General features: G+C 45.1%; 2 protein-coding genes across 5 annotated transcripts; one reads left to right on the forward strand and one right to left on the reverse strand.

The window, feature by feature from the left end:
* Nucleotides 1–15295: 15295 nt before the first annotated feature.
* SEC61B (SEC61 translocon subunit beta) lies at nt 15296–30916 on the reverse strand. The gene is made up of 4 exons (XM_073587679.1): nt 30761–30916; nt 28327–28424; nt 26795–26896; nt 15296–17397 (listed from the first exon to the last, which is right to left on the reverse strand). The coding sequence occupies exons 1-4, from the start codon at nt 30761–30763 to the stop codon at nt 17310–17312; spliced, it is 291 nt and encodes a 96-aa protein (XP_073443780.1). The 5' UTR covers nt 30764–30916; the 3' UTR covers nt 15296–17309.
* A 133-nt stretch (nt 30917–31049) lies between these two features.
* Nucleotides 31050–118069, forward strand: ALG2 (ALG2 alpha-1,3/1,6-mannosyltransferase). Of its 4 annotated transcripts, none has more exons than XM_073587676.1 (4): nt 31050–31208; nt 65671–65843; nt 74500–74830; nt 115739–118069. In XM_073587676.1, the coding sequence occupies exons 2-4, from the start codon at nt 65806–65808 to the stop codon at nt 116639–116641; spliced, it is 1272 nt and encodes a 423-aa protein (XP_073443777.1). In that variant the 5' UTR covers nt 31050–31208; nt 65671–65805; the 3' UTR covers nt 116642–118069. The 4 variants fall into 4 exon arrangements, with proteins under 4 accessions (XP_073443777.1, XP_073443778.1, XP_073443779.1 ...); XM_073587678.1 differs by lacking the exons at nt 31050–31208; nt 65671–65843 and adding an exon at nt 55884–55954 and having other exon boundaries at nt 115739–115919; nt 116043–118069; XM_073587677.1 differs by lacking the exon at nt 65671–65843 and having other exon boundaries at nt 31052–31208.
* The last annotated feature ends 26110 nt before the right edge of the window (nt 118070–144179 follow it).

Consider the following 144179-nt stretch of genomic DNA (forward strand, 5'->3'; position numbering starts at 1 on the left):
GCGCTTGTAGAGATCCTTAGCGTCGAATCCTCCTGGAGGGGCACTGGATAGTCCTGTTTTCTGGGTTAGAAGAGTAGCTGGAGTCAATAACAAGGGCTCCTCAGGGTCATTAGGAACTGGAACCAAGGGCCTTGCATTGATTATAGCTGCGGCTTCTGCCATGAAGGTGGTTAGACTTTCGTGGGTAAGTCTCGCTGCTCCTTCCTGAAGAAGAGTAGAGTCAAGAATTCTTCGTACTAGACCAATCATTCGTTCCCAAGATGCACCCATGTGTGAGGAGTGAGGTGGGTTGAATGACCAGGTGCAACTTTGGTCACTGAGGAACCTCTCGAGAGTCTTATGGTCTAGATTTGAGGGTATGCCCAATTCCTTCGCTGCACCAATGAAGTTGGTACCTCTGTCTGAAAGTATATGTTTGATAGGACCGCGGATGGAAATGAAATGTCTCAAAGCATTGATGAAGCTTGAGGTGTCAAGTGACTCAATGAGCTCTATGTGGATGGCTCTGATTGACAGAAAGGTAAACATGACGGCCCAACGTTTACTATTGGCTTATCCGCCTCTCGTGTGACAAGTAACAACTGACCAAGGTCCAAACACATTGAGATCAACGTTGGTAAAAGGAGGGCCTAGGCTGAGTCTATCTGCGGGTAGGTCAGCCATCTTTTGGATTTGAGTGGAACCACGAAGTTTACGGCAGGTAATATATTTGTAGAGGACACTACAGATGAGTTTCTTTGCACCGACAATCCACAGACCAGCAGTTCTGATGGCTCCTTCTGTGAATAGTCTTCCTTGGTGTTTGACCAGATTGTGGTAGTGTTGCACGATTAGGTAAGCAACATGACATTTTCCAGGAATGATAAGAGGGAATTTCTCCTCAAACTCTATTTTAGCTTCTTTGAGGTGACCTCCTACTCTCAGCAGGCCGATGTTGTCAATGAATGGGTCAAGTTTTCTCAATGAGCTGCTCGCACGCATTGAAGCTTTGTTAATGAGACATTGGATTTCCACAGAGTATGTTTCTCTCTGAACTGTAGAAATGATGTGGTTTCTGGAAGATTTCAAGTCGGAGGTAACATAGGTGTTTTTACAGAGATGCCAACATTTACATTTTTCTGTGTCACAAGCTCTTGTGGTCTTGAATGAGCGAGCTATGAGTCAGGCAGATAATGGCTTGAGTAAATGACTTCCAACTTGAAAATTTGTCAAATCCGTGGGATCCAAGCTGAATATCAGAAGTCATTGTATGAAGTGTGGACACCTGAGGGCAGATTTCAGCATCTGAGTCCTCTCCTACTAGTTCAAAAGGTGTTTGGACAACGTTCCTCAGTGTACAATAGTTTTGGTCCTGAGAGCCATGTTGTGCTCTCTAGTCGACTTGCGTCAACTGCTCTAGTTGCATGATCTGCAGGGTTTTGGTCCGTGGGAACAATGTCACTGTTTTGGATGAACTGATCTCCTAATTCGTAGCACTCTGTTGTTGACATAAACTTAGAATCGCCTGGTTTCATTGTGGATGTATCCCAGGACTACCTTGCTGTCTGAGTAGAACTTGGCTTGTGTCAGGTCGATATCCATCTCGGATGTAATGAACTCTGCAAAATTGACGGCTAAGACTGCAGCACAAAGTTCTAACCTTGGTATGGTGTGCTCTGGTTGTGGAGCAAGTTTGGCATTCTCCATGACGAATCCAATGTGGCTCTGATATTTGGAGTGCACAGTTTTGAGATAGGCAACAGCAGCAATTGCTTTGACAGAAGCATCTGCAAATACATACAGTCTTTGGCTCTGTATCTCTGTAGAAGGTACAGGGGTGTATGGCCTTGACATATTCAGGTCGGAAAGAGCTGCTAAAGATTTCTTCCATACTTCCCACTGGATTCTCTTGTCAGGTGGCAGAGGTGCATCCCAGTCAGAAGTCTCCCTGGTTAAGTCTCTTAGTATGGCTTTGCCTTGTATAGTAACAGGAGCTGCAAAACCTAAGGGATCGTACAGGCTGTTGATGGTAGACAGGACACCTCTGTGTGTGAAAGTCTTTTCTTCGTGGCTGACCTGAAAGGTAAAAGTGTCTGACCGTAGATTCCAGAGAAGCCCGAGGCTGCGTTGCATTGGTGTGGGGTCTGACCCCAGGTCTCTGAGACAGTTACACAAGTCTTGTGAAGGGAATGCTTTCATGAGTTCTTGGCTCTTTGAGGCTATTTTGTGAAGCCTGAGGTTAGAGCAAGCAAGCAAGCATCTCTTGGGCTCTCTTGAGAAGACTGATGACAGTCTCATTTGAAGGCATGGCTTTCAGACAGTCATCAACATAAAAGTCTTTTTCTATAAATTGTCTGACATCTGATACATATTCTGATTCTCCTTCTTGAACAGACCTTTTGAATCCATAGATGGTGACTGCATGAGAAGGACTATTGCCAAAGATGTGCACTCTCATGTGGTACTCTGACTTCTTTAGTAGGATCATTGTCTCTGTACCAGAAGAATCTTAGAAGTTCCTGTCTCTCTCGCTCACAAGGAAACAATGGAACATTTGCTGGATGTCAGCGATGAAGGCAATGGAATCCTTACGGAAGGGCATAAGTACTCCCACCAGTTTGTTATTGAGATCTGGTCCTGTCAGTAGAACATCATTCAGGGAGACATCATCAAACTTAGCACTGGAGTCGAACACCACTCTAATCTGGCCCGGTTTCTTAGGGTGGTATACTCCAAACATGGGTAGGAACCAGCATTCTTCAGAGTCTTTGAGAGCGGGATCTAGTTCTGCATGGCAGTTCTCAAATATCTTTGACATGAAGGAGAAGTGATCTCTCATCTCTGGCTTCTTTTGCAGATTATGTTTGAGAGAGGAGAAACATTTGCATGCCTGATCTCTGTTTGGTAGACGTGGTCTGTGGGTTCTGAAGGGGAGAGGTGGCACCCAGCTGTTGGGCTCATCTTTTACGAGCCCTTTGTCCATTACCTCTAAGAACAGCTTATCCTTCACCGACATTGCTATCTTGCTGTCTTGCTTAGTTCTCTGGAAGACTGTGCACCCCAGCTGATCCTCATAGCTTCCTGACACCATACTGCTGTCATGAGTAAAGTCTATTAAGTGATTGGGTAGTTGGATGCTGTGTGGTAGTTCTTTGACATGGAACTCGTTGTTGCAAGGTTGAAACAGAGATGGGCGCCCTTTCCCCAGTGTATTTGTTAGCATGCTTGTCACAGAAGATGGGGCGTGCATGTGTCCCAAGCATACGTTTCCTATTATAACCCATCCTAGGTCTAGCTTTTGGGCATAGAGAGCATTGTTGAGTCCATTGATATGACTTCTCACTTTATGAACCTGCAGGATATTTCTTCCCTACAGCAGTATTATCTGTGCCTGAGGGTCGACTTCCGGTATGAGGTGTGCTATGCATTTTAAGTGAGCATGGTGGATTGCCACATCTGGTGTAGGGATTTCAGACCTGTTGTCTGGGATCTGATCACACTCGATGATTGTAGGTAGTGGCAGACAGACAATATTGTCCGTCTAAGGACTCAATTTGGTAGTCAGTGGCTTTCCTGCCCACTGTTGTCACAGTACCTGCACATGTCTTTAATGAGTAAGGAGTGCTTGGTCCTTTAATGTTGAATAGGTCAAAGAAGGTTGATCTAGCCAGGGATCGATTACTTTGATCATCCAAGATAGCATACAGTCTCACAGCTTTGTCTCTATGGCCCTTTTGGGTACCCTCTGACGAGGCAAATTTTTGAACAAGACCTACTGTCTATTGTCCCTTTACATGCAAAACACAAGTCGCGGAGACACCATCACATGTTTCTCAACGCAAGCAATGACTAGCCAGGTCTTTCCCCGGGAAGGAACACTAATGGGAAGGGCAGTCTCCAATGAAGGAAACCACCTATGCCAAAACATGGTATCCATCCACAGACAGCTGTTTCGGGGTATTGCCTCTCATCAGTGTGGAGTAGGAAACTGGCTAGTAGGAGCAATGCCTAGTAAAAGACTGTGAAAAATGAGGATGAATGAACTCATGGAGATCAACATCCAACACTGCGGAGACACCATCACGTTTCTCAACGCTGTGATTCTAGAGCAATGCCCCATCCCTTATGGGAAATATGCAAAAACATGCAAAACACAAGCCGCGGAGACACCATCACATGTTTCTCAATGCAAGCAATGACTAGCCAGGTCTTTCCCCGGGAAGGGCAGTCTCCAATGAAGGAAACCACCTATGCCAAAACATGGTATCCATCCACAGACAGCTGTTTCGGGGTATTGCCTCTCATCAGTGTGGAGTAGGAAACTGGCTAGTAGGAGCAATGCCTAGTAAAAGACTGAAAAATGAGGATGAATGAACTCATGGAGATCAACATCCAACACTGCGGAGACACCATCACGTTTCTCAACGCTGTGATTCTAGAGCAATGCCCCATCCCTTATGGGAAATATGCAAAAACATGCAAAACACAAGCCGCGGAGACACCATCACATGTTTCTCAATGCAAGCAATGACTAGCCAGGTCTTTCCCCGGGAAGGGCAGTCTCCAATGAAGGAAACCACCTATGCCAAAACATGGTATCCATCCACAGACAGCTGTTTCGGGGTATTGCCCCTCATCAGTGTGGAGTAGGAAACTGGCTAGTAGGAGCAATGCCTAGTAAAAGAAGGTGAAAAATGAGGATGAATGAACTCATGGAGATCAACATCCAACACTGCGGAGACACCATCACGTTTCTCAACGCTGTGATTCTAGAGCAATGCCCCATCCCTTATGGGAAATATGCAAAAACATGCAAAACACAAGCCGCGGAGACACCATCACATGTTTCTCAATGCAAGCAATGACTAGCCAGGTCTTTCCCCGGGAAGGAACAACCACGGGAAGGGTAGTCTCCAATGAAGGAAACCACCTATGCCAAAACATGGTATCCATCCACAGACAGCTGTCCCTTTACAGACTTCAGTACATTATGAAGTGATCTCTGGCGTAGCTGCATCAGTGCTCTTTTCCTCCCCGCCATGCTCACTGTCAGCTGGCGTGTTTTGTGCTCTCCATGGAGCTGGGCCAGGGTGTAGGGCAGTGTTATGATCTGTGGTACCACATTCTGTGCATTTTACACTGACCTTACAATCCTTGGCGAGATGAGTGGTGGATGAGCAGCACTTGTAGCAGATGCCGTTCTCTTTCAGGAAGCTTTTGCGATCCGGCATAGATTTTCCTCTGAAGGCTCTGCATTTCAGGAGAGGATGAGGCTTCTGATGAAGCGGACACTGCTTGTCAGGTTCTCGTACCTTTGTCTCTGATTGAGCAGCCAGCAGACCTGTAATTGGAACTTGGAGAAGAAGCATAAGTCTTGTGCACTGCCACAGATGTTTTGCGTGGGTTTTCAGCTGGTGGTGGTGCGGCATATGACATTGTAAAGTCAAAGCTGGGATCATTTCTGATCGCCGCTTGTTCGTGTATAAAATCTACAAAAACAGAGAAGGGAGGGAATGAACACTGTTTGTATTTGTACGTGGAGCCACCTCTCCTGTAGATTGTAGGGCAATGTTTGGACTATAGGGTTAACACCTTTGGCTGTGTCGAGGTATGCAAGTCCTGGAAGGTCACCTTCACATTTGGCAACTAGAACCTCTTGTAGCAGGTCACCTAGCTCTGTAAGTTTTGGGAGACCTTTGTTAGATATTTTAGGAAAGTCATCGATTCTTTTGAATAAGGCTCTCTCTATTACCTCTGCAGAGCCGTAACACTCATTTAGCCTCTTCCAGATCTCTTTAAGGCCTATTTGAGGGTGGTATATATTAATGTCTCTGATCCTTACTGCGTGTTTGACTGACTCTTCTCCCAGGTATTTGACTAAGAGGTCTATCCCTTCCCTGTTTTTTAGCCCCAAGTCTCTAGTAACATTTTGGAAGGAAGCTTTCCAAGATCTGTAACCTTCAGCGTGGTCAGTGAATTTCATGAGTCGCTTGTCAACTAGATTACGTCGTGTGAAGATCCTAGCAAGTTCTGATGTGAACCGGTCGCCAGCAGAGTATACTAGTGATGGGTCACCCTGATAGTGATGTGAGGTGCGTTCATACCTGTTAGTATCCTCAGGGTGGCGCCAGCCAGTGTCATATTGCTTCGGTCTGACATGCGGTGTGTCAGCAAGGTGATTCACGTTGGTTTACCTGGAAAGGGGCAAGGAAGACAGGAGAGTTGCTTTGCTTCACGTTTTCCCGGAGTTGATGATGACTCTCACTCGTTTCACTGGATGTGTCGTGATCTTGGTTATAGTTTGGATCAGGACGTTCATTAACATATTGAGATGTGCGCTGTGGTGAATCTTGCAGCGGCAACTTCAGACTTGACGCACTGCTGCGACTCTGCAGCTCAGGGTTGTGTGCGGCTTCCAGTGCTTTTGCCTCTGCCAGTGCTGCAGCCGCTTCCTTTTTTGCAGTTAGGCTCTTTAAGGCAGCATCCACACGTGCCTTCTCTAACTGCGTCTTTCTCTCTTGCTCATCTCTTTCTATGCGTGACACTCTCTCTTGATCATCTCTTTCTATGTGTGACTTTCTCTCTTGATCAGCTCTTTCTATACGTGACTTTCTCTTTTGATCTTCTAGCGTGCTTTCTCTAGTTTAAGTTGCATCTCTTCTTCAGCAAACCTTGCTCGCATTTTGGCGGCCTCAGCATTTGCACGGGCAATGGTGACTGCGCTGCTAATGGATACAGTCTTTGAGAAGACGGATGTAGCAGATTTTATCCTGTGTGATTTGTGGAACATGGTGTCTTAGAGGGATGCTTGGCTGTGCAGAGATTGCTGTTAGTCTCTGTGTAGCCGGTGACTTGAATCTCACTAGATGGATTTCTGCAGCATCACTAGTTTCTGCAAACTGGATGAAGGGGTGTCTTTTCCCTGAATTGCACTAGCTGGATAGCGCTGTGTAACTGGCCTCTGCAGGATGGAAGGCTGTTCTCTCTGTATTCCCACTAGCTGGAGAGTCGGTGTTTTACTGTCATGTCCTCGCTAAATGAACGGGATTCATATAGCTTAACAAGCAGCTAAACCGCTATATCGGGGTCCAATAAGGGAGACTGTAGTTGAATCTGTGGTTTATTGAAAGTAGGTATATAGAGGTGTGGTAAAACTACAAACAGAAACAGATACATAGGATCAGTATTGGGTTCATGGAAATAGACAATATACATAACATACAAGCTGAACTACTAACTGAGCAGGGGGTGTAACTAAGCTACCTAGCTAATAAAAGACAGAAATCATATACAGAGAGGGTGATTACATACCACCAATGCTGACACATGGGGAGTAAAGCGATGAGGTGCTTCCAATATGCAGACTTGAAAGAAATGGCCGACTGAAGAGAGAAAGGGGGCTGGGATAGACCATGGTACCTTGCAAAGTTACCCAGAATACACTAGGAATTGGAGGGAAATGATACAGGAAATACAATGTATAACATCATGCAGTTATACCTTTTGGCCACTAGATGGAGCTGGAAACAATAAACATTAAAACGTGTGGTAAACTGAGCATTATACTGAATGTAATGGAAATGAACAGTTACGAGTCATTGATTGTGTCGGAGACAGGACAGGGGGATTCTGCTTTTTTAGCACTTAGGGGCCCTTTATATGGAATCTGCAAACTAGTCTAGGAAAATCTGCACTACAGGAGGCAAATAGCGCTCCGTGTCTTCCTAGTCACTCCGTATAGCAAAGGAGTACTGTACAGTCACATATGCGGTATTTCTACATTCAGCAGAAATTGACAAATTCTGTTGCCATTTTTATCCATTTCCTGGTGTGAAAATGTAAACCTTTGGACTAACACACATTTTTGGTGGTAAAAATGTGAACTATTTTTTCTTCACTGCCCAATGGTATAAAAGTTTGTGGAACACCTGTGGTGTCAATATAATCACTGCACCCCTAGATAAATTCATTGAGAGGTTTAATTGGTAAAATGGGGTCACTTATGGGGGGTTCTGGTACCTGAGGGGCTCTGCCAATGTGACATGGCACCCTGAAACAAGTGCAGCATAATCTGTAGTGTAATATGGAGCTACTTCCCATCTGAGCTTTGAACTGTGCCTAAAAAAGTTTTCAACAACATATGGGGTATCGGTGAACTCAGGAGAAATTGCACAACAAACTGTGGGTCCATTTTCTCCATTTCTCCTTGTAAAAATACAAAATTTTTAGCCAAAAAAGATTTTTCTGGGAAAAATTATTATTTTTTTAAATTTTCACAGCTTATGAAGCAACTGGGGGTTCAAGGTGCTCAATACACATCTACATAAGTTCCTTAATGGGTCTAGTTTCCAAAATGGTGTCATTTGTTGGGGGTTTCCATTGTTTAGGCACATCAGGGGCTCTTCAAATGCGACATGGCATACGCTAATTATTTCATCAAATTTTGCATTCAAAAAGTCAAATGGCGCTCCTTCCAAGCCCTGCCTCCAAACAGTAGTATTCCCCCACAAATGGGGTATCGGCATACTGAGGAGAAAAGGAACAACAAATTGTATGGAGCAATTTCTTTTGCTACCCTTATGAAAATGCAAAATATGAAGCTAAAAAGACTTATTTGGGAAAAATGTGTTTTTTTTTTATTTTCATGGCTTAAAGTTATAAGCTTCTGTGAAGCACCTGTGGGTTCAAGGTGCTCAATACACGTTTAGATAAGTTCCCTAAGGGGTTTCCACTGTTTAGGCATATCAGGGGCAAATTTTACATTCAAAAGTAAAATGGCACTCCTTCCCTTCTGATCCCTGCCCTGTGCCCAAACACTAGATTTCCCCCATACATGGGGCATTGGCATGCTCAGGAGAAATTGCACAACAAAATGTATTGTCATCCATTTTCTCCTGTAAGGCTAGTTTCACACTTGCTTTTTTTTGCAGCGCGTTTTTCCCGCAAAAAAACGCATTGAAAAAACGCATACAAAAGCATACAACTGCTGCGTTTTTTTCAAGCATTTTTATGAGCATGCATGAAAAAAACGCAGCGTTTTTATGCGTTTTTACCGCGTTTGCGTTTTTTTCCAACATTAGGTGGCCCCTCACACTAACCCAAACCATGACTTTACTAACCCTAACCATGACTTTACTAACCCTAACCCTTAACCAAACCATACCCTGATCCTAACCCTAACCCTGACCCTTAACCAAACCATACCCTGATCCTAACCTTAACCCTGATCCTAACCCTAACCCCCCTTAACTAACCCTAACTCTAACCCAAACCCCTAAATTCCATTGTCTAAACTAATGGTAAAAAAAAAAAAACGCATGTGCAAAAAAACGCATACATAAGCATGCCAATGCGCACATATGCTCACCATAGACTTATAATGGGTGTCTTGCTGTAAAAAAACGCATTGCGCGCGCATGCGTTTTTTTGAGGCAAGTCGGACGCTCAAAAAATGCAACAGGTTGCATTTTGTGCGCCCGAGCGCATACCGCAAAAAAACGCATGCGCGGTAAAACGCGTACAAACGCATGTGTATGCGCACATAAGCGCATCCCATGCAAAGTATAGGAAAAAAAAACCGCATGCGCTATTTAGCGCTAAAATACCGCGAAAAAAAACGCAAATGTGAAACCAGCCTTACCTTTGCAAAAGTAAAAAAAAAAAAAAAAAAATAATAGGTCTATAGAAAAATCTTTGAGAAAAAAGTAAATGTTTTTTTTTCCTTCCACATTAAAAAAATTAATGTGAAGCACCTGAAGGGTTAATAAACTTCTTGAATGTGGTTTTGAGTACCTTGAGGGGTATTTTTAGAGTGGTGTCATTTTTAGGTATTTTCTGTCATATAGATAGGCCTCTCAAAGTCACTTCAAATGTGAGGTGGTCCCTAAAAACATGGTTTTGTAAATTTTGTTGTAAAAATTAGAAATTACTGGTCAGCTTTTAACCCTTATAAGTTCCTAACAAAAAAAAATTATGTTTCCAAAATTGTGCTGATGTAAAGTAGAAATGTGGGAAATGTTATTCATTAACTATTTTGTGCGATATGACTCTCTGATTTAAGGGCATAAGAATGGTTTGAAAATTGCAAAATTTTAGCCATATTTCCATTTTTTTTAACAAATAAACGGAAGTCATATCAAAGAAATTACCACTATAACAAAGTACAATATGTCAAGAGAAAACAATCTCAGAATCACCTGGATTCGTTGAAGCATTCCAGAGTTATGACCTATAATGTGACAGTGGTCAGAATTGTAAAAATTGGCCTGGTCAGGAAAACAGTCTTCGAGGCGAAGGGAATAATGAACGCCCCTCCCTTAATTTCTCGCCAGATTTGGACTCTCACCATGAACATGTCTGTGCTGTGTTACAGAGATTTAGGGAGAACTCTTTGATAAATTAGAGAAATGTTTTTTCTGTTCAGGAAATTTCATTCTAGGGGTTTATCTTATCAGCAGAAGGGTTTAAGATAGACCCTGGGAAGGTGCAGGCCATAACTGATTGAGTTCAGCCTCATGATCTTAAAGGCCCCGTCTCACTAAGCAATCTCGGTAGCGAGATCGCTGCTGAGTCACAACTTTTGTGACATAACAGCGATCTCACCAGCGAGATCGCTATGTGTGACAGCGATCAGCGAGCGGCCTCCCTGCCGGTATCGCTGATCGCTGCAAGAAATCTCTGGACATTTCTTTTGTCGCTGGTCTCCCGCTGGCCAGCACGCATCGCTGTGTGTGACAGCGGGAGACCAGCGATCAGGTGTAAAAAATTAAAAAAAAAAAAAAAAAAAAATATAGTTATTCTCACCTTCCGACGTCGCGTTCAGCCATCCCGCCTCTCTCCACGCTCCGGTCCCAGTGAACCTTTGCACGAATGACCGCGAGACTTTGTTATCCCGCGAGACCGTGACATCTCGCGGTCATTCGTGCAAAGGATCACTGGGACCGGAGCGTGGAGAGAGGCGGGATGGCTGAACGCGACGTCGGAAGGTGAGAATAATATATTTTTTATTTTGATTCTATTTTTTACAGGATGGCCAGCGATGCCGGGCGCTCGGCATCGCTGGTGAAGCTGTCTGTGTGACAGCTCACCAGCGATCACATAGCGATTTACCAGCGATCCTGACACCTTCATATCGGTGTCGGGATCGCTGGTAAGTCGCTTAGTGTGACGGGGCCTTAACTCTTTTGCAGTGTTTTCTGGAAACCATTCATTATAGAGGTGGATGCTTTGGAAGTCCCAGTGGAAAAAGTTTTATTGCAGGGGCCCAAAACTCTGACTAACCTGCATCCATGTGGTTTTTTTTTTTTCTAAAACATTTTCGGCTGTGGAAAGAAATTATGATGTTGGGAATCGTGACATACTTACTGTAAAATTGACAGATGCGGTTCATCCAGTTACTGAGGTCACTAATCACAAGAATCTAACTTACATTGGATCAGCTAAAAGGTAAACTCCTAGACAGGTCAGATGGTCATTGTTTTTCTCTAGGTTTTAGTTTTCAATTACATTCAAGCCAGGGTCTAAGAATGTGAAAGCTGATGCATTATTATGTAGTCTCCTTTCGGTTTCTCCTCCAGAACCTCCATTATTCCTTAGGGTATTGTGTTTTCTATGGTCACCTCAGAATTGGAAGAAGAGATACGTGAAGTCCAGTCGTTGGCTCCTTTAGTTACTCCAGGGTCCAAATTATTTGTGCCTGCGTACCTAATATTGTGAGTGTTACAGGAATTTCATGATTTCGTCTTGAGTGGTCATCCTAGGGTTACTGCTACACAGAAAGCCATTGCTAGACTTTTTTGGTGACCATCCTTGCATAATATAAAGATTTTGTATCTATTTACATGATCTGAGGAGGCAAAATTGCAACTACAAGCATGCTTTGAATGCACGGACTGGGAGGTATTCCAGGAAACATGCTCGGGTCTGGATGAATGGGTTGATGCAGTGTCCTCATATATCCGTTTTTGTGAAGACACATTTATTCCATCCAAATCTGTCCACTTTCAGGGAAACAACAAGCCGTGGTTTACAAATAAAGTCAGGTTGATCCGTAAGAGAAAAGAGGCGGCTTATAAAGCAGGCGATATTACTGAATTCAAGAAACTTAGGAACTCGCTATCTAAAGAGATCAAGTTAGCCAAACACGAGTATGCAAACATTCTGGAGGAAAGGTTCTCATCAAAAGATACTAGATCTGCATGGAGAGGATTAAGAGAGGTCACCAATTATAAAAGCCACCCCACTATAGTGAACCCCAGCAGAAGTCTGGCAGCAGAGTTAAATGAATTCTACTGCAGATTTGAGGCAAGCTCTACACACAGTGGCTATTCATCTCTAAGCTCCTCAGTCTGTTCATATAAAGATCATTCATTGTGCAACACCCAAGTAGTGATCTCCGAGGCAGAGGTGTTACGCATCCTGAAGGGACTTAAGGTCAAAAAGGCACCTGGCCCTGATGGTGTATCTCCAATGTGTCTGAAAGTATGTGCTACCCAGCTTGCCCCTATACTGACAAATATATACAATGTGTCACTGAAAGAGTGCGTTGTACCTCAGTGTTGGAAAAGTTCCACAATTATCCCTGTCCCCAAGAAAGTGGGATCCTCTGAGTTGAACGACTATAGACCAGTAGCACTCACATCTGTAGCTATTAAAGTCTTCGAAAGAATTATGATGTCCCACCTGATAAAATTCACACAGAAGCTATGGGACCTGCTTCAGTTTGCCTATAAGGAGAATCGTTCGGCAAACAACACTGTCAATCTTGCACTGCAGTACATTTTGGATCATACAGATGAACTGCACTCATATGTCCGGATTCTTTTCATGGACTTTAGCTCAGCGTTCAATACCATTGATCCGAATTTACTTCATAAGAAAATGGTAGCTCTTGGAGTCCCTCTCAACTTATGCTTGTGGATTTATAACTTCCTGACAGCCAGGATACAGAGTGCAAAAGTTGGACCATTCACTTCAGACACCTTGGTCACAAACATCGGGGCACCTCAGGGGTGTGTTTTGTCCCCGTTACTGTTTTCTCTCTATACGAGTGATTGCATCTCTTCAGCAGACTCAGTAAAAATCTTGAAATTTGCCGATGATATGACACCGATTGGTCTCATCAGGGGAAATGCTGAAGACTTGTATCGGAGTGAGGTGAAAAGAATATGTGACTTGTATAAAGCCAATAATCTTGTACTCAACACTAAAAAAAACTGCTGATGGTTGTGGATTTTAGGAAAGATCAACATGAGATACTTCCAATCTACATCCATGACGAAGTGGTCCTTAGGGTCAGAGAGACCAAATTCCTTGGTGTTATCTCTCATGATCTTAAATGGGGGAAAAACGTGGATGCTGTTATAAGAAAAGCACAACAGAGGATGTTCTTCCTGCGTCAGCTGAAAAGATATGGTTTGTCTAAGAATCTGCTGGTCTTATTCTTTAATGCTGTCATCAGATCTGTGATTTGTTCCTCTCTGATAATCTGGTATGGGGGAGCCACTGCGCATGACAAACTCCGCTTACAAAGGACTTTCAGAACAGCAGAGAGAATTATAGGTTCCCCCCTGCCTAAAATCCAGGATCTCTATGATAAGAGTATTCGATCCCACGCATTGAAAATTTCATCCGATCCCTCTCACCCGGGACACTCCTCATTCCAACTACTCCCTTCAGGACGTCGCTTCAGAGTCCCCAAATGCAGCACCAACCACCATATGAACAGCTTCTATCCACTCTCTGTTCAACAATTAAATCGTCATGTGTAGACTATATACTGTATCTGTCTTGTTAGATGTTACTTGTTGTATCTGTTATGTATTATGTTGCCTCTTTGCCACAAAGAATTCCTTGTATATATGTAATATGTACTTGGCGATAATAAATTTGATTGTTTGATTTATGAAGTCTGCACATATGCCAAAGTCAGTCATAGCCAGCCGGCTGGGAAATTGGCTTCATTGCAAATTTCAGAAAGATCATTGACTCATTTGTCCATGGATTTCATCACAGATTTGCCTGTCTGGTGGGAAAGATGCTGTCTGGGTGGTAGTTGACAGATTGCAGAAACAAGCTCATTTTGTTCCTTTGTCAGGATTAGCTAATGCACAGACACTTTCCATGAGAGATTATCTAGTATACATATCAATCTGCTTATCACCCTGAAACCTGCAGTCAGACTTAAGCCCCTGTTATGACTGAGTCACCGTAGGAGGCAAAAACAGAAATGCTAGCTAAGTCCAGAAAACCAGAGAGGTTGGCAGCTATCGGATTGCAGACCCCTGAACCTATCAACACAACTAGCAGTAGCTGTGGGGGGGTTCCTACGATGCCCTAGACCCCTCGATCACAGCCGGAGGACTAAATAGCCTAAAGACAGAAAGGGAAATCTAAACTGCCCCAGAGCAGACCCCAAAGCAAAAGGCAGCCCCCCCACATATAATGACGGTGAAGAAGAACACTAACACAGACAGAAAGATAGACTGAGCAAAGACGGGGCCCAAGCTAACTAGATAGGAAAGGACAGGAAGGCTGCTGTCTGCAATCCGTGAAAAACCCGATGAAAATAAGAGCCAACAGACTTGACAGAGAAAAAGGCCCTGAAGACGCTAGGCTTCTAAAAGACTATGTCAGTTCTCAGGAATATTCTGAAGACAGAGCAACCGGCAAAAGGAGATTCAGCTCACCCCAGCAGGAAATGGCAGAATCCAGAAAAGCAGGGCAAACAAAAACAAAACACAAATGCTAAAAGGCACAGCAGAAAACTTGGCTTTAGAGGAGCAGGAATCAGACTGTTCTCCTAGAAGTCCACAGAGAAATCACCCGCAGGGCAGAAGGGCGTCGGCAGCCTTATATCCAGTCCGTGACTCCACTCAGCCAGTCATCATCATTAGGCTCAGGTGCCTGATAATCAGGCTCATTACCTTCCTTTACCAGAATAGGGAGTTCACCAGACCTCAGTGACGAAGGGGAAAATGAACTCACAACAAGCCCGTGTCTCACATAACGAGATCGTTAGCGAGATCGCTAAAGCGTCACCGATTTTGTGATGCAACAGCGATCTCGCCACGTGACACGTAGCGGTGGCCGCCCCCCCCCCCAGCGTGAGAGTGTATAAAGATGTCTTGACATTTCTGCAAGGGTGTGCAAGTTTGTAGAGTGGGGATTGTGCATCTGGGAAGATAATGTAAGTAGGTTATAGTCAGACGGGGAGAGGTGAGATAGGGAACAGAGGCGGGTGCAGATGACGTCCAGTGTGTGACCATCTTTCTGAGTGTAAAAAAGTGCAGAAAAATGGAACAGAAAACAACAAAAGTAGCACTTCAGCATATTTTATTTTTTGTTGCCTATGTCACGCAGCACTGGCTACTACTATAGAATAATGCAGAGGGTTTTGTGTATGCCCTGGGTACATCTGCTATAGTTGATGTACCATGGCCAAGTTGTTTGACATCTTGAGTCCTTATTTTCCTGTAATAGGTTTCCTCTAATGCAGACTACATTTCCTATGATTACAGTTATTAGAATACTCTTGGACCCATCTAATGGTTGCCCGTAACAGATCAACCTTCTGTCCTGAGATGTATTCTTCAGAGTTTCACCTAAGATGTCTTATTTAAACTGGAAATGAGCCAAAAAGAGCAACCAATCACAACAGGGCAGCTTTAATTTTTCAAGAGCAGGATAAAAAAAAAAAAAAATTAGGGGAAAAACTCCTGTCTCCACATATGGCATACCTTTATCTGCATAGAAGTGATATACAAGAGGACAGGTGGAAAGGAATCAGCTACCAGGAAGGAAGTCATAGTTCACAAAAAGTCAAACAGGTTTCCTGTATCCACATTAGAACAAGTACTGGACTGATTATCATACAGGAGATCACACATGACTCAATCTCCTGCAATGTAGTGGGGACTAAGGTATCAATGTAACTAAAGGTAGATTAAGTAAATTAAACAGCAAGAATATTGAAGGAGAGTAAGAATTATATGTGGTTAAAAAAAAAGGCTCTGGTCCATAGAATTTGTTTTCCCTCTTCAGACTACAAGCAAAAGCTGTTCTAGTAATTTGGCAATGGCCAATTTACAGACATGGATAACATGAAAATGTTGATTTTAAAGGCTATGAAGAGCTTCAGGGACATTTTTGACTACAATGCTTGTATACTGGGCCAAAAAAAAAAAAAAAAATGGCAGTTGGGATTCATTATCAACATTGCACAGACTGGATATTACAGGCTTTGTTTCCATGCACATTGCTGGCTGCAGAATAAGTTCAAAGGGGTATTCCCTTCTCCAAGATTCTATCTCAATATGTAGTAGGTGTGATAATACTACTATCAAAAGCCTCCAATTAGAAATATAGTACAGTTTGATTCGCTATGTCTCTTTCCTCATAAGCAGACACTACAGGACCTTAGGTATTCTTAGGTTACGACCACTGATGAAATGACAGTTAGCTAGTTGCTAGAGGTCGTACCCATGGATACCTGAGGTCCTGCAATGCCTGCACTTGAGGAGAAAGACATAACGAATCAGAAAAACTGTATACTTCTAATTGGAGGCATTGTTAATATTATTATTACTTGTACCACATATTGGGATAGGAGCTTTGGAGATAGGAATAGCCCTTTACCTCTTAGCTGTTTTTTCCCCAGAACTCCCTCAAGGTGATTTATGACCAAATAATAGTTGAGCAGTACTTTGATGTGTTGATAAAAAAAAATATAATAGAAGATCAGAAAAAGACAGATAAGTTAGAAACGTATCAGACTGGGTTGACTGACAGAATCCCGGTTAATTCATTCTGCGGGGACAGAAAGCCTATAAAATCTAAACTACTGAACTCGTTTTAATGAAATCCAAAAAATTATTTAGTTAACAAAATAAATGCATTTAAGAAAAAAAATGCTCAAAACCATCCATATCCTTTAACTGTTGTGAGGCTGTGTGCCCACGTTGCGTTTTTGTAAGCGTTTCCGCCGGATCAGACGCTGCAGAAACGCTTAAAAGAAGCTTCCTGTTAAATTTAATGCATTTTTGGCTTTTTGTGCCAATGCATGATTTTAAACGCTTAGCGGCTAAAAACGCAGCATGCTCATTATTTTCTGCATAGCTGCGCATTTTTAGCCATTGTGCAAAAATGCGCGGAAATAAAACACGTGGTTTCTGGGAAGGAGTCCAGTTTCCTAAGCGTTTAAAAACGCTAACGTGGGCACATAGCCTCAAAGATAAGATTCTGTCAAATATCAAAAGTTAGGTCTGCGATTAAATAGACTGTTTTCTGAAGTCCAAGCGATTTGGTCCAGTTATAGATTAGCTGTAAGCTCTTCATGAACGTGTGTATTTTCCCCAGATGTGCAGCATGAAGACTGATGCAATAAAGAGCAGGCTCATCACCAGAACTGGAACAGGTCCTCTATAACGAGAGAATAGGAAGGATAATCATTTATAAAGTAATAAGACTCACATGACACATGCAATTATTAGGTAGTCTCGTGAAAACAAGCATGTTTATATTTGAGCATATTACACAATTAAGCACTTAAGGACCAAGCCACTGCCACTCTGAACATTGTTTACGTTTAAAGGGGTTGTCTGCTCAAAACACTCTGTGTGGCTGTAGACTTATGAACCCTCCCAGCACATGCACTGTGTCATGCAGGGATTCACCAGTTTCAGACCTGGTAACGGAGGTTATGTATGACTTATACATACCCCCGGCCAGTGAAAGCAGCCTCACTCTCCATACACTTGTATGGAACAATGCCGCACCATCTAGTCTGCCCTACACACAGGCCGACTGCGTCACTAGACGGGGCGAGGCCTCTGCTCTATACAAGTGTATGGAGCAAGGCCGCGCTCACTGGCCGGGGTATGTATAACTCATCCCTATCCTGATATGCATTGTCCCCTCATCCCCAACCATGTCTGCATGGCTCCCCAACAAAAAAAACAAAAAAAAAAAAACCAAATAAACCATTAGGGTATGTGCACACGTTGCGGATTCTGCTGCGGATTTGGCCGTGCGGATCCGCAGCAAATTCTGCTGTGGTGTATAGTACCATTAACCCCTTAACCCCCAAGGTTGGTTTGCACGTTCATGACCAGGCCAATTTTTACAATTCTGACCACTGTCCCTTTATGAGGTAATAACTCTGAAACGCTTCCATGGATCCCGGTGACCGTGATTCTGACATTGTTTTCTCGTGACATATTGTACTTCATGTTAGCGGTAAAATTCAATTCAAATAACTTGCGTTTATTTGTGAAAAAAAAGGAAATTTGGCAAAAATGTTGCAATTTTCCAACTTTGAATTTTTATGCCCTTAAATCACAGAGATACGGCACACAAAAAAACTTGATAAGTAACATTTCCCACATGTTTACTTTACATCAGCACAATTTTGGAACCAAAATTTTTTTTTGTTAGGAAGTTATAAGGGTTAAAAATTGACCAGCGATTTCTCATTTTTGCAACACCATTTTATTTTTCCGGACCACATCACATTTGATGCCACTTTGAGGGGTCTATATGATAGAAAATACCCAAAAGTGACACCATTCTAAAAACTGCACCCCTTAAGGTGCTCAAAACCACATTCAAGAAGTTTATTAACCCTTTAGGTGCGTCACAGGAATTTTTTGAATATTTAAAAAAAAAAAAAACCAACATTTAACTTTTTTTTTTACAAAAAATACTTCAGGTTCAATTTTTTTTATTTTACCAAGGGTAACAGGAGAAATTGGAATGCAAAATTTATTGTGCAATTTGTCCTGAGTACGCTGACACCTGATATGTGGGGGGAATCACTGTTTTGGCGCATGGCTGAGCTCAGAAGGAAAAGAGCGCCGTTTTACTTTTTCAATGCAAAATTGGCTGGAATTCAGATCTGACGCCATGTTACGTTTGGAGAGCCCCTGATGTACCTAAACAGTGGAAACCCCCCACAAATGACCCCATTTTGGAAACTAGACCCCCTAAGGAACTTATCTAGAAGTGTGGTGAGAACTTTGAACCCACAAGGGCTTCACAGAAGTTTATAATGCCCGGGCATGAAAATAAAAAAAAAATCATATTTTCCACAAACATGATCAATTAGTCCCCAATTTTTTTATTTTCCCAAGGGTAACAGGAGAAATTCGACCCCAAAAGTTGTTGTCCATTTGGCCTGAGTACGCTGATACCCCATATGTGGGGGTAAAACACTGTTTGGGCGCATGGCAGAGCTTGGAAGGGAAGGACCACCATTTGACTTTTTCAACTGAGAATTGGCTGGAATTGAGATCAGACGCCATGTTGCATTTGGAGAGCACCTGATGTGCCCAAACAGTGGAAACCCCCAATTCTAACTCCAACCCTAACTCCAACACACCCCTAACCCTAATCTGAGCCCTAACCCTAATGGGAAAATGGAAATAAATACATTTTCTTTTAATTTTATTATTTTTCCCTAACTAAGGGGGTGAGGACGGGGGGGGTTTGATTTACTATTTATGGTGCGTTTTTATTTTTGCCAGCTGTCACACGCTAAAAGACGCTTTTTATTGTAAAAATAGTTTTTGCATCATCACATATTGAGAGCTGTAATTTTTCCGTATTTTGACCCACCGAGTCATGTGAGGTCTTATTTTTTGCGGGACGAGTTGACGTTTTTATTGGTACCATTTTCAGGCACGTGACATTTTATCGCTTTTTATTCCAATTTTTGGGACGCAGAATGAACAAAAACCAGCGTTTCATGAATTTCTTTTGGGGGGGTGCGTTTACACCGTTCCGCGTGCGATAAAATTGATAAAGCAGCTTTTTTCTTCGGGTCAGTAAGGTTACAGCATTACCTCATTTAGGTCGTTTTTTATGTTTTGTCGGTTTTATGCAATGAAAACTATTTTATATAAAAAATAAAATATTTTTGCATCGCTTTATTCTGCGAGCTATAACTTTTTTATTTTTTTGCTGATGCTGTATGGCGGCTCGTTTTTTGCGGCACAAGATGACGTTTTCAGCAGTACCATGGATATTTATATGCGTCTTTTTGATCGCGCGTTGTACTTTTTGTTTGGCGGTATGATAAATCATTTTTTGCTTCGTTTTTTATTTATTTTTTTAAGGGGTTCGCTAAAGGGGCTAACTAATGGGACAGCTTATAGGGCAGGTCATTACAGACGCAGCGATACCAAATGTGTGTACTTTTATAATTTTTTTTTTATTTCCAAAAAATGAATTTATTGGGGGAATATATTTTTTTTTTCTAATTTATTTGGCGATTTTTTTAACACTTTTTTTTTTAATAAACTTTATTACATTGTCCCAGGTGGGACATCACTGTCCTGTGACAGATCAGCAGGCTTCCTCGTGCTGCACATTGCGCTGCCGTGGGGGGCTCAGGGAAGCACGAAGGGAGCCCCCTCCCTGCCGATGCTTCCCTTTAACCCCCGGTACACTACTATCGTGTTTGATCGCGGTGTGCAAGGGGTTAACGTGTCGGGGGCGGTCCGTGACCGCCCATGACACATTGTGCCGGGTGTCAGCTGTGATAATCAGCTGACACCCGGCCGCGATCAGCGGCGCTCACCACGTGGGCGCCGCTGATCGCTATGACATACTATCCAGTCCCTGGGAATTGAGTCCCAGGGCACATGGACGGGATAGTACGTCATATGGGATTAAGGGGTTAAAATCAATGGAAAACCAAAAACGCTGTGCATATGCTGCGGATTTTTCCACGCAGGTTTGCTGCGGATTTGAATCCGCAGTATGTCAATTCGCTGTGCGGAATCAGCAGCATTTTTACACCTGCTCCATTATAGAAACCTGCAGAAAATCAGCAGTAAATCTGCACTAACTCCGCAGGTAAAATGCAGGTCATTATACCTGCAGATTTAGCAAAATCCGCACTAGGATCCTAAACGTGTGCATATATCATTATACTTACCTTCCTGCACTCCCTCGCAGCGTGTTCTTTTGGTGCCAGCAGCTGATTTATGCTTGTAAGCAGCACATGGCAGGGACGTCATGCACTGCTCACAAGCAGTGCACAGCTGCCGGAATACTTACAGCTCCCCACCCCAGAACCAAGTTCATGGCGGGCAGTGAGTATTCACCCCTTAACCGCCAGAGCTTTTTTCAATTTTACGTTTTCGTTTCCCGTTCTCCTTCCCAGAGACATAGCATTTTTTATTTTTCTGTCAACATGGCCATGTGAGGGCTTGATTTTTGCGAGACGAGTTGTACTTTTGAATGACACCATGGGTTTTACCAAGTCATTTACTAGAAAATGGGAACAAAATTCCAAGTGCGGTGAAACTGCAAAAAAAAGTGCAATCCCACACTTGTTTTTTGATTGGATTTTTTACTTGGTTCACTAAATGCTCAAACTACCCCGCCATTATGATTCTCCAGCTCATTACGAGTTCATAGACACCAAATATGCCTCGGTTCTTTATCTAAGTGGTGAAAAAAAATTGTGCCATTTTTCAATACACGTAGTGTCTCCATTTTTTGTGATCTCGGGTTGGGTGAGGGCTTGTTTTTTTTTTTTGAGTTCTTAGCTGATGTTTTTGATACCATTTTAGTGCAGATCTTTTGATCGCGTTTTAACCCCTTTCTGACATGAGACGTACTATCCCGTCCACAGTACCCGGGCCCCTATGACGGGATAGTACATCTAAGCGATCAGCGTCGCTCCCGGCACTGACAACCGACATTAACCCCTGGCACATTGCGATCAAACATGTACCGCAGTGTACTGGGGGCCTTCAGGGAGGCGGCTTCCTCAGTGCCTGCAGAGAGCAGGCAGTGAGGAAGCCTCTGCAGGCGCCAGTCAGATTACTGATCTGACAGAGTGCTGTGCAAACTGTCCGAGCAGCGATGTCCCCCCCCCCCCGGGACAATATAATAAAGTAAAAAAAAGTAAATATAATTTATAAAAAATCCCCAAATAAATAGAAAAAAAAAAAAAAACCCTAATAAAGTCATTTTGGAAATTAAAAAAAAAAAAAAAAAAAAAAAAAAAAAAAACACAAAAGTACACATTTAGTATCGCTGCGTCCGTAACGGCACGCTCTATAAAACTATTCCACTAGTTAACCCCTTTAGTGAACCCCTTAAAAAAGAAAAAAAAAAAAAACAGAAAAAAAACAATGCTTTATCATCATACCGCTGAACAAAGAGTGCAATAACGTGCGATCAAAAAGACGAATATAAATAACCATGGTACCACTGAAAACTTCATCTTGTCCCGCAAAAAATGAGCCACCACACAGCATCATCAGCGAAAAACTAAAGTTATAGCTCGCAGAATAAAGCGATGCAAAAATAATTTTTTCATATAAAAATTGTTTTCATTGCATAAAAGCACCAAAACAAAAAAAATGACAATTGAGGCATCGCTGTAATCATACAGACCCGAAGAATAAAACCGCTTTATCAATTTTACCACACGCATAACGGTGTAAACGCACCCCCCCAAAAGAAATTCATGAAATGCTGTTTTTTGTTCATTCTGCGTCCCAAAAATTGGAATAAAAAACAATCAAAAAATGTCACGTGCCCGAAAATGGTACCAATAAAAACGTCAACTCACCCCACAAAAAAATAAGACCTCACATGACTCTGTGGGTCAAAATATGGAAAAATTATAGCTCTCAAAATGTGGTGATGCAAAAACTATTTTTACAATAAAAAGCATCTTTTAGCGTATGACAGTTGCCAAAAATAAAAACCTGCCATAAATAGTAAATCAAACTCCCCTTTATCACCCCCTTAGGGAAAAATAATAAAATAAAAAAAATGTACCTTATATACTCGTGTAGAAGCCAAGATTTTCAGCCCATTTTTTTGGGATGAAAGTCCCCCTCTCGACTTATAGGCGAGCGCCGGGGATGTCAGAGACCATACTCACCCCCTCCTGGCACGTCTCTGAAGGCCCTGCTTCTCCAGCGATAGTCTTCTTCCTGCTTTCAGCGGTCACGTGGTACCGCTCATTAAACTCATGAATATGCGCATATTCAAGAGTGTAACAAGCGGTACCATGTGACCGCTGAACGCAGGAAGACGACGATCGCGTCGTGTCTTGGCGGCCGCGACGCACACAAACACGATACATGTAACTTTTTTTGTGCGTCTGCCATTTTCAACAGCGCATGCATGGCCGAAACTCCGCCCCCTCCTCCCCGGACATTACAATGGGGCAGCGGATGCGTTGAAAAACTGCATCCGCTGCCCCCGTTGTGCACAACTTTCACAGCGTGCGACGGTACGTCGCCCCGACGCAGGGCGACGGCCGTCGTACGACGCTAGTGTGAAAGTAGCCTAAGTCGTCTGCCTTTTGCCTCCAGGCCATCATAGATCCCGCTACCTTGATTAACTTAGCCTCCATAGGCGTAATGGTTTCCTCCACCTGGGACACTCGTCTCCACCTCTGTGATGCGCCCCCTCATGGTCTGCATATCATGACGGAGTCTCCCCACCTCAGTGTAGACATCCTCTATTTTCTCCATCAGAGATGTCCTAGTGAGGAATATAGCATGCATCAGCTGCTCAGATGCCTGCTTAAGGGTCATTTATTCCTGTTCGGTCCCCTCTCCACTCCCTGAGGGACGATTTTTACGCTCAGATTGTGAGGGGGCATTCCGTAGATAGCATGCACGCTCAGAAGGGTCAGGTCTGACAAATTCCTTCAATTTTTCTGCTGCCGTCGATCCTTTAGATCGATTCATGATTAAGAGCCGTGAAATACCCCGGTATAGCTGAAATTATACAGTCCAGAAATCTTCCCGTTGCAATTACATATACACAGCAGGGACCACGTTTATTAATTAGAGCCTGGTAGCAGAGTCTGTGTAGACGGAGAGAAAAGATCACCAAGGCTCCTATGGCAGGGGGGAGAGGGAGGGCTATCCTCTCTCAGAGACAGCAGCAATGGGAGGGGAGCAGGTTCCCCCACAGTAATGGCACCAGCAGGCCAGCAGTTCAGATAAGAGGGAGGAAATCATGCAGGGCCCTTCTTTCAGGGCACTCACCGAACTCCTCTCAGATCCTGTAGGATATAAGTCGCTGTCCCTGCGACGCTGCAGTGTTGGAAACTGGACGCCGCGTTCCCTCTGATAGAGCGCGCGTCCAAGATGGCCGCCGCTCCCCGCGGGTCCCGTCGTCCATCCCGGTCTTCCAAGTCTCCCGCTCACCGGAGCAGTCATGCGCCCCTCCTCGGAGCTCTCAGGGGGTCACAACACCAGCGGACACCAAGCGCCGCCAAGTCCAGAGCTGTATACAGGCGGTATGTACAGGATGTGTGAAGGATAAGCAGGAGCTCTAGCAGCGTGCGTCCTTCCCTCACCACTACATAGCCACGCCCCCCGTCAAGGTGATGGCATTATTGCCTGTGCAGGTACTGCAATTACCACCTGGGCCATACTAAGGAAATCCTGAAAACATGAAGCGTTGGTGGCTCTTGAGAACTGGAGTTGGGGAACACTGCTCTATGTTATAAACTTCTGTGAAGCACTTGGGGGTTCACACTTCTAGATAAGTTCCTTGGGAGGGGGGGGTCTAGTTTCCAAAATGGGGTCACTTGTGGAGGGTGTCCACAGATTAGGCACATCAGGGGCTCTTCAAAGGCAACATGACACCCGCAGACCATTCCATCAAAGTCTGCATTCTATAACGTCACTACTTCCCTTCCGAGCCCCGGCATGTGCCCATACAGTAGTTTTCTCCCACACATGGGATATCAGCGTACTCAGTACACATTGGACAACAACTTTTGGGGTCCAATTTCTCCTGTTACCCTTGTGAAAATAAAAAGATTGGGGACTAAAAGATCATGCTTGTGGAAAAAATATGATTTGTTTATTTTCACGCTCTGGTGTTATAAACCTTTGTGAAGCCACTTTTGGGTATTTTCTATCATATAGACCCCTCAAAGTGACTTCAAATGTGATGTGGGCTTTCCAAACGCGACATGGCATCCGATCTCAATTCCAGCCAAAAAAGTCAAATGGCGCTGCTTCCCTTCTGAGCTCTGCCATGCGCCCAAATACTGGTTTACCCCCACATGTGGGGTATCAGTGAACTCAGGACAAATTGCACAATAACTTTTGGGGTCCTGTTACCCTTGGGAAAATAAAAATTGGGGTTGAAAAGATCATTTTTGTGGAAAAAAATATGGATTTTTCAATTGTACGGCTGTACCTTATAAACTACTGTGAAGCCCTTGGGGGTTCAAAGTTCTCACCACACATCAAGATAAGTTCCTTGGGGGGGGGTCTAGTTTCCAAAATTGTGTAATTTGTAGGGGGGGGGGGGGGGGTTTCCTCTGTTTTCGCACTTCAGGAGCTTTCCAAACGTGACATGGCGTCCGATATGAATTTTAGCCAATTTTGCAGTGAAAAAGTCAAACAGCGCTCCTTCCCTTCTGCGCTCTGCCATGCACCGAAACAGTGGTTCCCCCCCACCTCACATATCAGGTATCAGCGTACTCAGGAGAAATTGCACACTAACTTTTGCAATCCAATTTCTCCTGTTACCCTGGGTAAAATGAAAAAATTGGACCTGAAGTACTTTTCTTGAAAAAAAGTTAAATGTTCATTTTTTTTAAACATTCAAAAAAGTCCTGTGAAGCACCTGAAGGGTTAATCTTCTTGAATGTGGTTTCGAGCACCTTGAGGGGTGCAGTTTTTAGAATGGCGTCACTTTTGGGTATTTTCTATCATATAGACCCCTCAAAGTGACTTCAAATGTGATGTGGTCCCGGTGTGCGTATTTCCGGTGCAATTGCCAGAAGCGCTTGTTAAATGCTGCTGCCAGAGTTTGACAGCGGCATTTAGCTGGTTAATAGCCATGAGTGGATCGCGATTCCACCTGCAGCTGTGGGGGCATATGTCAGCTGTTCAAAACTGTCTCAAACTAGGAACATAAGAATTTTGAAGATTATGGGCTACAACCCTTGCGGGAAAAGATGACGATTTCAGAGATACAATTTTTTATGTAAGACTTTTGATTTTTTTTCTTTCTCTTTTGTGTGTCAATATAATGAAAAAGTTAATTTGTTGGCATGTCTTTGACCTTTATGCTGTTCATTGTATGGGTTATGGTACAGATAGAACCTGGGTCATTCTTGCTTGATGTGCTGTCCGCAAACATGTATTTTTGTTTTTACATAAAAACAGTGTTTCAAGTGGAAAAATATTTTTCCGTTATTTTCACACCTAGGCCTCAAATCACAATAGCAACCACAGGCAATGTTAAATTGTGGAGTGCCAACATGCTTAAAGAGAGCCCCTCACTCAAGTAACTATCTAGATTTCGCCATCACTACTGACAAGAGTGTGGCCACAATCTGTGCCAATACCAATGATGGCCATTGCAGCAGAGGGCCAGCTTTGATACAGAGCTGCCATCTGCTCATGATGTGTGTGAGCTGCTGCCGCCATCTTTGCACTGTGTATGTACCGAGGGTTCCTGAAAGTCAGTCGCACCCCTCCTTCGGTCAGCTCTCTGCTGTTCTGAGGACGTCTTTAGGGCTCCAGTGCCCTGTAGGCTGCAGATCACAGCCTCATGAGCTACATACAGCCCTTGGGCCATGTATGAGACCCATGCATTACACAGTTCATAATAGGGGCATATTTATAAGATTTATTAATGTACAGGGGACTTTTTTTTTTTTTTTAAACATCCAATAGTGGAACTTCTGTTTTTTACTAGATCTACTGATTAAAGAGTTTGTGGGACAAACCCTTTAACGGTTCCATTTGTATAGCTTGCACACCAGTCGACAACTTGCCACTCATTTCAGCAAAGAAAACTAAACACTTACACTTTAAGACCTGGGGAGTCTTCAGTGTAGAATCTCCACATGCCCCCGGTGCCAGCAGATGTGGTCCGCCCTGCGCTCCTTGTTCCACTACTTGTAGTTTTCCTATTATAAATACAATATTAGAGATTAAAATAAATATGTAAAATACATATTTTAAAGGGAATCCATTACCTAAAAAAATGCTATTAACCTATAGATATGGGGTTAACCTGCAGGTTAAAGGGAACCTGTCAAGACCACTACCTACAATAAACCAGCATTTGCGTTAGCATTTATAAGTTGCTTTTCTTATGCAAATTAGTCATTTGACTAGTCCATGGGGCACTCTTTTCCTCACACTAGTCAGCCCTCTTTGCATTTTATCACACCCCTGCTGAAGTGACAACATGATTCTTCGCTAGCTCTCTGCAAACCTTGCACATGCACTTGGCTTTCTTCAGGCATGTCACTGCGCTTCTGTAGCCGGGAGTATGCATCCCAGCTTGACAGATGCACTGCACACGACCAAAAGTGCAGAAGATGTACGTGAGCAGAGTACTCTAGTGCAGTGGTCTCCAACCGTTCTGATGTCGCGAGCCACATCCAGCTCAGAGAGAGGGTCGCGAGCCACATCCAGCTCAGAGAGAGGGTCGCGAGCCACATCCAGCTCAGAGAGAGGGTCGCGAGCCACATCCAGCTCAGAGAGAGGGTCGCGAGCCACATCCAGCTCAGAGAGAGGGTCGCGAGCCACATCCAGCTCCCACAGTCCCTCACATTAGTAGCAACCAAAGCCCATATTATGGGTGTAATGACAGCCAAAGCTTTTCCACAGAAGCAGTATACCAAGATCCAAGGGTTCCCACAATCCCCCCCTTCAGTAATCTCCCATCAAGCACTCCCACCACACTGTCGGATCCAGCTTCAAGCACCTCCGACTGGTGGCATCATCCTGTCTCCAGCACACCATCCGTAAATTATCTCTAAACTACCAAGACATGTGCATCCAGATCTGCTCTTCTGTGCCAGACTACGCACAAAATTCACCATTTTGAGATGTGCTCTTCATAGCTCTTTGCTAGACCTGGAGCTAATGTACCAAGCTAGCAGACGGCCGCGAGCCACATGTGGCTCCGGAGCTACAGGTTGGGGATCCCTGAGGTAGAGCATCTCGGCTCCTTCAGAATGTTTCCCTACACAGCAGTGCTTCGTGGCGAGGACAATCATTTAAATACACCTTCCCACCTTCATGGATTCCATCTATCTGCACCCCTTTCTGGCTTTATGAAGCAGCAGCTGTCAAAGAAAGGGGTAGTGGGGGGTGGGAGACTAGAGAAACAAAGCAGGTGAGAAGGTGTATGTAAATGATTGGCTGTGACAAGATGCACCGAGCAGGACTTTGTTTGAACAATCATTCTATGCTGACAGAGTCCCTTTAAGGTATCAACATGATCACAGATATTCCAGCCGTTGGCACATAGAGATTAGTAACTAAAGGATATGTTAAGGAATAGCACCACTTTCCATGGTCAGAACAGCAAGCACCCGTTTCCTACCTCTGTCTCACAGTAGATCCTGCTGATCTTGGTGAAACGGCTTTACTTGGGGAGCGGCCAGCGGCGCCAACATTGGTAGAACTTGCTGCAGGACCAGGCTGAGGGAGATGAAAAGGTCAATGGGAGAGATTTACCAAGCTACATTTACCAGAAAAACTGTACTTCACGACTTTGCCAATAAAAGCTGTGCACAGTTTAACATGTGGCACAAAATAAACCATCTAATTAGATGGTGAAAATAGATTAGACAGTCTAAAATGCACCAGAATAATTAAATAGCATTCGCCACAGATATTTTTAGACTCTTCTGAAGTCGGTTTTGACAGCGCCCCATTCCCACCAGGGTATCTACTATGACATCCAGCTGACACCTGCTGATAATGGCAGCACACCATACATCTTTAGCGCTTTGTAGAACTCCTCACCCTCCCACATGGGTTCTGGGCGTCACTATCGGTGCACTTTTATTGTGAGATCAGTGGCCCAAAGTCTTTTAACCCTTTAAACCTACCAGTTACTTATTCAAATGGCGAAAATCGGCTGTTTGCCCACTTCAATGCCAATTTTGATGCCCAGAACCCATTTGGGCCAGGCTGGAGGGACCTGGATTTGATGCAGGCCATTACTATCTGTGTATTCCTAGTGTAAGTCATTTAACCCCTTAAAAACACCAGTTACTTATTCAAATGGCCAAAATCAACTGCCCACTTTGATGCCAGTTCTGACCCAGAACCCATTTGGGCCTGGCTGGAGAGACCTGGGTTTGATCCGGGGCATCACTATCCATGTATTCTTAGTGTAACATCAGTAGCACAAAGTCATTTAACCCCTTAAAAACACCACTTATTCATATGGCCAAAATCGACTGTCTGCCAATTTTGATAACAGTTCTGATGCCCAGAACCCATTTGGGCCAGGCTGAAGAGCCCTTGGTTTGATGCGAGGCATCACTAGCTATGTATTCTTAGTGTAACAGCAGTGGCACAAAGTCATTTAACTCTTTATGTAATGCTCTTTGGTGCCCACTTTGATGACCATTTTTGTGCCTTTTTATCTTTTTTGCAGCTGTTTTTAAGTGTATTTACATCAGGGCACCTCGCTGCATTGTATCGTATTATTGTGATGATTATTTTTTTTATGTTAAACCTATAAAAAAAAAAAACAGAAAAAAAATTGCTGAACAAGAAACTGACATAAGAAACCAACTTCCGCCTCATGAGGCCGCCTGTGCAGGGCATTTCCGTGCTGCAGGTCAGGCTGTGCACAGAGGACACACGATGCTTCGGGCACACAGCAGACCACTGCCAGTAGATTACCGCTAGACATGCTGCATGGCCTCTGAATGCGCCAGTCTCACGGGGGAGCGGGCACAGAGTCCGAGACCACTGCCAGTAGATTACCGCTAGACATGCTGCATGGCCTCTGAATGCGCCAGTCTCACGGGGGAGCGGGCAGAGTCCGAGACCACTGCCAGTAGATTACCGCTAGACATGCTGCATGGCCTCTGAATGCGCCAGTCTCACGGGGGAGCGGGCACAGAGTCCGAGCCCACTGCCAGTAGATTACCGCTAGACATGCTGCATGGCCTCTGAATGCGCCAGTCTCACGGGGGAGCGGGCAGAGTCCGAGACCACTGCCAGTAGATTACCGCTAGACATGCTGCATGGCCTCTGAATGCGCCAGTCTCACGGGGGAGCGGGCAGAGTCCGAGACCACTGCCAGTAGATTACCGCTAGACATGCTGCATGGCCTCTGAATGCGCCAGTCTCACGGGGGAGCGGGCAGAGTCCGAGACCACTGCCAGTAGATTACCGCTAGACATGCTGCATGGCCTCTGAATGCGCCAGTCTCACGGGGGAGCGGGCAGAGTCCGAGACCACTGCCAGTAGATTACCGCTAGACATGCTGCATGGCCTCTGAATGCGCCAGTCTCACGGGGGAGCGGGCACAGAGTCCGAGCCCACTGCCAGTAGATTACCGCTAGACATGCTGCATGGCCTCTGAATGCGCCAGTCTCACGGGGGAGCGGGCAGAGTCCGAGACCACTGCCAGTAGATTACCGCTAGACATGCTGCATGGCCTCTGAATGCGCCAGTCTCACGGGGGAGCGGGCAGAGTCCGAGACCACTGCCAGTAGATTACCGCTAGACATGCTGCATGGCCTCTGAATGCGCCAGTCTCACGGGGGAGCGGGCACAGAGTCCGAGCCCACTGCCAGTAGATTACCGCTAGACATGCTGCATGGCTTCTGAATGCGCCAGTCTCACGGGGGAGCGGGCAGAGTCCGAGACCACTGCCAGTAGATTACCGCTAGACATGCTGCATGGCCTCTGAATGCGCCAGTCTCACGGGGGAGCGGGCACAGAGTCCACTAACCACTGGCTCTCCAGAGAGGAGGTGGGCTAGCTGCCATCACCGCCCGTGGGCCACTCACCATTCTGCTGACGGGTCGTGGTCGCCGTTAACGTTCTCGAAAACCTTCCAAAATGAGCAGAGGCGTGACGTCCCCACTCCACTGATAGAGCCACGTTACCGGAAACCCAGCCGGCAGCCAGTCACCGCGCAGAGCGTCCACAATGCCACGCCCTGAATTTGCATACTTGTCAGTAGAGGTGACATTTCCTGCTAGATTTGTCTCTATCTCAGCAGCACACGTTGGCAGCGGCAGCCATTTTATCGAAGCTCTACTGTAACTACAGACATTGGGAAATACCTTCGGTAAAATGGCTAACAGATTGGCGACACATAACACGTGTGCACACTGGGAGTGTGTGCTACGGCTTCTTGGCACAGGACACGTCAGCGGTTGAACCTGTGCCTGACTGTGTGGGGGAGGGAGTCTGGACCCTCGCGCAGGCCATGGTGTGAGCGTTCCTGGGCATGTGAGTACCGGCAGACCGCTCCTTCCTCGGCTCTGGGCCGGTGTCACTGCTGGTGTGGCTACACATGGCGGAGGCCTCTGACACTAGAGGAACATGCCGTCCTCCTGCCCACCACCCATCTTTATCCTGGTTTTTGTTTTTGGACTGCACACACCACAGTACTGGTACACCATGCACCCGCGCATTGTATCCACAGGGGACGGTGGCCCCAGCCTGCAGGAGGTCTCTGCGGCTGCCATTATACGGGGCCTTAACCCCTTCATGACCCAGCCTATTTTGATCTTAATGACCTGGCCATTTTTTGCAATTCTGACCAGTGTCCCTTTATGAGGTAATAACTCAGGAACGCATCCTAGCGATTCTGAGTGTTTTTCGTGACTAGTGTTGAGCATTCCGATACTGCAATTATCGGGTATTGGCCGATATTCTCTGTATCGGAGTTCCGATACCGAGTACCGATATTTTTACACTATTGAATACCGGAATTGGACGTTCCCATAATGTAATGAGCCAGTGTTGTGGCTGTGATTGGCTACTGAAATGATGTCATCATGATGCGCGGTCTGTGCGGGCCTGCCGGGGGTTGTGTGTGTGTGCAGGCAAGCCCCATCGGGCTATGCCTGCTGCAATGACAGTACATAGTACATACATACTACAGACATACAACATGCATAAAACATGTTACAGACATACAGCATACATACTACATACAATACATTCATACAATACATACATATAGACATATAAAAGTACATACTCACCATCACTTGTCACTTTGTTCCCCGAAGCCAGTGTCATCTGTAAAAAAAAATATTAAAATAACAAATAAGCAATATACTCCCTGATCCGCAGAAATCCACGAGTGTCCCACGACGATCTCCCGTGGAGAACAGCAGCATCAGCTGATGCGACCACTCTCTGGGCACCAGGAATATAATGACGGGAGGTAGGTATCCTTCCGCACTGTATTCCTCCGCCACTGTAAAAAAAAATAGTCCCTAGTCTCACTTTTGGCATTGCTGTGTGAGAAAGTTCCCACACAGCTTTTGCCATAAAATGAGACTGTCACGCTCGCGCCTTGGCTGAATGGCGCGAACCGGGGGGTTGTGGCCCACTGTGCCACAAACCAGACTACCCTGGAAGGGGCGTGACTACGACAGCTACCTAGGTCTTCACTGGAGCCTCTGATGGTGAGGTCAGGCTTGTGCGGCAGGTAGCTGTCGGGTGCCACTCCAGGGTGGTGTCTGGCTGTGGCTGCTGATCCCACTCGGAGACAAGTCACTTGGACAGGTGTGACTAACAGGCAGGCTGAGACACTGGGCAAGCGGGCACGGCTTGGAGACACTGGGCAAGCGGGCACGGCTTGGAGACACTGGGCAAGCGGGCACGGCTTGGAGACACTGGGCAGGAGTGGTATATGAGAGAACAGGTTTGGACCTGTTCACACAGGAAGTGCAGGTATGGCTATAGGCAGGAAGGAGTGGAATATGAAGGAACGCGTTTGGACCTGTTCACACAGGAGATGCAGGTAGGCTGGGCTCCAAGGGAGCCGGGCAGGCAGAGCGGCTAGGGAGCCGAGCGGGCAGAGCGGCTAGGGTGCAGATGCACAGATAGAGCTGTGTTGTGAGTTCATTTTCCCCTTCACCTTTGATGTCTGATGAACTCCCCCTGCTGGTGAAGAGAGGTAGTGAAATTGATTGGGATGGGAAGAACCTGTTATCTGAACAGGCGGAGTGTGATTGGACATCTGGAATTTCTGAGTGGATATAAGGTAGCCGACGCCCTGCAGGGTTTGCTGGTGATCCTTTCTGCTCTGATCTCTGGCATCCAGTTTTAGTTCCTGTCTACTAAAAGCTAAGTTTCTGCCCTGCTATTATTCCATGAGATTTTGTCTGGTTTCCTTAGTGTTTGTATTCAGCCAGTCCTGGTTGGGACTGGCTGAATTCCATTTTTGTCTCTGATCACTTGATCTCTTTGCTCTGTTTTCAGAATATATCTGAGTGCTGATATAGTGATTTTGAAGTCTAGCGACTTCAGGGCCATTTTTCCTATCAGACGGTTGGGACATTTTTGTAGGGTTTTTTGCGGATTGCAGCCAGCATCTTTTCTGTCCTGTCCTATCTAGTTAGTTGGGCCCCATCGTTTGCTCAGCCTGTCTTTCTGTCTGTGTGTTTTCATATGTTTTTCACCGACAATACATGTTGGGGGCTGTCTATTGCTTTGGGGTCTGCTCTGGGGCAGTTTAGATTTCCCCTTTCTTTCTTTAGGCTTATGTAGTTCTCCGGCTGTGACGAGGGGTCTAGGGCACCGTAGGAACCCACCACGGCTACTGTTAGTTGTGGTGAATAGGATCAGGGGTCTGCAATCCGATAGCTACCAACCTCTCCGGCTTTCTGGACTTATCTTGTATTTTTGTTTTCTCCTCCTCCGGTGACTCATTCATAACAGAGCTGCAAGGGTGCAGATGCACAGATAGAGCTGCAAGGGTGCAGATGCACAGACAGGGAGGACACAAGGAAAGACACGGCAGAGAAGGAACCACAAACAAGGAGACTGACAGACAGAGGTAAGACTGAGTTCAGACAGAGACACAGGAACAAAGACACAAGGACCAGGATATTCTGCCTCATGGCAGGTGGACAGAGAACAGACAAGGCACTGGGAACAAGACTCAAGGGCCAGGATAATCTGCCTCCTGGCAGGCGGACAGAGAAATGCTAGGCAAGGTACCAAGACACAGGAATATGCAGTAAGAGCAAGACATAGGACAGGGCCTGGCTAGCTCAGCAGCAAGGAGCTAACTGAGTTTAGACATTGCACAGGCAAAGGTCAGTGGGTGCGGCGAAGCTAAAAATAGTCAAGGGCTCTAGGTGATTGGTAAGGGACATATTACACAGGTGCACCCTGACTGCATAAGAACCAGAGAGTTCAGGCACCGCCCCCCTATATACACAGAGTCAGGAAACATGAAGAACAGAGGCACAGGGCTGGCAACAGACAGAATTCACAGCATGGCTTGAAGCAGAAAGTAAGTTGGTGTGCGGGTGATGGGAGGCCATGCAGTGATGCCAGCAGGGTTGTTACAGAGACCAGTGAACTATAGTAACCTCTCAGTGATGCACTGCAGGAAATCGTCGTGGGACACTCGTGGATTTTTGCGGATCAGGGAGTATATTGGTTGTTTGTTATTTTTATATTTTTTATAGATGACACTGGCTTTGGGTATCAAAGTGACAAGTGATGGTGAGTATGTACTCTATGTTATATGTATTGTATGTAGCATGTTGTATGTATGTTGTATGTAGTAAGCATGTAGTATGTATGTTTTATGAATGTAGTATATATGTAGTATGTATGTAAGTTGTATGAATGTAGTATGTATGTATGTTGTATGAAAGTAGTATATATGTAGTATATATGTTGTGTGAATGTAGTATGTATGTTGTATGAATGTAGTATGTATGTTGTATGAATGTAGTATATATGAAGTATGTATGTATTATGTAGTATGTATGCTGTATGTATGTAGTATGTATGTTGTATGAATGTAGTATGTATGTTGTATGAATGTAGTATGTATGTTGTATGAATGTAGTATGTATGAAGTATGTATGTTGCATGAATGTAGTATGTATGTTGTATGAATGTAGTATGTATGAAGTATGTATGCTGTATGAATGTAGTATATGTGTTGTATGAATGTAGTATATATGAAGTATGTATGTTGTATGAATGTTGTATGTATGTAGTATGTATGGTTTTTTTTTTTTTTTGTTTTTTTTTTACACTCAAAACATTAGCCGGATGATGGGACTACTACTGTCCCATCATTGGCTAATGTGTCAATCACCTGCCGTACAGACCCCCGGCAGGCCAGCACAGACCCCCGGCAGTACCACACAGACACACACAGTGTCCGCCCACGCACCGCCCACACTCTTCCCCCTCCCGAACTAGATGTGCAAGTGTTCATTTTCATTCCGATATTTGTGCCCCATTGACTTGCATGGGTTTCCGGTATCGGAATCGGCGATACCCGATATTTATGGGGTATCGGTCCGATTCAATCCGATCCGATATTTCCCGATATCGGAAGGTATCGCTGAACACTATTCGTGACATATTGGGCTTCATGTTAGTGGTAAATTTAGGTCAATATTTTTTGCGTTTATTTGTGAAAAAATCGGAAATTTGGAGAATATTTTGAAAATTTAGCAATTTTCAAATCTTGAATTTAATAATAATCTTTAGGCTATGTGCCCACGTAGCGATTTTTAAGCGTTTTTGCCGTGATTTTCGGCGCGAAAACGCTTAAAAATCGTGTACAGAACGCCCCTCATGCATTCCTATGGCATTCCGCACATGCTGTGCTAATGCTGCGCTTTTTTCCGCGGCGGAATCGCATCGCGGAAAAAATCGCAGCATGCTCATTCTTTTGTGCGGAATCGCAAAGAATTGCCGCGATTCCGCACCCATAGGAATGTATGAGAATCGATTACTTCCCGCATGTGGCTATGCCCACCATGCGGGAAGTTAAGCGTCTCATGTGCGGTTGGTACCCACGGTGTGGAGGAGAGGAGACTGTCCTCCAGGCCCTGGGTACCATACCCCTGTAAAAAAAAGAATAAAAAATAAAAAATCGGGGTATATTTACCTTCCGGCGTCCCGCGTTGCATTCCCGGCCTAAGCGTTCCCAGTAATGCCTTGCGGCAAGGCCCTGTAATGAGGTAGTCTCGCGTGACTCTAGCGGTCTCGCGAGATCGCTATAGCAACGCGAGACTACGTCATCACAGGTCTCGCAAGGCATTACTGGGAACGCTGAGGCCCGGGAATGCAGCGCTGGATGCCGGAAGGTAAATATACCCCGATTTTTTTTTTTTTTTTTTTTTTTTTTTTTTTTTTTTTTAGCATTTTAACATCCTATCTTTTACTATTGATGCCGCATAGGCAGCCTCAATAGTAAAAACCTGGTCACACTTGTCAAACACTATGTTTGACGAGTGTGACCAACCTGTCAATCACTTTCCAAGCAATGCTTCAAATCGCTTGGAAAGTGCTTGAATATCGCACGCGAAAATCGCGATCATAATCGCGCTGAAATCGCGCGGAAAAAAACGTGCGATTTCTGGGAAGGAGTCCGGTTTTTAGTGAGCGATTTAAAACGCTACGTGGGCCCACAGCCTCATATAGCACCAACATATTCCGCAGCACTTTACAGTTTAACAGTTTCAAAACACAAGTCATAAGTAACCACGTTATCAATATAATAATTAAAGCAAAATAAGACGACCCTGCTCGTGAGAGCTTACAATATACAATGAGGTGGAGGAGATACAAAGTACAGGTGTGTATTTACAGTGGTGTCTTTACAATGATGGTCCTGCCATCTTGAGAAGGTGGGGGATGGAGATAGTGAATGGGCTATACACGCACACTTACACATAGAATTACTTTGATTAGGGAACGTGATAGGCCGCTCTGAACAAATGTGTTTTGAGGGAGCGCCTAAAACTGCAAATTGTGGATAGTCCTAATTTCTTGGGGTAGAGCATTCCAGAGGATTGGCGCAGCACGGGAGGAGTCTTGGAGTTGGGAATGGGAAGTGCGGATTAGTGCAGAGGTTAGTCGAAAGTCGTTTGCAGAGCGCAGCGGTCGGCTAGGCTGATAGAAATGAGGGAGGATATGTAGGGGGGTGCTGCACTGTGGAGAGCTTTGTGTTAAACCAGAGAGTTATGTGACAAAAAATAGTTAATAAATATCATTTCCCATATTCTACTTGACATCGGCACAATTTTGTAAACTTTTTTTCCTTGTTAGGAAGTTATAAGGGTTAAAAGTTGACCAGTGATTTCTCATTTTTACAACCAAATTTACAAAACCATTTTTTTAGGGACCACCTCACATTTGAAGTGACTTTGAGGGGTCTATATGGAAGAAAATACCCAAAAGTGACACCATTCTAAAAACTGCACCCCTCAAGCCATACCTCCCAACTTTTTAAGAAGGGAAAGAGGGACAAAGGCTGCGGCGCGAGTAGTGTCAAATTTTAGTCCACACCCATAACCACACCCATTTTTTAGTAGTCACACCCATATCCACGCCCCAACCACACCCATTTAGCACTGCTGATCACACTGTTTCATAAACAATAATTATAAACAGAAAAGAAAAAAAATCTGTGTGTGGACGGTTGTATATAGCTGGCACGGTGTGTGGATGGTTCTATATAGCTGGCACGGTGTGTGGACGGTTGTACATAGCTGGCACGGTGTGTGGACGGTTGTATATAGCTGGCACGGTGTGTGGACAGTTGTATGTAGCTGGCACGGTGTGTGGACGGTTGTATATAGCTGGCACAGTGTGTGGATGGTTGTATATAGCTGGCACGGTGTGTGGATGGTATAACCCTGAGAAGCACAGGACAGTTTCTTGTTAGTTCTGGGCCATCGCTGTGAGGAAAAGTAACAAAATGGTTAAACCTGACAGCAGGGAGGGATGGAGTCACGTGTTGTCATGGACACCAGCTCATACACTTATGATATGACAACAACAGTCCCTCCCCAGTGAGCGCTCCATGCAGTACCTGGCTCTCACTCTAACAGATGTTGATCCCGGATCCTGCCTGTCTCACTCTCATATGCTGCCGCTCCATGCGCCCCGCATGGAGCGCCGCAGCAGCATGTGACAGAGAGAGACAGGCAAGATCTGGGATCAGCATCTGTTAGAGTGATAGCCGGGTACTGTATGGAGCGCTGAAGCGCCGCCGGTCCCCTGTCCTCCCATGGAGACCCGAATGATTACCTCCTGACATGCTGTAAGCTGACCGCCGGAAATTAGGTCAGCAGGAAGGAAAAAATGGACATTTAACTTTTTAGTCACAAAAATGATCTTTTAGCAACAATTTTTTTTATTTTCCCAAGGGTAGAAGGAGAAAGTGGACCCCAATAGTTGTCCAGTTTGTCTTGAGTACCCTGAAATCCCATATGTGGGGGGACCGCTGTTTGGGCGCACGGCAGGGCTCGGAAGCGAAGGAGCGCCATTTGACTTTTTGAAAGGAAAGTTAGCTTCAATCGTTAGCGGACACCATGTCGCGTATGGAGAGCCCCTGTGTGCCTAAACATTGGAGCTTCCCCACAAGTGACCCATTTTGGAAACTAGACCTCCCCCCCGAGGAACTTATCTAGATGTGTGGTGAGCACTTTGAGCAACCAAGTGCTTCACAGAAGTTTGTAATGCAGAGCCGTGAAAAAAACAAAAAATTTTTTCCACAAAAATTTTTTAGCCCCCAATTTCTCCTTCGTCTCATTGGGGGACACAGGTACTGTGGGTGTATGCTACTGCCACCTGGAGGCTGACACTAAGTGAACAAAAAAAGTTAGCTCCTCCTCCGCCACATACACCCTCTTCCCGATTGTGGGCGGAAACCAGTTTTTTGCTTAGTGTCCTTTGGAGGCACACACGTCTGGATGGCTCCAGACTGATTTTTTTTTTCTTGTTCCTCTACTATGAAGATAAGACCGGGGAGGCGGACCCTATTGAAGGGGTCCGATCTCAAACCTTCAACGGGCGAGCACGCGTTGTGTATCGCCTCCGCGTATCCTTTCCCGCGACGTGGGACATAATGACGGACTTAGCCATGGTCCACTTCTAGGTATTGAAACCATGGGGCTGTACAGAGGCACAAGATTAGTCTGTGCGGCCCCCACTGCTCCACCAACGCTAGGACGGCGGTGCGGCAAGGCGGCGGACGGTCCCTCTCCTCACCCCCTGAAGGGTTAAACGGAGCTAGGGTGCCTGCACCGTCCAGAAGTTACCCCATTCCCGCTACCTGAAATCATCATGGAACTCCTCTCTTGTCAGGTATGGAGGGCTGGGGAGGGCCCTGCGGCAGCGTTCGGAGGCTCCAGGCATGGGGAGAGGAGGATGCAGCCCCTGTCCCGTTTTTTCCCCCCCATCCAAACCCTGGCATGGACGCCGGGTTCTAACGCCGATTCTGGCGCCCATAGGATGTGGGGCGCCCGAGGTGTGCTCCTGCGCGCCCCCTCCCTCGGTGGGATGGTGTGTAAAAATTTAGCCCGCGGCTACGGCCAGGAGCTAGGCCGCGGGGAGGAAGTCCCTCCCTTCCGGCGTGACGTCATTTCCGACGCCCGCTCCTGTGACCAGGGCGGAAGCCGAACAAATTGAGCTCCCGGCTTCACTCCTGGGTAGGCCGCGACCAGGAGAAGACGTGGTCTACCCAGAGGAGATAAGGACGCAGGAGCATGCAGCGGAGCAGGGGGACACAGGATCGGGGTAAGTGTAAACCCAACCCTGGAGGTTACGTGCAGTTAGGGGTGCTGCTCCTCCTCTTCCTTCCCCCTCAGCTCCCATCGTATAGGCGGTATTCGTGAGTGTCTAGCCTGGCAGTAATATGGCCGGAAAAGGGATGACGCACACGTTCCTTTATGCCGCATGCATCTCCTGTGGAAGTATGTTTCCACGAGCACAGACCAAAAAATTATGTGACGCCTGTGACTCCGAGCGCGCACAGGAGCCCCCCCCTGCGTCAGAGTCCAGGGATTCAGATCCCCCGGAATGGGCCTTAACACTATCACGGTCTATGGCTTCTTTGACAAGAGAGATCGAGACCCTTCAAGCACCAGATAGGGGCAGAGACGGCGGCTCGCCTTTCTGGGAGGGGTCATCCACCTCACAAGAGCCTCCGGCCTGCAGGGGCCGCTCTCATGCTAAGCAGGCGCATAAGAAAAGAACCCACACGGTATCCCCGGGCCCATCCGGTGCTTCGGCATCCGTGAGTGCGGCGTCTCGTTCTCCGTCTCCATTTTACGAGGACGAGCAGGGTTCAGATGATGACGCAGATGAGCCCAAGGTGCCGGGAAACGGTCGACAGTCTCATCAAAGCTGTCAATCAGACTTTAGGAATCGAGGATGACGTCTCCATGGCTTCAGGCCATAAGGTGGCCTTTAAGCGGGCGAAATGACCGCATAGGGTATTTTGCACTCACCCAGAGTTCGAGGGCATAGTGCAGCGTCATAGGGAACGACCGGACAAGCGTTTCTAGGGCCTGAAAACATTGGAGGCAAGGTATCCATTTGCACTGGAGCTCTGTAAGAAATGGGCGGAATCCCCAGTGGTGGACCCGCCAGTCTCACGCTTGGCCTCGAAAACCTTGTTATCTGTGCCTAGTGGTTCTTCCATTAAAGACCCCCACAGATCGGCTCATAGAGAACTTGGCCCGCTCTGTATATGAAGCATCAGGGTCAGCTCTTTCTCCCTCGTTCGCAACATGGGTAGCAAAGGCCATGATGTCATGGTCAGAATCATTGAATAAGGTTCTGCAGGATAGGGATCTACCGACAGAGGTGTCGGAAATTGCGAGTCAGATTGCCATGGCCGGTGACTAATTAATCAATGCTTCCCTGGATGCGGCCAATTGTGCGGCACTGGCGGTGGCAAACGCAGTCGCCATTAGGAGGTTGAGAATGTGGCGGGCTGGTTCGATTTCCAAGAAGTCACTCACTTCCCTTCCGTTTCAAGGTGGTCGTCTATTTGGGGAGAAATTAGACCAGCTCATTGCAGATGCTACAGGAGGGAAAAGCAATTTTCTCCCACAGCAGAGGGTCAAACCACCGTTTCACTAACCTGAGGCACGGTTTCGGGTTTTTCGTAACCCTGGGTGGACAGCAGCAACCAATTCTGCTGCGCCAGCTCGCTACAACCAAGACAAGGACCGGCAGGTCACATATAGAGCCAACACACTAGGCAGGATGCGAGCTCGCCAGCCCAGGCCGAGGGGGACCAGGTCCCGAAGATCCTCAGCCAAATGACTCGGGGCACTCGGTACCTGAGGACGGCAGAGTAGGCGGCCTCCTGCTCCAGTTTTGCCACATCTGGGGCACGGTAGCACATGACTCATGGGTGGCGGAACTGGTGTCCTCAGGGTACAAGATAGAGTTTATCAAGTACCCCCCCAAAACGTTTTCTGTCCCAACTCCCCAAAGTGGAGCCCCGGGCAAGGGCACTGCTAAGGGCCGTCGATTCACTCCAGCGCAACGATGTCATTGTTCCCGTTCCAGAGCACAAGAAGGCTCAGGGGTTTTATTCCAATCTGTTCGCAGTCCCCAAAAAAGACGGGTTAGTCAGACCAGTGAAGGACTTAAACTTGTTCAGGAGCTTCATCAGGATCAAACATTTTCGAATGGAATCTCTCCGTTCAGTAATATCGGCCATGGAACAGGGAGAATACTTGGCGTCGATCGACGTCCAGGATGCCTATCTGCATATCCCTATTTTTCCTCCGCATCAGAGGTTCCTACGTTTTGCCATCGATGGTCGGCATTTCCAGTTTGTACCACTGCCCTTTGGGCTAGCCACCACCCCAAGAGTGTTTACAAAGGTAATGGCAGTTGTAATGACCATCTGACACTCCCGGGGCGTAGTCGTCTTGCCATACTTAGACGACCTCTTGGTGAAAGGCCCCTCATTTCGAGCATGCGAAGAAAACGTCAGCATCACGCTGGACACCCTTTCTCGCTTAGGATGGTTGATCAACAGGAAAAAAAATCATCCCTTGTCCCAGCCCAGAGGATTTCTTTTTTAGGGATTATTTTCGATACCTCCCGAGCGTTGGTAATTCTCCCTCAGGACAAGGCACTAGCGCTTCAGCAGGGGGTCCGGAAGCTTCTGCAGCCAGTCCCTCACACCATTCGATTTGGGATGAGAGTGTTAGGAAAGATGGTGGCAGCAATGGAAGCGATTCCGTTTGCCCAACTTCATCTTCGTCCCCTGCAGCACGCCGTCTTGTCAGCCTGGGACAGGAGCCCTTTCACGCTCGATTACCGGTGTCGTATGTCCTCCCAAGTCAGGCAGTCCCTACAGTGGTGGATGCACAGTTCCTCCCTTCTGCAGGGGAGATTTTTTCCCCCCGGAGCAATGGTTGGTGGTCACAACCGACGCGAGCCTCCTCGGCTGGGGAGCGTTTTTTCGCCGCCACGCGACTCGGGGACGATGGTCGCAGCAGGAAGCACGCCTACCGATCAACTTGATGGCGATACGGGCGGGTCAGTTGGCGCTGCAACAGTTCCAGCACTTGCTGGCAGGCCACCCTGTTCGGATTCAGTCGGACAACGCCACAGCGGTGGCTTACGTAAATCATCAGGGGGGCACTCGCAGCAGGGCGACCATGCGTGAGGTGGAACACGTACTCCTCTGGGCCGAGAGGAACCACTCGGTAATTTCGGCAGTCCACATTCCGGGCGTGGAAAATTGGGCCGCGGACTTCCGAAGGTCGGTAGGGTGTTGCATCCGGAGAATGGTCTCTGCACCCCGAGGTCTTCCAGCAGATTTGCCAATGGTGGGGAGCACCGGATGTGGATTTGATGACCTCCAGGGTGAACGCCAAAGTGCCCGTGTTCGTCGCTCGGTCTCCGGACCCGCGAGCGATCGCCGTGGATGCGTTGGTGGTTCTGCCATGGAACCAGTTTCGCCTTCCATACTTGTTTCCCCCGCTGCTGCTGCTCCCAAGGGTCATCAAGAAAATCAAAACAGAGGGGGTTCCAGCAATTCTGCTGGCCCCAGATTGGCCCCGACGGGCATGGTACGCAGATCTTGTGCAGATTCTCGCAGATGTACCTTGGCGACTGCCAGAGTGCCCAGCTCTACTGCCTCAAGGGCCGATTTACCACCCGAACTCAGGGGCCCTGCGTTTGACGGCATGGCCGTTGAATCTTGGATTCTAACTCAAGCGGGGTTTGGGCGCGAGGTGGTCACTACAATAGTTAGCACCCGGAAGCCTACCTCAGCAAAAATTTACCATCACACTTGGAAGGTCTTCTTTGGTTGGTGTAGAGATCGCAGGTTTTATCCATTGATTTTTTTTTTTTTTTCTATCCCCAACATCTTGGCTTTTCTCCAGTCGGGTTTAGACTCAGGGTTGGCCCCAAGTTCCCTTAAGAGACAGATATTGGCCTTGTCCGTCCTTTTCCAGCGAAAGATCGCTACTAATTTGCAGGTGAAGACCTTCATCCAGGGGGTCTCCCATTTGGTACCTCCCTATAGGGCTCCCCTGGACACCTGGGACCTTAACCTGGTTTTGAGGGTCCTGCAGGAAGCTCCTTTTGAGCCGCTGCAAGACATTTCTTTGTCATACCTTTCCAGGAAGGTGTTATTCTTGGTAGCCATAACTTCCATTAGGCGAGTCTCAGAGTTGGCGGCTCTGTCATGCCGAGCTCTGTTTCTCAATTTTTCAAGGATAAAGTGGTTCTCAGGCCAGCTCCCCCCTTTCTGCCGAAAGTCGCGTCCTCATTTCACATTAATGAGGATATTGTCTTACCTTCTTTTTGTCCGGCACCAGTACATCATGTGGAAAAGGCGCTTCACACACTAGACCTGGTGAGAGCACTCAGGAGATACGTGTCGCGGACGGCACCCTTTCGCCAGACGGATACGCTGTTCATGCTCCCCGAGGGGCGCAGGAAGGGACTCGCAGCTTCAAAAGTGACCATAGCCAGATGGATCCGTCTAACGATTCAGGAGGCCTACCGCATTGGAGGCACGCCAATTCCAGCAGGGATCAGGGCACACTCGGGCGGTGGGCGCTTCGGCGGAGCCGGTATGCAAGGCAGCAACCTGGTCCAGCCTGCACACATTTGTCAAACATTATAATATCCATGCTCAGGCCTCGGCGGATGCGAGCCTGGGTAGAAGGATACTCCAAGCAGCAGTGACACACCTTTAAGGCCTGTTTCACACTTCAGTTTTTTCAAAACAGTCAAAATCCGCCAAAAAGTGAAAATGGCGGATCCGCAAAAAATGTGTAAAAACGGATGCCAGCTGTTGGTATGGATCTGTTTTTTTTACGGATCCGTCCAAAAGCGGATACGTCCCATCCGCTGGCATCCGTTTTTTCCATCCGTTGGATCCGTTTTCTTGCTAATCCGTTTTTCCACACCTCCAAAATGGGATGCTCCCAAATATGATTGGCTCTTGGAGAATGCTCCCAAATGTGATTGGATCCTGGAAACTAGGGAAAACTATATCTAGGGTGTTGTAATACAAAATCTTTGAAAGGTTTTAGAGCTAGTGGCAGCGATGGAAGTAGTTATTGCGAGTATTGACAGCTTCTGTGTGGAATTTGATCTTCACTGCAATCGGTTGGCAATTATTGCTCTCCAGAGGGAGAAAAGAAGACTGCGAATCCTGCGTCTGAGGAGACGACGGCAGTGGATTCATCCGATAAATGCGCAGAGGTTTACCCATGGTGTGTTTTCTACACTATACCTGGAATTGAAGGATAATCCGGACAAGTTCTTCAACTATGTGCGCCTGAGGCAGGACTTGTTTGAGATATTGGTGGAGCGTGTTGGAGAACAAATCCGGAGAAGGGACACCTACATGCGGTTTTCTATTTCACCGGCGGAGCGTTGATGGTGACCCTTCGGTAAGTTATCTATTTTTTAAAAGGTTTCAGATTCTGCAGACTTTTATTGTTATGTTATGGCTTGTAGTTTGTATTAATTTTACTTTTTTCACAAGTTTCCTGGCAACTGGAGAATCATTCACCTCCCTCCATTACCAGTTCCGGCTTGGGATTTCAACGATATCTGGAATTGTACAACAGACCTGCCGGGCATTGTGGGATTGTCTACAGGAGGAATACATCCCATAGCCAAAACAGGACAGGTGGTTGGAGATTGCCGACAAGTTTGAACAAATCTGCCAGTTTCCAAATTGCGTTGGTGCTGTAGATGGGAAGCATATCAGGATTGTGAAACCCATCGGATCTGGATCAGAATTTTACAACTTCAAGAAATTCTTCTCCATTGTACATATGGCCATTGCAGATGCCAACTGCAAATTTATTGCCGTGGACATTGGTGCATATCGGCGTTCAAATGATTCTCAGGTCTTCAAGATGTCCGCAATGGGCCGTCGTTTGTATGGAGACAATTTTGACTTCCCACCTCCAAGACCACTCCCTGGATCAACAGGCCCACCAATGCCATTTGTGTGCGTTGGTGACGACGTATTTCAGCTGTCCAAACACCTACTCAAGCCATATGGTAGTCGTGGTTTGACACACCGCAAAAAAATATATAACTATCGATTGACCAGAGCGCGAAGAGTGGTGGAGTGTGCTTTTGGGATTTTAACTGCAAAATGGAGAGTGCTGTTAATGGCCATAAAAATGAAAACAGAGATGGTGGATGAGGTGGTGAAGGCGTGTGTCATCCTGCACAACTTTGTACTTTCAAAGGAACCTGTTTCCATAGAAGAAAATCTGTCTGAAACCACCTTATGGGATTATCAGCAGCCAACTGTTCGGAGTACTTTGCAAGAATGAGGGACACATTTGCGGATTATTTTCTGACACCAGAGGGAAAACTTGACTGACAAGATGACATGGTATAAATTTTTTTTTAATTTTTTTTATTTTTTACCAATTGTTGGTAATAAAAGTGTTATTTTTTCACATTTTAAACCACCGGTGTACTTTTGAAATGTTACCAAGTGTTTTTTTGTTTTTTTTTTAACCTTTTACACCACCGGTTTACTTTGTGAAATGTAATGTTGTGACATTTTTACACTACCGGTGTACTTTGTGAAATGTTACCAAGTGTTGTGACCTTTTTACAACACCGGTGTACTTTCAACCTTTACCAAGAAATAAACAAAAAAAAAGAAACTACACAATAAAGTTCTTTTGAAAAAATTGTTTTTATTTCTCAAATTTTTTTCAAAATTTTATATTAGAAAACTTTTTATTTTTTTGTTAGAAAATTTTTTAATTTTTTTTTTTTTTTTGAAAATACATAACAAAATAACATTACAAATGCTGGTAGTTTTGGGTGGAGATACTATGCCGGACAACTCATTGAAAAAAAATATGTCTCGGCGTCTGGTTTGACTCTGAATTCATCTGTTCCATGTATCTTCTGAGTTCCATGATACTTTGATTGATCATGGTCAACCCAGAAGATAACTGTTGTCCATAAGTGTGGAAACCATGCTGGACAGATGAGTTCAGACTCAAACAGTCAGACAAGGTCATCCTTTCCTGACCTCTCAGACGCTGCCGGCCAGAACCAAAAGTTGGTCGAGATGTTGCGGCAGTGTCTGAGGGGTGGGGAACAGGGTACAAGTCGTCACCAGCAGCTTCATGTGATGAAGTCTGCTCTGCTGCTCCAGTGCTGGTGGAGGGGATAGAGGGACAAGACGAGGGAAGGTAGAGAGGGGTCGGATACCTCGATGTGGTCACCGGGGGTGGTCTCACAAGGGATCCCTCCAGAGGGAGGCAACTCAGATGCAGGCTCCCGAGTGCTGCAGACGGTGCTAAAAAAAGAGAAAAAAAAATATATTAAGATATTAATATTTAATTTAACTGTGCTGAAAAAAAAAATTGGTTAAACATGTAAACATTTGTACTACAGAAATGGTGTGTGGAATATTTACCTTCTGGTCACCATCGTCGACCAGAGGAACGCCAGGGCTCTGTAATTTTTATACTGGGTTCCCCTGCGTCCTCCTGATGTCCTGCATCTCCTTGTTGAAGTCCCTCTTGAAGCGATCCCCAAGCGACCGCCACCGTGTGATAACCCTGTCACCTGTGAAGGAAAAAAACAAAGTGGTTAGTATTTAACACTTCACATGCTGTAATATAAGTTACTGAAATTGTAATACGCACTAAATCCCTGGCCCTCGCATCGAGCTCCTCCCAGTTCTCTACAACCTCGGAACACACCTCATCCCAGAGCCGTCGGTTGGTCGGCATGTAAACGGTTTCCCATGTTCCACAGCGGCTCCCGTGTTTCTAATTCATGGATGAGGTCGTCAGTGTTTATTATGAGACCCTCCTTAATTGGTCTCCGGGGAGCACGCTGTGAAACGTGAAGAAAAAAAAAAAATATTACATTCAATTCAAACAATGAGGTTCATTACTCAGTTATCCAAATAGGGTTACTTACCGTTTGCAGACCACCAGAGGCATCACCTCGACGACGCTGGGATGTCCTGGGAGTCGCTCTTGTGCGGGCACCAGATTGTGAAGACTGTAAAAAAATAAAATAAATTTTGGTTTGGATGGATTCGTAGTTATTGTGTGTGCGCTGTGATGAATGTTTGTGTTGGGTGTAGCATTATGTATGTATGTCTGTATGTGCTAAACTTACACTCTGCGAGCCCCCTCGCGTCTCTCCACCCTGAATGTCTCCTGGAAGCTCCTCAGATTCAGCTTCCTGTGAAAACATAATACATGCATATAGGGTTAAAAAAAAAAAATTAAAATAAGAGTAAAAAAACCCAAAACATTATTTACCTCAGTTCGCTGATGATGTGAGGGGGAGCTTTCAGAAGAAGACATTCCTGCGGTCTAGCTTGCGGGTCTGCTGCGGTGTGGCTGCTGCTGTCCTTCCTGAAGTGATCTGCAAGTATAAATAAAGACACTTGTTAAGCTACTATACAAAGGATAACAAAGGCTTTCAGGCCTTTATACTTACTGACAAAATTTCACTCTTTTGTGTGGGTCTGCTGCGGACTGGCGGGTGTGCGGTCCTTCCTGAAATGATCTGAAAGTATAAAGAAAATTTTAATAACATAAAAAAAAATCTTCATTGGTATTTAATGTGTGTAATTCCCTGAAACTGAGTATACCCACACTTTTAAGTGTTTGCATGTGTGTAAATTCCCTGACAGTCTCTCACTGAGAGTAACCACACTGTGATTGCATGTGTGTAATTCCCTGAAACTCTCACTGAGAGTGTAACCACACTGTGATTGCAGGTTCCTGTGTATACCCACACTTTGTGTTTGCATGTGTGAATTCCCTGAAAAACTCACTGAGAGTGTAACCACACTGTGATTGCAGGTGTGTAATTCCTGTGTATACCCACACTTTGTGTTTGAATTCCCTGAAAAACTCACTGAGAGTGTAACCACACTGATTGCAGGTGTGTAATTCCTGTGTATACCCACACTTTGTGTTTGCATATGTGAATTCCCTTAAAAACGCTCACTGAGAGTGTAACCACACTGTGATTGCAGGTGTGTAATTCCTGTGTATACCCACACTTTGTGTTTGAATTCCATGAAAATCTATCACCGAGAGAATACCCAAGTGTTTGAAAGTGTAAATTCCAATCTCTCACTTGAGAGTATAACCACACTTGTATACCAAAAACCAACACTTTATGTACATTTTTTGTACATATAGCCATACTTAATTTTACCTGGTTTTAAAATAATACTACGGACAGTTTTTAAAAAGTTTTTATTACATTTTTTTTTTTAGTTAATTGTTTTTCTTTTTTTTTTTTACACAAGTAGGAGCTACTCTGCTCTTTATTTTAAATACCACAATAAATGAAAAATAAAAAAAAAGTGATATACAAGAGAAACACCACATACAATACACAGTACAATCACAGCACAATTGCAAATATGAAAATAAAATTCAGTACACATGCAACAGAAAAAGAATTAAAATATGAAAAAAAAAGCATACTAAGGGTATGTGCACACTTTGCGGTTTCTGCTGCGTTTCCGCAGCGGTTTTGGCTCTGCAGAAACGCAGTAGATTCTGCTGCGTTGTACAGTACCTTTATTTCCTATGGAAATAAAAAAAAGCTGTGCACATGCTGCGTTTTTTTCCGCGCGGTTTTGCTGCGGTTTTCAAAACGCAGCATGTCAATTGTTTGGTGCAGAAACGCTGCAGTATTACACCTCATCCATTATGAGGTGATAAACCGCAGGACTTTGTCCTGCGGATTTACCTGCGGTTTTCTCTGCAAAATCCGCAGAGCCAAAAACTATGTGTGCACATACCCTAAAAATACACACACACATGCCACACTAGGAGGCCACGAACATACATGCAGGAAGGCACACCACACACACAGACATGCCCCACACAAATAGTTTAGCACAATTGCAAATATTTAAATAAAATTACAGTACTATGAAAATAAAATTCAGTGAACATGCAACAGAAAATCAATCAAAGTATGAAAAAAAAAAAAAAAGCATAATAAAAATACACACACAACACTGGGAGGCCAAGAACATACAGTGCCTACAAGTAGTATTCAACCCCCTGCAGATTTAGCAGGTTTACACATTCGGAATTAACTTGGCATTGTGACATTTGGACTGTAGATCAGCCTGGAAGTGTGAAATGCACTGCAGCAAAAAAGAATGTTATTTCTTTGTTTAATTTTTTTTTAAATTGTGAAAAGTTTATTCAGAGGGTCATTTATTATTCAACCCCTCAAACCACCAGAATTCTGTTTGGTTCCCCTAAAGTATTAAGAAGTATTTCAGGCACAAAGAACAATGAGCTTCACATGTTTGGATTAATTATCTTTTTCCAGCCTTTTCTGACTATTTAAGACCCTCCCCAAACTTGTGAACAGCACTCATACATGGTCAACATGGGAAAGACAAAGGAGCATTCCAAGGCCATCAGAGACAAGATCGTGGAGGGTCACAAGGCTGGCAAGGGGTACAAAACCCTTTCCAAGGAGTTGGGCCTACCTGTCTCCACTGTTGGGAGCATCATCCAGAAGTGGAAGGCTTATGGAACTGCTGTTAGCCTTCCACGGCCTGGACAGCCTTTGAAATTTCCTCCCGTGCCGAGGCCAGGCTTGTCCGAAGAGTCAAGGCTAACCCAAGGACAACAAGAAAGGAGCTCTGGGAAGATCTCATGGCAGTGGGGACATTGGTTTCAGTCAATACCATAAGTAACGTACTCCACCGCAATGGTCTCCGTTCCAGACGAGCCCGTAAGGTACCTTTACTTTCAAAGCGTCATGTCAAGGCTCGTCTACAGTTTGCTCATGATCACTTGGAGGACTCTGAGACTGACTGGTTCAAGGTTCTCTGGTCTGATGAGACCAAGATCGAGATCTTTGGTGCCAACCACACACGTGACGTTTGGAGACTGGATGGCACTGCATACGACCCCAAGAATACCATCCCTACAGTCAAGCATGGTGGTGGCAGCATCATGCTGTAGGGCTGTTTCTCAGCCAAGGGGCCTGGCCATCTGGTCCGCATCCATGGGAAGATGGATAGCATGGCCTACCTGGAGATTTTGGCCAAGAACCTCCGCTCCTCCATCAAGGATCTTAAGATGGGTCGTCATTTCATCTTCCAACAAGACAACGACCCAAAGCACACAGCCAAGAAAACCAAGGCCTGGTTCAAGAGGCAAAAAATCAAGGTGTTGGAGTGGCCTAGTCAGTCTCCTGACCTTAACCCAATTGAAAACTTGTGGAAGGAGCTCAAGATTAAAGTCCACATGAGACACCCAAAGAACCTAGATAACTTGGAGAAGATCTGCATGGAGGAGTGGGCCAAGATAACTCCAGAGACCTGTGCCGGCCTGATCAGGTCTTATAAAAGACGATTATTAGCTGTAATTGCAAACAAGGGTTATTCCACAAAATATTAAACCTAGGGGTTGACTAATAATTGACCCACACTTGTATGTTTAAAATTTATTAAAATTTAACTGAGCAACATAACTTTTTGGTTTGTAAGATTTATGCATCTGTTAATAAATCCTGCTCTTGTGTGAAGTTTGAAGGCTCTAACTTATTTGCATCTTATCAAACCTGCTAAATCTGCAGGGGGTTGAATACTACTTGTAGGCACTGTACATACAGGAAGGCAGATCACACACACAAACACGCATGCCACACACACACAGGCCCCACACACACAGGCAGACAAGCCACAGACACACCAATAGTTATACTCACACAATTGCAGGCTGGCTTGCTAGCAGGCCTCTCCATCCTGTCTTGGTGCTGGGCTGATGTCAGGCAGGCTGGTGCAGGGGTCTTGCTCTCCAGGGGTCTTGCAGCTGGGCAGGCAGGTTTTATAGCTTGCTGGCTGGCAGGCTCTGTCTCTGTCTCCTATCAGTCTGGCTGGTGCCGGATGTCTGGGCCCAATGATTAATTAGCCCACCTTATATAGTTTTGGGACTGTCTGGAAAAGTATCTTTTTTACTGAGCATGCTCAGTGCGATTTAGCGGATTCCGCAAAATAGCGGATCCGCTGCCCATAGGCGCCCATTCTATCGCATGGCGGACAACGGCGGATCCGCCGTCGTCCGCCATTTTGTTGGCGCCAAAAAACGTTGCAAGCTCCGTCCACCTCAGACAGAATCCGCCAGGAATCTGGCGGATCCGCCGAATAGCGGACGTAATGGACAACCATCCGACAAAATCCAACAGTAATGTATCCCAATCGGAAAAAATGGCGGATCCGCCACAAGAAAAGCGGATGCGCCATTTTGAAATTTTGGCGGACTTTGACTGATGGTGAAAAACTGAAGTGTGAAACAGGCCTAAGCAGGAGGTGCATGTGGCTTGGATCGGTGAGTCAATCTCCCACCCAGGGACTGCTTTAGGACGTCCCACAGTACCTGTGTCCCCCAATGAGACGAAGGAGAAACATGGATTTTTGTGAGAACTCACCGTAAAATCCTTTTCTCCGAGACGCTCATTGGGGGACACAGCACCCACACTATTAGCCAGTTGGCTCTTGTTTATTTAATTAATATACTTTTTTGTTATTGTGAGGGTGGTCCTTTTTTTTCAGACATATTGTTATCTGCATTAAGGCTGATTTATGTTCTCCTGCTGTTGCACTAAACTGGTTACCTTAGGAGCGCTGCTGGAAGTGAAGCGCTGAATTAAGGTTATAGATGGGTAGCTGAGTAGCAGTTTGTGTCCGCTGATGGAACGAGGTGCTAGGTGAACCTGCTAGTGATCCAGCCGAGCACCATCACCCAGTCTACCTCACCGAGCACCAGCCACCCTAAGTAAGTGCACCAACCCAGCACTTCGTTTCCACAGCTGGCCTAGCCTGTCATTCACTCACATCTACCATACAGGGCCTGAGCTCCAACCGCTCTCCATCTGGATCAACTAACGATCACTAGCAGCCAGGTTCACCTAGCCCAGCACCTCGTTCTCTTAGCGCGGTGAATCCTTTTAAATTTCTGACTTGTAAAAAATGAGACCAACAGCTGGGTGGCACTTCTTCCCTTCAGAACCCACAGACCACGTCTACCAAACAACAGAAATCAGGCATTAAAACATTTCTCCTCTCTTATACATAATCTGCAGAAGAAACCAGAGATGAATGATCACTTTTTCTCCTTCATGTCAAAGATTTTCGAAAACTGCTATGCAGAACTAGCTCCCACTCTCAAAGACTCTGAAGAATGCTGGTTCCTACCCATGGTTGGAGTATACCACCCTAAGAAACCCGGCCAGATTAGAGTGGTGTTTGACTCCAGTGCTAAGTTTGATGATATCTCCCTGAATGATGTTCTACTGACAGGACCAGACCTCAATAACAAACTGCTGGGAGTACTTATGCGCTTCCTTAAGGATTCCATTGCCTTCATCGCTGACATGCAGCAAATGTTCCATTGTTTCCTTGTGAGAGAGAGAGACAGGAAGTTCCTAAGATTCTTCTGGTACAGAGACAATGATCCTACTAAAGAGGTCACAGAGTATCGCATGAGTGCACATCTTTGGCAATAGTCCTTCACCTGCAGTCACCATTTATGGGCTCAAAAGGTCAGCTCAAGAAGGAGAAGCAGAATACAGATCAGATGTCAGACAATTCATGGAAAAAGGACTTTTATGTTGATGACTGTCTGAAAGCCATGCCTTCAAATGAGACTGCCATCATTCTCAGGAGAGCCCAAGAGATGCTTGTTTGCTCTAATCTCAGGCTTCACAAAATGGCCTCAAACAGCCAAGAACTCATGAAAGCATTCCCTTCACAAGATTTGTGTAACGGTCTCAGAGACCTGGACCTGGGGTCAGACCCCACACCAATGCAACGCAGCCTTGGGCTTCTCTGGAACCTACAGACACTTTTACCTTTCAGGTCAGCCAGGAAGAAAAGCCTTTCACACACAGAGGTGTCCTGTCTACCATCAACAGCCTGTACGATCCCTTGGGTTTCACAGCTCCTGTTACTATACAAGGCAAAGCCATTCTAAGAGACTTAACTAAGGAGACATCTGACTGGGATGCACCTCTGCTACCTGATAAGAGTATCCATTGGGAAGTATGGAAGAACTCTTTAGCAGCCCTCTCCAACCTGAATGTGCCAAGACCATACACCCCTGTGCCGTCTACAGAAATACAAAGCCAAAGACTGTATGTATTTGCAGATGCTTCTGTCAAAGCAATTGCTGCTGTTGTCTATCTCAAAACTGTAGACTACAAATGTTAGAGCCACATTGGATTCGTTATGGGGAAGGCCAAACTTTCTCCACAGCCAGAGCACACTCTACCCAGGCTAGTGCTGCTGTCTTGGCCGTTGAGTTAGCAGAGTTCATCGCATCTGAGATGGATATCGACCTGACACAAGCCAAGTTCTACTCAGACAGCAAAGTAGTCCTGGGATACATCCACAATGAAACTAGATGATTCTATGTTTATGTTAACAACAGAGTGCTACGAATTAGGAGATCAGTTCATCCAAAACAGTGGCATTACATTCCCACGGACCAAAATCCTGCAGATCACGCAACTAGAGCAGTTGACGCAAGTCGACTAGGGAGCACAACATGGCTCTCAGGACCAAAACTATTGTACACTGAGGAACGTTTTCCAGACACTTTTGAACTAGTAAGAGAGGACTCAGATACTAGAATCTGCCCTCAGGTGTCTATACTTCATACAATGACTCCAGCTACTCTCCTCACCCAGAAAACAGGACTATCCAGTGTCCCTCCACGAGGATTCGACGTTAAGGACCTCTACAAGCGCCAACGGAGACAGGTACAAAGTCTTGCAAACGCATTCTGGGACAGGTGGCGCAAAGAATATTGGTTTACCCTGCAGCCACGGATGAAGTGGCAATCTACCAGGCCTCATCTGAGGATTGGTGACCTCAGAGTGTTCTGTCTCTGACATTTAATTCAGAATCCCTGATTATCTGTTTGTTAAATGTTTTCTCTCTCCTTTCTCCCTTTGTGACAGCATCACTGGTATGTATTCATGTTTCCTGTATCCAATTCCTGTCTCATATTAGCCTAGTTAATTAGTCTGTTCCCTGGTTAGCTATTAGCGCAGATGTTGATTTGTTCATCCAGCTTGCAGGAACTAGTGAAACTGCACTCACCCACCTAGTGAGATTCAAGTCACCGGCTACACAGAGACTAATACAGCTACAGCAATCTCTGCACAGCCAAGCATTCCCCCAAGACACCATGTCCCACAAATCATACAGGACAAAGTCTGTTACATCTGTCTCCTCAAAGACTATATCCATCACCAGCACGGTCACCATTGCACGCGCAAATGCTGAAGCCGCCAAAATGCGAACAAGCTATGCTGAAGTAGAGATGCAACGTAAATTAGAGAAGACACACAAGATGCCGCCTTAGAGAGCCTAGCAGTAAAAAGAGAAGCTGCTGCAGCACTAGCTGAAGAATCACTAATAGTCGCGCACAATCCTGAGCTGCATAGCCGAAGCAGTATGTCAAGTCTGAAGTTGCCACTGTAAGATTTGCCACAATGCACATCTCAGTATGGTAATAAACTTCCTGATCCAAACTATAACCAAGAACATGACACATCCAGTGAAATGAGTGAGAGTCATCATGAGGCTTAGCTCCAGGAAAACGTGGCGCAAAACAATTCTGCTAATGACTACCTTGCCCCTCGCCAGGTAACCAACGTGAATCACCTTGCTGACACACCGCACATCAGACCGAAGCAATATGACACCGGCTGGCGCCACCCTGAAGATACTAACAGGTATGAACGCACCTCACATCACTATCAGGGTGAACCATTACCAGTATACAGTACTCTGCTGACAACCGGTTCAAAACAGAATTTGCTAAGTTCTTCACATGACGTGACCTGGTTGCCAAGGGACTCATGAAATTCACTGACCACATTGAAGGTTACAGAGCTAGGAAAGCTACCTTTCAAAATGTCACTAGAGACTTGGGGCTACAACACAGGGAAGAGATAGACCTCTTAGTCAAATACCTTGGAGAAGAGTCAATCAAACACGCCGTAAGGATCAGAGGCATTAACATAAACCACCCTCAAATTGGCCTTAAAGAGATTTGTAAGAGTGTTACAGCTCAGCAGAGGTAACCGAGAGAGCCTTGTTCAAAAGAATCAATGACTTTCCTAAAATATCTAACAAGGGTCTTCAAAAACTTAGAGAACTAGGTGACCTGCTAAATGAAGTCCTAGTTGCCAAATGTGAAGGTGACCTACAAGGACTTGTATTCCTTGACATAGCCAAAGGTGTTAACCCCATAGTCCAAAAGTTGCCCTACAATCTACAGGAGAGGTGCCTCACACTTGGTTCCACGTACAAATACAAACAGTGTTCCATTCCCTCCCTTCCCCGTTTTTGTAGATTTTATACACGAACAAGCGACAATCAGAAATGATCCCAGCTTTGATTTTGCAATTTCATATGCCACACCGTCACCAGCTGCAAACCCACGCAGAGCATCTATGTCAGTGCACAAGACTTATGTTTCTTCTCCAAGTTCCAATTACAGGTCTGCTGGCCGCTCTCAAAGGTACAGGACCCTGACAAGCAGTGCCCGCTCCATCAGAAGCCTCATCCTCGCCTGAAATGCAGAGCCTTCAGGGGAAAATCTATGCCAGATCGCAGAAGCTTCCTGAAAGAGAATGGCATCTGCTACAAGTGCTGCTCATCCACAGCTCACCTCGCCAAGGATTGTAAGGTCAGTGTAAAATGCACAGAATGTGGCACCACAGATCATAACACTGCCCTACACCCTGACTCAGCTCCATGCAGTGCACAAAACACGCCAGCTGACAGTGAGCATGGTGGGGAGGAAAGGAACAACGATGCAGCTACGCCAGAGATCACTTCCCAATGTACTGAAGTCTGTAAAGGGACAATAGACAGTAGGTTCTGTTCAAAGAATATGCCTCTTCAGAGTGCACCCAAAGGGCAATAGAAACAAAGCTGTAAGATTGTATGCTATCTTGGATGATCAAAGTAATCGATCCTTGGCTAGATCAACATTCTTTGACCTATTCAACATCAAAGGGCCAAGCACCCCATACTCATTAAAGACATGCAGGTACTGTGACAACAGCGGGCAGGAAAGCCACTGACTACCAAATTGAGTCCTTAGACGGACAATTCTGCCTACCACTACCTACAATCATCGAGTGTAATCAGATCCCAGACAACAGATCTGAAATCCCTACTGCAGATGTGGCAGTCCATCACGCTCACTTGAAACGCATAGCACACCTTATACCGGAACTCGACCATCAGGCAAAGATAATACTGCTGTTGGGAAGAGATATCCTACAGGTCCATAAAGTGAGCTGTCATATCAATGAAATCAGGCATTAAAACGTTTCTCCTCACTTAAACATAATCTGCAGAAGAAACCAGAGATGAAAGATCACTTTTTCTCCTTCATGTCAAAGATTTTCGAAAACTGCCATGCAGAACTAGCTCCAACTCTCAAAGACTCTGAAGAATGCTGGTTCCTACCCATGTTTGGGGTATACCACCCTAAGAAACCGGGCCAGATTAGAATGGTGTGAACGTGATGGTATATTGGAGCGGTGAAACTACAAGCAAAACATATATATACAATACAGGGTACATCAGGGATACATATTATACATAGTACAATATAAATCAACATCTACACTAATAGCTAACCAGGGGAAGGACTAATTAACTAGGCTAATATGAGACAGGAACTAGATACAGGAAACATGAATACATACCAGCGATGCTGTCACAAGGGGAGAATAGAAATTAGATGCTTCCTGAATGCAGGCAGAAGGAAAATGGTGGATTGGAGGGAAAATGGGGCTGAACTAACCATAATCCTTTGCAAAAGGCTACTAGGGTGCATTGCAACCTTACCAGAATGCACTGCGAATGGTGGGAAATGGGAAAATGAAAGCAAAACACACAATATCACTGCGGTTATGACTCTGGTCACTAGATGGAGCCAGAAAACACTGAAAACATTTAACAAACAGATAATCAGGGATTCTGAATTAAATGTCGGAGACAGAACAATGGCAGAAAATACCCAAAAGTGACACCATTCTAAAAACTGCACCCCTCAATGTGCGTGAAACCACATTTCAGAAGTTTATTAACCCTTTAGCTTCACGAGAACTAAAGCAATGTGGAAGGAAAAAATTAACATTTAACTTTTTTTCACAAAAAAATGTTACTTTAGACCCAAACTTTTTTTTATTTTCAGGAGAAAATGGACCACAAAATTTGTTGTGCAATTTGTCGTGAGTACTCCCAATACCCCGTATGTGGGGGAAAGCTACTGTTTGGGCGCACCGCAGAGCTTGGTAGGGAGCACCGTTTGACTTTTTGAACGCAAAATTGTCTGAAATCGATTGCAGGCGCCATGTCGTGATTGAAGCCCCCTGATGTGCCTAAATAGTGGAAACCCCCAGTTCTAACTCCAACACTAACCACAACCATAGCCCCAATGCCAGAACCAAAACTTGGCACTTAGGTAAATGTTGTAAGCAGATAATTTTGTGTGCAGGGAATCCTAAAATAGACATTTCGGTCCTACAATGACCTTCATCAGTCACACAGATTGCGGTGTGCACACAGCGTTACACTCAGGATCAGCAGCACGTGCTGCAGCAGTGTGCGACGTCTTTATTTTGGCTTCCAGGTCCCACAGCCAGGATCTGAACAGCAAACACGGAGATGAAATCTTAAGCAGTGTCTGGATGTAAAATTTCCAATGGTGTGGGGAAGGCAAAAAACAACTCCCAATAGTGTAAGACTGCTAATAACGAGGCACAGCACTCCAAAACTTTTATTGTACTCTCAAAATTTCACTCAATAAAAGCAGTGTGCAGCCCTTATTGCAGACAGTTGAGTGCATTGCACACTTGCCCAACTTGAGTTTCACCTGATAGGCTTTGTCCAGCTGGAGGAAGTTGATCATATTAGAGACATCAATTTGAGAGAGTTTCTGTATTTTTACTCTAAATACTCACTTTCTCGTGTAAAGGCTTAAATATAGATTTAGAACTGAAATCATGTTTAGGCTACAAATGTATGATTTTATTCTGTTATTATTGTTCACTTTCCTTTGTATTTAAATGGTCTTTAACCCCTTCACCCAGAAGCCTGTTTTCACCTTTTGATAAAGCCAAATTTTACAATTCTGATCTCTGTCACTTTGCGGTAACAACTCTGGAACGCTTCAACGGTTCCCACCGATCCTGAGGTTGTTTTCCCATGATGTGTTGTACTTCAACATTTAGGAAATGTTGTAATTCTCAAACTTTTAATTTTTATGCCCTTGAATGGGGAGATATGTCACACAAAATAGTTAATAAATAACATTTCCCACATGTCTACTTTACATCCGCACAATTTTTTAAACAAAACATTTTTTTTTGTTAGCAGGTTGCAATAATTAAAAGTTGATCAGCGATTTCTAATTTTTCCAACAAAGCTTATAAAACTTTTTTTAGGCACCACATCACATTTGAAGTGACTTTGAGGGGTGTATATGATAGAAAATTCCCAAAAGTGACACAATTCTAAAAACTGCACCCCTGAAGGTGCTCAAAACCACATTCAAGATGTATTAACCCTTCAGGTGCTTCACAGGAATTAATGGAACGTGGAAGGAAAATAGGAACATTTAATTTTTTCGCAATTTTTTGCTTTAGACCCAATTTTTATTTTTGCGAGGGTAACAGGAAACGGTGGACCCCCAAATTTGTTGTGTAATTTCTCCTGAGCATGTCGATACCCCATATGTGGGGCAAAATCACTGTTTGGGCACAGAAGGGAAGGAGTGCGATTTGACTTTTTGAATGCAATATTTGCTGGAAACATTAGCAGATGCCATGTTGTGTTTGGAGAGACCTTGATGTGCCTAAACAGCAGAAACCCCAACATATGACCCCATTTTGGGAACAACCCCTCAAGGATTGTATCTAGATATGTGGTGAGCACCTTGAACTGCCAGGTGCTTCACAGAAGTTTATAACGTTGAGCCGCAAAACTAAAAAATCACATTTTTACTACAAATGTTATTTTTGTCCCATTTTTTTATTTTCACAAGGCGAACAGGAGAAAATGCACCCTAAAATTTGTTGTGCAGTTTTTCTTGAGTGCACCAATAACCCATATGTGGTCGAAAACTACTTTTGAGGCGCAGTGCAAAGCTCAGGAGAGAAGTATCATACTGGAGTTCAGATTTTGCTGGACTGGTTTGAGGATGCCCTGTCACATTGGTAGAGCCCCTGGGGTACCAGAACAGCAGAACCCCCTGTAAGTGACCCCATTTTACAAACTACACTCAGTGAATTCATATAGGGATGCAGTGATTATATTGACACCACAGATGTGTCACACAATTTTATACCATTGGGCAGTGAAGAAAAAACTACATTTTTGCCACGAAAATTTTAGTTTAACCACAGATTTTACATTTTCACACAAGAAGTGGGTAAAAATTATACTGTTCTCATACACGTTAGCAGGGTGTGCAATGAGACATGTAGCTAAACCCCCTGTCTTCTTTAAGAAAAGAGGCTGTAAAATTGTAACCTTTTATTGATTGCAGATGTGACAGGAAAGGGTGAAACTATAGAATGCAATAACAGGAGCATTTCAGAATATATAACTGCACAGAGCATAAAATACAGATAGTCTGCAATACACAGGTAACATGAGGTAATATACAAACTGATGATTACCTACTTAGTACAACAAACGTATTGATAAACACAGGAATATAACACCTAGATAGTGCTTACCAGCTATGCTTAGAGCAGGCTGTTTAAGGAGCATGAAGAACACGAATGGTGTAGTTTCTCCTAAGACACATGGAAGAATAATGGCTGCTGTTCCCCTCACAGTGTCATAAATAAGACCATGATGCAACAGGAACAATCCCACAATGCCCTAGGAACTTCCCACAAGACATTGCAAATTAAACTAGAATCTATGCATTAAACCGCCAGCAGGTAGTGCTGTTACCTTACAATATGAAATATATGAAGGATTAATACACACAAAAATACAATGTCTGTAATAATCGGAGACATAAAAAAATGACTAGACTTTCTAGACAGCAATTATATGGCTGGACAGAACAAAAATGGCACCAAAATGTGTCCCACAATTTCTACTGAATGTAGAAATACCCCATATGTGGATGTGCAGTACTGCTTAGCCACTCTGTGAGACTCGGGAGTGACGAAGCGCTATTTGCCTCCTGGAGCGCAGATTTTGCGAGAGTAGTTTGCAAACTTCATATACAGAGCCCCCTTAGTGCTAAAAGAGCAGAATTCCCCCTCAATTGACCAACTGGAAATTATAGCCTTTGGGAATTTATCTACAGGTTTGATGATTTTGACTCTATAAGTGTTTTTCGGAAACAAGCAGCAGTGGATCGTACTGAGTGAAAATTTCAAACTGTCTTTTCGGTGCCCATAATGTTGTGGTGCCCAGCTCCTGCTTCTAGAGACACACTCTTTACCCCTTAATCACCAGAGCTTTTTGCGTTTTCGTTTTTCGCTCCCCTCCTTCCCAGAGCCATAACTTTTATTTTTCCTTCAATATGGTCATGTGAGGACTTATTTTCTGCTGGACGAGTTGTACTTTTCAACGATACCATTGGTTTTGCCATGTAGTGTAACAAAAAACAGGAAAAAAATTCCAAGTGTGGTGAAATTGCAAAAAAGTGCAATCCCATACTTGTTTTTTGTTTGGCTTTTTTGCTAGGTTCACTAATTGCTAAAACTGACCTGTCATTATGATTCTCCAGGTCATTACAAGTTCATAGACGCCAAACATGTCTAGGTTCTTTTGTAAGTGCTGAAAAAAAATTCCAAACTTTGCTAAAAAAATAAAATAAAATTGCGCCATTTTCCGAGACCCATAGCATCTCCATTTTTCGTGATCTCGGGTTGGGTGAGGGCTTATTTTTTGCGTGCCGAGCTGAAGTTTTTAATGATACCACTTTTGTGCAAATATGTTCTTTTGATCGCCCTTTATTGCATTTTAATTCAATGACGCGGTGAGCAAAAAAACTTAATTCTGGCCTTTTGAATTTTTTTTTCTCGCTGCGCCGTTTAGCGATCATGTTAATCCTTTTTTTTTTTTTATTGATCGGGCGATTCTGAATGCGGTGATACCAAATATGTGTAGGTTTGATTTTTATTTTTATTTTTTTTTTTAATTTTATTTTGATTCGGGCAAAAGGGGGGTGATTTGAACTTTTATTTTTTTTTAATATTTTTATACACTTTTTCTTTTTTTTACTTTTGGCATGCTTCAATAGCCTCCATGGGAGGCTAGAAGCATCCACTACTTGATCGGCTCTGCTACGTAGAGGTGATGCACAGATCACCTCTGTGTAGCTGATTTACAGCATTGCTATTAGCGCCGACCACAGGGTGGCTCTCATAGAGATCCATCATCAACAACCATAGAGTTCTCCAGGAGACCTCTGGTTGTGATGGGGTCAGCGATAAGCGTATTTCTGGCCCGGGGGCCGGAGGCGCTTGTTAAATGCCGCTGTCAGCGTTTGACAGCGGCATTTAACAAGTTAATAGGCGCGGGCAGAATGCGATTCCGCTTGCGCCTATTTCGGGCACATGTCAGCTGTTGGAAATAGCTGACATGTCACGGCTTTGAGGTGGGCTCACCGCCGGAGCAAACCTCAAAGCGGGGGGTTCTGCCAGCTGATGTACTATTCCGTCAGCTGGCAGTAAGGGGTTAAACTAGGTAGGCTGTCATTGCTACAGAAATGCTAAATGTGATTTAGCCACAGTGTGGGGTTCAGAAGAGAGGGAGTATTTGGATTTGGGAGTGCAGAATTTGCTGAATTTCTTTTGGGAGGCTAGGAGCCATTTTGCTTTTCCAAAGCCTTTGTTCTACTAGTAACATGGGACTGACCAGAGTGGACACTTTTTTTGTATCCTGAGTTGAAGCTTTTATTGGGAACATTTTACATAACATTTGGGATCACATTTATCAGGCGCTCTACGCTAAGCACTTATATTAGAGTTTCCATCTAAATCTACTAATGATGGGATTCCGATGAAATTCCCGAGGGATCCATTCATTATATTGAGGCAGCAGAGTTACTCTGGACTCCATCTGTCCTCTGTTCAACATTGTCCTTCTTTTCAGAAGTGCACAAAACTGGTGGACCACCAGTGTCCACAGTTCCTCCATCTGCTTCATTATAGACAATCTTCCACCAGGGTTTCCTTCTGCATCATGTATTTCAAAGATTTACATGGAAACCCCGGTGTAAGCGCTGAGCGTAGAGCACAGGATAAATGTGCGCCGCGTCTTACTGCTATCTTTGGCTTTGCAGAATGGAAAAATCAACATCATGCGAAGAATTGGTTTTATTTATTTTTTACGTCTTCCTCATGTATAAGTGATTAGACGATTTTATTCTTCAGGTCGGTACGATTACAGTGATACCAGATTTATATCGGGTTTTTATGTTTGGTTGCTGTCACACACTAAAAGTTGCTTTTTATTGTAAGTTTTTGCATCCTCATATTTTTAGATAGCCAAAACATGGAAAATTATAGCTGACATTCATATGAGGGCTTGTTTTTTGCGGGACGAGTTGATATTTTTATTGGTACCATTTCATACACGTGACATCTTTTGATCGCTTTCTATTCTGATTTTTGTGAAGCAGAATGAACAAAACCCAGCAATTCAGGAATTTTTTTTTTATGCCGTTTCACGTGTGGTAAAATTGATAAGACAGTTTTATTCTTCGGGTCAGTACGATTACAGCGATACCTCATTTATATAGTTTTTATATGTTTTGGCGCTTTTACGCAATAAAAACTATTTTATGGAAAATTATTATTGCATCACTTTATTTTGAGAGCTATAACTTTATTTCTCCAGTAATGAAGCTGTGTGACAGCTTGTTTTTGCGGGACGATGACTTTTTCAGAGATAACCATTTTTATCTACATTTTTCTTTTTGATCACGTTTGATTCCACTTTTTGTTCAGCAGTATAATAAAGCATATTTTTTTTGCCTCATTTTTTTTATTTTTTTTTGGCAGTGTTCACTGAAGAGGTTAACTAGTGGGACAGTTTTATAGGTCTGGTCCTTCTGGATTTGGCAATACCAAATGTGTACTTTTCTTGTTTTACTTTTACATACATAAATGCATTTATTGGATTAATATTTTTCCGTTAGTTTATTTTTTTTATATTTTTACCATTTTTATCAACTTTTTTACATTGTCAGGATGGGACATCAACTTTCTACTGTCAGATCACTGATCTAATACTCTACAATGCTTCTGCATTGCAGGGCATTAGATCGGCATCTCTCACACAGGCAGGGAGGAGGAATGTCAGATCCTGCTCTGAGCATGAGCTGACAGGCCACCGTCAATGGGTGACCCCGCGGCCGTCTTTCGATGCTCAGCGTGAGCCCCAGTATATATGCTCGGTGATTTGTGGGAACGCAGCTCTGTATATATGGCGCATGTCAGGAAGGGGTTAATATCATGTCATTATTCATTGGAATTTTGAGTCATTTTGCCTGGGCGGTGTAACTATAATTTGAGCATGAGGAACTTGTATTTGTTGTTCTCCCTGATCTCAAGAATAGCTGTGCATTTCCCCAGCCATTTTTTTTAAGTAATGATAGGAAGATAGCTGAACACATTTGTTGGTGTTCACATCAACAGATCTGTATCAATGAAAACTCAGTCTAGAGCACAAATCGCAGGAAGGGTCTTTTGATGTTTTAGGTTAAATTCCTAAGATGAGTTTTTGTAACTGTATAAAAAACGCCGTGTCTTACGGTTCAGCAAAGTGGAAGGGATTTATCGAAATCATATTTATATGCTTTGTAAACTGACCTGTGGTGCAGGTTTGATTTCTCTTGTGCGTGCGCTATTTTCATTTGTGGATTTTCTCCATAGAATTACATTAGATAATGTGTGCAAACTGTAAAGTGCTGCGGAATATGTTACTGTTATATAAAAAGAAAAGATTATTATTATTAGATGCAGAAATACACTCATTACAATCATGTAGATTACATGAGTTTATCACTAAAGTTTTGTCAAAGCTAAAACCAGGAGGTATCAAAAACAATACCTCTTAATTTAAAACATGACATACCAACAAGTGATGAAAAACAAAATAAGACGAGTTTTTCAGCACATTTTTTTGTGCTGAAAACGCCCCCCCTAGGCTTATATATGAGTCACTTGTCCCAGAAAGGCAGTGGGGGAGTGGGTGGCTAAAGCCTGTGCCACTGCTAAAGAGAAATGAATATTCACTGCGCTTGCAGTGAATATTCACTTCTCTGTAATAAGAGCACAGTGACAGCTGCAGCCGCCGGCTTCCAGCACACATCTTACCTTCCCTGTGCGTCGTCGCTGCATCTCATTCATGTCGACACCAGAAGCTCTTCCGGCCGAGCGATAATGTGGTAATGAATTTTCACGCCTCTCGACTCCCGTAGGGGTGGAGTGAATATTCATTACGTTAAATAGCGGGGCTACGTGATCGCTCGGCAGGAAGAGCTGCTCGTGCCGGAACGAGATGCAGCGATGGCGCGCAGGCAAGGTAAGTAGGATTTTTTTTTTATAGGAACCATGCATTCAAGGATAGGGGATAAAGAGCTATGCATACAAGGCTAGGGGACAAGGAGCCATGCATACAAGGATAGGGGAGTTATACGTAACAGGATAGGGATGAGGGGACAATGCATATACTTATACTCAAGTCAATAAGTTTTTGCAGTTAATGGAAGTCGAACGTATGAAATATATATCTCATGGGAATCAAAAATAGTGCGAACATATAAATCCCCTAAAACAAATTTATTATTTAATACATTAAAAAAACACCTATCCCAGTGAAAAATGGCCAATGCCACAAATAACCAGACCTAAACTGGGATGCTACATAGCCCTACTTTAAGGCTCACTGATACCTTCCTAGCCGTGGAGGTTGGCACCCTAAAAACGAGAATTGGCGCCCCCACTCAACGAGGACTATCCCTCACTCCCCTTCCAGTCCCTATTCAGACAGGAGGGAAAACAATAATCCGATAGTGCAGAAATGAAACTTCAGAATGCCCTAAGCTCGAGCAAAACCTCAAACAATTGATGTTGTCCTGATAAAAACCCCCACACAGGGGTCTATTATCCAATAAATTGCTTGTCATATATGGGTATGCCCTTCTGATATTAAAGCAGTGAACATTCAAATTGCCTTAGGCTACAATAGGACCCCAGGATAATATTAAAGATAAAAAATCTAATATCTCCACATCATGATCATATGTGACAGACTAATATGCCCGACAGACAGATAATACAAACTAACCCCTCTCAAGGGTATATTATGAATCATAGTATAATAAACAAAGTCACTTATCATGTGCAGGTCAACCCCGATGCATTTCCCCGCCTGTAGCGGTTCATCAGGAGGATCAATCAATAAACGTCATATCCATGTACGATACCCAGATGATGCATGATGGCACCGGTGGTCAGGGAAGGGTGGATTTAAATAACCCCCATGATGCAGAGCCACAAGTCAGCCTCACTCATTATCAGGTGGGCAAATCACGTATGAGAAGGTGGTGATAGCCCCAATACATCCACATGATACCGTAGATAGTAGCCGCCGTCAGCGTTGGCGTCCCACATCATCACAACCGCCTCAGATACATAGCGGGTGGATAGAGCCCCGGCGTGCGCTCCACAATGGAGCGCATCCAAGATGGCGCCGGGACTTCCGGTTTGGGCGCATCCAAAATGGCGCTGGGACTTCCGGTTTCAGCAGACTTAATTAGGCTCCAATACCAGCATTCATTTTGCCCTCAACCAAAGGGAGGAGCAAAGCGGGGCGCACCAAAAATGGCGTCGGGCCTTCCGGCCTTAGTAATAATAATCCCGCCTCCATGGTTACCATGGGGAAAATAAGACGCTGAACAAAGCGCAGGGTGCAAAATATTCAAAAGTATAAAGTTTAGGATTATATCGCTCATTTATACTAATATACCACCAGCTGACTATTATCAGGGAGACAATATTGGGGACAAAAGATTCTATATATAGATGGAAATAAGAAAACCAATATACTAAATACATGACGCTTTTCAATGCAGCGTATGCCTAAAAGGCATCCTCAGATATGCCCTTCTGATAAAAAACCCCCATTAAGGCCTCTTTCACACATCAGTTTTTCGCCGTCAGTCGCGGTCCGGCTTTTTTTTGTAAAACCGGATCCGGTGAAATGCAATGCCGGATCCAGTTTTTCCCCATTGACTTGCATTAGCGCCGGATCGCGCCGGATGGCATTGCGTTTCATCCGTTTTTTGCCGGATCCGGCTACTTGTCTCATTGCAGCGTCTGGAAAAACGGTTACTGTAACGTTTTTTGTCTCCGGCGAAAAAGCCGGAAGCGCCGGATCCGACGCTTCCGGCTTTTTGCCACAATAAAAGTCTATGGGCGCCGGATCCAGAAAAAGACGGATCCAGCCACCGGATCCGTTTTTTTAAGTCTGCGCATGCTCAGATCCAATTGGCCAGCCCCAGGAAACAGATATAACCTGCTAGACGGATCCGGCAGAAAAACGGATCAGTTTCTACAGTTCTCCAAAATTTATGCCGGATCCGTTTTTTTCTAAAAATAGCCGGATCCTGCCTGACGGCAAAAAACTGATGTGTGAAAGTAGCCTAATCCAAAACATATATATATATATTAGGGAGCAGTCGCCATATCAGGGAAACTCCAATTCCATCATATGAAGCAGGTATATGACATGCACTCATTCATCCCGTCTGGGAAGAGAGACTGTAACCTGAAAATCCACTCACATTCCCTTCTCAGAATTATGTTATCCAGGTTACCTCCCCTCACCTTCGGCTTTATTAGTTCAATCATAGTGAAGGAGATGTCGCTCGCACAGCCTTGGTGTACTGCATTCATGTGTCTTGCGATATATATATATATATATATATATATATATACACTCACTGGCCACTTTATTAGGTACACCTGTCCAACTGTGTGTTAAGACTTAATTTCTAATCAGCCAATCACATGGCGGCAACTCAGTGCATTTAGGCATGTAGACATGGTCAAGACAATCTCCTGCAGTTCAAACCGAGCATCAGTATGGGGAAGAAAGGTGATTTGAGTGCCTTTGAACGTGGCATGATTGTTGGTGCCAGAAGGGCTGGTCTGAGTATTTCAGAAACTGCTGATCTACTGGGATTTTCACGCACAACCATCTCTAGGGTTTACAGAGAATGGTCCGAAAAAGAAAAAAAATCCAGTGAGCGGCAGTTCTGTGGCCGGAAATGCCTTGTTGATGCCAGAGGTCAGAGGAGAATGGGCAGACTGGTTCGAGCTGATAGAAAGGCAACAGTGACTCAAATTGCCACCCGTTACAACCAAGGTAGGCAGAAGAGCATCTCTGAACGCACAGTGCGTCGAACTTTGAGGCAGATGGGCTACAGCAGCAGAAGACCACACTGGGTACCACTCCTCTCAGCTAAGAACAGGAAACTGAGGCTACAATTTGCACAAGCTCATCGAAATTGGACAGTATAAGATTGGAAAAACGTTGCCTGGTCTGATGAGTCTCGATTTTTTCTTGGCACTCTTTGGGCCCCTTGGTACCAATTGAGCATCGTTGCAACGCCACAGCCTACCTGAGTATTGTTGCTGACCATGTCCATCCCTTTATGACCACAATGTACCCAACATCTGATGGCTACTTTCAGCAGGATAATGCGCCATGTCATAAAGCTCAAATCATCTCAGATTGGTTTCTTGAACATGACAATGAGTTCACTGTACTCAAATGGCCTCCTCAGTCACCAGATCTCAATCCAATAGAGCATCTTTGGGATGTGGTGGAACGGGAGATTCGCATCAGGGATGTGCAGCCGACAAATCTGCGCCAACTGTGTGATGCCATCATGTCAATATGGTCCAAAATCTCAGGAATGCTTCCAGCACCTTGTTGAATCTCTGCCACGAAGAATTGAGGCAGTTCTGAAGGCAAAAGGGGGTCCAACCCGTTACTAGCATGGTGTACCTAATAAAGTGGCCAGTGAGTGTGTGTATATATATATATATATATATATATATATATATATATATATATATATATATATATACAGTCATATGTTAAAGTTTGGGCACCCCTATTAATGTTAACCTTTTTTCTTTATAACAATTTTGGCTTTTGCAACAGCTATTTCAGTTTCATATATCTAATAACTGATGGACTCAGTTATATTTCTGGATTCAAATGAGGTTTATTGTACTAACAAAAAATGTGCAATCTGCATTTAACCCCTTCACTACCAAGAGTGGTTTGCACGTTAACTCCCGGGCCAATTTTTACAATTCTGACCACTGTACCTTTATGGGGTCATAACTCTGGAACGCTTCCATGGATCCCGGTGATTCTGACATTGTTTTCTCGTGACATATTGTACTTCATGTTAGTGGTAAAATTGCATTCAAATAACTTGCGTTTATTTGTGAAAAAAACGGAAATTTGGCAAAAAGTTTGAAAATTTCGCAATTTTCCAACTTTGAATTTTTATGCCCTTAAATCACTGCGATATGGCACACAAAAAACTTAATACATAACATTTCCCACATGTTTACTTTACATCAGCACAATTTTGGAACCAAAATTTTTTTTTTGTTAGGAAGTTATAAGGGTTAAAAATTGACCAGCGATTTCTCATATTTGCAACACCATTTTATTTTTAGGGACCACATCACATTTGAAGCCACTTTGAGGGGTCTATATGATAGAAAATACCCAAAAGTGACACCATTCTAAAAACTGCACCCCTTAAGGTGCTTAAAACCACATTCAAGAAGTTTATTAACCCTTTAGGTGCGTCACAGGAATTTTTTGAATATTAAAAAAAAAATGAACATTTAACTTTTTTTCACAAAAAAAATACTTCAGGTTCAATTTTCTTTATTTTACCAAGGGTAACAGGAGAAATTGGACTTCAAAAGTTATTGTGCAATTTGTCCAGAGTACGCTGATACCTGATATGTGGGGGGGAACCACTGTTTCGGCGCATGGCAGACCTCAGTAGGGAAGGAGCGCCGTTTGACTTTTTCAATGCAAAATTGGCTGGAATTCAGATCGGACGCCATGTCGCGTTTGGAGAGCCCCTGATGTACCTAAACAGTGGAAACCCCCCAAGTGACCCCATTTTGGAAACTAGACCCCCCAAGGAACTTATCTAGATATGTGGTGAGAACTTTGAACCCCCAAGGGCTTCACAGAAGTTTATAACGTACAGCGGTACAATTAAAAAATCATATTTTTTCCACAAAAATGATCTTTTCACCCTCAATTCTTATTTTTCCAAAAGTAACAGGACCCTAAAAGATATTGTGCAATTTATCCTGAGTACGCTGATACCCCACATGTGGGGGTAAACCACTATTTGGGCGCATGGCAGAGCTCGGAAGGGAAGCAGCGCCATTTGACGTTTTTGGCTGGAATTGAGATCGGACACCATGTCGCGTTAGGAAAGCCACTGATGTACAAAAACAGTAGAAACCCCCCACAAATGACACCATTTTGGAAACTAGACCCCCCCAGGAACTTATCTAGATGTGTGGTGAGCACTTTGAACCCCCCAGTGCTTCACAGAAGTTTATAACGCCCGGGCGTGAAAATAAAAAAATCGTATTTTTTCCACAAACATCATCTTTTAGTCCCCATTTTTTTTATTTTCCCAAGGGTAACAGGAGAAATTGGACCCCAAAAGTTGTTGTCCAATTTGTCCTGAGTATGCTGACACCCCATATGTGGGAGAAAACTACTGTATGGGGACACGTCGGGGGCTCGGAAGGGAAGTAGTGACGTTTTGGAATGCAGACTTTGATGGAATGGTCTGCGGGTGTCATGTTGCCTTTGGAGAGCCCCTAATGTACCTAAACAGTGGAAACCCCCCACAAATGACCCCATTTTGGAAACTAGACCCCCCCCAAGGAACTTATCTAGATGTGTGGTGAGCACTTTGAACCCCCAAGGGCTTCACAGAAGTTTATAATGCCCAGGCATGAAAATAAAAAAATCGTATTTTTTCCACAAACATGATCAATTAGTCTCCAATTTTTTTTATTTTCCCAAGGGTAACAGGAGAAATTGGACCCCAAAAGTTGTTGTCCAATTTGTCCTGAGTACGCTGATACCTCATATGTGGGAGAAAACTACTGTATGGGCACACGTCGGGGCTCGGAAGGGAAGTAGTGACGTTTTGGAATGCAGACTCTGATGGATTGGTCTGCGGGTGTCATGTGCGTTTGGAGAGCCCCTGATGTACCTAAACTATTGAAACTCCCCACAAGTGACCCCATTTTGGAAACTAGACCCCCCCACGGAACTTATCTAGATGTGTGGAGAGCACTTTGAACCCCCAAGTGCTTCACAGAAGTTTATAACGCCTGGGCGTGAAAATAAAAAAAACATTTTTTTCCGCAAAATTATATTTTTGCCCCCAATTTTTTATTTTCCTAAGGGTAACAGGAGAAATTGGACCCCAAAAGTTGTTTTGTAATTTGTCCTGAGTAGGCTGATACCCTACATGTGGGGGTAAAACACTGTTTGGGCGCATGGCAGAGCTTGGATGGGAAGGAGCACCATATTACTTTTTCAACGCAGAATTGGCTGGAATTGAGATCAGACGCCATGTTGCCTTTGGAGAGCACCTGATGTGCCCAAACAGTGGAAACCCCCCAATTATAACTCCAACCCTAACCCCAACACACCCCTAACCCTAATCTGAGCCCTAGCCCTAACCCTACCCTAGCAGGAAAATGGAAATAAATACATTTTCTTTTAGTTTTATTATTTTTCCCTAACTAAGGGGGTGATAACGGGGGGTTTGATTTACTATTTATGGCGGTTTTTATGTTTGGCAGCTGTCATACGCTAAAAGACGCTTTTTATTGTAAAAATAGTTTTTGCATCACCACATATTGTGAACTATAGTTTTTCCGTATTTTGACCCACTGAGTCATGTGAGGTCTTATTTTTTGCGGGACGAGTTGACGTTTTCATTGGTACCATTTTCGGGCACGTGACATGTTTTGATTGCTTTTTATTCCGATTTTTGGGACGCAGAATGAACAAAAACCAGCGTTTCATGAATTTCTTTTGGGGGGTGCGTTTACACCGTTCCGCGTGCGGTAAAATTGATAAAGCGTTTTTATTCTTCGGGTCAGTACGGTTACAGCGATACCTCATTTAGGTCTTTTTTTATGTTTTGTCGGTTTTTTGCAATGAAAACTATTTTATATAAAAAATAATTATTTTTGCATCGCTTGATTCTGCGAGCTATAACTTTTTTATTTTTTTGCGGATGACGCTGTATGGCGGCTCGTTTTTTGCGGGACAAGATGACGTTTTCAGCGGTACCATGGATATTTATATGCGTCTTTTTGATCGCGCGTTATTACACTTTTTGTTTGGCGGTATGATAAATCATTATTTTTTGCTTCGTTTTTTATTTTTATTTTTTAAGGGTTTCGCTAAAGGGGTTAACTAATGGGACAGTTTTTTATAGGGCGGGTTGCTACGGACGCGGCGATACCAAATATGTGTACTTTTATTGTTTTTGTTTTTTTTTATTTTGAAAAAATGGATTTATTGGGGAATATTTTTTTTTTTTTTTTTTTTTTACTAATTTATTTAGCGATTTTTTTTAAAAATTATTTTTAACTTTTTTTTTTTTTTTTTACTTTATTACCTTGTCCCATGTGGGACATCACTGTCCTGTGACAGATCGCTGATCTGTCACATCACAGATCACTGTGACAGATCAGCGATCTGTCACAGGCACTGCTGCAGACTTCCTCATGCCTGCGCTTTGCAGGCAGTGAGGAAGTCAGCTCCCTGCAGGCCCCCGAAGGCCCCCGTCGCCATCTTGGATCCGGGGGCCTGTAGGGAAAGAGCCCCCCGCAGCAGCGCTGCACATTGCGCTGCCGTGGGGGGCTCAGGGAAGCAAGGGGGGAGCACCTTCCCTGCCGAAGCTTCCCTTTAACCCCCAGTACACCGCGATCGCGTTTGATCGCGGTGTACAAGGGGTTAACGTGTCGGGGGCGGTCCGTGACCGCCCCTGACACATTATCACAGCTGACACTCGGCACAATCAGCTGACACCCGGCCGCGATCAGCGGCACTCACCACGTGGGCGCCGCTGATCGCTGGGACGTAATATTCCGTCCATGGTAGTTAGGTCCAGGGTCACATGGACAGAATATTACGTCCGTTGTAGGTAAGGGGTTAAACAAAATTTGACCGGTGCAAAAGTATGGGCACCCTTATCATTTTCTTGATTTGAACACTCCTAACTACTTTTTACTGACTTCCTGAAGCACTAAATTGGTTTTGTAACCTCATTGAGCTTTGAACTTCATAGCCAGGTGTATCAAATCATGAGAAAAGATATTTAAGGTGGCCACTTGCAAGTAGTTCTCCTATTTGATTCTCCTATGAAGAGTGGCATCATGGGCTCCTCAAAACAACTCTCAAATGATCTGAAAACAAAGATTATTCAACATAGCTTTTCAGGGGAAGGATACAAAAAGTTGTCTCAGAGATTTAACCTGTCAGTTTCCACTGTGAGGAACATAGTAAGGAAATGGAAGAACACATGTACAGTTCTTGTTAAGCCCAGAAGTGGCAGGCCAAGAAAAATATCAGAAAGGCAGAGAAGAAGAATGGTGAGAACAGTCAAGGACAATCCACAGACCACCTCCAAAGACCTGCAGCATCATCTTGCTGCAGATGGTGTCACTGTGCATCGGTCAACAATACAGCGCACTTTGCACAAGGAGAAGCTGTATGGGAGAGTGATGCGAAAGAAGCCGTTTCTGCAAGCACGTCACAAACAGTCGCCTGAGGTATGCAAAAGCACATTTGGACAAGCCAGTTACATTTTGGAAGAAAGTCCTGTGGACTGATGAAACAAAGCTTGAGTTGTTTGGTCATACAAAAAGGCATTATGCATGGAGGCTAAAAAACACAGCATTCCAAGAAAAACACTTGCTACCCACAGTAAAATTTGGTGGAGGTTCCATCATGCTTTGGGGCTGTGTGGCCAATGCCGGCACCAGGAATCTTGTTAAAGTTGAGGGTCGCATGGATTCAACTCAGTATCAGCAGATTCTTGACAATAATGTGCAAGAATCAATGACGAAGTTGAAGTTACGCAGGGGATGGATATTTCAGCAAGACAATGAATCAAAACACCGCTCCAAATCTACTCAGGCATTCATGCAGAGGAACAATTGCAATGTTCTGGAATGGCCATCCCAGTCCCCAGACCTGAATATCATTGAACATCTGTGGGATGATTTGAAGCGGGCTGTCCATGCTCGGCGACCATCAAGCTTAACTGAACTGGAATTGTTTTGTAAACAGGAATGGTCACAAATACCTTCATCCAGGATCCAGGAACTCATTAATAGCTACAGGAAGCGACTAGAGGCTGTAATTTTTGCAAAAGGAGGATCTACAAAATATTAATGTCACTTTTATGTTGAGGTGCCCATACTTTTGCACCGGTCAAATTTTGTTTAAATGCAGATTGCACTTTTTCTGTTAGTACAATAAACCTCATTTGAATCCAGAAATATAACTGAGTCCATCAGTTATTAGATATATGAAACTGAAATAGCTGTTGCAAAAACCAAAATTGTTATAAAGAAAAAAGGTTAACATTAATAGGGGTGCCCAAACTTTAACATATGACTGTATATATATATAGCATATGCACTTTATATAGGATTTAGTTTTTTAGTCACATACACCGGTTATATTATTTTTCATATATTTATATTTTATTAATCAGTACTTGATGTCTACTATATGGCTTTTATTACCTTTTAGGGGTTACCATTTTCCAATTTGGCTTTTTTATATTTTCTCCTTTATGTACTTTTGTCCTGTACATTGATTTTATGTATTTATATTTTATGTAATCTCTTTTTGCCACCATTAATTATTAATAAACATGTCACCTATTTTCCTGTTTAGAATTCTCTGTTAATCCATTGTTTTTTTTGTTGTTTTTTGGTTAGCTCAGGCTTCCTATCTAGCGGTGTCTGTATACTTGCTGCACTTCTGCCTTGAGTTTCTGCGTTATCTGTAAATTCTGTTTTCGGAAGGTTGGCGATTCATGAAAGTAATGTCCTATTTATTTCCACACAGATTATACACAGCTGATAATATGGGACCGTCTGTGCTGTTTATTCATCCAGACCTTGGAATTGGAGGAGCAGAGAGACTGGTCGTTGATGCAGCACTTGCACTTAAATCACGTGGTTGTCGAGTTCAGATATGGACAGCCCATTATGACGTGAATCATTGTTTCTCAGAGACAGTAGAGTCCGGCATCCCAATTAGATGCTGTGGAGATTGGCTTCCCCGAAACTTTTTTGGCAGATGTTTTGCTCTTTGTGCATACATTCGAATGATATTTCTGGCCTTCTACATACTCTTCCTCAGTGGAGAAGAATTTGATGTTGTGTTTTGTGACCAGGTAAGTTTTTGCTTACATCTAGTAGATCACCCTTAACCCATTTCCTACAATGGATGTAATATTCCGTCCATGTGACCTGGGACCTAATTCCCATGGACGGAATATTACGTCATAGCGATCAGTGTCGCCCACGTGGTGAGCGCCGCTGATCGCGGCCGGGTGTCAGCTGATTATCACAGCTGACACCCCCGGCACAATGTGTCAGGGGCGGTCACGGACCACCCCCGACACGTTAACCCCTGGCACACCGCGATCAAACACGATCGCGGTGTACCGGGGGTTAAAGGGAAGCATCGGCAGGGAGGGGGCTCCCTCCGTGCTTCCCTGAGCCCCCCACAGCAGCGCAATGTGCCGCGCTGCTGCTGGAGGCTCCATCCCTGCAGGTCCCCGAATCCAAGATGGCGACGGGGGCCTGCAGGGAGCTGGCTTCCTCATGCCTGCAAAGCGCAGGCAAGAGGAAGTCTGCTTCAATGCCTGTGACAGATCGCTGATCTGTCACAGTGATCTGTGATGTGACAGATCAGCGATGTCCCACCTGGGACAATGTAATAAAGTTAAAAAAAAAAAAAAAAAGTGTAAAAATAATTTTTAAAAAATCGCTAAATAAATGAAAAAAAAAAAAAATTCCCTAATTCATTTTTTTGGAAATAAAAAAAATAAACAATAAAAGTACACATATTTGGTATCGCCGCGTCCGTAACGACCCGCCCTATAAAACTGTCCCATTAGTTAACCCCTTTAGCGAAACCCCTTAAAAAATAAAAATATAAAACGAAGTAAAAAATAATTTATCATACCGCCGAATAAAAAGTGCAATAACGCACGATCAAAAAGACGCATATAAATATCCATGGTACCGCTGAAAACCTCATCTTGTCCCGCAAAAAACGAGCTGCCACACAGTGTCATCAGCGAAAAAATGAAAAAGTTCTAGCTCGCAGAATAAAGCGATGCAAAAATAATTTTTTATATAAAATTGTTTTCATTGCATAAAACCGACAAAAAATAAAAAAAAAAACATAAATGAGGTATCGCGGTAACCGTACTGACGCGAAGAATAAAAGCGCTTTATCAATTTTACCGCACACGGAACGGTGTAAACGCACCCCCCAAAAGAAATTCATGAAACGCTGGTTTTTGTTCACTCTGCGTCCCAAAAATCGGAATAAAAAGCGATCAAAAGATGTCACGTGCCCGAAAATAATACCAATAAAAACGTCAACTCGTCCCGCAAAAATAAGACCTCACATGACATAGTGGGTCAAAATATGGAAAAATTATAGCTCTCAATTTGTGGTGATGCAAAAACTATTTTTAGAATAAAAAGCGTCTTTTAGCGTGTGACAGCTGCCAAAAATAAAAACCTGCTATAAATAGTGAATCAAACCCCCCGATATCACCCCCTTAGTTAGGGAAAAATAATAAAATTAAAAAAATGTATTTATTTCCATTTTCCCATTAGGGTTAGGGCTGAGATTAGGGTTAGGGGTGTGTTGGGGTTAGGGTTGGAGTTAGAACTGGGGGGTTCCCACTGTTTGGGCACATCAGGTGCTCTACAAACGCAACATGGCATCTGATCTCAATTCCAGCCAATTCTGCGTTGAAAAAGTCAAATGGTCCTCCTTCCCTTCCAAGCTCTGCCATGTGCCCAAACAGTGTTTTACCCTCACATATGGGGTATCAGCCTACAAAACAACTTTTGGGGTCCAATTTCTCCTGTTACCCTTAGGAAAATAGAAAAATTGGGGGCAAAAATATCATTTTTGTGGAAAAAAATGATTTTTTTTATTTTCACGCCCGGGCGTTATAAACTTCTGTGAAGCACTTGAGGGTTCAAAGTGCTCACCACACATCTAGATAAGTTCCGAGGGGGGTCTAGTTTCCAAAATGGGGTCACTTGTAGGGAGTTTGAATAGTTTAGGCACATCAGAGGCTCTCCAAACGCACATGACACCCGCGGACCATTCCATCAAAGTCTGCATTCCAAAACGTCACTACTTCCCTTCCGAGCCCCGACATGTGCCCATACAGTAGTTTTCTCCGACATATGAGGTATCTGCATACTCAGGACAAATTGGACAACACCTTTTGGGGTCCAATTTCTCCTGGTACCCTTAGGAAAATAAAAAAATTGGGGACTAAATGATCATGTTTGTGGAAAAAAAATACGATTTTTTTATTTTCACGCCCGGGCATTATAAACTTCTGTGACGCACTTGGGGGTTCAAAGTTCTCACCACACATCCAGATAAGTTCCTTGGGGGGTCTAGTTTCCAAAATGGTGTCATTTGTGGGGGGTTTCCACTGTTTTGGTACATCAGGGGCTTTCCAAACGCGACATGGTGTCCGATCTCAATTCCAGCCAAAAACGTCAAATGGCGCTGCTTCCCTTCCGAGCTCTGCCATGCGCCCAAATAGTCGTTTACACCCACATATGGGTTATCAGCGTATTCAGGACAAATTGCACAATGACTTTTAGGGTCCTGTTACCTTTGGGAAAATAAAAATTGGGGGTGAAAAGATTTTTGTGGAAAAAATGAATTTTTAATTGTACTGCTGTACGTTATAAACTTCTGTGAAGCCCTTGTGGGTTCAAAGTTCTCACCGCATATCTAGATAAGTTCCTTGGGGGGTCTAGTTTCCAAAATGGGGTCACTTGTTGGGGGTTTCCACTGTTTAGGCACATCAGGGTCTCTCCAAACGTGACATGACGTCCGATCTAAATTCCAGCCAATTTTGCATTGAAAAAGTCAAACGGGGCTCTTTTTCTTCTGAGCTCTGCCATGCACCGAAACAGTGGTTCCCCCCCACATATCAGGTATCAGCGTACTAGGGACAAATTGCACAATAACTTTTGCAGTCCAATTTCTCCTGTTACCCTTGGTAAAATAAAAACAAATTGAACCTGAAGTTTTGTTTTTTTTGCGGGAAAAAAAGTTAAATGTTCATTTATTTTTTTAAATATTCAAAAAAATGCTGTGAAGCACCTGAAGGGTTAATAAACTTCTTGAATGTGGTTTTGAGCACCTTAAGGGGTGCAGTTTTTAGAATGGTGTCACTTTTGCATATTTTCTATCATATAGACCCCTCAAAGTGGCTTCAAATGTGATGTGGTCCGTAAAAATAAAATGGTGTTGCAAAAATGAGAAATCGCTGGTCAACTTTTAACCCTTATAACTTCCTAACAAAAAAAAATTTGGTTCCAAAATAGTGCTGATGTAAAGTAAACATGTGGGAAATGTTACTTAAGTTTTTTGTGTGCCATATCTCTGTGATTTAAGGGCATAAAAATTCAAAGTTGGAAAATTGCGAAATTTTTGCCAAATTTCGTTTTTTTTCACAAATAAACACAAGTTATTTGAGTGAAATTTTACCACTAACGTGAAGTACAATATGTCACGAGAAAACAATGTCACAATCACTGAGATCCATGGAAGTGTTTCAGAGTTATTACCTCATAAAGGGACAGTGGTCAGAATTGTAAAAATTGGCCCGGGCGTTAACGTGGAAACCACCCTTGGTAGTGAAAGGTGTTAAAGAAACAGAAGGGGTTGAAGGAGGTGAAAAGCAGCAGACACAGGAAAACCTTGGAATTGGAGGAGTTAATACAGTTGTTGAATTTAAATTATGGGGTTGCGGAGTTCAGATATGGACAGCTCGTATGATGCATGGCGATGGAAAACATAGTCGGAGACAAACAATTACACACCGAGTAACTCCGCCTCCTGTCTATGAAGGCATGACTGCATCAAATTTGCTTCTGGAAAAGTAGCTATGGGTAGAGGACTTTGCGGTGGGCAACTCTAAGCAGAGGCCTATTGGACAGTTATCAGTGAGGTTTTTTGTTTTGTGAACTAAGGCTTATTTGCGCAGCCCAGCCACTGTGGAGACATACAAGCCAATCTGCAATCATTTAACCCAGACGTGAGCAAATGGTGGGCCACATCGGGCCCTTTGGTTGTTCCTGTCCGGCCCACAGACAGAAACACCGAAAGGGCAGGAACTCTCATGTGAGCTCACAGCTTGGTATTAGCCCCGCTGTCTTACTATTGGTGAAGCCGCTTCTGCTGGAGGAAGTAGTGATGGGCAGTCTAGCTCTTTTTTGGTGATCCAGCTATCGTGGCTCCGCTCACGAAAAAGAGCCGGCTCTTTTTGGATCCTAAATCGATACCTTTTAAATGTGTTCACTAGGGTGACCGCAAAAAATCGATGTCGGAATTTTGTCCGTCTGGACCCCACAAAACGATTCCCCTTTCCAGATATTGAGGTAGCCAAAATTTGAGCTCGATCAAACGACGTTAACCCGTGCCGCTCGTCGCTCAAAGTTTGAAAAAATCCAAATTGAGGTATTTTAAGATTTAGGTATTTTGCATAGTGTGTTAGACTATAAAGAATGTGACAACAACATTGCAGAAATAGCCCTGACCAAATTTTCGAACCATTTTTGGTATTAGAATGCAGAGTTGGTGGGATTATCGTTTTTTGATCCCACCATTACAGACAATGAAAAGTTGTTAATGGCTAATAAATTGCTCAGTAGCACAGATGAACCATCAGAGCACGCTAGGGTTGTAAAGCCAAAAGTTAGGAAAGAAAAATTAAAAGAGGTAGGAAGTAACCGACTTTAACGACCTTCTGACAAAAGATGAAGAACAAAAGCAATATGTCCTGCAAGTTGTAAGCAAATGCCGAGCATTATATTCTGACGTTTCAAAAACTACTTTAACAAAAGCTCTAGAATAGATTAGATAACTATGTAAAATTATCAACTCATGTAGGTTAGCGTGCTCTGATGGTTCATCTGTGCTACTGAGCAATTTATTAGCCATTAACAACTTTTCATTGTCTGTAATGGTGGGATCAAAAAACGATAATCCCACCAACTCTGCATTCAAATACCAAAAATGGTTCGAAAATTTGGTCAGGGCTATTTCTGCAATGTTGTTGTCACATTCTTTATAGTCTAACAGACTATGCAAAATACCTAAATCTTAAAATACCTCAATTTGGATTTTTTCAAACTTTGAGCGACGAGCGGCACGGGTTAACGTCGTTTGATCGAGCTCAAATTTTGGCTCTCTCAATATCTGGAAAGGGGAATCGTTTTGTGGGGTCCAGACGGACAAGATTCCAACATTTTTTCCCCCCCATATGAGATCCGGTCACCCTAGTGTTCACCATAGGTCAGGGGTGGGCAACTAATTTTCCCAAGGGGCCACATGAGAGACCATGACTGTTGTGGAGGGCCGAACCAATAGCATGAAATTAATTCTTCTCAACATTAATTTATTAATAGTATCACTTAATATTGAGCAGAATTAAGTATGCTGACACCCCTCTATATATCTTTGAACCCAACTACAGCCCCTTCTATGTATCGTATGAACTCCCCACAGCCCCTTATATACAGCCTCCCCATATACAGCATGAGCCCCACACAGCCTCTCCATATACTGCATGAGCCCCACACGGCCTCCCTATATATACTGCATGAGCCACACACAACCTCCCTATATATACTGCATGAGCCCCGCACAGCCTTACCATATACAGCATGAGCCCCACACAGCCTACCCATGTAATGCATCAGGCCCCCATAGTCTTCCGATGTGCAGCATATCACACCCATAGCCTCCCCATGTGCAGCAAGACAGCCACATAGCCTCCCCATGTGCAGCATGTCACCCCCATAGCATCTCCATGTCTTGCACAACAGTCCCATAACCTCCCCATGTGCAGCATGTCACCCCCATGGAATCCCCGTGTACTGTCGCCCCCATAGAATCTCCATATACTGTCAACCCCATAGAATCTCCATGTACTGTGTCACCCCCATAGAATCCCCATATGTTGTATGTCACCCCCATAGAATCCCCATGTGCAGCATGTCACCCCCATAGAATCCTCATGCAGAAAAGCATTTCCAGTTTGTCAAGGAGCGCTTCCAGATGATTCATTAATTACTCCGAATATTTCAAGGAATATCCAGAAAAAGGAGGGCGCAGATCTAAGTGCAGAATTTTAATTATGTCAGATAGAAATAAAAAATTCTTCTCACCTTTTTGGTGTCTTGTTGCTCAGCGTATAGCCCTGTGTTTGGGTACTGGAGTAATCGTCTGGATCTGCTGACCTGCAGCTCAAAACAGGTGGAACGAACTACCGTGTAGGAGATTCGTCAGAGAATGCAGAAAAGGATTTTCAGTTTGTCAAGGAGCACCTCCGGCTGATTCATTAATTACTCTGAATATTTCAAGGAATATCCAGTTTATTATTAGACATAAAAACACCTCCACCAATGCTGACTGCCCCTAGGGAGAAAATGGAGAGAGCCAGCGGACGGGCACGGTGCTGCCCATAGACCTCTGGTTTCCAGCCCCACGGCTGTCTTGGTCTGCGGGACGGACTGTGACAGCCAGAGGGCCGGATGTGGCCTGCGGGCCGCACTGTGCCCAGGTCTGCCATAGGTGAACACATATTTAAGGTAACGTCAATATGGCTGAAACCCTGCCTACTTGCAGTCAGCCAGTTTCGTTGATGAATGGGCAGAGTTTGGGTCAGGTGGGCAGAGTTACATCCTCCAAAAACCCAGAATTTTACACCCAGTGAGAGCCAGTCAGAGAATCCAGTGGCTCTCTCTTGGGTGCCGTCTCCCATCATTCACAGCAGGGAGCCGGCTCTTTGTCTTGGATCGTTCATGAACGACCCATCACTAGGAGATCACTCACAAGAGAGCTGCTCTGGCTGCTGTTGTAGCGCTGCTGAGAAGTCCTGACTGCAGTGCCCAGCAGCTTCTGCACATATATACCATATATACCTGGTAATTAAGGCCCTGTCTCACTAAGCGATCTCGGTAGCGAGATCGCTGCTGAGTCACAACTTTTGTGACGTAACAGCGATCTCACCAGCGAGATCGCTATGTGTGACAGCGATCAGCGAGCGGCCCCCCTGCCGGTATCGCTGATCGCTGGAAGAAACCTCTGGACATTTCTTTGGTCGCTGATCTCCCACTGGCCAGCACGCATCGCTGTGTGTGACCGGCGGGAGACCAGCGATCAGGTGTAAAAAATAATAAAAAAAAATATAGTTATTCTCACCTTCCGACGTCCCGTTCAGCCATCCTGCCTCTCTCCACGCTCCGGTCCCAGTGATCCTTTGCACGAATGACCGCGAGACTTTGTTATCCCTCGAGACCGTGACATCTCGCGGTCATTCTCGCAAAGGATCACTGGGACCGGAACGTGGAGAGAGGCAGGATGGCTGAACGGGACGTCGGAAGGTGAGAATAATATATTTTTTATTTTGATTCTATTTTTTACCGCGATGGCCAGCGATGCCAGGCGCTCGGCATCGCTGTGCTGATCGCTGGTGAAGCTGTCTGTGTGACAGCTCACCAGCGATCACATAGCGACTTACTAGCGATCCTGACACCTTGATATCGGTGTCGGGATCGCTGGTAAGTTGCTTAGTGTGACGGGGCCTTTAGTCAACGTGTAAGCAGGGGATGTTTGAGATTAGAACTAGGAGACATTTGTGTTGAGTTTGTGCTTTGTAAATGATCAGCAGAGCTGTGTCCTTTTAACCCCACAACTGCTGAATCACAGCTTGAAATCAAACTGGAGGGAGAGCAGCTAATTATTAGCTTCTGCACCATTCTCTCCCTCCCTGACAACTTCTAGCAGCTGAGGAATCAGGCTTATAGGAGATAAAACACTTGGGCCAAGTACAGTGACCAATAGTGAATTGCACCCTCAGCCTCACTACATTCACCCTGAAAATCTCACACTTTGTGCACCCCCCTCCCTCTAACATTCAGTTGTGAAATATGCTTCCCAAACTTCTCTTCATTTTGTGTGCCCCATGTACTTTGGTGGCTGGTCTGTGTGTGTGCCCATGTATGCCCCATGTACTCTGGTGACTGGTGTGTGTATAAAGTGTATGTATGCGTGCATGCGCGAGTGTGTGTCTTTGTGTGCTCCATGTAACTTGGTGGCTGTTGTGTGCGACTCATGCACTCTGGTGTGTGTCTGTGTGTGCATGCGTGTGTCTGTTTGCGTGTGCTCGTGTCTGTGTGTGCGACTCATGTACTCTGGTGGCTGGTTTATGCTTGTCTGTGTGTGTGCGACTCATGTACTCTGGTGGCTGGTCTGTGTGTGTGTGTCTGTGTATGCATGCGTGTGTCTGTGTGCGTGTGCTCGTTCCTGTGTGACCCGTACTCTGGTGGCTCGTTTGTGAATGTACGCATGTGTCTGTGTGCCCCATGTACTCTGGTGGCTGGTTTGTGCTTGTGTCTGTGTGCGTGTGTCTGCGACTCATGTACTCTGGTAGCTGGTCTGTGTATGTACACGTGTGTCTGTGAGCCCCATGTACTCTGGTGGCTGGTTTGTGCTTGTCTGTGTGCTTGTGTCTGTGTGCGTGTGCTTGTGTCTGTGTGCGTGTGTCTGCGACTCATGTACTCTGGTACCTGGTCTGTGTATGTACACGTGTGTCTGTGTGCCCCATGTACTCTGGTGGCTGGTTTGTGCTTGTGTCTGTATGCGTGTGCTTGTGTCTGTGTGCGTGTGTCTGTGTGTCTGCGACTCATGTACTCTGGTAGCTGGTCTGTGTATGTACTCGTGTGTCTGTGAGCCCCATGTACTCTGGTGGCTGGTTTGTGCTTGTGTCTGTATGCGTGTGCTTGTGTCTGTGTGTCTGCGACTCATGTACTCTGGTAGCTGGTCTGTGTATGTACACGTGTGTCTGTGTGCCCCATGTACTCTGGTGGCTGGTTTGTGCTTGTGTCTGTATGCATGTGCTTGTGTCTGTGTGTCTGCGACTCATGTACTCTGGTAGCTGGTCTGTGTATGTATGCGTGTGTCTGTGAGCCCCATGTACTCTGGTGGCTGGTTTGTGCTTGTGACTGTGTGCTTGTCTGTGTGCGTGTGTCTGCGACTCATGTACTATGGTAGCTGGTCTGTGTATATACGCGTGTGTCTGTGAGCCCCATGTACTCTGGTGGCTGGTTTGTGCTTGTGTCTGTATGCGTGTGCTTGTGTCTGTGTGTCTGCGACTCATGTACTCTGGTAGCTGGTCTGTGTATGTACGCGTGTGTCTGTGAGCCCCATGTACTCTGGTGGCTGGTTTGTGCTTGTCTGTGTGCGTGTGTCTGCGACTCGTACTATGGTAGCTGGTCTGTGTATATACGCGTGTGTCTGTGAGCCCCATGTACTCTGGTGGCTGGTTTGTGCTTGTGTCTGTATGCGTGTGCTTGTGTCTGTGTGTCTGCGACTCATGTACTCTGGTAGCTGGTCTGTGTATGTACTCGTGTGTCTGTGAGCCCCATGTACTCTGGTGGCTGGTTTGTGCTTGTGTCTGTATGCGTGTGCTTGTGTCTGTGTGTCTGCGACTCATGTACTCTGGTAGCTGGTCTGTGTATGTACTCGTGTGTCTGTGAGCCCCATGTACTCTGGTGGCTGGTTTGTGCTTGTGTCTGTATGCGTGTGCTTGTGTCTGTGTGTCTGCGACTCATGTACTCTGGTAGCTGGTCTGTGTATGTACGCGTGTGTCTGTGAGCCCCATGTACTCTGGTGGCTGGTTTGTGCTTGTCTGTGTGCGTGTGTCTGCGACTCGTACTATGGTAGCTGGTCTGTGTATATACGCGTGTGTCTGTGAGCCCCATGTACTCTGGTGGCTGGTTTGTGCTTGTGTCTGTATGCGTGTGCTTGTGTCTGTGTGTCTGCGACTCATGTACTCTGGTAGCTGGTCTGTGTATGTACTCGTGTGTCTGTGAGCCCCATGTACTCTGGTGGCTGGTTTGTGCTTGTGTCTGTATGCGTGTGCTTGTGTCTGTGTGTCTGCGACTCATGTACTCTGGTAGCTGGTCTGTGTATGTACTCGTGTGTCTGTGAGCCCCATGTACTCTGGTGGCTGGTTTGTGCTTGTGTCTGTATGCGTGTGCTTGTGTCTGTGTGTCTGCGACTCATGTACTCTGGTAGCTGGTCTGTGTATGTACTCGTGTGTCTGTGAGCCCCATGTACTCTGGTGGCTGGTTTGTGCTTGTGTCTGTATGCATGTGCTTGTGTCTGTGTGTCTGCGACTCATGTACTCTGGTAGCTGGTCTGTGTATGTACGCGTGTGTCTGTGAGCCCCATGTACTCTGGTGGCTGGTTTGTGCCTGTCTGTGTGCGTGTGTCTGTGTGTCTGCGACTCATGTACTCTGGTAGCTGGTCTGTGTATGTACATGTGTGTCTGTGAGCCCCATGTACTCTGGTGGCTGGTTTGTGCTTGTCTGTGTGCTTGTGTCTGTGTGCGTGTGTCTGTGTGTCTGCGAGTCATGTACTCTGGTAGCTGGTCTGTGTATGTACTCGTGTGTCTGTGAGCCCCATGTACTCTGGTGGCTGGTTTGTGCTTGTGTCTGTATGCGTGTGCTTGTGTCTGTGTGTCTGCGACTCATGTACTCTGGTAGCTGGTCTGTGTATGTACTCGTGTGTCTGTGAGCCCCATGTACTCTGGTGGCTGGTTTGTGCTTGTGTCTGTATGCATGTGCTTGTGTCTGTGTGTCTGCGACTCATGTACTCTGGTAGCTGGTCTGTGTATGTACGCGTGTGTCTGTGAGCCCCATGTACTCTGGTGGCTGGTTTGTGCTTGTCTGTGTGCGTGTGTCTGTGTGTCTGCGACTCATGTACTCTGGTAGCTGGTCTGTGTATGTACATGTGTGTCTGTGAGCCCCATGTACTCTGGTGGCTGGTTTGTGCTTGTCTGTGTGCTTGTGTCTGTGTGCGTGTGTCTGTGTGTCTGCGAGTCATGTACTCTGGTAGCTGGTCTGTGTATGTACATGTGTGTCTGTGAGCCCCATGTACTCTGGTGGCTGGTTTGTGCTTGTGTCTGTGTGCTTGTGTCTGTGTCTGCGACTCATGTACTCTGGTAGCTGGTCTGTGTATGTACGCGTGTGTCTGTGTGTCTGCGACTCATGTACTCTGGTAGCTGGTCTGTGTATGTACATGTGTGTCTGTGAGCCCCATGTACTCTGGTGGCTGGTTTGTGCTTGTCTGTGTGCTTGTGTCTGTGTGCGTGTGTCTGTGTGTCTGCGAGTCATGTACTCTGGTAGCTGGTCTGTGTATGTACATGTGTGTCTGTGAGCCCCATGTACTCTGGTGGCTGGTTTGTGCTTGTGTCTGTGTGCTTGTGTCTGTGTCTGCGACTCATGTACTCTGGTAGCTGGTCTGTGTATGTACGCGTGTGTCTGTGTGTCTGCGACTCATGTACTCTGGTAGCTGGTCTGTGTATGTACATGTGTGTCTGTGAGCCCCATGTACTCTGGTGGCTGGTTTGTGCTTGTCTGTGTGCTTGTGTCTGTGTGCGTGTGTCTGTGTGTCTGCGAGTCATGTACTCTGGTAGCTGGTCTGTGTATGTACATGTGTGTCTGTGAGCCCCATGTACTCTGGTGGCTGGTTTGTGCTTGTGTCTGTGTCTGCGACTCATGTACTCTGGTAGCTGGTCTGTGTATGTACGCGTGTGTCTGTGAGCCCCATGTACTCTGGTGGCTGGTTTGTGCTTGTGTCTGTGTGCTTGTGTCTGTGTGCGTGTGTCTGCGACTCATGTACTCTGGTAGCTGGTCTGTGTATGTACGCGTGTGTCTGTGAGCCCCATGTACTCTGGTGGCTGGTTTGTGCTTGTGTCTGTGTGCGTGTGTCTGTGTGTCTGCGACTCATGTACTCTGGTAGCTGGTCTGTGTATGTACGCATGTGTCTGTGAGCCCCATGTACTCTGGTGGCTGGTTTGTTCTTGTGTCTGTGTGTGTTTGACGCATGTTCTCTGATGGCTGGTCTATGTGTGTGTCTTTGTATGTACGTGCGTGTATCTGTGTGTTCCATATACTCGGGTGGCTGGTCTGTGCGTGTGCTCGTGTATGTGTGTGTGCGACTCATGTACTTCGGTGGCTGGTCTGTGTATGTACGTGTGTCTGCGTGTGCTCGATTGTCACTTTCTCCCCACATATGAGTGGTGAGCAATTCATTTTTCGAATGTCCTCATTTTTTTTTGGTAAAGGGGCTTCCCAAATTCAGAAAACCCTCTGTTCCCGGAATGTAATTAAAAAAAAAAACAAAAAAAAATCCTGCTTTAGGTCTTAGGCCTGTTTCACATTTCCGTTTTTTGACGTCAGTCAAAATCCGCCAGTTTTAGAAAAAACGGATCCGCCCCTTTTTTGGCGGATCCGTTTTTTTCCCCCATAGACTTACATTAGCGGCGGATTTTGACTGACGGTCGTCTGTCTCACCCGATTTTTGACGGATCCATCAAAATTTTAGCGGCTCCTGGGCAGAGGAGACGGACTCGGAAACGTTTTTTTCGAGCGACGGTCCGCTATTTTGTATTGCGCATGCCCGGCAGACTTTCTCTGGCAGGGATTTTAACCCTAAATAGCATTCCAGAAAGGCCGTGAAAAAATCTCTTTTTCTTTCTCTCTCTCGTTTTTTCCGGGCCGCGGTTGCTTTAAATTTCACCCTCTTCCCGGCTGCAGCGGATCCGTATACATAACGGATCCACTGGCATCAGTTTGACTGACGGTCATCCGTCTCACCCATTTTTTGACGGATCCTTCAGAATTTTAGCGGCTCCCGGGCAGAGGAGACGGACTTCTGAAACGCTTTTTTCGAGCGACGGTCCGCTATTTTGTATTGCGCATGCCCGGCAGACTTGCTCTGGCAGGGATTTGAACCCTAAATAGCATTCTGGAAAGGCCGTGAAAAAATCTCTCTCTCTTTCTCTTTCTCTTTCTCTTTTTCTCTTTCTCTTTTTCTCTTTTCCGGGCCATGGTTGCTTTAAATTTCACCCTCTTCCCGGCTGCAGCGGATCTGTATACATAACGGATCCACTGGCATCAGTTTGGCCCGAGACTGATCAGTTTTTTAACTGCCTGGCGGATTTTGACTGACCGTTAAAGACGGAAATGTGAAACAGGCCTTAATCATACAACAGTTTTTCACAGACAGCACTCATAGTATCATCTGTGGGGGGCTGTTCACATGTCCAATTTTTATTTTTGCAGACTGAGTGGTCTTTGCAAAGTCAGACACATGTCTGGTATTGATTTCATTGGAAAAAAGTGATGGAACGCAGACCAAACTCAGATGAAATGTTGACATTGTGGAAGATCTGATGACGCGCTAGACAGAATCACTGATGAAACAAGGACTGATCATCCACATACATGAATAAAACGTATGTCTGAATGAGCTCTTACACGCCCTTCCCAGGTTCAGCCACGGATTCTGGTGCCTGTTATTTTCTGCACAACTGAAGTCATGTCGACACTACTGAATCCAATAACTGAGCTCAGCAGCTTCACGTGCATTGACGCCATGAGTCTGCCCATAGCTAATGAGCTCTCCGACTGGCTGCAGACGTGACATGAGCACTTCAGACAATAACAGGCACCAGGAACTGTCACAGAGACTGTGGCGCTGGTCCTAGGAGGGGGAGGAAAAAAACTTTTTCTGTAACTGCAGCTAATGAGAAGGGTTTTCTGAAATTGGAAAACCCCTTAACCCCTTCATGGCCCAGCCTATTTTGATCTTAATGACCTGGCCATTTTTTGCAATTCTGACCAGTGTCCCTTTATGAGGTAATAACTCAGGAACACTTCAACGCATTCTAGCGATTCTGAGTTTGTTTTTTCGTGACATATTGGGCTTCATGTTAGTGGTAAATTTAGGTCGATCATTTTTGCGTTTATTTGTGAAAAAAAACGGAAATTTGGCGAAAATTTTGAAAATTTTGCAATTTTCAAATTTTGAATTTTTATTCTGTTAAACCAGAGAGTTATGTTACACAAACTAGTTAATAAATAACATTTTCCACATGTCTACTTTACATCAGCACCATTTTGGAAGCAAAATTTTTTTTGTTAGCCAGTTACAGGGGTTAAAAGTTGACCAGCAATTTCTCATTTTTACAACGAAATTTACAAAACCATTTTTTTTTAGGGACCACCTCACATTTGAAGTCACTTTGAGGGGTTTATATGGCAGAAAATACCCAAAAGTGACACCATTCTAAAAACTGCACCCCTCTAGCTACTCAAAACTACATTCAAGAAGATTATTAACCCTTCAGGTGCTTCACAGGAACTAAAGCAACATGGAAGGAAAAAATGGACATTTTAATTTTTCCAACAAAAATTTTCTTTTAGCATCAATTTTTTCATTTTCACATGGGTAACAGAGTAAAGTGAATCCTAAAATTTGTTGGCCAATTTCTCCTGAGTACAACGATACCTCATATGTGGTCATAAACTACTGTTTGGGCGCACGACAGGGCTCAGAAGGGAAGGAGCGCCATTTGACTTTTTGAATGGAAAATATCCTGGAATATTTAGCGGTTGCCATGTCACGTTTGGAGAGTCCCTGTGTGCCTAAACATTGGAGCTCCCCCACAAGTGACCCCATTTTGGAAACTAGACCCTCCAAGGAACTTATCTAGATGCATAGTGAGCACTTTAACCCCCAGGTGCTTCACAAATTGATCCGTAAAAAAAAAAAGTACTGTTTTTAAACAAAAATTTTCTTTTAGCCTCAGTTTTTTCATTTTCACATAAGCCACAAGGTAAAATGGATCCTAAAATTTTTTGGGCAATTTCTCCTGAGTACACAGATACCTCATATGTGGTCATAAACCACTGTTTGGGCGCACGGCAGGGCTCAGAAGGGAAGGAGCACCATTTGACTTTTTGAATGGAAAATATGCTGGAATATTTAGCGGTTGCCATGTCGCGTTTGGAGAGTCCCTGTGTGCCTAAACATTGGAGCTCCCCCACAAGTGACCCCATTTTAGAAACTAGACCCCCAAAGGAACTTATGTAGATGTGCGGTGAGCACTTTTAACCCCCAAGTGCTTCACAGAAGATTATAACACAGAGCAGAGAAAATAAAAAAATCATTTTTTTCCTCAAAAATTATGTTTAGCAAGCTAATTTTTATTTTCCCAAGGGAAACAAGATAAATTGGACCCCAAAAGTTGTTGTCCAGTTTGTCCTGAGTATGCTGGTACCCCATATGTGGGGGGAAGCCACTGTTTGGGCGCACGGCAGGGCTCAGAAGGGAAGGAGCGCCATTTGACATTTTGAATGGAAAATTAACTCCAATCGTTAGCGGACATCATGTCGTGTTTGGAGAGATCCTGTGTGCTTAAACTTTGTAGCTCCCCCACAAATGACCCCATTTTGGAAACTAGACCCCCTAAGGAACTTCTCTAGATGCATAGTGAGCACTTTGAACCTCCAGGTGCTTCACAGAAGTTTATAAAGCAGAGCCGTAGAAATAAAAATAATTTTTTTTATTTTCTCAAAAAATTATTTTTTAGCCCGCTAATTTTTATTTTCACAATGGTAACAGGAGAAATTGGACCCCAAAATTTGTTGTCCAGTTTTTCCTGAGTACGCGGGTATCCCATATGTGGGGCTGAACCACTGTTTGGGCACACGTCGGGGCTCGGAAGGGAAGTAGTGACGTTTTGAAATTCCAGCTTGATGGAATGGTCTGCGGGCATCTTGTTACGTTTGCAGAGCCCCTGATGTGCCTAAACAGTAGAAACCCCCCCCACAAGTGACCCCATTCTGGAAACTAGACCCCCCACGGAACTTATCTAGATGTGTGGTGAGCACTTTGAACCCCCAAGTGCTTCACAGAAGTTTATAACGCAGAGCCATGAAAATAAACATTTTTTCCCTCAAAAAATGATTTTTAGCCCACAATTTTTTATTTTCACAAGGGTAACAGGATAAATTGGACCATAGAAGTTGTCCAGTTTGTCCTGAGTACGCTGGTACCCCATATGTGGGGGGGGAAACCACGGTTTGGGCACACGCCGGGGCTTGGAAGGGAAGTAGTGACGTTTTGAAATGCCGACTTGATGGAATGGTCTGTGGGCGTCATGTTACGTTTGCAAAGCCTCTGATGTGCCTAAACAGAGGAAGCCCCCCACAAGTGACCCCATTTTGGAAGCTAGACCATCCAAGGAACTAATCTAGATGTGTGGTGAGCACTTTGAACCCCCAAGTTCTTCACAGAAGTTTATAACGCAGAGCAGTGAAAATAAAAAATATTATTTTTCCACAAAAAATGATTTTTTAGCCCACAATTTTTTATTTTCACAAGGGTAACAGGTGATATTCAACCCTAAAAGTTGTTGTCCAGTTTGTCTTGAGTACGATGTTACCCCATATGTGGGGGTAAACCACTGTTTGGGCACACGTCGGGGCTCGGATGAGAAGTAGTGACGTTTTGAAATGCCGACTTGATGGAATGGTCTGCGGGTATCATGTTATGTTTGCAGAGCCTCTGATGTGCCTAAACAATGGAAACCCCCCACAAGTGACCCCATTTTGGAAACTAGACCGCCCAAGGAACTTATCTAGATGTGTGGTGAGCACTTTGAATCTCCAGGTGATTCACAGAATTTTATAACGCCCAGGCGTGAAAATAAAAAATATTTTTTTTACCACAAAAATTATCTTTTTAGCCCACAATTTTTCATTTTCCCAAGGGTAAAAGAAATTAGACCACCAAAGTTGTTCTGCATTTTTTCCTGAGTACGCGAATACCCCGTATGTGGGGGTAAACCACTGTTTGGGCTCACGTAGTAGCTCTGAATGGAGTGAGCACTGTTTGACTTTTTGAACACAAAATTGGCTGGAATAAATGGTGGTACCATGTCGCGTTTGGAGACCCCCTGATGTGCCTAAACAGTGGAAACCCCTCAATTCTAACTCCAATCCTAACCCCAACATACCCCTAACCCGAATCATAGAATCGTAGAGTTGGAAGGGACCTCCTGGGCCATCTGGTCCAACCCCCTGCTCAAAGCAGGATTCACTAAATCATCCCAGTCAGATGTCTGTCCAGCCTCTGTTTGAAGACTTCCATTGAAGGAGAACTCACCACTTCTCATGGCAGCTTGTTCCACTCATTGATCACTCTAACTGTCAAAAAGTTTTTTCTAATATCTAATCTGTGTCTCCTCCCATTCAGTTTCATCCCATTGCTTCTAGTCTTTCCTTGTGCAAATGAGAATAAAGTTGATCCTTCTACAATGTGACCGCCCTTTAGATATTTGTAGACAGCTATTAAGTCTCCTCTCAGTCTTCTCTTTTGCAAACTAAACAATCCCAAATCCTGCAACCTTTCCTCATAAGACAGGGTTTGTAGACATTTTGGTATTCTTCTCCATTCTGGTAGCTCTTTTCTGAACTTGCTCCAGTTTGTTGATGTCTTTTTTAAAATGTGGACACAATATTCCAGATGAGGTCTGACCAAAGAGGAGTAGAGGGAAATAATGACTTCACGTGATCTAGACTGTATGCTTCTGTTAATACATCCTAGAATTGCATTTGCCTTTTTTGCTGCTGCATCACACTGTTGACTCATATTCAGTCTGTGATCTATTAGTATACCCAAGTCTTTTTCACATGTGCTGTCACTTAGCCCTATTCCTCCCATTCTGTATATGCTTTTTTCATTTTTATTGCCCAGATGTAGTACTTTGCATTTTTCCCTGTTAAAAACCATTCTGTTAGTTGCTGCCCACTTCTCCAGTTTATATCTTTTTGAATCCTCTCTCCTCTAGTATTAGCTATCCCTCCTAGCTTTGTGTCATCAGCAAATTTAATCAGTTTACCCTCAATTCCTTCATCTAAATCGTTGATAAAGATGTTGAACAATACAGGGCCCAGGACAGAGCCCTGTGGTACCCCACTTGAGACATTCTTCCAACTGGATGTGCAGCCATTTACGACCACTCTTTGGGTCCGATCACTAAGCCAGTTATGAATCCACCTAACAGTTGCCTTGTACATTCCATACTTAGTCATTTTTTCAATAAGGATTGTATGAGATATTCTGTCAAATGCTTTGCTGAAGTCAAGATATACTATATCTACAGCATTTCCTTGATCCACCCAATCAGTGATTCCGTCATAGAAGGAAATTAAGTTAGTCTGACATGACTTATTAGTTACAAATCCATTCTGACTCTGTTTAATCACTTCATTCTTATCCAGGTACTGACATACATGTTGTTTAATAATTTGTTCAAAGATCTTTCCTGGTATAGAAGTCAGACTCACCGGCCTATAGTTGCTTGGGTCCACCTTCTTCCCCTTTTTGAAGATAGGAACAACATTTGCTCTTCTCCAGTCTTCTGAGACTTCTCCTGTTCTCCAAGAATTTTCAAAGATTATGGAGAGGGGTTCAAAAATTTCCTCTATCTCCTTCAGTACTCTGGGGTGTACTCTGGGGTGTAATTCATCTGGACCTGGAGACTTGAATTAATTTAGGTTAGCTAAGTGTTTCCTCACTATCTTTGTGTTTATAGATATCCTGGATTCTTCTATTCCCTTAATAGGACAGTGAAGAGCAGTTGATGTTACATTTCCTTTCTGAGAGAAAACAGATGCAAAATAGGAACTTAAAAGTTCGGCCTTCTCAACATCCTGTCTTACCATTTCATCATTTTCATCCTGTAAAAATCCTATGGCATCTTTGACTTTTTTCTTTTACTTTTGACATATCCCCAAAATCCTTTATTATTGCTTTTGACATCTCTTGCAAGCCTCAATTCATTGTCAGCTTTAGATAATCTGATTTGTGCCCTGCAGGTTCTGCAGACAGCATTATATTCTTCTTTAGATATGCCTCCCTCTTTCCATTTTATAAACATTTTTTTCTTCCTTTTTAGCATGTGCTTAAGTTCTGTGTTTATCCATCCTGGCTTCCTTAAATGCTTCCTATTCTTCCCTCTTTTCGGAATTGTTAACAATTGTGCTTTGAGAATTTCATTTTTCAAGATTTCCCATCGCAACCCTAATCATAACCCTAACCACATCCCTAACCCCAACACACCCCTAACCCTAATCTTAACCCTAATTCCAACCCTAACTGTTATGAGCTCATTTGCTGCTCCACCAGTTGAGAGTTCTCCTTCCGTTCTCCCTCTGGTGGTGACAGGAGGTAGAGAGGTTGGTTTAATTGGTAGTGATCTGCCACCTGATGAGGAAGATAATGATTGGATCTCTGGAGTATCAGACTGGATATGACAGCCGACGCCCTATCCTGTTGCTGGTGATTCAGTCTGCTTCTCAGGTCTTGGACTCAGCTCTATTCCAGTCTTCTCAAGTTAAGTTTGTTTTTTGCTAATGTTCACACTTGCTCTTGTTGGTCAGTTCAGTTTTTTGTGTGGTCAGCCAGCCCGGCGGGGCTGTGCTGAATTTCCACTCTTATTTATCTGTATTTGCCAATTTGCCTTTTTTGTCCCATATTAGATTGGCCTCTTTTTGCTCTGTCACAGAATATTTCAGAGTGCTGATATAGTGGGAGAAGTCTAGTGACTTCAGGGCTAATTTTGCTATCAGTTGTGTTGGACATTATTTTTGGCAGGGTTTTTGGCAGATTTCCAGACGGTGGCTTTCCTTTCCTGTCCATTCTAGTTAGTCGGGCCCCATCGTTTGCTCAGCATATTTTCCTGCCTTTGTTTGTGTTTTCATCTTGTTTCACCGTCAATACATATGGGGGGCTGTCTTTCCTTTGGGGTCTGCTCTGGGGCAGTTAGTTTTCCTCTTTTCCTGCTTTAGGCTTATGTAGCTCTCCGGTTGTGATGAGGCGTCTAAGACCAACGTAGGAACGCTCCACGACTGCTACTAGTTGTGTGGTTAGAATCAGGGATCTGCAGTCTGCATAGTTACCAACTTCTCTGGTTTTCTGAGACTTAGCTTTTGTTGTTTTTTTTTTTCCTCGGTGACCCATTCATAACAGAATTACCAGCCATACCGCAGATTCTAGGGTTCTCAAAAGCAGGAAAAAATTGTTTTTATAAAGAAAAAAAAAAAAAAAGGCAAGTGTCAGAATTTTTTATTTATTTTTTTTTTTTTTCCCTTTTTTTTTTTTTTTTTTCTGGGGCCGTAGGAGGATTTTTTTTTCTCCTAATGGAGATTAAGCAATTGTCTGATCGTGTGGAGCAACTTGCTGCTGAAGTGCAGGGAATTTCCCCCTACCTCATTCAGTCACATGCTGCTGAACTCAAGATTCCTACTCCTGATGTGTTTTCTGGGGATCGGTCTAAATTTCGGAATTTTAAGAATAATTGTAAATTATTTCTTGCCTTGAAGCCTAACTCATCGGGGAGCTCTGTGCAGCAGGTTAAAATTGTCATCTCCTTGCTGCGCGGCGATCCCCAGGATTGGGCGTTTTCTCTGACACATGAAAATCATATTCTGACTAATGTGGATGCTTTTTTTCAGGCCTTGGGGTTGATGTATGATGAACCTAATGCCGTTGATCAAGCTGAGAGAACCCTGTTGGCATTCAACCAGGGTCAGGATCCTGCAGAGTTATACTGTCAAAAATTCCGAAAGTGGGCGGTCCTTACTACATGGAATGATAGTGCATTGGCAGCCCTCTTTCGGAAAGGTTTATCAGAGACCGTAAAAGATGTTATGGTGGGATTTCCTGTTCCCTCTGGTCTGGATGGCTTTATGTCATTAGCCATTCAAGTTGATCGGCGTTTACGGGAACGTAAAACTACACGGGAGGCGCTGCCACCTTTTGAACAAATGTCAGAACCTATGCAATGTGATGGGGTTTTGTCTAGGGCGCAACGTCTGGAGTTTAGAAGGCGTAATAAGCTGTGTTTTTTCTGTGGAGACACCTCTCGTACTATTTGTCTGCCCTAAACGAGAGAAACGTTTTGCACACACATTTGCTGTGGGCAGTGTACAACCTAAGTTCCTTTTGGCAATTACTCTGATCTGCTCCTTGTCCACATTTTCCACTAAGGCTTTTGTGGATTCAGGAGCAGCTCTGAATCTGCGGACGTCTATTCCTTTGAGGGGTATTGATGCCACTCCTTTGGCGGAGAATAAACCTCAGTTTTGGACCCAGGTGATAATGCGAGTTGCCCCAGACCACAAAGAAAATTGTAAATTTTTAGTGCTGCATAATTTGCATGATACTATTGTTCTGGGTTTCCCCTGGTTGCAAACTCATAACCCAGTTTTGGATGGGAGATCTGTCTGTGGTGAGTTGGGGTTGTCAGTGTGTTCTTAGGGACGCTCCTGTGTTCTCCACCTCTCCTAAGTCTCATGATATTCCTGATTATCTGGCTGATTTCTCTGATGTATTTAGTGAGAGTAAGTCTGCATCTTTGCCCCCTCATAGGAGTTATGACTGTGCAATTGAGTAGATGCCTGGGTGTAAATTTCCCAAGGGTCGACTTTTCAACTTATCTGTACCCGAACATGATGCTATGCGATCCTATATTAAGGAGTCGTTGGAGAGGGGTCATATTAGACCATCCTCGTCACCTTTAGGTGCTGGGTTTTTTTTTGTGGCCAAGAAAGATGGTTCATTAAGACCGTGTATTGATTATCGTTCCCTTAACAAGATGACGGTTAAATATCGGTACCCGTTACCTCTGATGTCTGATTTATTCTCCAGAGTTAAGAGTGCCTGCTGGTTTACTAAGCTTGACCTCAGGGGGCGTATAATCTTATTAGCATCAAGCACGGGGATGAATGGAAGACGGCGTTTAATACTCCGGAGGGACATTTTGAGTACCTGGTGATGCCTTTTGGGCTCTCTAATGCCTCTTCTGTCTTCCAGTTCTTTATGAATGATATTTTCCGAGACTTTGTGGATAAGTTTTTGATCGTCTATCTGGATGATATTTTGATCTTTTCTAGTGATTGGGATTCCCATGTGGAACATGTCCGGACTGTGTTCCGGATTTTGAGGGAGAATTCCCTGTTTGTTAAGGGATCGAAATGTCTCTTTGGTGTACAGAGGATTTCATTTTTGGGGTTTATCATATCTCCATCGGCTATTGAAATGGACCCAGCCAAGGTACAGGCCATTTATGATTGGGTTCAGCCTACTTCTTTGAAGGCTCTTCAGAAGTTTTTGGGTTTTGCTAATTTCTATCGTAAATTTATAGGTAATTTTTCTAGTATTGTCAAACCACTGACTGATCTGACCAAGAAGGGAGCTGATGTGCTGAATTGGTCTCCTGAGGCTGTCTCAGCATTTCAGGAGCTTAAGCGGAGATTTACTTCAGCTCCAGTTTTACGGCAACCTGATGTCTTCTATTTCAAGTGGAGGTAGATGCTTCTGAGATTGGTGCAGGAGCTGTTTTGTTCCAAAAAGACCCTGTGACTTCTAAGATGAATCCCTGTGCCTTCTTTTCTCGAAAGTTCTCCCCATCTGAACGCAACTATGACGTGGGGAATCGGGAGTTGTTGGCCATGAAGTGGGCATTTGAGGAGTGGAGACATTGGTTTGAGGGAGCTAGACATCAATTTATGGTCATCACCGATCACAAGAATCTGACTTATCTGGAGTCGGCCAAACGCTTGAATCCTAGACAGGCTAGATGGGCCTTGTTTTTCACGCGTTTTAATTTTGTGGTCTCTTTTCTTCCGGGCACTAAGAATGTTAAGGCAGACGCCCATTCTAGGAGTTTCTTTGCTGATTCTCTTAATGTGACCGAGCCTACTACTATCCTAGGTGAGGGGGTACTTCTTTCTGCCATTTCGCCCGATTTGAGACGCGCCCTGGAGGAATTTCAGGAGGATCAACCTGAGCGTTGCCAGATGGGAAGATTGTATGTTCCGGACCAGTGGAGAAAGAGAGTGATGTCTGAACTCCATTGCTCCGCATTAGCTGGTCATCCAGGTATTTTTGGTACCAGAGATTTGGTGAGTCAGTCATTTAGGTGGCCTGCCTTATCTCGTGATATCAGGAATTTTGTACAGTCCTGTGGGACTTGTTCTCGGTCTAAACCCTGTTCTCGTTCTAGTGGGTTGCTGATGCCCCTGCCGGTGCCCAAGAGGCCGTGGACCCATATCTCAATGGATTTTATTTCTGATCTTCCTGTCTCTCAGAGAATGACTGACTGTTATCTGGGTAACTTGTGATAGATTTTCGAAGATGGTCCATCTTGTACCACTCCCAAAGTTGCCATCTTCCGCTGAGTTGGTACCCTTGTTTTTACAATAGGTGGTTCGGTTACACGGGATTCCTGAGAACATTGTGTCCGATAAAGGGGTCCAGTTTGTTTCCAGATTTTGGAAAGCCTTTTGTTCCAATCTGGGAATTCAGTTATCCTTCTCCGCGTTTCATCCCCAGGCCAACGGACAGACTGAGAGAACAAACCAGACCCTGGAGTCTTATTTAAGATGTTTTATATCTGCTGATCAAGATGATTGGGTCTCATTTTTGCCCTTGGCCGAATTTGCGCTGAACAATAGAGCTAGTTCTGCCACTTTGATGTCACCCTTTTTCTGTAATTTTGGGTTTCATCCTCGATTCTCTTCAGGGCAAGTGGAATCTTCGTCCTGCCCAGGTGTGGACAAAGTGGTTGTGAGAATGCAGCAGATATGGGACCAAGTGGTGGATAAATTGTCACTCTCTCAGGAAAAGGCTCAGCGTTTTTCCAACCGGCATAGGACCAGTGGTCCCCGGTTTAAAGTGGGTGATATGGTTTGGTTTTTGTCTAAGAATATTCCTATGGAGGTTGCATCTCCAAAATTTAAGCCAAAATTTATTGGACCTTATAGGATTTTGGAGATTCTTAATCCTGTTTCTTTTCGATTGGCTCTTCCAATTACGTTCAAAATCCATAACGTATCTCACAAATCACTGTTGAAGAGGTTTGTTGAGCCAGTAGTTCCTGTGGCGGCACCTCCTGACCCTGTATTGGTTAAAGGCAATGTGGAATGTGAGGTAGAGAAAATATTGGATTCTCGTTTGGTTAGACGGAGACTCCGGTATTTGGTCAAATGGAAGGGTTATGGCCAGGAGGATAATTCTTGGGTCTCTGCCTCTGATATTCATGCCAATAAATTGGTTCGTGCTGTTCACCGGGCCCTTCCTGATAGGCCTGGTGGCATGGATGAGGGTTCGGTGACCCCTCCTCAAGGGGGGGGTACTGTTATGAGCTCATTTTCTGCTCCACAAGTTGAGAGTTCTCCTTCTGTTCTCCCTCTGGTGGTGACAGGAGGTAGAGAGGTTGGTTTAATTGGTAGTGATCTGCCACCTGATGAGGAAGATAATGATTGGATCTCTGGAGTTTCAGACTGGATATAAGACAGCCGACGCCCTATCCTGTTGCTGGTGATTCAGTCTGCTTCTCAGGTCTTGGACTCAGCTCTGTTCCAGTCTTCTCAAGTTAAGTTTGTTTTTTGCAAATGTTCACACTTGCTCTTGTTGGTCAATTTAGTTTTTTGTATGGTCAGCCAGCCCGGCTGGGCTGTGCTGAATTTCCACTCTTATTGATCTGTATTTGCCAATTTGCCTTTTTTTGTCCTTTATTAGATTGGCCTCTTTTTGCTCTGTCTCAGAATATTTCAGAGTGCTGATATAGTGGGAGAAGTCTAGTGACTTCAGGGTTAATTTTGCTATCAGTTGTGTTGGACATTATTTTTGGCAGGGTTTTTGGAAAATTGCAGACAGTGGCTTTCCTTTCCTGTCCTTTCTAGTTAGTCGGGCCCCATCGTTTGCTCAGCTTATTTTCCTGCCTTTGTATGTGATTTCATCTTTCTTGTTTCACCGTCAGTACATGTGGGGGGGGCCTGTCTTTCTTTTGGGGTCTGCTCTGGGGCAGTTAGTTTTCCTCTTTACCTGCTTTAGGCTCATGTAGCTCTCCGGTTGTGCTGAGGCATCTAGGACCAACGTAGGAACGCTCCACGACTGCTACTAGTTGTGTGGTTAGAATCAGGGATCTGCAGTGTGCATAGTTACCAACTTCTCTGGTTTTCTGAGACTTAGCTTTTGTTATTTTTTTTTTTCCCTTGGTGACCCATTCATAACACCTAACCCTAGTTACAACCCTAACCCTAATTCTAACCCTAATTCCAACCCTAACCCTAGTAGGTCACCCTCCCAGGGCTGTGGGGTTCTCGGTAACGGGCCGGTGTCAGCGGGATGTGTCACAGCAGCGGTGACCCGGACCGTGGCACTGGGCGCCCAAGTAATGGCGATATGTGAATGGTGAATAGCTTGTGACGCCACCTGTGGTGTTCGGCAAGGGAGGTGTTAAGCCGACGCTGCAAGCAGATCCTCTGGGACAGTTGGTGTGGTGCAGCAGTGATGGTATAGCCCTCCACAAGCAGGGCTGATGTCCCAGGGCAGTGTAGATGTGGGGACACTTAGATGGTGTAGTGTCCAGCGCAGGGGATGTAGCAGTGTCAGGCGGGCAGACGCAGGAAGGAATGGAGGATGCCAGGGCATGTAGTTCCAAAGCTTTACTCACAATCTGTAGTGCCCGCTTCCGTGCCGTGTCCTACGGGTCAGGGACTCAGTCAACCTCTAGGCAAGATGGAAAGCTCCCTTCCACACTCCGCCAACTTATGTGCCTTTTCTGAACGTCTCCTCTATAGCGCCTTTAAGTGTGAAGATCTCCTAGTACTGTGTTACACTGGAGTTCCTCCTGACAGATGTTCCCAAGAACTCTACTTGCATGGCAGACAGCTGTAGCCTGCTTCGGGGACTCTCTACTCCTGAGTCCCGGCTCTCTATCCGTATTGCTGTTGTGCCCTCAAGTCTTAGATGGGAGTAGTGCATTTACAGCCCACTACTCCACCGGTGTCTGCTGCAGAACCATTAGTGTTCATACAACCTCGGGGACCGGGCCCCGGCCATGCGCTTAGAACTTCCAGACAGGGTTCTTCCTCCAACCCACGTCCTCTGTGTTCCCTTTTACTCCTACGTTCCGTACTTGTCTTTCCCTTCTATGGAAGCTCAGGTTTCAGTTCTACGTCTTTCTCCTTCTTTCCTTTCCCGTTCCAGCTGGCTCAGGTCACTGAGGCAGCTGCAGCACTCCTTCCTCCATCCCTTCTTCCAGGGATCTCCTTTCCTCACTCCTCTGTGTGACTTCCTCCCTCCGACTGACCTGTAATCCTAAACCATCCCGCTCTTTTATGTATCCTAAACTCCACCTGCCTCCCAGCACGTTTAGTGTTCCAAGCAGGGAACCACCAAAGGTGATCTGCTTCTCTCTAAGCAAGGAGCCGCAATGTGGTTATGCTGAACTACTCTATTGTGTGGAGTGCGAGTGTTGGAGCGTGGTCAGGAGTTCCCAACTTACCTGGATGGTGGGGCACCACACCTTAGGAGAAGGTGCAGTACCTCTGTGGCGACTGAGCCTCAGGGGCGCTACACTAGCCCTAACCGTAAGTGGAAAAATAAAAATACCGGGGAGGGTGAGGGGGGGGAACGGACTGCGGGGGGAGAGGGAAGGGGAGGGCAGATCGTGACGGCAACATCCGATCGCTGCCGTCAGTCCGTGGCGGGGGCGACTGCCCCCGCCAGCCGGTGTGGGGGAGGGGGTCAGGGTAGTGTATCCAGCCATGTCCAATGCTACTGCAGCATCGGCCATGGCAGGATTGTAATATTTCACCAAATTTCATTGGTGAAATATTACAATCGTACTGCGCATGCGCCCGCTTTTTTCAAGATGGCGGCGCCCATGATCCGGGACGGCGGGTCACTGGGAGCCAGAGCGTGGACTCGGAGGCACCGAGGAGGGTGAGTGAGGATGATTGGACTGCGGGGGGGTGCGGAGGGAAGGGGAGGGGGAGCATATTGTGACAGCGGCGGGCAATCACTGCTATCAGTCGGTGGCGGGGGCTGATCGCCCCGGCCAACCGGTGTGGGGGGGGGGCAGATCAGTGTCTCCAGCCATGTCCGATGCCACTGCAGCATCGGCCATGGCTGGATTGTAATATTTCATCAAATTTCATTGATGAAATATTACTATCGCTCTGATTGGCTGTTTCACTTTCAACAGCCAATCAGCGATCGTAGCCAAGTGGGGGCTAAGCCACCCCCCCTGTGGTGAAGCACAAAGGGTCCTGTGTGTGCGGGTCGAGTGACCTTTCATTGATCCCGGTCTCCCGACCCGCAGCGGGGCTATTTATACCATGACGCCTACGGGGGCATCATGGGTCGTTTGGACACTACTTTTCATGACGCCTACGTAGGCGTTATGGGTCGGGAAGGGGTTAAATTAACGGCTAACATGTTACTATGGGCCTTAGCAACAAATTAAAAACATAACTAACTGCTTTTTATAAACTGATAAAATCATTGTTGAGCTTTGTTCATATGCAGTGGGATTTTTTTAATGCATTTTACAGTACAAGCCAAGCTATGAGAATTTGAGAATGGCGGTGGTTTTTTAGTCTGCAGCATGTCAGTTCTTTCAGAGTTTTCCACTGTCACCCACAGAAACTTATGAGAGAGTGCAAAAATGCTGCAAAATACACAATAACTGTTTTTGCAGTATTTTTGAGAAATAAAACCAACTTTGTTAAGCAAGTTATGTACACGAAACACACGTGTAAGCCACACCTAATGAAATGCAGCAAAACTAACATTTTGAACAGAGTAGTTTTACTGCCAAGAGAGCAGGTTTTGGCTTCAGAAACAAAACGCTGCAAAAATGCTGCGTGTGAACATAGCCTTAAGGAGAATTATGATCAGCCAATTGATTCAGCCCTCCACAACAGTCAGTTTCTTATGTCGCTCCTTTGAAAAATTAATTTCCCACCTCTGATTTAATCCATTGAAAATGGGTTCCTTTTAGTTTTTTCTTTTCTTTAACCCCTTTACCCCCAAGGGTGGTTTGCACGTTAATGACGGGCCAATTTTTACAATTCTGACCACTGTCACTTTATGAGGTAATAACTCTGGAACGCTTCGATGGATCCCGGTGATTCTGACATTTTCTCGTGACATACTGTACTTCATGATCGTGATAAAATGTCTCTGATATGACTTGTGTTTATTTGTGAAAAAAACGGAAATTTGGCAAAAATTTAGAAAATTTTGCAATTTTCCAACTTTGAATTTTCATGCTCTTAAAACAGGGAAATGTCACACAAAATAGTTAATAAATAACATTTCCCACATGTCTACTTTACATCAGCACAATTTTGGAACCAAATTTTTTTTGTTAGGAAGTTATAAGGGTTAAAAGTTGACCAGTGATGTCTCATTTTTACAACACCGTTTTGTTTTTTTGAAGTCACTATGAGGGGTCTATATGATAGAAAATACCCACAAGTGACACCATTCTAAAAACTACACCCCTCAAGGTGCTCAAAACCATATTCAAGAGGTTTATTAACCCTTCGGGTGCTTTACAAAAAATTTTGGAATGATTAAAAAAAATGAACATTTAGCTTTTTTTCACAAAAAAATTTACTTCAGATCCATTTTGTTTTATTTTACCAAGGTAACAGGAGAAATTGGACCCCAAAAGTTGTACAATTTGTCCTGAGTACGCTGACAGCCCATATATACAGGTAAACCACTGTTTGGGCGCATGGCAGAGTTCGGATGGGAAGGAGCGCCGTTTGACTTTTCAATGCAAAATTGGCTGGATTTGAGATTGGACGCCATGTTGCGTTTGGAGAGCCCCTGATGTGCCTATACAGTGGAAATCCCCCACAAGTGACACCATATTGGAAAGTAGACCCCCTAAGGAACTTATCTAGTTGTGGGGTTCAGAGTGCTCACCACCAAGTGCTTCACAGAAGTTTATAATGTAGAGCTGAAAAAATAAAAAATCTTATTTATCTTTTTACAAAATGATCATTTTGCCCCCAATTTTTTGTTTTCCCAACGGTGATAGGAGAAATTGGATCCCAAAGGTTGTTGTGCAATTTGTCCTGAGTATGCTGATACCTCATATTTTGGGGGTAAACCACTGTTTGGGCTCAGGGCTCAGAAGGGAAGGAGCACCGTTTGACTTTTTCAACGCAGAATTGGCTGGAATTGAGATCAGACTCCATGTCACATTTAGAGAGCCCCTGAGTTGCCTAAACAGTGGAAACCCCCCAATTCTAACTTCAACCCTAACCCCAATACACCTCTAACCCTAATCCCAACCCTAACCACAAATCTAACCCTAACGCATCCCTAATCCCAACCTTAATCTCAACCCTAATCCTAACTTGAGCCCCAACCCTAACTTTAGCCCCCAACCCTGACTTTAGCCCCAACCCTAACCCTAATGGGAAAATAGAAATAAATACATTTTTTTATTTTGTTTTTCTCTAACTAGTGGGTTTTTATGTTTGGCAGCTGTCGCACACTAAAAGACGCTTTTTATTGCAAAAATAGTTTTTGCCTCACCACATTTTGAGAGCTATAATTTTTCCATATTTTGGCCCACAGAGTCACGTGAGGTCTTATTTTTTGCGGGACAAGTTGACGTTTTTATTGGTACCATTTTCGGGCACATGACATTTTATGATCGCTTTTTATTCTGATCTTAGGGAGGCAGAATGAACAAAAACCAGCAATTCATGAATTTCTTTTGGGGGAGGCGTTTATACCGTTCCGCATGTGGTAAAATTGATAAAGCAGTTTTATTTTTCGGGTTAGTACATTTGTTTTGGCGCTTGTATACAATAAAAACTATTTTATAGAAAAAATATTTTTTTGCATCGTTTTATTCCGAGAGATATAACTTTTTTATTTTTCCGGTGATGGAGCTATATGGTTTTTGCGGGACAAGATGACGTTATCAGCGGTACCACATTTATTTATATCCGTCTTTTTGATCGCGTGTTATTCCACTTTTTGTTCGGCGGTATGATGAAAAAGCAATTTATTTTATTTTTTATTTTTTTTAAATGGTGTTCACTAAAGGGGTTAACTAGTGGGACAGTTTTATAGGTCGGGTCGTTACGGATGCAGCGATACTAAATATGTGTACATTTATTGTTTAGAATTTTTTTATTCAAATATTGATTTAATGATGGAATAGATATTGATTTTTTTATTTTAATTTTTTAAATATTTTTACAATTGGTAAATTTTTTTAAATTTAATTCTTTTACACTGTTTCCCACTATGGGACACTGATTTTGTGCAGGCTGATCGCTCACTTGGCATGCAGATCTGCATGCCATATATGCTGTCAGCGCTGCACACTGACATCAGAGACTTCCTGACATGCACTGCGCATGACAGGAAGTCTCTGAGCTCTGGTAACCCGAATGTTGTCATGACAACATCGGGTTACCATGGGAGCAATCGGGACCCTGCGTCATGCCGCGGAGTCTCCGATCCAAAGGCAGAGGGGCTGTCACAGCTGACAGCCTTTCTGCCTGCTCCCGGATTGCTGCAATCATGTTTGATCTCAGTGTTCCAGTGGTTAAAGTGCCGGGAGCGGTCCGTGACCGCTCCTGGCACTTAGTGCCGGGTGTCAGCTGTGATGATCAGTTGCGCTCCCCCCATGAGAGCGGCTGATCGCGTATGACCTATTATCCCGTCCATGGGAATTAATGCCCAGGGCAAATGGATGGGATAGTATGTCATATGTCGGAAAGAGGTTAAAGAACCAGCTTTTTTTTTCTCCATCAATAAAAGCTGTTTGAAGGCTTATTTTTTTGCAGGATAAGTTGTAGTTTTTAATTACACTTATTCGTCAGGTGAAATTATTTTTACGCTAACTGGAGAACTGACAATGGAGATATGGGATCTGATAAGCTTCTCAATCAAACAGTGACACGTTAGGTAATCCACTGCACTATACAAATAGTGTTTTAATCATCGTAATCATAAGATCACACCTAAAGTCCACTTGGGTGATGAAGAAGCACTCCCATCCGTTTTTATCCTCTTAATATATTGCAATCACCGCATTATATTGCACTGTGTACTTACAATTTCTCATTTTGCCTTTCTTCCAAGTGAATTCTCCTGTTTTCCATTAGGTCTATGACATCATGTAATTAAAAACTGATTATCTGAATCATTCTAAGCTCTTTGTAGAAACAGGAGGCCTCTTCCCTGTATAAGTCATGGAGTCACTGCAAAAGTTCCTAAAAGGGAAGGGGCCGAGCAGCTGGGTGAAGAGCTGAGGGGAATGATCCATGTGCGGAAAAGAGACTTCCTGTTTCTATATAGAGCAAAGAGAAGGATTAACTGGGAAGAAAGGCAAAATGAGCAATTGTAAGTACACAGTGTTATGTGATATGATGACTGCAATATATTAAGAGGATAAACTCTTTTTGGATTGATAAGAAAAATAAGCTTTACCAATACCAAATTTTTCAATATGCACTATATCACTATTTATCCCACTCGGTGAGCACCACAAAATAAATTGGAATTATGAATGCCAGAAGTGCTTATTTTGTTTATACTGCTATACAGAAAAGAAGCCATCATTGAGCTCTTTGTAAGGGAAAATAGCTAAAAAAGAAAGTTATGGCTCTCAGAATACAATGCAAAAAAGGGTTTGTTTTTTTACAAGATTGCCCACTTTCATGAAAGTGGGCACCTGAACGATGTAAAATAACTAAAATGAAAAACTCAATGTTCTTGCCCTCCCTGTGTCCAGCGCCTGCTTCCTGCTGGCGTTTCACGTCAAAAGAGCACATCAAAGTCCTAGCCAGTCACTGAGCGGTGATGCATGCAGTTCACATACATCGCCCCTCTAGGCAATACACCAGGGCTGGAGCAACAGTGAAGGGCTATTGTAGACCCCGAGATGGTGAGTATCTTCTGAGTTTATTTTAGCGGTTTAAAGGCCCCGTTACACATAACGATGTCCCAGCGATCCCACCAACGATCCAACATGGATGGGATCACTGGGACATCGTTAGGCTGATCGCTGGTGAGCTGTCACATAGACAGCCCCTCCAGAGATCAGGACCAGCGAGCAAGCTGGTTTCCAATGTAAACTTCGGGTATCTTAAGAGCCGCGCGGCTCTTGGATACCCGCTGTTTACCCTAGAAACCAGCGTGCATGCTGGTTTCCAACGTAAACATCGGGTAACTAAGAGCCGCGTGGCTCTTTGATACCCGATGTTTACATTGGAAACCAGCGTCGCTGATCGCTGGTCTCTCGCTGCTACACGCAGCGATGCGCGCTGGCCAGCGGGAGACCAGCGATGAAAAAATGGCCCAGGACGATCGAGCACGATAAGCGATACCCGGCGGGGGGGGCTGGTTGCTGATCCCCGTCACACACAGCAATCTCGCTGGTGAGATCGCTGTGGCGTCACAAAATCAGCGATCTCGCTAGCGAGATCGCTGTGTGTGACGGGGCCTTTACACAGTTTGGGCCCATTTCCTGAAATTGGACACTCCCTTTAAAAAGCAGCAACACATATTGACCTATGCCGTAAAATAAAACCATTATTTATCCCGCACTGAGAACAATGCTTGTTTGCTCACCCAACAAGACAGATAAATTAAATAAGTGATCAAAAAGACATATGTACCCATCAGTTTTTGTGAAGGACAAAAAAAAACACAAAATGGGTAGTCATTATTTTTTGACTTGCAGATTTGCTTTTTCTTTTGTTCATTCCACCTCCAAAAAAAATGTAAAAAGGGATCAAAAATTGTATGTACTAGAAAATGATATCACTGAAAACTATATCTTATCATGCATGCAAATAATCCCTCATACAGCTCCACTGATAGAAAATTTTTAAACCTATAGCTCTCAGTAACAAATGATTTCTCTTTCCCCCATGACGGCACCACGGAGAGAGGGGATCCGCCCCACGGGGACAGGAAACCTACAGACAAAAAGGCGGTACCTCTCTCCTGCATCAGTTGGTTACCTGTCCCCACAGGGAACCTATGGACTCACCAGTTGTCGTTGGATGCCGGGGCCTACCAGTCTGGAGGAGCGACAGCGGGGGTTCCCTGTCCCGGCTGGGGTGGTGACCCGAGGCGCCACCGCTGGAAGGTCAGCGGGCCTCCAGGGTGTGCGGAGGGAAGTATTGCCAAAGACTGCCTCACCCAGGAGTCTCCAGGGCAGTGGCGTCAGCGGGCGCTGGAAGCCCCGGTGGAGTGGGGCCGCTGCAACGCTAGGAGCGGGACCAGCTCGCGCTCACAGGCGGCGTGCAGGGGCCTGCGGCCGTCTCCACCGCCACTATGCATCTCTGGGAAGGATCTCAGAGCGCGCACGCGCGGGGGGCGGAGCCTAGTGACGTCAGACGCCGGGCGCGCAATGCATCTCTGGGTACCCCGGAATGCCGGGGAAAGATGCAGTGGCGGCGCACACCCAGGCAGGGGGGGAAAAAAAAAGCTCACTCCCCCATACGGCAGGGACTGGAGGGGAAGGGGAGGGGGGCGCCGAGAGTATAAAAAAAGATTGCTGCAAGAATGAGTGAGCCTCCAGAGGAACAACTGCAGCCGGACATGCCCTCAGATACAGGGCGCCAGCGGCAACTGCGGCAGTCGCCAGAAGGATCCCAAGGACCAGCCGCAGCGATACAGCAGGAGCAGCCGCTCGGAGTCCCGTCGCAGCAAGGAGTCCAGTGGAGCAGTGTCCCCAAAAGACAAGTATCAGGTTCCTGACAGCACCGGCATGCAGCCTCCGCTGAGCAGGGACTCACCAGTGCTGTAGGGGTCCCGGGAACAGTAACAGCTGGAAAGTACAGAAGCACAGGACCTGAACGCTGAAGTATTAGCAAGCAGGCACGGGACCTACAGTCACGTGACCACAAGGGGGCGAGGCTTAGCGTCCTGCTTACTGAAATGGAAGAACACTCAGAGTCGGGCAAACCAGAGAATCATACACAATACGGGCGAACAAGGTACAGGAGGTACAAGCAGATGGGAGGTCAGACGAAGCCAAAGGTCATACACAAGAGGGTGGTGTGGTACCAAAGGAACGAGCAGAGAGCAGTCGAGTCACAAGCAGAGGGTCATACACGAGAGGACAGTGCGGTACAAGAGGGTCAGGCAGAACTCGTAACAGGGACAGAACCGGATCACAACCAAACAAGCAACAAGTTATCAGGCACAAGGCACACGTATACAAGAGGTCACTTAACTCAGCCGAGGGCAGGAGTATAACTGACACCGGACCTAGGTCCAGTGAGCATTAAATAGCCTCCTTCTGCCAGAGAGAGGCAGCACAATTAACCCATAGTCTGACCAGGACGGGCCAAAGCGAAATCCCGTCCTGGATCATGACAACAAGGCTTCGGCAGACCTGGTGGTCCCTTCAGATCCGGTATCCTTCTTCGGCTTGGTGGGTAAGTTGTCTACGTGAATGTACAGACTGTAACTAGGGTCCCTCTCTTTTAGGGAAAGGAGTGTACGCAGAAGGTTAACCATAAGATTTGCCCACTCTGTAAAGAAGAGCTTCCCACAGGGTGGGGGAAAAGGCTCTGCCAAGCGTGCATTGACCACACGATTTGTAAAGAATCTCCAAGGTTCACCTCCAATCTGAGGGACCTAATCAAACACCAGGTAGAAAACACCGTTAAAACCCTTCAGAGAGGAAGCAAAAAGCATAGGAAAGCTAAGACCAGAGACCCCGAGTCAGACCTCAGCGACAGGGAGAGTGAACCTTCATCATCATCAAACTCAGAAAGTTCAGTATCCGACTCCTCGTCCTCCGAAGAAGGGGGTCGCAGCTGTTTCCCCATTGAAGAAACGGATAACTTAGTAAAAGCAATTAAAACGACTATGGGGCAGGTAGACACCAGGCCCAAAAGAACTATCCAAGTCGCCATGTTCAGCGGGTTGGAACTAAAGAAGAGAAGGTCGTTCCCTATGAATGAGGAAATACAAGCACTAATACAGAAAGAATGGAAAAGGCCGGAAAAAAAGGGCCTCCTGACTCCAAAAAGGAAATATCCCTTTAAAGACCCAAACTGCTCTTATTGGGAGAAAGCACCAAAAGTGGATGTAGCTATAGCGAAAACATCAAAAAAATTCGCCCTGCCGTTTGAAGACATGGGAACCTTAAAGGACCCCATGGACAAAAGAGCGGAAACATTCCTAAAAGGTTCCTGGGAGGCAGCCGGAGGAGGACTGAAACCCGCCATAGCCGCCACATGCACGGATAGAGCCTTGATGGTGTGGCTAGATCAATTGGAGAGCCATCTGAAAAACAAAACCCCAAGAGGCGTGATTTTAGACTCCGTCCCATTGATGAGGAGCGGCGGCCTTTCTGGCAGACGCATCCGCGGATTCAATCCGACTGGCAGCCAGGGCAGCTTCATTCTCAAAAGCGGCAAGGAGAGCACTCTGGCTCAAATGCTGGACGGGGGACCTGCAGACTAAATCCAAACTCTGCTCTATTCCCTGTGAAGGCAAATTCCTGTTCGGCCCCAAGTTGGACGACATCCTTGACAAAGCAGGGGATAAAAAGAAATACTTCCCCAACCAGTCCAATTTCCCCTTCAAACGTTTTCGGAGCAGGAAATTTATCCAGAGAAAACCGCTTAGAAACCCCCAGGATAAGTGGGAGGACAGGAGAGGAAAAGGGAAAGGGTTCATGTTTGGGAAACCAGCGGACAAGAAACAACCCCAATGAAGGTGTCTCCCAGGTAGGAGGAAGATTAGGCCACTTCTTCCCAGCCTGGGAAAAAATATCAAACAGTTCCTGGATCCTAAACATGATAAAAACAGGCCTCAAATTAACCTTCCACACCTTACCCAAACCCTCTTTTGTAGTGACCCCGCAAAGACAGCAGAAGAGCAAGAAGCAGTCCAACAAGAAATTCAGAACCTGGTGGAGAAATCAGTGCTACAAAAGGTCCCCCGCCAGGAAAAAGGAGAAGGCTTCTATTCCCCTATCTTCCTGTGGAGGAAGCCAGACAGGACATTCAGGACGATAATAAACCTGAAAAGATTAAACAAGTGTCTGATAATCCATCCATTCAAGATGGAAACAATAAAATCCACAGTAAAAATGCTGTTTCCAGCCTGCTTTATGACAGTACTCGACTTAAAAGACGCGTACTATCACGACCCCATACACACGGACTATCGCCAGTATCTCAGGATAGCAGTTACTATGAAAGGAGAAATAAGGCACTACCAGTTCAAGGCTCTCCCATTCGGGCTGGCCATTGCTCCGAGAGTTTTCACAAAAATCATAGCGGAATTCATGGCACATTTAAGGGAGCAGGATGTACTTATAGTTCCATACCTAGACGACTTTCTAGTGGTAGGCAACTCCCCTTCTCACTGCAGGGATCAGCTTGAACAGGACTATAGAAACACTATCCAATCTAGGCTGGCTGCTAAATCTGCCAAAATCTCGGACGACCCTGAGCCAAGTGCAAGAGTACCTGGGTATCACCATAGACTCGCTCAGACAAGAGTGTCGCCTCCCAGAAGGGAAAATGATGCACATGAAGCAGATAGCGACAGTTGCGAAAACTCATACAGCGACAACACTAAGGAAAGCCATGTCCCTGCTCGGCTCAATGACAGCCTGCATCCCGGCTGTACGGTGGGCCCAAGCCCATACAAGGGATCTCCAGTGGGAGATACTAGCCGCAGAGGTTTCTCTTCACGGAGATTTAGAAGGGCGGTTAGACATTACACCCGAAACAGCCCACTCACTGGAGTGATGGGCGGAACCATCCAACCTAGCCCGGGAAGTCCCTTGGGTATTGTCGATATCTCGAGTCCTTACCACAGACGCAAGCCCCAGGGGGTGGAGGGCCCCTTGGACAACCAGTAGCACAAGGGGTTTGGATGAGGGACTAAGAAAGAGCCTCCTCAAATATGAAGGAGCTCTTAGCGGTAAAACTCGCCCTCCTGTATTTTCTGAACTCCCTCAAGTCCCACCACGTAAGGGTATTTTCGGACAACCGCAAAGTAGTAGCCTACTTGAACCATCAGGAGGGGACAAGATCCCATGCCCTAAGGGAAGTGACAAAATCAATTTTCCAGTGGGCAGAGAGAAATCTAGGCTCACTGACGGCACTACACATAAAAGGAACAGACAACGTGACGGCAGACTTCCCAAGTCGCACACAGCTAAGACAGGGGGAGTGGGAGTTAAACCAGGGAATTTTAACTCCGATCACGACACTATGGGGAAAACCCAGCATAGATCTATTTGCTAACAGTACAAACCGGAAGGTGGAAACCTTCTGCTCCATAGACCCCTCCGGGAACCCGGTAGCCCTGGATGCCCTTATGATTCCCTGGCACTTCCCCCTTGCCTATGCGTTTCCTCCAATAGCACTAATTCCATTAGTTCTGAGGAAGATTCGGGAGGACAGGGCAAGGGTAATATTAATAGCCCCGTTCTGGCTGAGAAGGACGTGGTTCTCGTGGTTGAGGAGAATATCCATCTCCGACCCTTGGGTCCTCCCGGATATTCCGAACTTGCTCTCACAGGGCCCAGTACTACACCCCCAGGTGGAGAACCTACATATGACGGCCTGGAATTTGAAAGGGTGCTGTTGACCAACGGGCTTCTCCAAAAATTTAGTGTCCACTCTCCTATGGTGTAGGAAACCAGTAACCACCAGACTGTACGGGAGGATCTGGAGGAAATTCCTCTCGGTATCAAATACCAGTGCAGGGGGGGTGGTACCTCTATCAAAGATCTTAGAGTTCCTGCAGAAGGGCTTAGATCAAGGCTAAGGCTACTTTCACACATCAGTTTTTGTGCATCAGGCGCGATGCGGCGAAAAGTGTAAAAACCGGATCTGGCGCCTGTTGCCACCGGATCCGGTTTTTTCCCCATAGAGTTTCATTATCGCCGCATTGCGCCTGATGCCTATGCGGCGTATCCGGTTTTTGCCAGATCCGGCAAAAACAGCCGGTCCGGCGTCTGGAAAAAACGTTCTCTGCAACGTTTTTTCTCAGCGCCGGACCGGCTTTTTCCACAGCGCATGCCCGGACTCTGTGAATGTTAACCCCACAAGTGCCCGGTGAGAGAGAGAGAGATCTCTCTCTGTCACCCAGACACTTGTGAGAGATCTCTCTCGCCGGGCACTTGTGGGGTTAACACTCACAGTGTCTGGGTGAGAGAGAGAGATCTCTCTGTGGGGTTAACCCCACAAGTGCCCGGCAAGAGAGAGAGATTCTCTCGCCCGGATACGGAGTGTTAACCCCACATGTCTCTCTCCCCTCCCCTCCCCTCCCCTCCCCTCTCCTCTCCCCTCCCCTCTCCTCTCCCCTCCCCTCTCCTCTCCCCTCCCCTCTCCTCACCTCCCTTTCAGCAGCTGTCTCTCTCAGCGGCTGTCTCTGTCCACCTCCTGCTGCGGCTCCTTTAAATCACGTCCGAGCCGTATCAGACGCCGCACACACATCCGGTGTCACGGCTGCAGGCCGGATCCGGCGGCCCGGCTTTTCGCCGCACGCCGCCGGACCCCACACACCGGATGTGTGAAAGTAGCCTTAGCTACCAGTACATTGAAAGTTCAGGTGGCGGCCCTAGGGGCCCTTTACAACTATAACTTGGCAGGGAACAGTTGGGTGGCCAGGTTCATCAAAGCAGCCGGTAGATCCAGGCCAATACCTTCCCTAAATACTCCTCCCTGGGACCTAAACTTGGTATTCTAAGCCCTGTCCAAGCCTTCCTTTGAACCATTACAAGAGGCCCCTCTAAAACGGATATCGCTCAAGACCTCCCTCTTAGTAGCCCTGACATCGGCCCGCAGAATCAGTGACATTCAAGCCCTGTTGGCCTTCCCTCTGTTTACTCAGATCCTAGAGGATATGGTGGTACTTAGGACAGACCCAGCCTACCTGCCAAAGGTAGCATCCCAATTCCACAGAACCCAGGAAATCTCCCTCCCTTCATTTTACCCCAATCTCAAAAACAGGGGAGAAGTGGTATTACACACATTAGATGTTAGGAGATGCCTAATTGAATACCTAGAGGCCACCAGGGAGTGTAGAAAGGATAGGTCTCTTTTTGTGTGCTTCCAGGGACCAAGAAAAGGGCGGAAGGCATCAAAGAACACGCTGGCGAGGTGGATAAGAGACGCCATCACCTTGTCATACTCATCGCAGGGGGCGAGCGTCCCAGACAGAACAGCCCACTCCACAAGAGTGATGTCAACTTCCTGGGCATAGAGAGCAGGCGTCTCCATTGAGCAGATATGTAGAGCCGCTACTTGGTCCTCTCCTTCAACTTTCTTTAACCACTATCGGCTGGACCTAGCCACCTCCTCAGATCTAACCTTTGGTAGAAGGGTGCTGGAGGCAGTGGTCCCCCCCTAATAGATAGTCTCTGCAATTCTCTCCGTGGTGCCGTCATGGGGGAAAGAGAAAATCGTAGTTACTTACCGTTAACGGTATTTCTCTGAGCCCATGACGGCACCCGTATATTCCCTCCCTACACGCGTGGGGTACGCACTTATTGTAAATACAGTTTAGCCAAATAGCCACGTGGTGTCTCCTCTACGCAGTTTAATGATTATAGAAATGTTCTTTTTCTTAAAGTTGTTCTGCCTTTTTGTCTGAAGGTTTCCTGTCCCCGTGGGGCCGATCCCCTCTCTCCGTGATGCCGTCATGGGCCCAGAGAAATACCATTAACGGTAAGTAACTACGATTTTCTCTCCTACAGTACATTGTAATAAAGTAATACAGAGCAAAACGAAATAATTTTATTACTGCAATAATCAGGTTGAACATAGAATAAAGTAAACTCTTTATTTGTTTAGCACATGAATAGCGTAAACATCCAAAACAGAGGCATTGTTGTTCAATTTTTTTCCCCTCATACAATTAATAAAATGTTATAAGTTAAATGTAATCTAAAATGCTGTCACTGACAAATACAACTCATCCCACAAATAACAAAAAATACAAATATTGCGGTAAAAACAAATCTCCAAAATGAACCTGTCAGTCCTTAGAGAGTTGCATTGTATGTCTGAGAATCGCTTGGAATGGCTTGATCACACGTTTTTTCAAGGATAAAAAAAAACATTGTATTTTTTTAGTAGCCGCAAAGTGAATGAGATTTCTGAAATGTCATGCACATGCTGTCTATTTTTCCTTGTGGATGTGAGCATTTTTGCAAAGCTGCGGTATGTTGATTGTTTTAAGTGAATGGGAAAAAATGCATCAAAATAGCATGATTAAAGGGGTTGTCCGGGCTTTTCACATAATCTCAGGGCATATCTGGGCTGCAGAATTGTGACAATAAGTAATTTTCTTTGTTACTAGTTTGCATGGTTTTGTAGATATTCTTAACAGAACGTCCAAGGCGGGGTGTGTTATGGCATTGAAATGACAACTGGTCGTTTCCTCCTACGCTACTAAAAATATGCCCTCTGTAGCAACAACCCCACCCTCCATAGCAACAGGCCCTCCCCGTCCACATAAAGAAGCCCTCCTCACACATTAACAAATCCTTCCCGCCGCTCCATCCCCCCCCCTCCCTGCTGCTCCATTCCCCCACCACCACGCCGGTCCGTCTCACCCGGTCTTCACATTGCCGGTGAAAGTGCAGCAGGGAAGAAGCGGGTCATGTGACAGGCAGGCTGAAGTGACGTGCACAGAGCCTGTCACATGACCCGCTCCTTCCCTGCTGCACTTTCACTGGCAATGTGAAGACCTGGCGAGACGGACCGGCTTGGTGGGGGGGAATGGAGCGGCAGGGAGGGGGGAATAGCGCCAGGGAGAAGGGGGCAGAATGGAGAGGCGGGGAGGATTTGTTACTGTGTGAGGAGGGCTTCTTTATGTGGACGGGGAGTGCCTGTTGCTATGGAGGGTGGGGTTGTTGCTACAGAGGGCATGTTTTTAGTCGCGTAGGAGGAAACGACCAGTTGTCGTTTCAATGCCATAACACCCCCCCCCCCCCTCCCCTTGGATGTTCTGTTCAGAATATCTACAAAACCATGCAAACTAGTGACATAAAGTAAATTACTTATTGTCACAATTCTGCAGCCCAGATATGCCCTGAGATTATGTGAAAAGCCTGGACAACCCCTTTAATGCTGGGTGAAATATGCTTGACACTCTGGTTTTACGTGCAGAAAAATCTGCTGCCCTTACACCACGTGTGAAGATTCCTTAATACCGTTTGACGATATATTAGCAAATATTTACCACAAGAGAAAAAATGCATCTGAATATAGTGCTTGGTAAACTTTACAGAGCTATGTCTCGGTTTTTTTTTTTTTTTTTGCTTCCCCAGGTGTCTGCCTGCATTCCAATTTTCAAACTGGCCAGAAACCCGAAAGGTGTCTTATTTTATTGCCATTTTCCAGACCAGCTACTTACTCAGAGGATATCCGTGGCTAAGAAGATCTATAGAACTCCAATTGACTGGTTGGAAGAGAAGACTACTGGCACGGCAGACTGCATTCTAGTCAATAGTCAGTACACTGCTAAAATCTTTAAAGAAACATTTACATCATTATCTCATATAGAGCCCGATGTTTTATATCCATCATTGAATGTTGACAACTTCCAGCTTTGTGTTTCTGATGGTCTTACAGAATTTGTACCTGCAAAGAGAAAGATTGTATTTCTTTCCATCAACCGATATGAGAGAAAGAAAAAACATAACCTAGCACTGGAATCTCTGTGTACGCTTCGAGATAAAGTAAGCTTGCAAGACTGGGAGAAGGTTCACCTCATTGTGGCAGGAGGATACGATGAGAGAGTGACAGAGAATGTTGAACATTATCAAGAACTTGCCCAACTTGCAGTTAATTATGACATTAGCAACCATGTTTCTTTCTTAAGATCTTTTTCTCATAAACAAAAGCTTTGTCTTCTTCAGAATTGCACATGTATATTATATACTCCGAGCAATGAACATTTTGGGATTGTCCCACTAGAAGCTATGTACATGTACTGTCCAGTAATAGCTGTTAGCTCCGGTGGTCCCCTGGAGTCTGTTGTTGATAATGTTACAGGGTTTTTATGTGCACCTTCACGTGAAGCTTTTTCTGATGCAATGCAAAAGTTTATTAAAGATCCTACCCTTAGAATGACAATGGGAAAGTCTGGACATGCAAGAGTTGTGGAAAAGTTTTCTTCTGATGCATTTTCACATCAGTTGTACCGTTACATATGTAAGCTGGTAGAATGACGTTCACCCAAAAATGTCAGACTACCAAAATGTTGCGCTGAACATGTTAAAGCGAAGAAGTCTTAGTTTTTAAATTGACAGTTGGCTTGAAGCCATTCAGGCTCAAGCCTGAAGTTTTACTGAAAAGCAAATAATTTTGAGTCTACAAATGTTACCTTAGTTTTCATACTTCTTTACTATTTGGTCAAGATTTGCAGTATTATATGTGAAACCTAAGTCAGGATACTATAAATGGGGAAAATCTAAAGATTTGGTCAAATTTGGTATTTTTGACCCATTTTTGGCTGACATACTGGTGCAAAATGTTGGACATAGTAAGGTGTATATATGGCTAAATGCAGGACTCCAGACTCAAATGAAGTATGTAATCTGGTCTTTAGGCATGCCAAAAGCACCAAAAATATCTGGGTTCATGTTCTAGATCGATGTAAAGAAATATTGGTTTGTTTCTGTTCTTTTTTTGCTTGTGTAAAAGGAATCTGTCAGTAGGATCAACCCTCAAAAGCTGTATATAGGTCATGGAAAGTGGAAATAAAATAGCAGATGGCAGATAACAAGGTGTTTTATATCTGAGAAATACATTTTTTTCTAAATATGTAAGTGAGCTGTTGAAATTTATGGGCTGGACAATGGTCTAGACAATCTGCCTCCAGAGCTTATTTCAAATATAAAGGGGCATTACTAGTGTGAGACATAATGACTGACCCTTTGTTCTCATAATTACACAGCTCTGCAGTTAGATCAGAGCCTAACACATTACAACATACTGTATGTTAACTGTCTAATTACAAACACTTTCAGTTGCCCTATCACAGTGCAGTCAGCTCTGCTATACTGCCCCTCCCCCACACACTGGCTGCTCTTGAGATGAAAGCTGAAGCACTATAAGAGGACAACGTCAGATGTGTTTGTAATGACAAAGCAGGCAGGCAGCCAATGTAGGGGAGAGACACAGTGTAGCATAGCTGATCTCACTGCAACTGTGTTTGGTAAGAGACAAGGTTCATCTCTGCTGTACTGTTGGTCATATTCAGGTACAGCTCTTCAGCAGAGCTAACAGCACTACGAGAGGACAATTCTTGTTCCAAATGTGTATAATGTTGCAAAGTTCACTTCTGCTGTACTGTTCCAATCTCTTTGCATAGCTGTGTGTGATTATGAGAGCAAAGTGTCAGTCTTCACTTGTCTCACACTGGTAACGTTTTCTTTCATTTAAAGTAAGCTCTGAATCCAGATTCTCACGTAGATCTGTGTCTGGCACATGGATCTGAACAGCTCATTTACAGATTAAAAAATACAAGATAACTTCTTATTCAACTTTTGCCCATATAGACAGCTTAGGAGAGTTCATCCTACTGACAGATTCCCTTTAAAGTTTCCTACTGCACAGTGAAAACAATAAATAAATAAAACATTTCTTCTTGGTCATTTTATGAGCATTTTCTTCTATTTATGTTGATGTAAAAACAAATTATAGGAAAATAAAGAAAATAGTAAACAAAACTATTTTGTTATTATACGTGTATAATAGCATGTATGTCAAATGGTTATTATATTATCCTGGTTTATCCAAAGAAAAGAGTAAAACACTCCACTCCATGCTGTTAGAGATATATATCACAATAATATAGCTATTATCACAACTTGAGATGGATCAACTGCACTGCAGATCCACCCCACAAGAAGGCCTGGAAGAACAACATGTGAAGCCCCTGAAAATCCTGACCAATTCTGCAACTAGAGAGGACTGCAGCTGATCTGAAACAGATGATCTTGGATAAACGAAATACCATCAATACCAGAGATCGACTTGCCAAGGCGCAGCAAAGAAATATCACCAGACAGTATGCTAGAAGATGCCAATAGAGCACTTGCATCAATACCTATCGCCACAACTCAAACTAATAAACTGTTCTGTGCTACTGCCTCAGCAATCATGGAAGTGCTTGGCTATACAAGCAGCAAGAACAACAGAAGTACATGTCCCCTTTGGAAGAGAAGAATGGAGACGAAGATCAAGGTGGCACGAAGGGAAGTCAGCCAACTAACAGAAATACAGAAGGGTGTAAATATCAAGAATAAGGGTCCCGTTTCACTTAGCGACGCACCAGCGATCCCGACAATGATACAACCTGGTAGGGATCGCTGATGCGTCACTAAATGATCGCTAGTAAGCTGCCAAACAGGCAGATCTCTTCAGCGACGCAGCAAAGATCCAGCGATCAAACACAGCAATGCATGCTTGCCAGCGGGACGCTGACAACAAAGAAAATAGTCCAGGACATTGCTGCACCATCAGTGATATCCAGCAGGGGGGCCGGTTGCTGCTGCGTGTCACATGTAGCGAGATCGCAGGCGAGATTGCTGTTGCGTAACAAAATCGGTGACACATTAGCCATCTCGCTAGCGATCTCACTATGTGAGACGGGGCCTTAAGACCAAGCTGGACAAGTACAAAGACCTGACCCTAACTGAAGCCCTAGAGATTGCTAAATAAAGGCTCACAGCACTCGCTGCAAGACTAGGGAGATACACTAGAGAAGCTGAGGCCAAGATGATGCCCCATTATTCGATCGTCCATGACAGTACCACCTGAGCGAGGGGATCCGCCCTTCAGGAACAGGAAACCTACACCTACAGATACAAAAAAGGCGGCACCTCTCCCACACACCAGTTGGTTTCCTGTTCCTGGAGGACTGGATTCCCTACAGATCGTCCGTCATTGGATCGTCAGGAATCCCCAAGCTGGCTGACCGACCCAGGTAGCGGGGGGGTCTCTTACCTCGGTCAGTGCGGGGTCCCTGGAAGCGCCACGGTAGGGCCGGACAGGTCTCCACATCAGTGTGCGGAGCAGGTGGAGCGGGGTCCGGAGGATGGCCGTCTCCAGAGTGCTGGCACCGGTAGGTGAGTATCCCCCGGGCCCTTCCTTGTGCGTCCTCCCGGTGTCCGGTCTTCTTTGTGGCCTGCATTTGGTCCTGGTCAGCATTTGCGTGGCAACGTGCAGGAGGCTGGAGGCATAGCTAGGCGGTGGGCACCGTGCTAGCTCACTATTGCGTATTCCCACGGGCTCATTTGAGTGGCGGAGGGGGCGGGAACGCCGAAACCGGAAGTCGGGTGCCGGACGGCTTTTTCGTGTGTGCCGCAGGAACGCGGCTGTACTGGGTTGCGTGCAGCGGCCGAAGAGCAGGGCGGGGGAGTTATGGGGAGGGTCCCAGGTGGGAGGTGCCCCTGGCCAGAACCCTGCTGACCTGGATTTCCGTGGGAGGCCAATTCTAAAAAGAGGCTGCTTCTGGCCCATTGCAGCGGTGGATACGGCAGAAGCTCCCATATACCAGCAGGGGGAAGTGCAGGAGCACCCACACCAGCATGGCCAGGCCTCAGTGAATCCACGTACAAGCTCCCAGCTGAAGAACTGAGGACGGGCGAGTGGGCAGAGCCTCAAGAGTTCCTCCAGGCTGAAGGATTCAGTTGCCTCCCTCCGTTATCCGGTACCTGTTTCTACTGCTTGGGTAAGAGATCTCAGTGAAAGTACCCTGATGCAGTGTTCCCTTATGTTTTTTCCGTAGAGAAGAAGTGCTCTGGTAAACAGAAACATAGGGAATGTGCCCTCTGTAGTTGTCCCTTGCCAGATACCTACCCTAAAAAGTTGTCAGCCGTGCACAAGACAGACGGTAGAGTCCAAAAAAGGGAGCGATAGTCCATGGTTAGACTTGCAGTCCCTTACACTTTCGCCCGTTTATACAGTTTGCGGAAGAAACCCCTGACTTCACCGCAAGGCTGAGGGAAATAATCAGGACAGAGGTGAAAGACTCCCTAAAGTCCCTGTCACAAGGGGAATCTTCTAGGTGAAGAGAAGCAAGTTTTTCGGATTCAGATTCCTCAGCCGCCCCTGAGAAGGGCGAAGATTCCTCAGAGCCCTCTGCTTCTTCATCTTCAGAGGATGACTCCAGCCGTTTCTGCTTCCCCGTAGACTAAATGAACAGGCTAGTCAAAGCAGTAAGGTCCACCATGGGGGTAGCGGACACAAAACCGGAACTCTCAGCGCAGGATCTGATGTTCGGCGGCCTAGATCCAAGGAAGCGCAAGGCCTTTCCGCTAAATAACAAAGTCCAGAGCCTGATAAAGAATGGAAGAAGCCTGAAAAAGGGGCACCTTGCCACCGGCCTTCAAGCGACGATACCCTTTCGATGACCCATTGGTAAACAGATGGGACAAAGCTCCTAAGCTTGACGCAGCAGTAGCCAAAGCCTCCAAGAAATCCTCCATACCTTTTGATGACATGGCCTCCTTTAAAAGATCCGCTGGACAAGAAAGTGGATTAATTTCTAAAAGGAACATGGGAGATGTCAGCTGGCGCTCTAAGACCAGCAGTAGCTGCTACTTGCTCAGCCAGATCCATGATGGTCTGGCTGATGGTTTGGCTGGACCAGCTTGATTCTCAGCTGAAAGACCCTGCCGATGATTCAAAATGCTGCTGCCTTTTTAGCTGATGCTTTGGCAAGGATGGTGGCCAGGACCACAGGGCTATCGAATGCAGCTTGAAGGGCTCTCTGGTTGAAGTGTTGACTGGGGCACATCCAGGCCAGATCCTGCCTCTGCTCCATTCTGTGTGAGGTAGAATATTTATTCGGTCCAGTGCTGGATGAACTTTTAGAAAAAGCTGGGGATGATAAAAAAGAAATTCCCCAGTCTGCCGACCCCTTCTTATAGATGTCACTTCACCAGGAAAAGATATTTTTGTATAAAGTCGTCCAGAGATCTAGGCAGATGGGATGAAAAAAGAAAAGGTACAAGATTTATGTTTGGAGGAGGGGGGCGCCAGGAAGGATAAGCACGTAAAGCTAATAATCCACCCCAATGACCAGCTGCTCCGGTAGGAGGTAGGCTAGCTGCCTTCTACCTGGCCTGATCCCTAATTTCCAGTAGCAACTGGATCCTGGGGTTGATAGCTTCAGGACTACGGCTAGAGTTTTCCTGTGTCCCCCAAAACAGTCCTGGAGGCCAAGATTCATGATCTATGCCGCAAATGGTCTTGACAGAGGTGCCAGAGGCAGAAAGGGGCAGAGGTTTCTACTCCCCTCTGTTCCTAGTCCATAAGCCAGATGGCTCCTTCAGGACTATAATCAATCTTAAAGACCTCAATGAGTTTCTGGTCATGCGCCCGTTCAAAATGGAAACAATCAATTCCACAATAAAATTGTTTGAAAATTGCTTTATGGTGGTGGTAGATTTAAAAGATGCCTACTACCATATACCCATACATGCAGCTCATCAGCGTTTTCTTAGAGTGGCGGTTCATTTAGATGGGTCAGTTCAACATTTCCAATATGTTTCCCTTCCCTTTGGTATTGCAGTCGCCCCCCCCAGTTATTCACTAAGGTTATAGCCGAGGTTATGGCCCATCTGCGTGAATCAGACATTCTGGTGGTCCCCTACCTTGATGACTTCCTTATTATAGGCAAAACAGCGGAACATTGTTTGGAGCAATTACAAAAAGCAATGTCGGCTATGGAGCGGTTAGGATGGCTGCTAAACATCAAAAAATCTCGTTTGCAGCCAATGAGAATTCAGCAATTCTTAGGCCTAACCTTAGATTCCGAGAATCAGGAATGCCATCTGCCACCTGAAAAGTTAGTTTGCCTACGCTATCAGGTCCTGAACGCCTCCAATAACCCCACCATGTCCTTAAGGAAAGCCATGTCTCTTTCGGGCTCTCTCTCTCTCGTCCTGTATCCCTGCAGTCCGGTGGACCTAGTTTCATACAAGAAAACTACAGTTCGAGGTTTTATTACATCAGAGAGTCCTTGGGGGTTACTTGAAAGGCCAGCTAACTTTATCCCGAAACACTAGGGAGTCCTTCGAGTGGTGGCTAGAGAGGAATAATTTATCCAGAGGGGTGCCCTGTGAGTATAACATAACCCGCATAGTCACCACAGACGCAAGCCCTTCTGGCTCATATGGGTGAGATTTTGGTCCAGGGCTTATGGGATCATCATCAGGTAGAAATGTCTTCTAACCTGAAAGAATTGACAGCAGTGGAGCAGGCAGCTAATAGAATCCTTATGTATCTGCATGGTCTTCACGTAGGAGTGTTCTCCGACAATCAGGTCACCGTGGCTTATATCAATCACCAAGGCGGGACTCGTTCCAGACCCCTGATGAATGTTACAGAACATTTGTTCCAACTGGCAGAGCAGCATTTTCTATCTTTAACAGCTCTGCATATGAAAGGAAGAGAAAACACCACGGCGGATTTCTTAAGCCGCAATCTTCTAAAACAAGGGGAATGGTCCCTAAAAACCTCCATCTTTGACCTGATTGAACAAAAGTGGGGTCAACCAGAGGTGAATCTCTTCGCCACCATGGAGAACAGGTAAGTGAGGCAATTTTGCTCACTAAATCCCAGAGAGGACCCTCTGGCAGTAGACGCTTTTCTGATAAAGTGGGACTTCAGGCTAGCATACGCCTTCCCTCCCCTGTCTCTACTACCCCTGGTGATGAAGAAAATCAGAAAAGAAAGGACGAGGATTATATATGGATCTCATAATGGGCTATCTATAATTGGTGGCTGGAATAATAGGATCCGTGTAGACATATATATATATATACATTTTTCCATGTAAGCTCTTATATTATTGTTTTGCCCCATTGAACTTTTCAACTTGTGCTTTGGCCTCATGGTGTTTGGCCGCGCGCATCGCCTCCAGTTCTCTGTGGTCCCGCTCTGCGCTCGGCATCTCTATGTGCGGTGCACACATCCCCGGGGATTTTCTCTGGGTCTGTGTGCGCCGGTGCATGATGCTTGTGGCGCTCTGCGGGACTTGCGGTGACTGGGGCGCATGCGCCGACTGTGCCTTTACTATTGGCCTGTTGAGGATCACATGACTGAGGTCAGGGGCTATTCTAAGGTCCTATTCTGGACTTTGCATCACTGCAGGCGCATGCGCTGGTTGCGCTCTTTCTATTTGCCAGTTTTGGTCACATGACTGAGGTCAGGGGCTATATTAAGGTCCTAAATGGACCTTTTACCATATCCCTCTTGAGAAAGCGGCCTGAGACGCCGCGAAACGCGCGTCGGGGGTGGTACAGCCCTTTCCCTCTCCTCCATTCCTGGTAAGCGCCCCTTGGGGGTCTTTTTCTTCCCCATTGTTTTTTGCCGCTTACTCATTGCGGCCTGTTCTACTATAACGATGCCCCTTACTAATGTCTAGCTTAGGCCACTGTGCTTGGGGGCCACAATTTTTTATTGTGGGAATTTTTTGTACTTCCTTGGGACATGGTCCGGGAATTTTTCCATCTATTTGGAGGTTTGGGATACTGTATGCGGATACTATCTGTTTTTGTCCACAATTGCACATTTCTATAGATATATGTCTTTTGTAGTACTTTACTTGAATAAAATTGAATATAATTTTTTATATTGCTTGCTCTATGTTTTCTCCTGATATTCATTCCATTGTTTGAGTTTATGCATCATTTTGGCCTTGGAGGATAGTTCTTTCTTCCCTCCATACGCCATATAATGACTAAAGGGTTTTTGCTTTCAGAAATGTCTTCTAACCTGAAAGAATTGACAGCAGTGGAGCAGGCAGCTAATAGAATCCTTATGTATCTGCATGGTCTTCACGTAGGAGTGTTCTCCGACAATCAGGTCACCGTGGCTTATATCAATCACCAAGGCGGGACTCGTTCCAGACCCCTGATGAATGTTACAGAACATTTGTTCCAACTGGCAGAGCAGCATTTTCTATCTTTAACAGCTCTGCATATGAAAGGAAGAGAAAACACCACGGCGGATTTCTTAAGCCGCAATCTTCTAAAACAAGGGGAATGGTCCCTAAAAACCTCCATCTTTGACCTGATTGAACAAAAGTGGGGTCAACCAGAGGTGAATCTCTTCGCCACCATGGAGAACAGGTAAGTGAGGCAATTTTGCTCACTAAATCCCAGAGAGGACCCTCTGGCAGTAGACGCTTTTCTGATAAAGTGGGACTTCAGGCTAGCATACGCCTTCCCTCCCCTGTCTCTACTACCCCTGGTGATGAAGAAAATCAGAAAAGAAAGGACGAGGATTATAGTGATCGCTCCATTTTGACCCAGGAGGGCATGGTTCTCATGCCTCAGGACCATGTCGGTGTCCAACCCGTGGGTCCTTCCAGACTTCCTGGATCTCCTATCCCAGGGCCCAGTTTACCTTCCTCAGGTGGCTGGCCTTCATCTGATGGCGTGGATTTTGAACGGTCATTGCTAAAAGATAAAGGTTTCTCCCCAGACTTGGTTAACGCCCTACTTAAAAGCAGGAAGATGATTACAACCAAAATTTTTTAGAATCTGGAAGAGATTCCTTCAAAGCTCAGGGGTAGTAGCTGGACAATCAGCACCAATAATTCAAATCCTAGAATTCCTGCAAAGAGGTCTGGACATGGGTTTTTCCACCAGTACCCTTAAAGTGCAAGTAATCACAAGTATCAGCCTTGTGGGCCCTTTTTAGCTGCAACATCGCCGGTAATTACTGGGTCAGTAGGTTCATTAAGGCAGCAAGTAGATCCAGACCAGTAGTGAAAGATAGGTTCATGCCGTGGGACTTGAACCTAGTCCTCACGGCTATGACAGAGGCTCCATTTGAACCTATTTCATCAGCCTCCATAAAAAACCTGTCCCTCAAAGTAGCCTTCCTAGTAGGTTTCCTCCTTATATACAACTCAGGGACGATAGGGTAATGCTTAGGCCTGATCCAGCATACGTACCTAAGGTATTATCCAGTTTCCATAGGACGCAGGAAATAGTCCTTCCATCCTTCCTCCCTAATCCAGGTAATGAGAAGGAAAAGAAACTACACACCCTAGATGTTAGGAGATGTCTCCTGGAATACCTGGCAATTAGCACTCCCTGGAAAAAATGATAATGCCTTGTTTATCTCCCATCAAGGCGTTAGAAAGGGTATTAGAACATCAAAAAACACACTAGCCAGGTGAATTAGAGAGGCTATTTCACTAGCATATGCACCTCAAAAGGCAGACCGGCACCTGGGAAGCTGAGGGCGCATTCCACCAGAGCCATGGCGACCTCATGGGCCGAAAGATCGAAAGTCTCCTTTGACCAAATATGTAAGACGGCTACTTGGTCCTCTCCGAGAACCTTTTATAATCATTATAGGCTAGACCTGGGTGCTTCCTCAGACCTCTCCTTTGCTGTAAGGGTGGTGCAGGCTGTAGTCCTTCCCTAAGCAATTATTACTCTCTGTAATTCTCTCAGGTGATGCTGTCATGGATGATCGAATAAAGTCTAGTTACTTACCTGTTAACGGTATTTTTCGGAGTCCATGACAGCACCCTTAGATTCCCGCCCTTTTCTAGTTTTGGGTGTGCACTTCTTCCTCTTATATGTCCACTGGTGATAAATAGTTAAGTAGTAATAGTATTGTACATAAATCATGCCATTAACTTTGGCGGTACTGTTGTGCTCTGTAATCCAACTGATGCGTGGGAGAGGTGCCGCCCTTTTTTATCTGTAGGTTTCCTGTTCCTGAAGGGGCGGATCCCTTCTCTCCGGTGGTGCTGTCATGGACTCCGAAAAATACAGTTAACCGGTAAGTAACTAGACTTTCTCCAAAGAACCATCCAAGGTGTACTCCCAACTACACAGTAACAGCACAAAGGCAGCAACTTCTCCAATAGCAGAGACTGAACATATGGGAGAAGGAAAAACACACAACACCAGTGCAATGTGGCTGCAAGATCTGAGAATGAAATACAGCAACCACCTAGAGCAAGAACCAGTCACCATTACAGAAGCAGACATCCAACAGCAGTCAAGAATGTAGTAACAGTAATTAAGGTTGAAGGAAGACTTTAAGTCTATCTAGTTCAACCCATATCCTGTCCTAACCTTCCCTAACATGTTGATCCCGAGGAAGGCAAAAAAACCCCATGTGGCAATCAGTAAGCTTCACATTGGGGAAAAAATTCCTTCCCGACTCCACAAACGGCAATCAGACTAGCTCCCTGGATCAACGCAATATCAAGGAAACTAGTGTATATAACCTGTAATATTATACTTTTCAAGAAAATCATCCAGCCCCTTCTTAAATTTTAGTAGGGAATCACTCATTACAACATCATATGGCAGAGAGTTCTATAGTCTCTCTGCTCTTACAGTAAAGAATCTGCATCTGTGATTATGCTTAAACCTTTCCTCTAGATGTAGAGGATGCCCCCTTGTCCTCGTCACAGGTCTAAGAGTAAAAAGTTCATTAGAAAGGTCTTTGTACTGTCCCCTCATATATTTATACATTGTAACAAGATCAACCCTAAGCCTTCATTTTTCCAAACTAAATAACCCCAAGTGTAATAACCTATCTGTTGTGAACTCCCTTGCTTGGATTTCTGAGCCGAAGCTTCCTCTGCTCCCTCTGGTGGTTACTGAGAGTAGTGGATTTGGCCAGGTGGATGGAGGTTCTCCACCTGACGATGATAATTGGGAATCTGGGATTGCTGACTGGGAGCATATAATGGAGCTGGCTGCTCTTGATTTTTTGGGGATTTTTTTTTTCCTCTGTGTGCATTTGGAGCTCTTTTGTCCCCTGCCTGATCTGCATGTTCAGCTAAGTGATTCTTTTGCTAATCCTTTGCATTTAATCTGGTTGTCTCTTTTTTTTGCTTTCTGTTTTGCTGCTAGGGTTCAGTGTGCTCCCTGCTGGGGGCAGCACTGGGCCCTGCTTCATATGTTGCAGCTTGTTCAGTCCCCTGTTATGTGTTAGTATCTTTTTGCTTGCTGCCAGTTTATACCAGAGTGCTGATCTAGCGGGGGGTGAGATCGTGTGATCTCAGTTTTTTTTGTATATCAGAAGTGTTGGACTTTTTCAGGGTTTTGTGTGTGATTGCAGACAGTATCGTTTTCTGTCCTGTCCTGTCTTGACAGCTTGGGCCCCACCGTTTGCTCAGTCTGTTCTCTGCTTGTGTTTGTGTCTTATCTTGTCTCACCGACAATATATGTTTGGGGGCTGTCTATTCGTTTGGGGATCTGGTCCGGGGCAGTTTAGATTTCATCTTTTTGTCTTTTGGCTTAGTTAGTCCTCCAGCTGTGACGAAGCGTCTAGGGCATCGTAGGAACGCTCCACAGCTACTGCTATTTGTGCGGATAGGATCAGGGGTCTGCAATCCGCTTAGTTACCAACCTCTCTGGTCTTCTGGTGGCTTAGCCTGTTCCTGCCATCCTCCTCGGTGACCCATTCATAACAGCAGACCCCCCAGTTCTCTAATAACCTTGCTTGCTCTTCTCTGCACCCGCTCCAATTCAGCTCTGTCTTTCTTATACACCAGAGACCAGAACTGTACACAGTATTCTAAGTGTGGTCGCACTAGTGACTTATATAGAGGTAAAATGATGTTCTCATGAGCATCTATGCCTCTTTTAAAGCATCCCATTATTTTATTTGCCTTTGCAGAAGCTGCCTGACACTGGCCACTAAATGTGAGTTTGTCGTCCACTCATACACCTAGTTCTTTTTTCAGTGACAGTTTTTCCCAGTGTTTTACAAATAAGCACATAATTATACATCTTGTTTGTTCTACCCAAGTGCATGATCTTACATTTATCCCCATTAAAGCTCATTTGCCATTTATCAGTCCAAGCTTCTAGTTTACATAAATCCTCCTGTAATATAAAATTGTCCTCCTCTGTGTTGATTACCCTGCAGAGTTTAGTGTCATCTGCAAATATTGAAATTCTACTCTGTATGACCCCTACAAGGTCATTAATAAATGTTAAAAAGAAGCGGCTCCAATACTGACCCCTGTGGTACCCCACTGTTTACTGTGACCCAGTCCGAGTGTGCTCCATTAATAACCACCCTTTTGTTTCCTATCCATAAGCCGGTTCTTAACCCACTTACACATATTTTCCCCTATCCCCATTGTTCTCATTTGATGCATCAACCTTTTTTGTGGCACCATATCAAAAGCTTTTGAAAAGTCCATGTACACCACGTCCACTGCATTTCCTTGGTCCAGTCCAGATCTTACCTCTTCATAGAAACTCATCAGATTAGTCTGACAGGAACGGTCCCTCGTAAACCCATGTTGATATTGGGTCATGAGGTTATTCTTCAGATACTCCAGTATAGTATCTCTTAGAAAACCCTCTAGGATTTTACCCACAGTAGAGGTTAAGCTCACTTGCCTATAATTTCCAAGTTCAGTTTTTGTCCCCTTTTTGAATATTGGCACCACATTTGCTATACACCAGTCCTGTGGTACAGACCTTGTTATTATGGAATCTTTAAAGATTAAAAATAATGGTCTATCAATGACTGTACTTAATTCCTGCAGTACTTGGGGGTGTATCCCATCCGGGCCTGGGGATTTGTCAAGTTTAGTGATTTTTAGATGCTGCCGTACTTCCTGCTGGGTTAAGCAGGTGGCATTTAATGGAGAATTTTTATCACTGTTCATGTTATCCGTCATGGGATTTTCCTGTGTAAATACTGTTGAAAAAAAAAGTCATTTAGCGTAATGGCTTTTTTCTCATCCTCATCCACCATTTCACCCTGACTATTTTTAAGGGGGCCATCACTGTCATTTTTTAGTTTCTTACTATTTATGTAGTTAAAGAATATTTTGGGATTATTTTTACTTTCTCTGGCAAAGAGTCTCAATCTTTGCGGTCTTGATTTGCTTTTTACAGAATTTATTTAATCTTCTATATTTATTTAATGCCTCATCACTACCTACTTGCTTTAATTCTCTAAATGCTTTATTTGTTTCATTTATTGCACCCCTTACAACTCTATTTAGCCATAGTGGTTTCCTCCTATTTCTAGCATGTTTATTCCCATACGGTATATATTGTGCACAGGTCCTATTCAGGATGCTAATAAACGTCTCCCATTTTCTATCTGTATTTTTATGTCTCAGGATATCGTCCCAGTTAATTGCACCAAGATCATCTCTCATCCGTTGGAAATTTGCCTTCCTGAAGTTTAGTGTCCTAGTTACCCCTCTACTACACATCTTATTAAAGGATACATGAAAACTTATTATTTTGTGATCACTATTATCCAAGTGACCCTCAACCCTTATATTCGATATGCGGTCTGGCCTGTTGGTTAATATTAGGTCTAGCAGTGCCCCACTCTTGTTGAATCCTGAACCAGTTGTGAAAGGTAATTGTCTCTCATAGCTGGACAGCACCTGGCCCAGACATGATCCACACCTACTGGCTAAAGAAATTAACAGCAGTACATGAATGCATGGCAAAGCAGATGAACCAGCTGCCAGAAGCAGGCCACCACTCAGCTTGGCTAAAACAAGGAAGAACAGTGCTGATTGTGAAGGATTCTCACAAAGGAACAGTTCCGTCCTACTACCGCCCAATTACCTGCCTTACAGCAACATGGAAACTCCTGTCAGGCATCATAGTCACCAAGCTACAGAACCATATGAACAAGTACATAAATCCAGCTCACAAAGGCATTGGGACTGATACCAGAGGCTCTAAGCACCAGCTCATAGTAGATAGAGCAATTGCTAAAGACTCAATATTCTGACATACCAATCTTAGCACAGCTTGGATTGACTACAGGAAAGCCTATGACTCAATGCCACACACATGGATCTGTGAATGCATGGCTCTCTACAATGTCAAGAGGAAATTAAGAACCTCCCTCAGAAACTCAATGGGGCTATAGAGAACAACATTGGAAGTCAACTCAAGACAACTAGCACAAGTGACCATCAAATGCGGCATATATCAAGGTGATGCACTGTCCCCATTGCTGTTCTGCATAGCTTGAACCCCCTCAGTCAGATAATTAGAGTCTGGCTATGGATACATGTTCAAGAGTGGAAGCACAATCAGCCACCTCCTCTACATGGATGACATGAAGCTGTGTGCAAAAAATGAACGAGACCTCATTTCACTGATCCACCTGACAAGGATCTACTGCAAAGACATCAGGATGTCCTTGGGACTGGAGAAGTGTGACTGGTTGGTAATAAAGAGAGGCAAGGTAGTCAAGACTTATGTAGTGGAATTACCAGCAGGGCACATATCAGATGTACAGACATACTACAAGTACCTTGATATCCCACAGAGATATGGTAACCATGAGGAGGAGGCAAGGACAGCAACATCCAAATACCATCAAAGTGTAAGACAGGTCCTGAAGATCCAGCTAAATGGGAAGAATAAAATCTGTGCCATCAATTTATATTCCCTGCCAGATATCAGATACCCTGTTGTCATAGTGTTCTGGCCAAAAGAAGAGATGGAAGCTGCCGATGTGAAGAAATGAAGACACGAAAGCTCACAATGCGCCCTAAGTCTAGCACCCAAAGATTGTATACCAACAGAAAGGAGGGTGGTCGAGGTTTGATAAGCATCCACGCCACCACTACGAATGAAACAAGGAGTATCCAGGAATACATCAGAAAAATGGCACCTAAAGATGAGATACTTAGAAAATGCCTAAGGCTGCAAAAACAACAGATCTGGCAAGAAGAACAGGAACATGAAGCGCCATGGCAAGACAAGCCGCTGCATGGGATGTACAGTCGACAGATAATGGAGGTGGCTGACATGGAGAAATCCTACCAATGTCTGGAGAAAGCTGGACTCCGAGACAGCACCGAGGCACTAATCATAGCGGCACAAGAGCAAGCACTAAGTACCTGATCCATAGAAGCAGGAATAAACCACACAAGACAAGAGACCCAAGGTGCAGACTATGCAAAGAAACCTCAAGAAATAGTACAACACACAGTGGCAGGATGCAAAAAGCAAGTAGGAACAGCATATACTGAACACCACAACCAAGTAGCGGGAAATGTATACAGGCACATCTGCATCTGCACAGCATCTGGGCTAAGTCCCCTTATCTCCAGGTGGGAGGCCCCAGAGAAAGTGGTGGAGAATGATAGCGCTAAAATCCTGTGGCACTTCAAGATCCAGATGGATAAGCAGATGTTGGCTAACCAACCAGACATTGTGATAATAGACAAGCACCAGAAGACAGCAACGATAATAGATGTGGCAGTGCAACAACATCAGAATGAATATGAGAAGCTGGAGAAATACCAGGGCCTCAAAGGAGAACTGGAGAAGATGTGGAAGGTGAAGGCCACAGTGATTCCAGTTATGATTGGAGCACTTTGAGCAGTGGACCCCCAAGTTGGGAAATTGAATACAACAGATCCCAGAAGCAATATCTGAACTCTGTCCAGAAAAGCGCAATGCTGGGAACAACTAAGATCCTGCGCAGAACCCTCAAACCCATAGGCCTCTGGTAGAAGACCCGAGAATGTGAAATGACAAAAAAAAGACCACTCCCATTGGGGTGTGTGTGAGAATGCAGTATATGTGTATATGTACTGTATATGTGTATATATACACACCGCTCAGAAAAATAAAGGGAACGTTTAACAGAATATCAAACTTCTGTGAATTCAACCTGTCCACTTAGGAAGCAACACTGTTTGACCTATGGATGTGTGGCAGCTGACTGGCAATTCTATGCGATTTACCTGTCCTATACTAGGTGAGTAGAATTTTAGTACTGTTAGTACCCTGTTTATCAGATAAGACCCTATTTGCACTTTCTCCATTCCTACAGTGTGAATCAGAGAAAGCATTGGTACTGAGGTGTGGTCTGTGGTCCCCACCTGCAGAACCACTCTTTTATTGAGGGTGTCTTGATAATTGCGAATAATTTCCATCTGTTGTCTATTCTATTTGCACAGCAGCATGTGAAATTGATTGTCAATCAGTGTTGCTTCCTAAGTGAACAGTTTGATTTCACAGAAGTTTGATTTACTTCAAGTTATATTCTGTTTAAGTGTTCCCTTTATTTTTTTGAGCTGTGTGTATACAGTTGTGGCCAAAAGTATTGACACCCCTGCAATTCTGTCAGATAATACTCAGTTTCTTCCTGAAAATGATTGCAATGACAAATTCTTTGGTATTATTATCTTCATTTAATTTGTCTTAAATGAAAAAACACAAAAGAGAATGAAGCAAAAAGCAAAACATTGGTCATTTCACACAAAGCTCCAAAAATGGGCCAGACAAAAGTATTGGCACCCTCAGCCTAATGCTTGGTTGCACAACCTTTAGCCAAAATAACTGCGACCAACCGCTTCCGGTAACCATCAATAAGTTTCTTACAATGCTCTGCTGGAATTTTAGACCATTCTTCTTTGGCAAACTGCTCCAGGTCCCTGATATTTGAAGGGTGCCTTCTCCAAACTGCCATTTTTAGATCTCTCCACAGGTGTTCTATGGGATTCAGGTCTGGACTCATTGCTGGCCACCTTAGAAGTCTCCAGTGCTTTCTCTCAAACCATTTTCTAGTGCTTTTTGAAGTGTGTTTTGGGTCATTGTCCTGCTAGAAGACCCATGACCTCTGAGGGAGACCCAACTTTCTCACACTGGTTTTTGCCACTGCACTTGGGGACACTTCCAAAGTTTTCCCAATTTTTCAGACTGACTGACCTTCATTTCTTAAAGTAATGATGGCCACTCGTTTTTCTTTACTTAGCTGCTTTTTTCTTGCCATAATACAAATTCTAACAGTCTATTCAGTAGGACAATCAGCTGTGTATCCACCAGACTTCTGCACAACACAACTGATGGTCCCAACCCCATTTATAAGGCAAGAAATCCCACTTATTAAACCTGACAGGGCACACCTGTGACGTGAAAACCATTTCCGGTGACTACGTCTTGAAGCTCATCAAGAGAATGCCAAGAGTGTGCAAAGCAGTAATCAAAGCAAAAGGTGGCTACTTTGAAGAACTTAGAATATAAGACACACAGTATTTTCAGCTGTTTCACACTTTTTTGTTAATTATATAATTCCACATGTTAATTCATAGTTTTGATGCCTTCAGAGTGAATCTCCAATTTTCATAGTCATGAAAATAAAGAAAACTCTTTGAATGAGGTGTGTCCAAACTTTTGGTCTGTACTATATATATATATATATATATATATATATATATATATATATATATATATATATATATATATAATGTGACAGTTTCACTGGCATGATATGTGAGGGGAAATGTGTGTCACGGAGACTGCTTTGCTCCGTGATCTAGAAACACAAGTTTCCTTTCAGCATGGAATGTGCTGAAGGAGTTAAGCGGCCATGCTAGGGGCAGGCTTTTAGGTGAGTAGGTGAAAGATGGGCGGAACGCCTACTCACCCTATCTCCACCTCGGCGCACCGTCAAAAGTGCGCAGCACGCTACTTTCACACTGGCAGCGCATGATCTGCGCACCCTATGCTAAAGATAGGGTGCGCCGATCGCATGTGTGCAAATGCGAAAGTAGGCGGTGATCCCGGATGGGGCGGGCAGGGAGCCGAGGCGGGGCTTGCCGACGCAGTGCGCAGCATTGTTTTAACGCTAATGTGAAACCTGCCTAAGTGAGCCGACTTGTCACAAGTGGTGTTTTGGATGCGTGCAAACGTTCCAGGAACACGCGTAGTATTTTTGACCCACTTTTGGCTGACATACTGGTGCAAAATGTTGGACATCTAAAAAAGGTGTACATATGGCTAAATGCAGGATGTAATTGGGTCTTTAGGCATGCCAAAAGCGCCAAAAATCTGGGTTCATGTTCTAGATAGATGTAAAGAAATATTGGTTTGTTTCTGTTTTTTTTGCTTGTGTAAAAGGAATCTGTCAGTAGGATCAACCCTCAAATGCTGTATATAGGTCATGGAAAGAGGAAATAGAATAGCAGATGGCAGATATCAAGGTGTCTTATTCCTGATAAATCCATGTTTTCCTAAATATGTGAGCTGTTGAGGTTTATGGGCCAGACAATGATCTAGAGAATCTGCCTCCAGAGCTTATTTTCTCTTCGCCACAACAGCACCCACTGAGAGAGGGGATCCGCCCCTAGGAACAGGAAACCTACAGAGATTAAAGGGGCGGTCCTCCTCGCTCCCTCAGTTGGTTTCCTGTTCCTAGGGTACCTGTAGAGAAAAGGTAAAAAGGATATCTGGACTGTGATGCCGCCTGTGCGGTCTCTGCGGGAACGGCGGGGGCTCCAGTGCCAGAGGCAGTGTCGGGGGGGCCTGTCTGTCAGCTCCCCCTCGTCTGATGAGGACCGCGTAAGGCCAGGTTCTGGATTGGGCCGCCCTGGCTCACGCGAGGAGCGCGGTGCGGATGGACATGCTGTCACTTGTCCGGGAGACAGGGTGCGGGCATCGGCCACCCTGCTTCCCCTGCAGGTCTCGTATTGCGGCGCGCAGCCGGGGGAAAAGAAAGCCGGTGAGCACGTGCGCCAAAGACCTAAGGAGCGCTCTCACCCGGAAGTACAGGGGTTCACTTCCGGGGTGGCCGGGGAGGCGGCAGTGTCAGCGCAAGAGGAGCAGCAGGGGAGCCGCGCATGCGCCGAAGAAGGGGACACCAAACCCGGAAGTGATGGCGCACTTCCGGGTGTGTGTAAAAAGAAAAAAAAAAAAAAAAGTTGCATAAAAGCGCCGGCAGTAGGCTCACCGGTGTGCAGCGATGTCGTCCTCAGATGACCCCGCAGTGCATCCACATGATGAAGTGGAGGTCCTATGAGTGGCTCCACAGACAGGTGTGTTACCAACCACACCTATTAAGCTGATAGACCCTTCTTTCTGTATACCCCTTCAGGTTAAAAAGACTGGAAAATCAAAGCATAAGGAATGTGCACTCTGTTCACAGCTTCTTCCTGACGGTTACCCCAAAAGGCTTTGTCAGGTCTGTATGGGGCATACCCTGCAGGAGGAGTCCTCACTCAGAACGGAGGACATTAGGCGCATGATTAGGGAGGAACTTCAGGCACTTTGTTCCGGCAAGGTCAGATAACATGCCCAACAGGGAATATACCTTTCCAGTGTCCAATTCATCCTCTGAGAGTGGCGAGCTCGGCTCAGATTCCTCACAAGTCACCATCCTCGGAGGAGAAAAGCCGCACTTGTTTCCCGATCGACAGTATTAATAATCTAATTAAATTGGTCCTGGGATCTATGGGGTTAGCTGATACCCAGAGATATCATGTTTGCAGGCTTCTCTCAAAAGAAAAAGTGGACATTTCTGGTGATACCTGCAGTGAAGGAATGGGAGAAGCAGGGGCGAGGATTCCTTCTCTCAACATCCAAATGGCAATACCCCTTTGACGATGAGGATTTGACATCTTGGTCAAAAGTTCCAAAGGTAGATGCAGCTGTGGCATTAACCTCACGACATTCTTCCTTGCCTGTAGAAGATTCAGGAACTCTAACCAACCCCTTGGATTGTAAGGCAGATACACTCCTTAAAAGGTCCTGGGAGTCATGTACGGGGGTTTTTAGGCCAGCAATATCAGCCACTTGCACCGCAAGATCTATGCTATTGTGGCTAGATCAGTGGAATAAAACATTAAAGGTGGATTGTCTAGAGACAAGTTACGGGCTTCTATCCCTCTTATTAGAGGAGCAATGGCCTTCCAGGCAGATGCCTCAGCTGATTCCCTGAATCTAGTGGCCAGATCAGTAGGATTAACCAACGCAATCCATCGTGCCTTATGGTTAAAGGGTTGGAGAAGTGACGTGCAGGCTAAAGCAAAACTCTGCGCTATACCATGCCAGGGTGAGTACCTGTTTGGAACAGTGCTTGACGAGATACTCCTCAAAGCGGGCGAAAGAAAGAAGGGTTTCAGAAAGCAGCCATTCAGCAGAAAGAGAGCCTATAAGAACCAAAGATGCCAGGACAACAGAGAGACCAAGCACAGAAGTGACTTATTTGGTGAAACTCCCTAAAAACGCGACAAACGAGACAAGTTACGCAAACCCCAACCCTCTGGTGGGTGGCAGGTTATCATTTTTCAGCCAGCAATGGAAGGCAATAACATCCAATCCCTGGGCTATTAGCCTTGTATCGTCGGGCTTGAAGTTAGAGTTTGCTCAGGTCCCCCTGGACTCCTTCATATTGACTTCTCTAAAGTCTCACGTTGAGCAGGAGGCTTTGGAGTTAGAAATTAGGGGTCTGCTAACCAAGCATGTGCTAGTGGAGGTTCCGGAGAACCAGAGGGGCAAGGGATTTTATTCTCCCTCGTTTCTAAGCCAGATGGTTCCTACAGAACCATAATTAATTTGAGAAAGTTGAAAAGTCCCATAACTTCAAGATGTAATCCATACGTTCAGCAATTAAACTTTTGTTTCCCAGGTGCGTCATGGCGGTCCTGGATCTGAAGGATGCATACTATCATCTGCCAATACATGCCATGCATCAGTAGTATCTTCAAGCGGCGGTCACTCGTTAAGGCAGTGTCCACCATCTTCAGTTTGCGGCAATACCTTTCAGCTTATCCATGGCTCCCCGGGTTTTCACTAAGCTAATGTTAGAGGTGATGGCGTATATGCGGTTGAAGGACACTTGCCCATACCTAGATAATTTTCTGGTGGGAAAACTCTGTCTCCCAATGTGAACATCGACTAGCTGATGCAATTTCATCTTTACAGGCTTTGGGATGCCTGATCAACTGGATCAAATCCATATTGCTCCCGGTGACTCGGCAGACGTTCCTAGGCCTCCATCTGGACTCTGTAAGTCAAAAATGTCTCCTCCCGGAAAAGATGTTGGCAATAATAAAGTACGGTCAGCAATGGACAACCCTAAGATGTCCCTAAGGGAAGCTATGTCCCTTCTTGGCTCCCTACATCTTGTATTCCTGCAGTGCAGTGGGCTCAGTTCCACACTAGACAGTTGCAGCAAGTTATCCTGCAAAAGGAGAAGCGACTGGAGAGACAGTTGGAGGGAAAGATATTCCTGTCAGCTGAGTTAGTTAGTTCAATGTCATGGTGGCTGCACCAGGGCCATTTCTCTATGGGGGTCCAGTGGGTACCGAGACCCTCAAAAGTAACTACTACGGATGCTAGTTCCTTTGTTTGGGGGGCTTATTTAGGTGAAAGTGTAGTCCAAGGACAATGGTCCATAAGTGAGGCAGATGACTCTTCTAATCTAAGAGAGCTAAAAACAATTGATCATGCTATATGTGAATTCCTTCCACAGCTGCGAGGATCTCATGCAAGAGACAGACAACGCTGCCTCCGTAGCCTATTTAAATCGTCAAGGAGGAACACGATCAAGAACACATGTCTACCACAGAGAGAATCCTACAGATAGCCAAGGCACACCTTTTGTCCCTATCAGCCCTCCACATCAGGGGAGTAGACAACTTCAGAGCAGACTTCCTCAGCCGCCATACCCTGCATCAGTGAGAGTGGATACTCAGCCGCCGCATCTTCAGGAAAATAACAGCCTAATGGGGTTTCCCAGAAATAGACCTGTTTGCAACAAGGGCCAACAGGCAGGTCAAAAAGTTCGCTTTGCTATACAGAGCGGACTGACCAGATGTCCTTGACTCTCTTCAATCCCCATGGCCTTTCCATCTGGCGTATGCCTTCCCCCGATAATACTCCTCCCATTCATTGGTCATCAGAAAATTGAGAGGAGAAGGCGAGAGTAATCCTGATTGCTCCATTTTGACCCAAGAGGCCATGGTTTTCAGGGCTCAGCCATGTCTTTATCTGACCCCTGGATCCTCCCATGGGATCGGGACCTGCTGTCTCAGGGACTCTTCCTTCATCCTCGGGTGAAGGGTCTACGCCTGACTGAGTGGAACTTGAGACAGTTACTGAGACTAAAGGGGTTCTCGGAGAATTTTATTAATACCCTTCTGCAAAGTAGAAAAGAGGCCACGACCAAGATATACACCAAGGTGTGGAGGAAATTTCTTAGCTTTTACACAGTTACCCTCTCTAATGAGGTACCTATCCCTGCTATCTTGGAATTCCTGCAGAGGGGTCGAGAATTGGGGTTGTCAGTAAATACCTTGAAGGTTCAGATATCAGTTCTGGGCGTCCTGTATAGCTACTATATCGCTGGGGATAGATGGGTAGCTCTATTTATTGCAGCATGTCAGTGAGCAGACCCAGTTCATATTGCTCGAATACTGCTCTGAGACCTAAACCTAGTTCTTGATGCGTTGACAGGGGTCCCGTTTGAACCCTTAACACTTAGCTTCAATAAAGTGTGTGTTATTTATGATAGCCCTGCAACTCCTGAAGAGGAAAAATTTCACACCCTAGATGAGAGGAGAGCGGTCCTAGCCGATATAGACAGAACTTTTCCCTGGAGGCAGAGAAGGACTCTTTGTGTCCTTTCAGGGTCACAGGAAGGGGTCTGGAGTGACAAAGGGCACGCTATCCCGTTTGATCAGAGCTGCAATTGATCTGGCATACTCGGCAAGAGATGAAAGCCCTCCATAGGGGATAAAAGCACATTCCTGCACGGGCTATGGCATCCTCCTGGGTTGAAAAGGCGGATGTTCCGATTGACCTCATATGTAATGCTGCAGCTTGGTCCTCACATCTACCTTCTTTAGTCACTACAGGCTTGACTTGTCTTTTTCCTCTGACTTAGTCTTCGGTAGATCGGTTCTTAGCATGATGGCCCTCCCAGGTGATCGTCTCTGAAAATCTCTCAGTTGGTGCTGTCGTGGTGAAGAGAAAAAAACGGATTATTTACCGGTAATGCTCTTTCATAGAGTCCATGATAGCACCCACTTACTTCCCTCCCATAGATTATAGTTGCACGGGTTAGTCATATATAGATGAAAATATACATACTGTATATTTATATAGGTTGAGATGTAAATACTTTAAAAAGCTGCGGAGCAATTAACTAAAGCTTGTTTGGCGAGGGGGGCTGCCCCTTTTATCTCTGTAGGTTTCCTGTTCCTTGGGGCGGATCCCAAAAGGTTCATCACTGGACGTATTGTGGTGACAAATCTTCCCACTCAAGTTTGACGTGTTGCATTTGGTCCAGAAATGATTGCAGCCAGGGCCATCCAGTCCAGATGGTCGAGTGGGTCATGATGGACCAATTTATTCACGCTCTCCCCTGGCCGGTGCAGATCTAGGTTGTCCAAGGAGACCACTGGAATGTGGATGACCTGGTGGGTTTTCTTAGAAGGGCACTAGGTGGTCGAGAGGTACCTGAAGAAGCCAGGGGGTGGTACATCTCCATACTAGGATACACAGCGGGAGCCCGAGTCCCAAGATAGGGGTAACAGAGCCACCACTGGGGCGAGTCCATAGGTCTCAAGGAGCCGCTGAGGGGCTACCAAAGGCTGCTGCTAAAGACCTGATCTGCTGGTGGTGTCAAGGTTCTGGACACATAGCATCCCACTGTCCTATGTCTGCAGAGCAGTTGGATTGCAGCCTGGGCAGGCACTGCTTGTATTATGCCTACACAGCTTTCAGTGTGGACTATCAGCCCGGAGGGGGCCGCAGTCATATCCCGTGACCGTAAACGGAGTACTGGGGTCAGGACTCTTGAAATCTGGGAGCTTGGTGACCCTGATAAGGGCCACGCTTCCCCACCAGTTGATCAAAAGGAAACGTGGACAATCCGCTGAATCCACGGGCATGCCAAAGACTACCTTGTTGCCAGAGTGATGATTAAAACGAGCTGTGGTATGGAGTTCCATGAGGTCAGGGTAGTCAGAGAGACTTGCTGCACCCCATCATAATCAGTTGGGACTTCAGCCTGTTCTGGGACTTGCGGGGAAAAGTAGAGGTGTCCAGTGTCTCAGGCAGAAGCCAGCGCAACCCTGATGAATTCCCATTGCAGTCGGAGGTGGAGGAGTTCCCGTTGTGTGTCTTAGCTAGTGATGAGGATGAATCGGTGATCAGGGAGGCTGAGCTTGGGGTTTCTGGTGAAAATTTTGGGACTGCTCAAATATGGGATCTTACCCTAAAAGGGGCCTTTGAAAATGTGACTGTGATAGATGGGGTTACTCAAGAGCCGGGGGCTGACACCAGGTACCCACACTTTGCAGTCAATAGCGAATTGCTGCATAGAGTGACTACACTGAGGGGAGGTGAAATACTGGAGCAGCTGTTGGTTCCAGGTCCCTACCAGTGGAGGGTTCTAGACATGGCCCATTTGCATTTTTAGGGGAGACATCTGGGGGTGGAGAAAACGCAGGAGAGAATACTGCAGAGGTTCTATTGGCCAGGATGTTATTGGGAGATCCGGAATTATTGTAGGTCCTGCCCAACCTGCCAGATAACTGCTCCCTCTGCGTGCTTCTGAAGTCCTCTAGTCCCGTTACCAGTAATAGAGATCCCATTTGAGCTAATTTCCATGGACCTAGTAGGTCTGGTAGATAAGTCGGCACAAGGGCACCAATATATCCTAGTGGTAATAGACTATGCGACCCGGTATCCTGAAGCAGTACCCCTAAGGAACTCTTTGGCTAAGAGTATCGCCCGGGATCCATATTTTTGCTAGGAAGAGCCTGCCAAAGGAGATTCTGACAAACCAGGGAACCCTCTTCATGAGCAAGGTTAATAAATAAAGTACTGAGTTCCTCCAGATTGCCCAGCAGCGAGCTTCAGTGTATCATCCACTGACTGATGGCCTAGTAGAGCGCTTCAATAAAACCCTGAAAGCCATGCTCAAAAAGTTCATTGAGAAGGATGGTCAAGACTGGGACTACCTGTTTCCGTTTCTGGTCTTCTCCATCAGGGAAGTTCCCCAGGCCCAATTCTGCAACTGTCCACCTCGAGAAGCAGCTAAGTGAGCCGACCTGCCACTAATATATGTGTATATATATATTGCTCCTGGGATCTGTTGTAGCCATTCTTCCAACTTAGGTCACTGCTCCAAGTGCTCCTATCACCACAGGAATCGCTGTTGCCTTCATCTTCCACATCTTCGTCAGTACTCCTTGGAGGCCCTGGTATTTCTCCAGCATCTATTATCATTGCTGTCTTCTCATCCTTGTCTACTATGACAATGTCTGGTTGGTTAGCCAACACCTGCTTATCTATCTGAAACTTGAAGTCCCACAGGATTTTAGCCTTTTCAATAAAACTGTCCACTTAGGAAGCGACATTGTTTGACAATCAATTTCACATGCTGTTGTGCAAATGGAAAAGACAACAGATGGAAATTATTGGCAATTATCAAGACACCCTCAATAAAGGAGTGGTTCTGCAGGTGGGGACCACAGACCACATCTCAGTATCAATGCTTTCTGGCTGGTGTTTTGGTCACTTTTGAATGTTTCTTTGTGCTTTCACACTCGTGGTAGCATGAGACGGACTCTACAACCCACACAAGTGGCTCAGGTAGTGCAGCTCATCTAGGATGGCACATCAGTGTGAGCTGTGGCAAGAAGGTTTGCTGTGTCTGTCAGCAGTGTCTACCAGGAGACAGGTCAGTACACCAGGAGATGTGGAGGGGGCCGTGGGAGGGCAACAACGCAGCAGCAGGACCGCTACCTTTCTTATAAAGAAATCGGACGGTCCATACAGGACAACTATCAACCTAAAAGGCTTGAACAAGTTCTTGAAAATTCTAGATCTAGGATGGCCATATAACAATCAGGAAAGAGCAGCTGTTCTTCTGACTTTATTGATTCTATCTTGAACCCTTGGAATTTTCAAGAACTTGTTCAAGCCTTTTAGGTTGATAATTGTCCTGTATGGACCGTCCGATTTCTTTATAAGAAACAGGGGATAATAAAATCCTATCCTCCTTTTCTTCTGGTGAACTTCTATAAATTTAGTAGCATTCTATGGAGGTGCACTCATGTCGTTTCCCCCCGCAGCAAAGTATCACTGAAGCTAAGTATCCAGAAGCTGCAGTTTCAATGGCCGAGAATTAACATCCATCTCCTCTCCACACAGGTATAACCTCTGCTTGCTGTCTGTCATCTGCTGCTTATCATCCTGCAACATTTTTCAATGGTATATAACAGTGCCTTCTGAATCTTTGCTATAATTCATTTTTTACATAGTACTCAATACTCACTGCTGTATATGCATGGTTGGAGTCACTATAGATATTATATTGTCATAGCATAGAGATGTAGCCAGGCCCAGTGTCATTGATCATCTATGAACCCCTGGTGTGCTGGCCAGCTGCTAATTTATCCCAAACCAGCTCCCACAATCCCTCTCAAAAGATCCACTTAGTCCAATAAATGTAGTCTCATTCTAAGGGGTGCACGTGTGTGGGGTCTGGCACGTGTCCCCCTGCAGCAAAGTATCACTGCAGCTAAGTATCCAGAAGCTGCAGTTATTTCAATGGCAGTTAGTCATGGCAGGAGTCAGGACCCCACACTATGTATCTGTCTCTTTTGGGTATGTCTGCCAAGTAAGCACTTCTTATTACTTGGACCTAGCTTTTCTATTAACCCATCTTACTTCTTCACGATGTTTATATATACTCCACTACTCCTCACTTTCCTTTGCTATCCCCAATCCCCAGCACCCTCTAACCAAATAATCATCTCCCCTTCCCTCTTTCCTCCCCACCTGACCTCCTCTGCTGATTTGCTCCTCAACCTCAGATCTCTCCTAGTAAAACATGAAACAAGTTGGCCACTCTCTTTCTCCCACCTGCTCTCTCTCTCTGCTTCTCACTTCTGGCGACATATCTCCCAATCCTGGACCCCCACAGGTCATACCTCCCATTACTACCCCCTGCTACTGCTCTCTATCTAATATGAAATACTGCAATCTCTCCAACATAAAAGCAGTGCCCTTGATGCCCATACCCCTGCTCCCTCTCTCTGGAGCACTCTGGAATGCCCGCTCTATCTGCAGTATGGTTCATGTGATTCACAATCTCTTACTCTCTCGCAATTTTCCTCAGCCTCTGCACTCACCCCTGCTAAACAGGCCTACTTCACAACCCTCATATCTTCCCTATCCTACAACCCCAAACAGTTATTCAAAATTTTTAACTCCCTCCTCCGCCCACCACTGCCCCTCCATCCACCCTCATCTCTGCTGAGGACTTCACCACACACTTCAAAAATAAGATTGACCAAACAAGGTAAGTCTTTATTGTTCAACCACCACAACCCCTTTGCATACCAGATCAATGCCCAAATCCCATAACTTCCCTCTCCAACATCACTGAAGGGGAGCTTAAAGGGGTTTGTCCAGTACTATAACTTTTTTTCATAATTCTTGCTATTATGTGTCACTCAAAACATCCACTGTGTTTATTTTAGCAATATTACCTTTTATCATGCTCTAGCAGCACATCCTCAGTGCTGGCTCAGTTCTCATGGGATTAATAGACAACTTCCTTTCTCCTGACTTACTGTGCTCTAATACTACAAGTTTTAAGATGCACCTAGCACACCCACTCCAAAACACACCCAAACCCCTCCCTCCTATCCTCCCTCTATCTTCAAGCTGAAGCATCTTATTGTAACACATTGCTAGCATTGTTCTGTATGTTTTTTTTTTTTGTTTTGTTTTTTTTAACATTCAACACATTAGCTGGATGATGGGACTACTACTGTCCCATCATTGGCTAATATGTCACTCCTTGTCAGTGTAGCAGGCATAGCCCGATGGGACTTGCCTGCATACATATATACACGCACACAAATACCGCAGCACAGCCTGCAGAACCCCCCGCAGAGCCCCCGGCAACACGCAGCTCAACCCAAAACCCCGTCTGCAGTGCGCACGCTGCATACTGGGC

The sequence above is a fragment of the Dendrobates tinctorius genome, unplaced genomic scaffold (assembly GCF_039654945.1).
Source record: "Dendrobates tinctorius isolate UK_male_01 unplaced genomic scaffold, ASM3965494v1 ptg000102l, whole genome shotgun sequence".
NCBI lineage: Eukaryota > Metazoa > Chordata > Amphibia > Anura > Dendrobatidae > Dendrobates > Dendrobates tinctorius.

What these genes read in the sequence shown, in the direction of transcription:
- SEC61B (XM_073587679.1), bottom strand. An exon ending in GGATCTACTGTGAGACAGAG is followed by an intron (nt 26,897 to 28,326) that starts GTAGGAAACGGG and finishes TATTTATAATAG; the next exon opens with GAAAACTACAAGTAGTGGAA. An exon ending in GACTCCCCAGGTCTTAAAGT is followed by an intron (nt 17,398 to 26,794) that starts GTAAGTGTTTAG and finishes CTCTCGTTATAG; the next exon opens with AGGACCTGTTCCAGTTCTGG.
- ALG2 (XM_073587675.1), top strand. Translation starts at nt 55,899, where the DNA reads ATGGCATCTGCTACAAGTGCTGCTCATCCACAGCTCACCTCGCCAAGG. An exon ending in ACCTCGCCAAGGATTGTAAG is followed by an intron (nt 55,955 to 74,499) that starts GTCAGTGTAAAA and finishes ATTTCCACACAG; the next exon opens with ATTATACACAGCTGATAATA. An exon ending in ATGTTGTGTTTTGTGACCAG is followed by an intron (nt 74,831 to 115,738) that starts GTAAGTTTTTGC and finishes TTGCTTCCCCAG; the next exon opens with GTGTCTGCCTGCATTCCAAT.